The following is a 144179-nucleotide window of genomic DNA, read 5'->3' as shown; positions in this document are numbered from 1 at the left end:
ACATTGTGAGCTAAATACCCTTTAACTACTGCAAATGCAGTGCCATACGCACAAAGCATACAAAGTTGTGAGTTTCCTAGCATGACCTAACGCTCCCAGTTAGACACAGAGTCAGGATAACACAAGCCACTGAGATCAGGGAGGACAAATGAGGTCTCAGTCTCAGCAGAAAAGGTGTATCTGACTGCTAAAGAGAGCTGCAAACTTCTCCAGGGAGCTGGCCTGTTGGCAAAAAGTACACAGATTTCCTGACAGCGTCAAGAAACAAGTGGGAGGAAGATGGGCACTGGCCAGTGGAGACGACTTCAGCAGTGCTGCCAGGATGGACGCATCCTGTCTGGCATGGCCAAGGCAAATCAAGTGCTTATTTATGGACACTGATTACTCCAACCTGCCAGTCCACCCAGTAGTTTCCAGATGGGTCATGCCCAAGACGCTGACATTGTGCACGCCTCAGGAAGGCAGGCAAGCCAGAGATAGTCGTTACTGTTCCTGCTCTGTGCCTAGCACAGTGACGCCCTGATTCCTGGCTGTGACTCCTTGCTATTAACGCAATATAGAGCAAAAATAACAGCAGCAGCCAACACAGAGACACCTTTTCACAGAAGAGCAAAGCATGTTTTGCTTTGTCCTTGGTCACTAGCCCTCATTATTCACATATTGCAATATAAACAAGGTGACATGAAAAATGGAATTTCCAGATAATCCAAAAGTTCTTTCCATTCCTGTCTGCTGTGTCTACATTGGTGGCAACTGTCGCTGTCACCTCTGGTGGTAAATACCACATCTAACAACACACAGTCAAACCTGTTTCTTGCTCAAGGAAAGGAGGGCTTTCCATTTGCCTGCTGCCTTTCAGTGAGCACCATGGGATGGAGAGCTAAGGCTTTCCATCTGTTAGCATGGTGTGTAGCATCTGAGACCATCTCAGTATGGGATGGGCTGTGTGATGCTGGGCATGGCCCTTTGCCTGCTGCTTCTTTGGGGGCAGGGGTTAGGGAGAAGGGGAACTGAGATTTCTCCCCCAAACTAGGCATTATCTTGGCTCTTCCCAGCCTGGCAGGAAGCACTTGCAGCCCCAAGGCTCGCAAACGAATCTTGGAGGGCTCACACACCACACTGATGTTGTTTCCCTGGCTCTGTGGGGGTGCATGTGCCTGCCAAGTTTTTCACTTGAACCCCAGCACAGGAAGTGTCCCATGACACAGGACTGGCACGATGGTAGCTAAGGGAAAGCAAGCCCTACAGTCAGGCTTTTAGATCAAGCTCAGAAACAACTATACCCAGTACAGGTAAAACCAAATCCTGATCAGGGTTATTAACAAGATTTCTTTTGAGCTGCTTTGGTCTTTTACCCAGGAGGCCTGATATGTGTCCCCCATCATCAGTGCAGGGTCCAGGGCACACAGCCATTCTATGTTATCTGCAGCCTGGCCCCCAGTCTTGACAGCTTTCCCTCCAGCCTCTCTAGAGGATGAAACACAACAAAAAAAACCACTCTCTGAGCTGGCACTTGGTATACCACACTCAGCTCCCCATGCCTGGCTCACCCACTTTCAGCCAGAGCCCTGCCACTTCCTTGGAAGTGATGCCTGGGGAATTTAGGGCTATTACATCTTTCTCATCTAGCTAGACTGGCAGAGTACACCCTGTCCCATTAGGTTGCTTCCTTTATATGGATCACTGCTACAACTAGCTTAATTATAATGCAAAACCCTGGAGACACACATGACCCCTCAATCAAAGTGTGGTACCTTATCAGGTCTCTCTAGAGACATCTCAGTGCTACAGCTGACAAGATCTGATAAGAACATGTTTTGTCCTATATCCTTCCTGCCACTTAGTTTCAGCTTTAGGGCTTGGCCATTAATGGAGTTTCCTTAAGGCCAGGAGCAGAAGAGGATGTTAACCACCAAGTCCCGCTCCAGCAGCAGCAAAACAGGGATTCACACACACACACACACACACACCCCCCCCCAGAAGGGTGAATGATGGCACTTCGCTCACACAGTTCTCACAGCAAAGATGGGCTGTGCTGGGCTGCAGACCAAGTCTGCTATTCTGCCCTAGGCTAGAAGGAGCCCTGCAGCCATTTAAAATACACTGAAAATGGTGAGGTATTAAATTATATTGGGGTTTTTTTCCTGCTAAAGAAAGCTGGGGGCTGAGAGGAGACCATCCGTTATATAGAAGCTGCCTGTTTAAGATTTATGAAGAGCAAAAGCAACAGCTGTTTCTGTAAAAAAGGGTCAGTTGCCAAATTTAAAACTGTTAAAATACAAGAAGAAGGGAAGGCAAATCCTTTGGGATATGAACATTCTTCAGAAATGTTGCTGGCCATCACTGAAAACAATTTTTGCAGCAGATTCTCTGCCTAGAACTGGGCTTCCCAGGACCGCAGACATTTTCTGACTGTTATATTCTCACCCTCCCCACCACCCTGTCCCCCAGGCGGGTGTTTGTTTCAGAAGAAGTCAGTTCCCAGGGTTTATGCTAGGCTACACTGGAGAAGTGGGATCAGAGATGACTGCTGGGCCGGGCCAGGTCAGGTCACTGCAGTAAATCCCACCTCTGGGAATGAGCACTTTTCCTAAATCTCTCCCTGGCCTTATGCTGGCTCTTGCTTCTGCCATTTGGAAAACAAACAGATTCAGAGCAGTGGATGGCAGAGCTCAAACAGCACATTGGTAGGTAGTATGAAGCTTTAAACGTGGTTGATGGAAAAAGCCTCTTCATTGCCAGGAGGGAACAAGTGGCTCAGAGCTGGAGGCAAAGGTGGGTTTGGGTACCACTCCCTGGCAGGGAAATCACCTCCTGTCTCCTCATGGCTTCCTGACATGAGGACAAATTACTGAGGTAGACTTTGGTACCAAATCACAGAATCACAGAATCATTAGGTTGGAAAGGACCTTCAAGATCATCAAGTCCAACCATTAATCCAGCGCCACCATGTCCCCTAAACCATGTCCTGAAGCGCCACATCCACACGTTTTTTGAACACTTCCAGAGATGGCGACTCCACCACCTCCCTGGGCAGCCTGTTCCAATGCTTGACCACTCTCTCAGTGAAGAAATTTTTCCTAATATCCAATCTAAACCTCCCCTGGCGCAACTTGAGGCCACTTCCTCTTGTCCTATCACTAGTTACTTGGGGGAAGAGGCCAACACCCTCGTCGCCACAACCCCCTTTCAGGTAGTTGTAGAGAGCGATAAGGTCTCCTCTCAGCCTCCTCTTCTCCAGACTAAACAACCCCAGTGCCCTCAGCCGCTCCTCATAAGACTTGTGCTCCAGACCCCTCACCAGCTTCGTTGCCCTTCTCTGGACACGCTCCAGCACCTCAACATCCTTCTTGTAGTGAGGGGCCCAAAACTGAACACAGTATTCAAGGTGCGGCCTCACCAGTGCCGAGTACAGGGGCACAATCACTTCCCTACCCCTGCTGGCCACACTATTCCTGATACAGGCCAGGACGCTGTTGGCCTTCTTGGCCACCTGGGCACACTGCCGGCTCATGTTCAGCCGGCTGTCAACCAGCACCCCCAGGTCCCTTTCCGCCGGGCTGCTCTCCAGCCACTCCTCCCCAAGCCTGTAGCGTTGCATGGGGTTGTTGTGGCCAAAGTGCAGGACCCTGCACTTGGCCTTATTAAACCTCATACAGTTGGCCTCTGCCCATCGATCCAGCCTGTTCAGATCCCTCTGCAGAGCCCTCCTATCCTCCAGCAGATCAACACTCCCACCCAACTTGGTGTCATCCGCAAACTTACTGAGGGAGCACTCAATTCCCTCATCCAGATCATCAATAAAGATACTGAACAAGACCGGCCCCAGAACCGAGCCCTGGGGAACACCGCTTGTGACCGGCCGCCAGCCGGATTTAACGCCGATCACCACAACTCTCTGGGCTCGGCCATCCAGCCAGTTCCTCACCCAGCGAAGAGTAAACCTGTCTAAGCCACGAGCCGCCAGTTTCTCCAGGAGAATGCTGTAGGAGACGCTGTCAAAGGCTTTATTAAAGTCCAGGTAGACAACGTCCACAGTCTTTCCCTCATCCACTAGGCGAGTCACCTGGTCATAGAAGGAGATCAGGTCGGTCAAGCAGGACCTGCCTTTCATGAACCCATGCTGGCTGGGCCTGATCGCTTGGTTGTCCTGCAGATGCCCTGTGAGCACTCTCAAGACCAACCGCTCCATAATCTTCCCCGGTACAGAAGTCAGGCTGACAGGCCTGTAGTTCCCAGGATCTTCCTTCCGGCCTTTCTTGTAGACGGGTGTCACATTGGCAAGCCTTGAGTTAACAACTGCTCAGACTCTCCTTTTAGCCTCTTATCCCTCTTCATCAAAGTGGTTAGCTTCATTCAGGGATGAGTTTTCTTCCAGCGCAGGGTCCCTGTCTGGACCAGACACCTGTACAATACTGCTTTCAGTCCCCAGTCTCCAGCAGTAAAACCATTCACAGCAAAAGATACAACCTCGTTCAGCACCGAGAATTGGGAACTGATGGCTAAGAGCAAGTCTAGCACAGGACCTGCCAACAAGGATGATGACACGCTAGAGGCTTGCTGAGATCGCTCACTTTCTGCAGGGAGCCAAAGAGTTGCATAAAGATTTCAGAGAGTCCAACCTTACACAGCCCCAGAATACGCAAACGCCACCTCCAGAGCTGGAAAACCCAAGCCCGAAGATGACAGCTGAGCACAACTGAAGAAAAAGAGCAGCAAACAGGGGCTGTGAGTCTGTCCCCTATCTCCTGCTTGTCCTAAAAAATTACAGTGCTACACAGTTCCTTCATTGACTCTTCCTTCACAGCTGAACTATCAGTGAGGGAAGCAAAAGGCCCCGAGTCATTTTCCCCAACCCACCATCTCACTTGTTAAAAGATAAGATTGCTCTTTGCGCAAGAGGTTCAGTTCAGTTATTCTCAATAAGTTCAATTAAAAGTTCTATTAGGAGCGCACAAAGACTCTGTCTTAAACAGCAGCATCTTAAACCAACAAAGTATCATGTAATGCCCCAGGAATTCCATTATTGCTAATGACAACTCACAGAGCATGTGGTTCAGGTTTGGTTTGGTTTTTGTTTTTTTTTTTAAAGGAAACAAGATTTTTTAATTAAGTAATATAAGTAGGTCAGATTAGGTGCTGCTTTTAGCTTCCAAGACTTCAGGCACCGGACCAGTGCGATTGGTTTCATGCCCATCCTGCACTGCAGGTTCTCTGAGCATCCCCCGCATGGGTTCCCAGGATCTTAGGGAGCGGGGGGATTTGCAGGATGAAAGGAGAGGCTGCAGGGGGGCAGCCCAGGGTCCCGAGGATCTGCAGGGTCAGTGGGGGAGAGGAGGGACAAACTGTCACTGCTGAATCTCTCTGTGGTGTGCCTTTAGTGACTGGTTGCAATGACTCCTGCCCTCACCAGTGGAATGGGCAGGCAGGCTGACAGGTTCAATTACAACATGTGGTTTTCATTTGATTGTAGCTTTGCCATACCCAAGCCACCAAGCCTAATTTTTTTCCCATGGTGCTGTGGAGGTTGCTCTTTTCCTTTTGTATGTTTCCACTAAAAGCATCCAGCAATTACCAAAAAATTAGACTAAGGAAATTTGTTGGTTTACCTTATTTTACTTGTTTGAAGCTCCTCTAAAAAATTTGTTAGGAGCCTTTACAGTGTGCAAGTACAAAGCCAGAGATGTAGTCTGTCTCCAGTTCAAACAATTCACTCTAATTTGGCAAAGCTGTTTGCTTTGAGGAAAAAATAAAACCAAAGTGATCATTAAAAATTTTGATCATATTGATCATCTCATTTTTTAAACTTATTTTTATATATACAAAAATGTGTATGTATGTTGTCATCAATGAATTAACCAATCTCAGTAGATTAATACTCCTGTGATTTCTAAGCAATGATAGCAGAAATGAGCCTTTTTCAACCCTGAGCTGCAGAGTTTAAGCACAGCTTCATCGAAAAAACTGCATCTGGTAAGCCATAGCTTTGGGGCATGGAAACAACAAGGAAATTATTATCCTTAGTGTGCAGTGCTCCTCAGGCTGGATCACAAGCAAGGAGAGTGGCCATGTCCTGCTTCAAACACAAAGGAGATGGGAGAGGAGTGAGGTGGCTGAGCTGTGGAAGTAGGATCAAGGCAGAAGAAAGCCCGTAAGAGTCAAGCAATTTGGGAGCAGGGGTGAGGGTGTTGTGTTGGTAGGATGAGAAGACCGGAACTAGTGACTGCACAGGCTCAAACACCAGCACAGGGAGATGGGTACATGTGGGAGCAGCCACAGAACTGGGGGTGAGGCAGCGATTAGGCAGAAGAGAGACAGCAGCAGCACGGGTAGCAAAGGGGCCAGCAGGGACTCGGCGGCAGCAGTACAGGTCCCAGCTCTTGTACTGTTGGGAATCTTGCCATTCATGACTGCTCACCTAACTGCTCAACTCTCTACATCATGCCAAGTCCAAACAGCCAGTGTAAAAATTTGCAAATGTTTGTGTAACTGCAGAAAAAGAGTGAAGACCTAAATACAGTCCTTAGTAAGAAAAAGAAAAACCCAAGGTTAATTATTTCTTCTTGTTTCCTCTCTCCTAAGGCACATGATTTCGGGAGTTTAATTATTTTCGAACAGCAGAAATCAAGCATTCTTGTAATCTCAAAAACACTCAGTTGACTGGTTAGGCAGTGTCCGGGAAGGAGTTGAGGTTGTGCATCAAGGGATGCTTGGCTTTGCCCAACTCTCACTTTGTTGGTGAAGTTAAGTGGCAAATGAAGCAGCAGCTCACAGGTGGGGACATCAGGGCCTAATGGCTAAGACTAGTCTGAGAAACTGGATTTTATTACTACTTCTGTGACAAAATTCCTATGTGATGCTAAAATCTTGTTCAGCAAAGATAGGCAGGAGGTCACTGTGTCCTACTCAGCTCCTGGTGCTGCCATCAAGACCTCTGGGTCAGGCTCGAGAAAGCCCTTCACCCTGCACAGTCACACAGGAGGTCAGTGCGAGATGGACCCCGAGCAGCGCAGGTTGCTCTGAAAAGCAGAGATCCTGGTCAAAGTGACTCTGATGTGGCATCTATGGAGTATAATTGCCATGCTAGACTTCCTTATTCATACCAGTGAGATAACATCATTTTCTCACTTCCCAGACTGCTATGAGAATTAATTTAGTGGTGACTGTGACATGCTAATAGCTAAGATCTAAAATACTACATACAGATATAACAGCACAGAAATGTCTAGGAGAAAATGAACAAGGTCACATGCAGTACAGAGCATGCACTAAGCTTTCCCCAAAGAAAAAATGTTCCTTTCTTCCAAGCTACCACTGTGGGCCAGTGGGAACAGAGAGAAACAGGACAATGACAAAGAAAAGGGCAAACATTATACAAAGCTTCTGACCACAAGCTCTGTTGCAGATGAACATTTTTATAAACAGATATAAGATCTATTACAAGAACATAAGCAGATAGCTCAAGCAGAGGAGTTTGGTTCATTCCAAGTACAAGGACAGCATGAAATGAGCACAAAGGTTTCCAAGAATGGCTGGAGGTGAAGGATACTGGGAAAAGCAGCAGACAGCATGTGGCAGTAGGGGAGTAGACATACCACTGGGCAGAGAGTGAGTGGTGTAGAGCCAAGGTGAATGAGAAGAATAGTCTTGGCTGGGGAGAACCAGGGGGCTTGGCAGGAGAGAGCTGATAAATTTGGAGCAGCATGACATGATGTCCAGATGCCCCAGACTTTGGAAAAGGGGGAAAAAATGTGTGATGGGAAGCTGGAGCAAGGGCAGAATTTTGTGGGGCTCATTGGCTCATTGGGTTTGTAGGAAATCTAAGGTGGTCTGTCAGACTGGAGGGACACCATAGACCTTGTCAGCAAGTGCGCTGGAAGCGCAGCTACAGCAATGGTTGAGGTTATGGAAGCAGGCGGAGCTTCTTGTGGAGAGAAGGGAAGGAAACAGATGACAGCCCAGCAGCAGTAGCCTGATAGCCAAAGCTTCTCAGTTGGCAACCTGATCACAAATTTCTGTGGCTCTCACTTCAGTGCCTTCCAGCTGATTCTACACTACTTCAAGTTAAAAATTACAATAGCTGCAAAACAAGTGCTGTGGTTTTCCCAGCAGATTCTTTGAGCAATCCAGTAATGTATTTTTCTCTATTTCCATTAATACGGATTCAAAAGATACTTCTACCCTCTGAATAACTAACCTGTGGCTTAGCATAAAAAAAAAAAAAATCTCATCCCTTGACATATGTGCAGACACAGTACATATTCTCTAACTACTCACACACGCTGTGTTAGCACATCATTGCAAGAACCACATGTGCGACATGGCAAGCAATGGCACCATGTCTTATCTCACTCCTCCAGCCACAAGGTAGAGCACACAGCTCCAGCATCCAGCATCACATGTACCTTGTGAAGTTCCATCCTTCTATTTTCATGTATACAAGCATTTAAGAATTGAAGTAACAGTAATAGTGAAATAATAACAGAAGAGTCAAAGAGAGAAGTTGTTACACAAACCGAAGTGTTACAACCTGGGCAGATAGAGAATTTTTTAAACCTACATCTTTCCTTCCAAGTGATGTATGTATGTCTTTTGTATTTATACTGTCCGGTCTGAATTTCAATTAAATCTGCTCTTTTCTTTACAATACAGAGTGTCTTTCTTGATCGCACACACACCTGCTGCAGGCTTCAGTCCAGAAACACACACCCTAAAGGCTGGGATGCCCAGTCCCCCTTACCTTCTCAGCCTGCCTGCCCTCCTTGCCTCTGCTGAAGCTGAGCTGCACCTCCCTGCTAGCTCTTCTCACTTCTTCCTTACTTCTAAGCCACTTATCTAACAGACTTACCACTGTGAAGCAAGCAGTTAATTTCCTGCTTCCCCACTTAAACACAGCCTTGCATTTGTATACTATAAATATTTACCTTCCAAAAGGCCGAGGATTTGCAGAGTTGCAAATTTTTGTGACATTGGATAATAAAAATAAGCATCAACTACAGAGGCAGGGCTCCATCTGCTCTCTGAGCTGCTCCACTGCTGATGGAGAGCACCCATGGAGCAGCATTGCTGCTCAGCCCCAGAAGCAGGGACAGGGCAGAAACCCAGCTTGCTCCCGTAGTTAGTACACGTACCTGCCTGTCAGTCCGAGTCCATGACATATGCAACACGTAACCTGAAAAACCACAAGGTCTGTGCACATACCGGCCGATGACAGAGCAGGTCTCGGTGTCAGCAGCCACAGCACCGTGCAGGTAGCGCTGAGGACCACACTTGGGTTGAGTCAGGATGACCACGAGTGCAACAACCACCGCCAGCACCCCAAGGGTCAGCAGCACCAGACAACAGATCTTCCCTGTAGACATGTCTATTCCTATGCCGCCAGAGGCAGCTGGGAGGCTTTTACTCCTTTTGCGAAGGCGCCTGCTTTGCTCAGGGTGGAAGTAAAGGATCCCGGCAGTTTTGGGAGGGAGGTCTCACGAAGTGGGCTCTGCTCCCTGCGACTGAGAGTTACTCTTTTTAAGATTAAAAGCTGCTAAAAGGAAACGGTATACTCTTTCTTTCCTTCTCTCTTATGTGTGCGAGCCTTTTCACTCTCTTTTATAAAGTAAACTTTCTTCTGGCATATCCACCATATGCCTTTTTTTTTTTTTAAAGTCGCTGATGAAAACATTTAACACATTCACTGCTGGAGCACTTCAAATTGAAATCTCTACACTGCTTATTGGCTTCACACAGCCTCGCCATCTTCACATTCTTGCCACACAGAGCAAATTACCAAAGGCAGCCTACATGGTGAATCACTGGGAAAATTACAACATCAATCTTACACAGCAAACTTGGGGTATTTTCTTGCCATAAGACTACTCAAAGAAGTAAGAGCTAAATACAAAATACAAGGCTGGAATCTTCATATTTACTCTTACTTTACCTTATAGTTTATTATAATCTTACTTATTTCTTACTTTTTTCATCATTAAATCTTGCCACAGTCCACATCATACATCTTCTGTAAAAGACCATAACAGAATATCTTGTATAAAACAGTACGCCTCTGCACTCCTGAAAAATTTTAGAGCTAAAATCTCTGGGGTCCAGCCTGTATCAGTCAGCAACCACAGCACCTAGGAAGTGAATGGCTGCTAAATAAGACCACATCTGATTCCCAACAGAGCAGCAATCAGCAGCATGAACTGCTACGCAGTGCCACTGGCCCCTGCTAGCTCTTTAAGAGCCTCTTAACTATACAGTTCTCCTTGCACTTAAAAAGTTAAGGATACGGCTCCATATTTGCTTGCTGTCATTCTAAAAGATGTTATCTGTGATCCTTTTCCAGCTACATTTAAGAGAAGGGGAATTCACCTGCAGAGATTTACACCTGTATTTCAGTACACACTTTGAACTTGTACCCACTAAGCTATCTCATAGCTAAGTAATACTATTTCATGTATCATATCTCAAGAAATGGATTTGATAGACTAGACTGTCCATTTTCTGTAGTTGTATCTTCCCGTAAGGTTATCTTGGGGAAGTGAGAATAGTCCAAGAAAAATAAATGGTTTTGTCCAAGATAAAACCATAGTCCCTGGGGAATGATTTCTTGGTCTCCACAGCTCCGTCTGACTTGGCTTGTTACACATGCCAAGTATATTCGCCTCCACAGCTCTAACGTGACTCTTCATTTCACCCCATTGCAAAACATTGCTGATCTTGTAAAATTTCTCAATCCCTACATGACTTTCATGTTTCATTTTTGACAAATTATTCTCTAACACTTAAAGAATCATTATTCTGGTGTTTTTTGGGAAAGCTCTTCCCTGTAAATTCATGACCCTCAGTACCAATAGACTCAAGTCTCAAGTAGATTTTGCCCATTCGCTTTCATCAAATGCTATGGAGAATTCAATTTCAGTCTCCAAATTTCCATCAAATTTGGTTTTCAACACAGCACATCAAACATCTCTATTTGGAAAATTACCCTTGTGCTGCCAAGGAGGAGACCTGGAAGAGGCAAGAAAGGTAAGAGAGTGTCATCTCCCAGACCATATCTGGGAACGCCAAGACATGGCTATGATCTATTCCAAGTAACAGATGCCTCCCACAGTCAAACCCATGGCTTTTAGATACATAAATGAAGTTTGAGCCTCCTTCTCTCTTTTGATGTGTAACCTTTACAGTCTTGTTGGTGCAACACTCAACTTTGACCATATTGTGCTACAAAGTCTGCACTGACCCTCCCATGTGAGAGACTGCTTAGCTGCTCGCATCCTGGGGCTCAGGACTGTGACCTCCATTGGTCTGTTTGTTTGTATCTCAAAACTTTCCCATTTATCATCATTGTCTGGGAGCACAGTTTGCCTTGGCCTAAATCTCCACACATAGCACTTCACTGCAAGGATTCTCTGGTCTTCCACTGCCAGTGTGAAGGGCTTTGTATGCTGCATGAAAAGGCACTCAGGTATTTAAAGGCCAAGATATACTCAAGGAGATTTTACTTAGAATTGTAATTATTAACAGAATCACCATTTATTAACTAATAAACAGGCAACATATCTTTAAACTGTCCTTTATATTGTTGGGGGTCCTGTTACATCTTTGTCCAAATCTTCAATCAAGAGACCAAATTTGAAAATTATTTAACATCTGAAGAACAAGCATCGACAAGCTTGATGTGAACACCACAGTTATCTTATGGAGGGTAAGAAATCATCAAGGGATAGATAGAAAGCCTCAGATTTTAAGAGCAGAGCATAAGTACTAAGTGAGGAGTTGGGAAGAAATTCCCCTTGCAGGTAGGTTATCGCAGAGGTGTTGAAGGGTCTCGGCCATTGGGCTGAGTTGGTGAGGAGAGTACACAGGGCAATTAGTCTAATCCAATCATCTAGTGACCAAAGGAACCTGGGCAGGCTTTGGAGGCACCAAATGCTTCTCCTTCAGCCTTGCTGGGGACAGCATGCACCTTTGCCTGTTTTGGCAGCAGTGTATTGCACTAAGCCAATGTAATTTTACCTCAAGCTCCCAACATGTTCTTGACATACTGAGCTACCATCTGTAGAGCCTGCTTCATTGACAGTGAAGCTGGTTTCAGATGATTACTGGTATCAGTCATGTTTGAGGAAAAGCAAGCTGGTTGCTGCTTGAAAGCCAGCCCTCATAACCAGCCTCAGGATCCTCCTGGAAGTGAGGAGACAATCCCAAAGACCACCAGCCTCTACACGTGCTGTACGCATGCTTTTTGTTCAGCAGAATAAAGTTGGAGAGGCAAATCAAGGAGCCATCTTCCGAGAAGATGGAAACCTCTATGCTGAAGCAGGATTCATGACAGTCTGGGGCCCGACTAAAGAAAACAAGGTTGCTGTCTTGTCTGCAGCAAAAGCATAGGTTTGTGGCATGAAGGACCTTTCAAGCACATATTTTATCCATGCCTCCTTTTCTTCAGTGCTGCTCTCTGTTGATTGAGGGGAAGAAAAGAACATCATTGGACAGAAAGCCAGATATTTCTACTCAACAAAGAAAAGCTAAGATATTGACCCTCAATTTATCATTCTTCATCTCATCTTTTAAAAATATAAACTAAAAGAACCCTAAACACACATCAAGCTCATAAGGCTTTCTCATGCTAGTGTCCTAAACATCCTCCTTTACCTTTGTCTCTGCACTGTCCAAATTACATTGCAACATACTCAAGAGGATGTCTCTTTCTGCTGGTGTTTGCTTGCAGGGCATTGTCTACAGTCACCAAAATCTTACTGTAATAAATAAGAAGTGCATTTTACATTTCCCAACTCTAAATTAAGTTTAAACTGTTAGACAAGAGTCTAGGAAAGTTTCCAATAGCATGCAACCAAAAGCCAAACTGAATGTCTTTCATACACCATTCGTCTCCTCCTCCAGTCATGTTTATTTATAACCCAGGAATATCAATTGTCTCTATATGATAATTAGACTACAAAAATACAGGCAACATGCTGGGAATTTATTGTTCAAATCTTCTAAGGGACATGGCTGTGAGTTCCACAGATGTTGGTGCTCATGATCCATTTGTCTCAGTACAATTTTTCAGAAACTGAGAAACACTAACATTTGCACATTGTTTTTCTTTGCATACAAACAAGTTTTCTTTATTGAGGGTCATGGGTTTGCTCCCACAAAAATAAAATTTGTATAGTTTTCAGACATCTGGAAAAATAGATACTCAGAAATTGGAAATTCTCGTACTGAAGAACTTCTCATTCATGTCTCTCCTCTGTTATTTCTCAGAATTCATGATGAAAGGTAAGCCCATAAACTCCTCTGATTCAGGAAAACCAAACTCTGCTTCTTTTGTTATTGAAATTAGAAGAGGGAAACATGTTCTGAAATTACTCAAGAACTTCCTTGAGAAGTTCCTCTGAGATTAACATTTAAGTACCTTCCGGATGAAGGCTTTTCAGTTTTACTGTTAATTTCAAAACATGGCAGGGAACAACTCTCCTGGTTCTAGCTGAGAAACTTGGTGGTACTTCACCTCAAATCCTGAAAACACACTTCTGGCTGCAACTGTAATGGTTAAACAGATTCTTCCTACAAGCCCTGAAAAGATTTGAGCGTGATCATAAGCAGTCCATGTGTTAGGAGTGCAGCCGCAGGGCAGTGATGGATGACCAGGAGGGAGCAAACCTGTATCTTGAAGAGGACATGTATAAACAGTCCAGCACTACTCTGGCACTATTTTCCTCAGACACAGTAACTTTCAGTTTCCCACTGTGAGGGATCTCTCTTTGTGGGCTGCAAGCATGAACAAAGGGAAGGCACTTGAACAGGACAGTCACAGGACACACACCATTTCTCACATCACTGAAATCAAAAAAAGGGACCCAGCAGAATCACAGGGGCTCCTACATCTTTGTTGAATTTTCTTAGGTTAAAGGCAGAGCTGTTGCCTCCTTCTTCCTTTCCTGCTGGTTACAAAGTAATGCCTGAAAGAAATGCACTGTCTAACCCAAACCTAAACTCCTCTACTCTACAGTTAGATCAACATATTGAAAGTCAATTATTTGCTCGGGTCTACTTAGTGGGACAGGGGCACATGACACAGACTACTGCCCAAGGGAAATTTTTCTCCATTAATTTTATTTGATGAGTATTATCCAGGCATAGTTTACTGCACAGCATCAGCATTTTATTCTTTCTGTAACAGTGCAGCTATGCTCAAGATTAGATTAACAGTGAAACCTTCTGATTCAGCTTTTAACTCGAGTGCTCTTCTGGAGCAAATACAGCAGTTTTCTTAGAGACTAAACCTCATTAGTACAATTACTATAGCAGCTGAAAGTACTGACACTAGAAAATAAAAGGGAGCTTTGTGTGCATTCAAAGAAACCAACAGTAAACACTGTCTGAACTCTGCATTGACTAAATTAGGACAAAGTATTACAGTAGTGACCCCAAAGGATATCTGTGAGGGTTTTAATTCACATGAAAGTACTAAACTCACTGAAAGAACTAAATATAACATATGTATAGTTAAATGCACAGGTACCTATATGTAACAACCTATACAGCTGCCATCATATGCTTTATCTGATCTCAGTGAGCCACAATCAGTGGAATAATTGTTCACTGCCATGCTCAGTTCAAGAGTTGCCCAGATCAGGGTTTGCTCACTAGGTCCTGTGCAGCCTGGAGGTCCCTTGGTCTGCACAAAGCACAGCTGAAGGCAGCACAAGACACTCTGAATATACGAGGGCAGCAGATCAGCTGAGGAAGCTGATGCGTGATTTTGCCAGGGATCTTTACAGAGTGAAGAAAGCAACATGCCCAAATCCTGAATTCTTTAATGCCAAAAGTCCTAGAAGGATGTTCAGAAAAGGGTGTGCTGGTTGAAATACACATGGCAAATGAAAAAGGAAAACAGCGAGGACAAAAACGCACTTTCAGCAAATCTCTGGCCAAGACTAAATTAAGAGGAGCGGCTGACAGGATGAACAGCAGAGTATCATCCACAGGGACCTTGATGAACTTGAATAGAAGCCTCATGAAGTTTGGTAAAGAGCAGGGCAAAGGTCTGCACCAGGGCAGAATAACACCATGCTCAGCACAGGCTCTTTTGTGAAGCGCCTGGGCTTGTAGAAGCAGCCATGCTGACCATGTGCCACAACGTGCTCACACTGAGAGCCTGGCCGGCAGATACTGGACTCGTTCAGGAGTGTGGTCAGCAGACTGAGGGAAATTACTCTCCTCTTTTTCAGGCAGCAGCTGAAATACTTCAATCTGCCATAAGAGCTGAGCCCTGGGAGCTCAGGAGGAGTTGAACAAAAGAAGCCTGTTAAAAATCAAATTTCTGGTGAGAGGAGGTGCAACAAGCACAAAGGGGAAATACAGAGGGACCTCCCTGCCTGGGCAGTGGTGAATCCTTAGGTCAGCTTGAGCTGTCCTCTTAAACCTCACACAAGAGGCTTTGGAAACTCCTCTGGTTTCAATACACCCATGCCAGGGGAGGTTGAAAGACCTGGACTTGGAGTTGGGCTTGGCTCTTCTTCATGGTGGAGAGGGATACATGTAAATAACTATTTAAATGCTGGCAAAACCCACAAGCTTGCCTGTGTGTCCTCTCCCAAGTCCTCTACCTGCTTCTCCAAATCCTATCATCCTGGTTCCTAACTCCACCTCCACAAAGTAGGGACTCTCCCCCACCAAACACCCCCCCCACCTCCCACCCCCTGCCATCCCCAAAGACTTCGAGTCCACAGTCCATGCTCCTGCCTCAGAGTCAGCCAATACATGCTAACAACATGCAGGATATAGAGGGCAAACACTCCATAAGCTGCACTTACCAAGCCCCAAGCAACTGTGATGTTATGTCTGCATTAAACTGTTTGTGCAGCTGGTACAACTTTTTCCTTTCTTTTCTTTTCTTTTTTTTTTTTTTATTTTTGGTTCTTGATGTTAGTTAACACTACATAGAAACAATAGGGACTTTTGTCTTAAAAAGACCATCTGAAAACAACTCATCCTCTCAGGAAGAAAAGCAAGGAGGGGAAACACTTTTTTTAAAAATCCCCTAAATGAGAACTGAAGAGAAAATGAGACCAGGCTTTTCTGGGATTCCCAGGTAAATGACAGAGCTGTATTGCTGCACACAGCGAGCCTTTCCAAAGTGTTTAATCACATTCAAATCACTGAGTCAGGAACAAAGTCCAGGACTAGCATCTGGACTTCATCTCCCCTCCAAAATGAGCAGGAATGCTCAATCAGAGAACAAACAGAGCCAAACAGATCCCACTCTCCTCTGGAGACAGCAGGCCCCTTCTCTGCCTATCCCTGCAGCTCTTTCTGAGAAACAAGAGCACACACACAAGCATTCTCACTGGAGTTTTGCAGTTTCTTAACCATCTCATTGGAATCCAGTGACATCCACCAGCATCAGAGCTGGTGCTGAAACAGGGAGGGAGGAGGAACATGTGCAGCTGGTGTAGAAAGGATAGGAAGGGACCAGGACACACCTCTGGGAAGCCACAAGCTGCTGGAGAGACTCACTCACACTTGCCATAGACTCCCCTCATGAGTCCCAGCTTAAACACAGCCTAAGCACTCAGTACTGCTGCCCTCTGTCCCTGCTGCACTTCCAGCTCTTTGGGAAGGATAAGTGCTGGAAACACAAGCCAGACATGTGAGCGCTGCAAGTCAACAAGGATCTCACAAGAACCAGCACATAAGCAAACACAGCACAAGATGAGTTTCTCTGCATGGGAAGAGCGGATTCTTAACTGCCCTTATGATCCTCATGTACTTCATAAGCAAAGCAATGGAGAGGCTGACAGAAGGAGAAAAAGCAGCTCCGCAAACAGCTCTTGCCACGTCCTTGTGCAAAAAAAGAAGGTTATCATTGATTGTGCAACTACAGATGTAGGCTCCTAGTTCTGTCTTGGTCCCAGGGATAACAGCATTGCTTCATAATGACTTCCCTTCCTTCTGAATGGCCCTGGGAGCTTGTGTGAAACAACCCTTTTCCTGTGCAAGAATACAAGAAAGCGTTTGCTTTCTTCACCAGAAAGTGGAGGAGCAGCATGCAGGAAGGGAGAAATTCAATCTTCTGGAGTTTATTTTCTGTCCTTTTCTTTTTCCTTGCTCATCTTTCAATGCTGTTTTACTTTGGAAATTCCCCAGTGTTCAAATCCTTTCAAGAAATGGTGTTTCCAGGCTCTTGCACAATTCCCTTTGGAGCTGTTGTATTATTTACCCTTAACCACTTTCCCACACAGTGATCACCGTAAATGGCTCCCTTCTTCCTTCAAAATTTTACACCCTTTCCTCTAGGGACACACTGATATCACAGTCCCAGAATTTACTCATCTGGAACGTGGGGTAGAAATTGCAAAAATTCAACGGTTGCTCATTCTCATGAATGGAATGGAAAAAAAACACAGCTTCCCTGTATTCAGAATTGGAATATTAATCTTTGTTGATGTTAAATATGTACCATAAGAATACCTAAGCTGAACTGGATGAGTGCTACATATTTTTATTTCAATAGAGAACAAGCTGCTTGCGGAATTTAATGCATATCCTTCCCTTCTTTTCTACATTGTGTATTTAGTTTTAAGACCTACCTTTGCACAACAGCTGGTTAGGTTTCCTGCCATACTGGACTAAGACATTTTCAGCTTATCAAATTGGAAAATGAAAGTAAGTTATTGTCAGCAATAAATTCTATACAGTTACAGTTTTTATAAGTAAGGTTGTTTTTTTTTCCCCCCTCCTCTTTTTTATATCCAAAATTTGGATTGGCTACTCAGACCAACACTTAGGCTGGTGAATACTGTATGGGATGCTATGCATAGTACTACAGGATTGCCAAGACAATGTTGGAACATGTCCCAACATATCTGAGCTGATAAATAGGTGTTGAGTATTCTTTCAGAGACAACAAGAACCTATACACCTGTTAACTTCAGGTGGTACAAATTGAAAAAGCAGAGATATGGAAAACAGAAATATTTAGAGCAGCAAAATAATATAGCTCAGTGCCAGCCACCTCCTGCAAATCCTGTGAGAAAGCTCTTGGGAAGTGGGAAAGTGCAACAAAAAAACATTAAAAAACACAGTCTTGAGCAAGGCTCCTGCTGGGTAAAGAAATCAAAGTTCCCAGCAATGCCATAGTCCCATTCCAAATCATTTGGCAGTAGCTGTACCAGCACAATACATTTAATCTCTTTGCTTTAATTTACTTCTCTTTTATTTACCACAAGCCTCCCCTGGATTCAAACCCTAAGCTAGTAATGCACAGACTTCCACAGAAGTCATCAAAAGAAAGGTAGTGGCATGAGGGAAAAAGACCTTGAAAAAAGGTCTCTCATGACCTTGAGATGTGTTTTTTGTTTGTTTGTTTGTTTTTTTTGCATAAGAAGCAGAGCTACTGGCCTCCTTATCAAAGGGCATATGGAAGCAGCAGCATCTAACTAATTACAACAGACCAGTTTCTACACGGTGCACCAGGGTCAGTCTAGAAAGGACATAAAGTAAATAACACACAGAAACATCTGGGTTTTGTCTGCTACAGATTAAAGGACTTCCAGCAGTGACTGGTTAGGGTGTCCTATTTTAATGAAAATTAAATTAATTTGAAAGCTTTTGGAGGACAGAAAGAGGATCTCAGAGTGCATCTCTGGAGCTTCATGCTCTGCCAGCTTCAGAGCTTCAGCCAGAATGGCACTGAATCAAAAAGGAAATGGTCTTGGTCATTCAGCCTCACACATCATCCTCTCTGGAAATCAAGAAGCCAAAACCCAACTCCAGATGCCACAGTCATAGAGCTAATTGCATCTTGGCTTCCTTTCTGGCCCTCTTCTCCTTCCCCGTCTGCACCAGCATCTTTTGCAATACTTCCACTTTTAGTACTTGGTTCAAGCAGAGTGTTTTGGATTTTGTACACCAGTAGTGACCAACCTTTCTGTCACTTCAGACCCCAGGATTAATTAGAGAGGGTTGAGATCCACAGCTCTCCCATCAGGTGACTGCAGGTGTTCCCAGAACCTATCCTCCTCTGTGCTACTTTCTTGAGATCCACATAATGTACACACAACCTTCCCAGATGGCAATCCCTGATGCAGCCTCTTGAGTGCTGCATAGCACTAACACCACCATAAAGCATGCAGTCCCCAAACCATGTAGAATCCATAATTGGTTACAGACAACCTCTGGTTGCATGGGCAGTGCCTTATTATTAAAACTTCCACCTCTGTTCTCTCTTGGCCAGGTGGTGCCTGGGGCCACTCTCTCCCTGGTAACTCCCTCCTGGCATGGCAGAGCCTGGCCATGCCTTTGCCACAAGGGGCATTTCCTTTCTTTCAGCAGCTCTGCCCAGCATCTATAACCTCCTGGAATGAGGAAACTTAGTCCTTCAAACCCAGGTAGCCATCACCAAGGGGTACCCCAAGTCCAAAAGAAACACTTTTTCTGGACTCAAGTCTTAGCAGGCCCTTTGCTCCTGCCAAAAGACAATTACTACTATTCTTTCCTTCCTTTGCCTGTTCCCACTCCCCACAGCCTGGGGTAATGAAGAAGAGACAAGTGATACTAAGTTCCTGGATGTTAGTCTCTATTTTCAGAGTGACTCTATTAGTCAAGTGCTAAAAAGGTGCTGCTTACCAGTCTCGGAGCCAAGTCAGACCTCCCCTCTTCTGCTTCCTGCTCAAGGTCTGACACTTGTGTAGAGTCAAGGGCAGATCTGTGCTGGACTCCAGAAGCCTGCCAAGCCCAGACTCTCAGCAGACTGTAAACGTTTTAGATTTCCTTGCCTGACACTGACATTCAGTCAGTCTGAACAGAGTTGGACACACACCTAAACACATACATCACACACATTAGTGGCCAAGATTGCCCAACACAGTGTTTTAGAGGCTTATTTATTCAAGGCCAAACAAATAGCCATTTTGAAAATATAAACTCAGTAAAAGCAAAAGTGTTTATATTCAGAAAACTTCTCTGTTCTCCAGACACAGCTTAGAAAAATTTTAATAAAGCCAACCCTGAAATAGTTCAACGTTCAAATGTAGACATTTAGTGTGGCCCTGTCCTGGTTTCCTGGTCATATATACTGTTTCATCTGAAGAGTATTTGTCTCATTTGCTTCCATTCAGTTTCCACCTTTTCTATACAATAGGCTTAGGTGTTGACTCTATTTACATAGGAACACAGAAACAGGCAGGAGGGTCAAACTGAGCCCCATAGCTCAGTATCCTGCCTCTGACAGCAGCCAGCAGTGGATGCCCAAGGAAGACTATAGCACGAAGAGTATAGCAATAAATGTGTAGTGATTTTTCCTCTATATGCTTTCCCAGCCTCCAAATACTTGCAACTCCGAAACTTCCTAAGTCCCACGTGCGGTCTTTACATCTGGTAGCCTTTAACAATTTAGTTTCCTTAATTTCTCTAATTTTACCCAGCTTCTGATTTACTGGATGCTGAAGGTTTTCAGAGCAGAACACTGAATACACACAAACTCATTGTTTATTGAAAAACTAAGGAAGCTGCCTGTTTTTTATCTGCTTTTTAATGCTGTTACAATTCCAAAAGCCATAGCACCACAATAAAAGAGATTAAGTATTACACAGCAATGAACTATCCCTTAACAATTAGCTATTGCCTTAGTATCTGCAAAACTGTATTTTAAATGCCTTCTTTCGCAAGCCTCAAAGACAATTTCGTGATTCCTCTAGGTCCTATTAGAAGACCAGCTTCTGGATCTGGAAATGAGGAAAGAGTGGGAGTGACCCACTTAAAAGACCCAAAGACTATTGCTCCCTCAACATCAAGCTCTCCTTTAACATGAGTTGAGACTTCATTCATTCTGGGCTCTATGGCAACATCTATAGTAGAACACAAACTGGGCACATGGAGATGAGCTGGTACAGAGCAGCCATGTCCAGGCTAGTAAATTGGTTAGTCCTAAAACTGGATGGCTGCAGCAATCTGCCTTTGAGAGTAGTTCCTTGACTTCCCTAACTGCCAACCCACACCCAGGAGCTGTTTGAGGAAATTGCTGGTTGAAACAGGCCAAACTCACTATTTGGAATGTGCTGGTAAGTTTGCCAGCACCAATGGTCACATTTCAGTGCCTGGTGTCCTTGAATTTATAGAGAAGCAGTCCACATCTTCCCTGTGCTGCATCCATTCCGGCTGCTTACCCAGGGCCCCTAGATTGGTGTTTTGATCCATTCCCCCCAGCAGTGGAATAACAGTGGCGAGTCTCCACTTTAGAAAAATAGGACTTGTCAAAGTAGCTGTATTTGACCTGAAAGAAACACTGTCTCTTCACCAGTTCAGAGGACTCTGCAGTCAGGCCTGTCACCTACTGCTGCACCTCCTGTGAGCTCAGGGCAATAAGGTGATTATTGGGAAAGAGCCACTCTAAATGCAGGCAGAACTAATACTTCTACTGAAACCCACTGCTAATCATCTCCCCTTTAACACTCTCATGTTTGCAGCATCTTGATCCCTAAGTCCCAGGGAGGAGCCCATGCAAGGACCTGGAATCAAGGCTTTGGGAATGTTACTCTAAATGAACAATCAAAGAGAAAGAAACCCGCTGAGACTGAAAGAGCTGCCTGTCCTGTGAAGGACCCTTTAGGCAACTGAGCCAACTTTTAGGGGCTTTTCTGAAAAACAAGTTGAAGTACAGTCACAGCCCGGCAGGAGTCCTGGAATATGAACTGAAAAAGGATTTATAACAAGAAAGAAAAAGGGAGATTTGAGTAATCGTTTACTCCTACCCAAAAACACAGGCTTTGTCCATTCAACCATAACCCTCTACCTACAGCCAATGTTTAGCTTGTGCCTCGTGGATGTGTTGGCCAGCTAAATGGGATCTTCTGATAAATGCAAATATGCTGCGGCAGAAGAGTTCAGCAGAAACACAGAGCCATCTCAAATCACAGCTTATGAATGATAAACTTCTTTTCCCATGACCCCCTAGAAACCCAAAAGCAAATTCCTATCCCAGTTATATTTATGTTGACACTTGAAGTCAACTGAGATTAAAGGTGTTAACTGCTGAACTGACAATCACAACAGAAGCAGTGACAACATATGTGTCTTACTGAAAACACATGATGGACTGAAAATAATTTCCAACAGAGAACATAACAGAGAATAATATTTAGGTCGGACTATAGTTAAGAGCTACTATCCATAATAGCCAGCTTCCACATGAAATTAAAGATGAAACTTGCCTTTGATTCCAAGCAGTTCCATTGGTGGTTCTTCAGTGATTCAGCAAAGTGAGGATTAACGGTGACTACCTGCTGCAGAGGACAGGTGTCAACATTTTTAAAACTACTGTCACAGTAGTATCCTCAATAACAAGGCCAACAGTTGGAACTAGCCCTCAGTCTCCTCCTGGCTCCAAGCTGATGCCTGTTCATTTGCAACAGCGCAGCATGAATTCTCATCCTGCAAATATTGTTCTTGCAAGAAAACAGAAGTTTTCTTTTTCTTGGGGTTGTAATTTGGCATCTCTGATCAGTCATAAAGTGTCAGTAATAGTCAAGTAATGCAAAAGAAATGGAAATATTTAAAAGAGAACTAGTGAACTTGTGATTTGCTTCAAGCCTGACTTAACTCTGCTCCAGCCAGAATGTTGACAAAGCAAAGGTATTCTTGTCAAGAGGATGGCTTTTCAAGACACTGCCAGGAACTCCTTAACAAGAAGAAATGCATATGACCACAGCTTTACATATGCTGAAGAACTAGCACTCCAGCAGCTCTGCACTCTCTATTAATACACGGCAACATTCATGCAATCTGACGCCAGTCACCCCTTCTTTGTTCCTTGGTGTTTAGTCACTTCCTTTTACTAGAAGTTAACAGGAATGTCAAATACAAATACTCTGAGAATAGCAGAGAACAATATGAAATGGCTAGCAATAGGCAAGAAATCACAAACTACAGCTCAAGGATGGTGGTGAAGTAATGTGAATGCCTAGAGGTTAAACTATCAGGGACAGGAAGTAAAGCAGCATGGAGCTGAAATCTCTCAGCATGCTAGAGATATGAGATATGAATACTAAAGCTTGAAAAGCAGAACACATTTCTGGGAAATAGAGAAGAGTTTAAAAAAAAAAAAAAGATACAGGCTTGAAAACAAAGTTCACTAGTGAAACTGGGAACTCTGCCCTCTTCCCGGACCTCTGTGCAATTCTAAACACAATTTGATAGCAGAGTCCTTTATAAGTATGCAATGAACTTAATCTCTGTTTACATAAGGAGAGTAGCTCTGTCCCAAGAAAAATGAGTGGGTGTTGAGATTGTATTGTGTTAACCCCAGTTGTGCTAGGGAAAATAGTCATGGCATGTTCTTTTCCTCTCTAGCAGCGACAGCCCTAATCCTTTTAGCTTGGGTGGTTCCCCACCAAGGGCATTGGGGGCTGCTGTGCAGGCACAGCATCTCTCTGATTCTGGTTACTTCCAGTGTACTATAGTGCCAGGCTTGGTGCTGGCACTTGCACCATCCACACTTAGCACAGGAAATACAACTCAGGAGGAGCTAGAGAGGTATAAAGCTCTGGTTGAGAAGGATTAGGAAAAATTTCTTTACTGAAAGGGTGGTCAAGCACTGGAAGTAGTGGGGTCACCATCACTGGAGGTGTTCAAAAAACGTGTAGATGTGGCACTTCAGGACATGGTTTAGTGGGCATGGTGGTCTTGGGTTGACGGTTGGACTTGAAGATCTTCAAGGTCTTTTCCAACCTTAATGATTCTATGATTCTAAGAGCCACTCGGGCCTATCCCTCACCTAGCTCTAGGCTGGCATTTATCCATGGGGCATTCCAGTCCCCTAGGCAAAGGATCACTCAGGGGAGAGCCCTAGTAGAAGCCCGCGCTCTACTCCGGCACCCCCTTTGAACTCCACTCTTACTATATGGCTTGAATTTCTCATTCTCAGATCCCTAATCTTGACTCTAAACTTAGACTGGGCTCTAAGCCAGGATCTCAGCCACATCCCCAGGTCACACAGTGTTGAAGGAGCCCTATCAACAGCCTTCCAATTATTTTGGCAACCGCTTTTTAGCATCCCTCTCTCACTGGAATCTCTTCTTAGATTACTAACCCTAACTCTGTGCTTGCCACAAGTCAATGGGATAGACTGTAAAACTTGGTAAAGTTTAGGTGGGGATGGTGCCAACAGTCCCCAATGGCATAGGTACTGCTGTTCTCTAGTACTGCTTTGATGAGTACTCTGCCCTATCAGGTGGGATGTATTCTGAGAAATATCTATGCACCATCCATCAGTGCCTTGGTGCATTTAGAAACTAATATTCAATTCAGTTAATAGATTGGGAGATGAGGACACCTACAGGAAGAGGGCTCAGGGCTCTTCCCCAGGCTGTTACTTATTAAGCATCACTTCAGCAACACTGTTGACATTATATCATCCTGTCCCTGTGCTGCACAGAACAGCTGGTAGGTCTAGAGAAGCTGACTGATACTAATCTAGGTCCAGCCATAGCTCTTCTGGCATTGATGGTGTTGATTTTTTAACCCCTGCAGTTGATCAACACTCAGAAAACTGTGGGTTGTTCTGCTTATGCCCTTTTGTGTACAAAGAATTGCACAAAGCAAGTTATCGTGGACACTGCACCCATCAAACAAGAGCTAATATTTTCCTTGATCTCAGTCTTAACATTCTTCTAGACAATTCTAGCCCCAAAACTGATCTAATACCTGGACTGAATCAGGCTATCAGACTTCCTCATCTGTGTGTCTCTACTTGTGTCTTAAATCAGTCTGTTTCACTTACCTCTGTTTCTCATGCACAACAGCACTAAGAAAAGTCTCTCCTACCCAAACACCATAAATGCTGTCCTCTGTTTTTTCAAATATATACAAAGGTACAGCAGTGTCTGGTGCTCAGGTGAAGGCAGCAGAATGCAGCCACTCAGTAGTAGAATCACAGTTTGCCTCTATGTACACAGGACAGTCACATAAACCTTGCTATCCTTCTTAGCAAAGCAGAGCCTGAGATAGAAGTGACTTATCCACAGAAAGATACCAGTGATCACTTATGGCTACACAGCAAGTCAGTGGCAGAATTAAGAATAAAACCAAGGAGGAAGTCTTCCTCACGCCACCTGACAAACAATACTTACACAGCTCTCTTTCCACAGTCAAAAAGCTAACACAACTAAGAGTTCCAAGATTAAAATGCCATGTGCATATCAAAAAGGCACTGCATTCCTCTCTGTAGTGGTCTCAGAAAGACATACCACAGTTTTACAGCCAGGCAGGCAACAAAATTCAAATACACTTTTAAAAGTCAGACAATCAAAAAAAGTTTTGTCTTTACCTACACAAAACTCTGGTTTTCTATATCTGTGAACTTTTTACACTTTCTTTTACGATTATTTCCAAAACTAAGACAAAACAAAGATATCATACATCAAGCATGTACTTGTATCTAAGAAAATGAGCAAGCACTGATTTCGAGATAGTTTATTGACTAACCTTACTTTTGATTCCTCAAAGCCTAAGTATGGCTTGCTGTTTAATCAGCTGCAGAAGAATTTATGTAAGTAACATTTAGAGGTTGATGGAAATTGTCTATTTAGAAAAACGGAAGTCTAGAAGAGCTCTTTTGAAGGTGTTTATGATGTACAGTCACCTGAATGCCAAAGCAATCTTCCAGTGTTTAACATTTGTCCTGCACTCCTGTGAAGTAGGAAAGCCCTCATTACAGAAAGAAGAAATTGAGGCTCTAAAAAACTACATGACTAGTGGCAATCCAACAAAGCATTTAAATACATGCTTACTGCCTTCTGTGAGATTTCGTTATATACTTAAGCACTCTGTGATTCACTCTGTGAATCCCTTGTTCACAGAAAGCTGACATGCCCTTGGAAATGTTCAGATAAGGTGCAAAGTGTAAGGCAGTCAGAAGAAGCAGATTTGGTTCAGCTACTTTTCCATGCGAACTAGAGAGCATAAACATTGTCAGGATGAAATGGAGCTGGCCATTTTGTCTACAAGTCCTCTCATAGTTTTGGGGAATAGCATTTCAATAACTTTAAGCTACCACCACCTTAGACACCTAAGGTTGCCAGTGTCTTTTTCTCCTCTATTATGGCTTGTTCAGGAATTCCTAGACTTCTGAATATGAAGGATACAAGAACAGGATCTGAAGACATGAGGTACCTGCCCACACAACCTGAACTCTATCCTCCTTGAATGATAGCCCAGGCTAGATACAATTCCTGCTCTCACTCTGTCTCTGAGCTTCCTAGAACAGGAGCTGTTGATAGCTAGCAGCCATGTATTTATACTGCACAACAGAAATAACACTGCACATGTCATTCATCTGAATCCCTTCATCTTTATGCAATAAACTATATTTTATTTTAACCAACAGTAATCCTACAAATCACATTCATTTCCCAGCAAAGTGGGAATAAAAATTTATGTTTCCCCTCAGCCAAACATTTTACTTATTCTCCAAACTTGAATGATTTTAAGGCACCTTTTGAGATACTCACTATTCAATATTTCATATTCGGATGCAAAGTTATAAAGTTTTTTTATTTTGGAGAACAGAACAACATGATGTTCCATTTTTATAATATTCCTGTAAGCCTTTAGATACCATCCTGCACCTGATATGATCCCACTGACATCCCTTCCCTACATTTAGTACAGCTTGATACTCAATGAAGAATTGCAGGGTTTATTTTCAATACAGTCTCATATACATTCTCAATACGGTACAAAATAAACTTCAACCTGGGCAATCTGGCAATTGAGAACTTCACGTGCATCAGATGAATTATTGCTTGGTAATTTATCTGCTCCAGCTAGCTCTGTGTCACTGCTTTCACATACAGCAGGCATGAGCCTGGTGTTCCTGGCAGACAGTTTACTTTAGATTGGCTCTAACAGCAAAGGGAGTAGAGCAATAGAAGAACATGTCATGTCCTACTGGGTCCCAAATTTTTCAGCTGGGTCCCATTTCACAATTATGTTCAGTACTTCTGGAAATACACCAAGAAATTTGATTCAGGATAAGAACAGCCTGTTCCGAGACAGTTTCTCTCATCTCAACATTTCAAATGCTCTTGAATGCTTGGCTCTGCATCCAAAGCAGAAACTCTTACTTCCATTCTAACATTATGCAAGTACCAGTCTCATATGACTATGAAATTTTATCGTGATAATTTTGCTTACAGACTTGGGCACTTGAAATGGAAAAGAAAAGAAAAGCAGCAAATAATGGATAATAGGAAATCTGATGCATTCAAAATGGTGTTATGTGACCACCGTTAGAAAAGCAGCTTCAAAATGTCATTTCTCTTGTACTGCAAGGAAACGTGTCCCCTTTCTAAAGCTGCTCAATAGCAGATGCTTTTACTTAAGGAAACTTCTGTCAGAGAATACTTCATTTCCTTAGTCCTTATCTTAAAAGGTCCACAGGCAAATAGTTTTGAAGACAAAGATCTCCCAGAATTGAGGTCAACCCAGGTTCTTCCACTGGTTTCTGCAGACCCAGACCCCATCTGGTATTCTCAGAAGCTTCTTACAAGAGTCTCAAGAAATAATTCCTTTCTACCTCAGGGATCTTCTTTATTTCCTCTTTTTTATATTATTTTTGAGGTCCTGTAGCTGATCTTCCTTCACAAGCCCTATGCAGTTTCCCAGTCATGCATACTTTATCTTGCTTGTCAGGCTGAAGCACCCAATATCCAAGGCTTTTGATTGTCACCTCCTGGTCACTCACCCCAGCAATTTTACATTGAATTCTCTCATCTTGACTGCCAGGAGCTAAAAATTGCATGTTCTAAGAGCAAATGCTTCACATGGATAAATGACTGCAGAATCAGAATGGATAAAGATGAAAGCCAGTTGGCAGACAGCCATTAGTGGGAGAAACATTCTGCTTCCCAAATACTGCTTTCAAAAGGAAAGAGGAGATTATTAAAGGTATCATTAAATAAATTCACTGCTCTTTAAGAATGGCAGTATCTGATTTTAACTAGAAGGACAAAAATAACATTAAATACTGTATCAGTCACAAAATGAACCAGCTACAGCTTACTGCATCCATATTATGGCTCTGAACTGCCTGCCTTCCTAAAGCTATTATTTATTCTTTATTATATTTAATTTATTAATCAGCTTAGAGCTGCATTTACTTGTTTAGGTTTTTTTGGAGTACTGAGGTTATAAAAGGACCCGGATGCTAAACTAATCCAAGGACATCTTGCCACAGTGATGGCTATATAGAATTCTTGCGAAACCTCACCTACAACAAATCCTGTAGCTAGAGAAGCTCCCTTTCAGGCACACAGCAAGAGCAATCACATTTGTAGGTACCCAGCACAGCCTAGCAAGGAATATCACTGTCTCCTCTGTTGAGAGACAGATGCTTCTCCACCACACTGCTGAATATCATGGAGTTATAGAAGACACTAGGAAATGTGTGGGAACACAAAGAGACATTTGTTCTAAGTGAGAACAATGACTACCTGACACACATCAGATTGTCTCTGGAAGGCCCACACTCTAGAGCTGGAAATGCACAGAATTTACAGGCCAATTTGGAGTTCTGTTGCAAAGTCCACAGTCAGAGGAGCATTTCATAGGGAGCCCACTCCTCCCCTTAATGCTATATGGTGCAGTATGCACATCCAGTTGTACGATGGAGGTGCAGCCAAAGGCAATCCCCCTTCTTCACAGTGCCCATGTCTAGCCCTGAGTATAGCACTGTAACTCGACTAAGAAAAGGTGACATTGTGATCAATGGCATTTTGCAGAAACCTAGTGAACTGAGATATAGGAATATCAATTTGGCAAAGTATAAATGGCAAGCAGAGCTCTAACTGCACACTTCAGGTATTAGTCAATGCTGAGCAATTCATGCTTATCTTACTGCATCAAGATCTTGTTTTAGAAATATGGGGAAACAAAATGAAACCATAATTTATCATCTTGAAGTGCCATTTCTTTCAAAATCAACAGGAAAAGCTTCTGGCAAATGGAACAAAGTGGTTTTCCTCCCAGGCTAACCTTGCTAAATTAAAAATCAGAATAAGGATCACCAACAACTAGAATGGAAAATGGTATATTAAATGTTGCTTTACTTCTGGAAGCCCAAACCCCGAACCTCAATCCCTATATTAATAAAGCAAAACTCAGGAAGTAATTTCAGTAGTAATGCTCATTGTGTTCAAACTTCCTCCGACTCTGGATCCAAGAGTTGCTTTAGCGCCCTGCATAATGCATTACGTTTATACACTGTGCCACCAGCACTCATATTTTATCCCAAGTGTTGAAATATTGAGATTACTTATGCCTCAAGATCCTGAATTCATGTGATTATGCAAGAAATCCCGTTCCAATTAAAAACTAATTTCTAGCACTTTGTATTGAGAAGACCATCTTTAAAATGGGACTGCTAAAGTTGCAAAACTCAAAGTACAGATAAAAAGGCACAAAATACACTGCTTATTAAATCAGACTATTCTTAAGGTACTCTCAAGACTGTTGGGAAGCAAGCTGGATTTGGGACTACTGATTGTTTTACTGAGTGTTGGGACTACTGTTGCTGTCATGCAACATCTTAAGCAACCTCTGTTTGCAGAAGCTAGGCAAAAATGTAACAAATTTGCATAAACCATTGGGAGAAATTAATGCATAGACCCCAATAGCAATTAACTGATATGTAAAAAAACTGTGTCTTTTTTCTCTCCCTCTTGTATATGATGCAAGACTTCAAAGAATGCTTCTCCCTGTCAAGCTGTCCTGTTGCTTTCCATCAATCCCTGGAGATTATGCATTTCAGCAGGTACCCATTCCAATGCGCCACTGTCCCCTACTTCTGGGTCTTTTCAAACCAAGAGTTACTGCGATTTTTACCTTGTATTAAAAGACAATGTTCTCTAATCTAATAAAAGAGCTGCAACATGAGAGATAAGCTAGAGCAACATTTCTATAAAGCTTTCCATTTCTGCCCAAGAATGTCCTGGCACCAGTAGTGCACAAGTGCAATAGTCTCGTATTTCTTAAGGATGAATTTTTATAATCCGAAGAGGAGTCCTCAGAAAGTCCTATCCTTTGAGAATCTAGTTTTCTGTAAGATCTTGCTACTAGATATGTATTTATTTACTCTGAGAAGTTTAATCTTTTAAATTTTTGTCCTGACTAAATAAATTAAACGTACAATACACTGCTCAAAGAGCTATAAACCTAAAGCAGGCAGACATGCGCATACATTGCCCTGCAATGGTTAAACATATCCTGAGAGCCTGCTGACAGTTCATTCAGAAGAGAAGTAATTACATGCAATGAGTGGGTTAATGTTTTCTCAGACTACAAAGGAAGTCTCATCTTTATCCATGTGAAACTTTTGCTTACAGCCTTAGCAGGTCTGTGCATGTTAGGGACAGTATAATGTTGACGTCTACATGAGCTGAACAGCTTTGGAAAGAGAAGTTGCTTCAGCTGGACCAGAAACATTACCACAGTTCTGAAAATTCCCCTTTTCTCCTCACCTGTATGACTCCAGGCTCTGTTCCAGCTGAATTCTCATTAATTGGTAGTCTGGTTTTGCTCCCATCACAGCTGAGCAGACTACATGTTTTCTAATCATTTCACCCATCCCTGACATATCAACATCCAAACAATTCTCTAGCCAAAAGGACACATTTGACGGAGTTCTTCACTGTTATGACACTCTAACCTGTCCTTACAGGAAGAAATTAAATTAATCCTGCACAAGTAACAAGGTCTGTCTAAATTATCAGAAATGTATGCTGTTTCTTTAAATTAGATTCTCTCTAATTTATCCTTTTCCCTCAGATTCACTGATTAACATAATCAGGTTAAAGCTGCTGTAACTTGTTCCCAGTTTGGACTTAATTGCTGCATCTGAGTCAGACTTCAAAAGAAGCTAGAATGCCCAAAAGTTTGTCTCTTTCTCCCTCCGATACCCACTAGCTTTACCAAAGATGGCATTTTTCACTACAAACACTGCTTCATTTTAAAGTGGGTAAGCCACTTACTACAGCAGTGATGTAACACTCCTTCTGTACCCACACTTCCTGGTGAAGTCTGCAAAACGCAGTGGAGGCCCATATGATTTAATTTGAAGTTTTTTAGTACCGCTTTCAGAAAAAGTGGCTGTATGAACTCCAAAGACAGTATTGTGAGCACCTGAACCACACAAGTCTGTTTTCTTACATATCCCAAATGTTTAACCTGAGCATCAGTAACGGTGCAAGCTGCCATTGAAGGATTTAGAGTCTCTTTTCCTAGTGGATTTTCTGGTACTGAGCGTTGTATTAGCTCACTCTATTATGCACAAATTGCTTGTGCTCTACTGTGTCATTCATTTTTATGGTTAATTGTATGGACTTAATTACCTCTGTAGAATTTGATTGAAACTGTAATCCTGTGGTGATTAGGTAACAAAATGCTGGCTTACCTTTGAAGCTACTTAGAAGTGTTAGTATGGCTGAAGTTAATCACTTCAGCTGTGTACTACTTTGCCTAACAGAAACCTCTACAACAATGAATGATAAAAACACAGAGCAAACACCAAAGCAGATTACTGAATGGAATTCATACTTTCAGAACACAGTTCAACCTCCAACTACCTCTCAGGAAAAACATAACATCAACAACAAAAAAAAGCCCTTCCTGCTGCCATAGCTTAAAGACAGTTGTAATTTGGGAGAAAGGGAAAAAGGAAACCTAGATAAAGTGGCATATCAGCAGGTGACATTACTTTTCTGGGCCTCTGCCTCTGCATCTGCAAAACGGGAAAAAATGCATATACAATCCTGACACACACATTTGAAATTGCTGTATGTAAGAGTGATAAGGGACCTATACAACTACTTTCAGTAAGCTCCAGAATAGACTTGTAAATATAGACTGTCATTCCACCATTCCCCTAGTTCTGAAAATAACTTGATCAATTTCTCCCATGCAGCTATTTTATTAACTTGCTCAAGTATTACTGAGCCATTCCTACCAAGCACCACCACTGTTCTGTTTCCACTTACTCACCCAATCATTCATTTCTCGTTGTTTTCTTTCTCCAATTCTATCACCCACCGAAAATACAGCAAGTCTACTGTTTCCTTCTGGCAATCATACCCGTAACTTTTATAGCTAAATAAACACACTGCAGCAAACTTTGCCATCAAGTCCTAATAGCTTTTTCTGGAGCTAAAACAGCTCTTTATCCCCACCTGGAGGAGGAACCGACCCTTCAAAGAAAAGTGTTCACTCACAGCCAGCGAGTCTCCATCTGAAAATGCACTTTTAAAACATGGCCAGCATCCCACCCAGGACAGACATTTCAAATACTTATATGCATCACGGCAAATATAGCTCAAACAGTTCTATTCAATCACACTTTTGTATGTGTCAAAGAACTCTTCGTCATCTGTTACCAGCTTGCTACATTCAAAATACTGGAAATTTGTTTGGAAAACAAAATTATAGATAATATAAAAAAGGAAAGGAATAAGGATATTAATTGCCTGGCAGAATTCCAAATGGGGTTGTCTGAAAAGCTGTTAGTTTGTTTTTTCAGTAGTCAGGAACTGGATTACTCTACTGCTACTGGAGCTGCTGCCTTCCCTCCTCTTATTCACCGCCAAGATCAAAAGGCCATTTTGAGATCCAGTTTGGGAAAAGCAGATTGGATTGGAAGCACGTGTCAATACCAAGAAATAATTTACCATTTTTAATTCTGATCCTTAAACATTTATGTAAATACTGAATCATTTTACACTGGTAAATAATCCTATTAAACTGGATGAATAAAGTCACTTCTCTCTAACACAATTTTTATGCTTTTTTTCAATGTTAATGACAGCAGTGGAGTATGAGGCCACATAATTTTGTTTGACCTCCTCATGACCTAAACCAGACCATTTCACTCAACTATTCCTGCACCTCCTCGCATAAAATGATCAAAATGATCAAGAAAATCTACCTTTTACCCACACTGATCTTTTCTGAGAAAACCTGTAAATCTTGTCACAAACAAAACCAAACTTGTCAGAGCAAGGATTATTTTCTGTAATCACGTTTACTGGTGTTTATACAGCTGTCTTTGGTATTTTATAAAATTAATTATTCTTTTCTAGACCTCTGAGTGGAATTCTCTCTCTGAATACTGACACAACACGAGCATTCCTCTGCTTTTATGGGATTTCCCAAAAATTCCCAATTTTATAAAAAATTAGCAGCACATACTTTTTGTGCCCATCTATTTTTCTTGCACACAAATTACTGGGGTTTTGCAATCAAACGTATCATCTTGCTTCCTTGTAAATATCAATCATAAGCATATACCAAACACTCTTCTGCATTATTAGCAATTTTAATTTTATTTTGTCTATCTACTAGTGGGATATTACCATCACAAGGCTTTTTTTTCGTTCTCCTTATGGACTGAGAAGTGATTATCCTTACCTCTATGACCATGTATTTTTCCTGGTGACTTCAGCTTCCCTTATCAATTCTCTGAGCTTGAAATGTGTAATTACTGTTTCCCATTGCTCAACTGATGTATGCAGCTCTCATTTCTAACAGAATCTCATGTCATAGCTACTTCATTTTCTGACCATTTAATACACTTCTATTTAAAAACTCCTACTTTTCCTCCACAGTATCGTGACGTTCTTCTAATACAGTTTTTAAACTCGCCCGTAGCTTGGACAAAAACTATCCTTTTGAAAAGTCAGGAAGTATGTATTATCAATGAGGTCTGTCTTTGTTCACACTGCTTTTAACTTGCTCACAAAATGCTCTCTCCAAGCACCAATATCCGAGCAAATGATGGCTTCAGCTTCACCACCACCAAACCCCACACCGCTATGGACTTGCCTGACCGCGGTCCCTTTTGTCTTGCGATACCGTTCATTTTTAACCGCTCTCCAGATATGGCGGCAAAAGAAATCCCCTAAGGCCCCCACAAAGCACACAGGTTCTCGGGGAGGGGCTGGGAGCCACTCGGGCCGCGGCCACCACACAGGCCAGGGCAAGGCCCTCCCTCAACGCCGCCATGTTGGAGAGGGAACCGCTCGGGGCCTGACACCATGGCAACAGCGGCACGCACCCCTCCGCGAGGCGCAGTGGCCGCAAGAGGCACGTCACCGCGCAGCGCCGCGCGAGACTGATGACGCAGAAGGGCCGCGCCGGCGCCGAGCGCGGGAGCCGGCGGCCGGGAGGGAGCCGGCCCCGCGGTCCTGCCGGGAAGCGTTAACGGCCGTTTCCGCTCCTCTTCCTGCAGCGCAGCCCGGAAGCACGCGGCCCGCCGGTCGTGGGGAGAGGCGGCATGGCCGGCCCGCACCTGCAGCAGCCCAGCTTCCTGCTGGTGGGTGGGAGCGGCGGGGTCGCCGGGGAGGCGCCACACCGAGCGGGGGGGCCGTCCCGTTTCGGTTGGACTTGCCGTTTCTGGTTAACTGTCGGCTTTGTTATGTGCCCGTGAAGTTTTAAGGTCGGTCAGTGTAACTTCAGCCATAGCAATAGAATTGCTGTACCGGAGGAGTGGCATTAATTAGGGGATTTTTACGTCATGGCCGTGATAAATATTGTCCTTTCTGGCAACGGTGATCTGATTTACCTTATGATTTGTAACAGGCCACTTTGAAGGCAGACTGCATAAACAAACCGTTTGTTCAGAGGTGCCACGACCTGGAGACGGTCATTGAGGAGTTTCCCACCAAGGTGAGCAGTCACTGCCTTTTCAGAAACTTACTGCCCGGCATATTTCAGGGGAATTTGCCTTTTTCATATTGCTATTTTTTTTGTTCCTATCTCTCATATGAAGAATTTTGAGGACTCCAAGTGGGTCCTCAGACAGTGGGAATCCAGTGTTTGCCAAGAGTCAAAAACCTTTTCTAATTATTAAAAGATTGTTTCAGTTGGCTGCACTTCATTAATACCTTTCAGCCTCAATTTATGAGGAAAACTAGTATTTAAAATATGACAAGTAATTGCATGCAATGCTGATGAACATCGTTGGAACTTCAGTGGGATCAGAAATCGGGATAGATTTCCTGTAATTGCCATATTATAATACAATCTTTTGAATGGAAGCTCTGCCCAGTAATAAGCTGGAAACAGTCTTAACTAGTTGGCAGGCAGTATCTTTGTGCATTCTAGTACATGAAGTAGAGATTGTTCAACTGAGGAATTGCACACATTAACTATTTGTGTCTGTTTTCCTTAAAGGAACTACATGGCATCTTCCCGTGGCTGGTGGAGAGCATTTTTGGTAGCCTGGATGGCGTCATTGTAGGCTGGAATCTTCGTTGTTTGCAAGGAAGAACAAATCCTACCGAATATTCTGTGGCTTTGGATTTCCTGGATCCCAGGTAAATTCATTCATTTTGGGACAGATTAAAAAATGTATGGTGAACAAATAACCAGTGTTTGACCTTTTTGCGTTGTGAAAACATTAAGTTCACAAAAGTGAGAGAGGAGAGGGTACTTACCATGGATTTTTTCTGATGCTTGTTTGTAGTGGCCCAATGATGAAGCTGGTTTACAAACTCCAAGCAGAAGAGTACAGATATGATTTCCCAGTCTCATATCTTCCAGTGAGTAACTGAAAAATCTGTAAGAATAGAATGTAATTGTTGTTGCAGCTATTGGAACTTTGCATGCACTTTATATGCATGGTTCAGTACAGGCCATGGTATAGCCTCAGTGCTCTGGAGTGCTTAGAGTATACCCGTTTCTTTAAACGGTTGCTAGAGCAGGAGAGTTCCCAGCCATAAACTTGGTAGGAGATGGCGGTTGTCAGCAGCTAGATATTTGTGCTGTCCAGCCAAAAAAGCTGTATTGTGATTCCTGTCCTGTCCCCAGAGAAAGCTGTGTGCATTATCTTGGTTACCAATAGTTGCAGGATTGAAAATAGTTTTCCAAGCTTGTTACAGAGCACTGCCTTCCCTCGCTGTGCGTTGTGCCCAATATGTTTGAAGACTTAACTGCTATCCTGGATATGAAGAATGACACTTCAAACAAAAAAAAAAAGTTTTATCTGCAGAATTGTTTCACTGTTCCTTCCATGGTTACCAGCTACCTGCTATCTAGAAATTGATTCAGATAAGTTCTACAGTCCTTAACAAGAGGACACATAATTTAAGTATATAGTAATTGCTAGTCCACAGCTCAGTTACCCTGACAAAACCATCAGGCAAACAGCAGTCTTCTGCTGCTCCCACTCCAACTGGAAAAGTCTTGGTGAAGGCTCTTTTTTTTTTTTTTCTTACACTGAATACTCATTTTCAGTGAGAAAGTTGGCAGTTATCTAAAGAGTAATCATTTGCCCAAGGAACTACTGCAATGCAGTAAAATCCCCCTGAGCTGAATGTAGATATCATCCCAGAATGTTGGAATGCAGCAGAACTTCATTATCTGCAAGTATGCTGAGTAGCCAGATTAATATTTTATTACTCTGTCTTTCAGGGCCCTGTGAAGGCTTCAATACAAGAACAAGTCCTACCAGAATGCTCTTTATACCACAACAAAGTCCAGTTTCCTTCATCTGGTGGTTTAGGTTTGAATTTGGCCCTTAGTATCCTTTTAACAGTTGGATATTTAATTCCTTTTAAATATGTAAAACTGAGAGATTATGAGCATTTCTGTTGTATATTTATTATGTGTCGATGGTAAATCATGGTCATACTAGAGTTTGGGCTGACTAGAACTGTTTAGATTCCAGTGAAAAATAAACTTGTCCTCTTCCTATAAACCCTTGTGGGGGAATTTCTGGCCTTATTCAAGTCAACAACAAAATTCCCAGTGATTTCAGCACAGCCTGCATTTCACAATTTTTGTTTTCTTAACTACTGATGTTTATGTAATATGATAGAAAAAGGGTATGTTAACTTTGCAGCTAGTGTACTTGTTGGAAGCAGTTTAGCTGCAGCTGCACTGGTTTCATTTTGAGATGGTCAAATGTGCTAGGAGTAGTAATGCAAACACACCTTGCTACACAGAGAAAACCTCAGTTACCAATGTTTGAGTCAGTTGGAAAGCAAGAAAACAAAGCTGAATTTGCTGCTAAACTCTAGCAAGTTAACTTAGTGTTGACAAAATAAAAATGTAATGTCTAGTTAGCATCCCCAGATACTAACAGCTGTACCTGTTTTTTGTTATCTGATCCTTGACTGTTATTCCAGATCCATTTGAATATTACATGTTTTACTTTGCAATTAGTTTGATTACACAGAAGGTAAGTACCTTTCTCAATTTTTCCCTTAAAATAGTATTAGCCATTCTTCACAATGCTTTAAGAGCCTGCCGAGATGCTGTCCAGCTAAATTAACAGCAGTTTCATCTGTCCTTTTAGAATTTATTACTGCTTTAGTTCAGTTGATGATGTAAGACTGGATAATAAACAAAATACCCACCTTAGCTGTACCACTAAGCAGTCTGTCCAACAACATGCCAATACAGAGCAGGCAATGGATTCCAGATGGGTTTCCTACCCCTCTATCAAATAACACCATTTATACAGTCGTAACCACAGCTTTGTACTATGGTGTCTGATTATTTGGATCCTCTTCCTGTTGTTACCTGTGCTATATAACACTGCACTCCTCTCATAATTGGTTACATTCACTACTACAGCAACAGTTCTCTTAGTTAGTTACTTTACCTTTGCTTCAGAGTGTCTTTGTTGTCAGTTCACCCTTTATAACCACTGCGCTTCTGCTTATTTATATTAAATGGGTCTGGCTGTGTAGCAGCCAACACCCTAGCAGTGGCTTAAAGTAACAGTATGTAACTCCAGTTATATCCTGTGTGCCTGTTTCAGAACTCACCCATCACCCATCATGTCAGCCCTTCCAATACTGCTTATTTCATCTTGGTGGACACATACCTGAAGTGTTTCCTACCCACAGAAGGAAGTGTCCTTCCTCCACCTTCTTCAAATCCTGGGGGAACCATCCCTTCCCCACCTCCCAGGTAATGACTACAGTGCCAGGGGCAAATTGTGGGAACAGTGCTTACAAAATACAGCTTGTGGGAAAGAAATCTCTTAACAGGTAGAAAACACCTCTGCTCTTTATGATCTGTATGGACTTATTATATAATCACAAAATTTAATAGATTTATGTTCACTTAATTTTACCATAAAGGTTTCATGTGAAAGTCTGAAAGGTAGCTGTTATTGGAGCAGAAAAGGCATGTACAAGCAATAAAAATTCATCAGTTCAGCAACTCCAGTTGTGTTTTGTGCCCTGCAGCTGGCGTAGGACAGATCTGACTGTACTTGACCATCTTCAGATACATAGGGTATGTGGTAAAGATGGCACTGGTGATAACCACTGTTACAAGGAAACTTGCATCTTTCATTAATGTTGCTGTAAAGACAGACAACTTGGCAGTTGGTCATTTTGTTTCAGGTCTGAGGTTGCCATCCTTAATTGTTTAATGCTCTCATTACCTATTTTGCAGTTGTTTGAAATTGCTGTGTCAGGACTATGTCTGTGGCTTTGTTGCAGACTGATAGTGCTCATAGGTTTTTTTGTTCATAACTTCCTGATATAAAAAGCTAAGACACATGATAGTAATCAAATCGTATAATGAGTGACTGCCTTTCAGGTGACTTTTTGCATGGTAATAGATCAAGCTATTTAGCCTCAACTGGAAGGAAGAGGATGAAAGATTTTTGACCACTTACTGAAGTGCGTTATGTCTACGTCATAATGGCATAAAACCAAACAAAGTTGAAGTGAAAATTCTCCAATCTAACCACCCAGTCTCTTGTTCTTTGTAATGGCTAAGTGTGTGAAAGTCCACATTTTCAAAATATGTTTTGCTACTCAAATCTATAAAATGTTATCAATACTAGTAAATTTATACAAATGTAAAAATAGACATTATATTTTATATAGCTGCATTTTAAATATAATTTCAAATATCAATTTCTATAGTCTGCTGAGCCTTAGCACATACCTAGGAAAATACAAATCAGGTGAATTACGAATATGGAAGGCAGAGTGAAAGGAAACAAACTGAACAGGAGAAAGAAAAAAAAACATGTATTCTTGAACATAACATCATGTCTGTGTAAAGCTTGTTCAGTGCAGTACGAATAGTGATGTAGTGTTTGTTTATAGTTAAAGTGATGTCCTAGTAATCATAACATGTTGCAGAAGTTTGAAATGTGTTATCAATTGCGAAGTTTTACTTCTTAAAGACTGTTTTCCAGTTTATAAACTGGTGATTAAAAGCAATGATATATTTCCCTGTACGGAGGCTTACTGATTTCAGTACTTTCATTTATTTGCCTTTAAAGGTCTCCAGCAGTGCCTTTCACTTCCTATGGCATGCATCACACCAGCTTGCTGAAACGGCACATTGCCCATCAGCCTTCTGTGAATGCTGACCCAGCTTCTCAGGAGATCTGGAGATCAGAAACACTGCTTCAGGTAGGTTGGATTTAAGGAAGAGAACACCCCACAACATTTCTTGCTGCTAACTGAGGAATGTCTTCTTGCTAAACCAGGGACAGTTATGCAGTTTTGCTTTAGCTTGTTTTTGGAATTGAGCAGTGCAGCTGTTGTTTTCTATTAGTGAAACAAAGAACCACTGTGAAACCACTGTGTTAAGTTGTAATTTAGAAAGGCACTGAATACCTTTTTTAGACTGCATATCTAACAACTGATCTCAAGCATTTGAGTAATTTTTTCCAGAAAAATTTCTAAGCCTGATTTTCTTTTTTTCTTTTTTCTTTCAATCTTAACATCTATCCTATGCTCTAAGCAAAAGTTGAGCACAGAGAAGCTTCAAGGGAAGGGAAAGGAGAATCTGGATTTAACACCTGTTCTGAAACAAGTTCCTACCATGTTGCTGAACTGCATTACTGATGCTTAGCAAGTGCTAACAGTATGCCAACTCTAGTCATTTGCATTGACATGATGATCACCTGAAACATGTCTGAATAACTGCCTGTCTATTTACAAGTACAGCTTAATTTTCAAATTACATACTATGGTCTTCCCTCACACCTAGCTTGTAGCTGACAAGTCCTGGATTATTTCTCTTTCCTTAGCTAAGAAAATATTTGTTTTGCAGATCTTTGTTGAAATGTGGCTTCATCATTATTCACTGGAAATGTATCAGAAAATGCAATCCCCTCATGTCAAGGTAATAGTTTGTACTTCATTCATGAGCGTCATTTGATGGTTGACCTCCTATCTTGGGATAAATCTCCCATTCTGTGGAGAATTTTTTTTGTATATTCGTCCAAAGGGAAGAAATAACTTATCAGAGTATCTACATGAGTGTGTCAGAATTGCTAATCCAGTTATGAAGAATGTTGTGATTAAGTGTATCATCCAGATTGCCTCCATTGCAGAAGTTGTGTTGGTTTTGTTTTGTTTTTTGTGAAAGACAAGTTTGTGGGATGGTCACAACAAACTGAACACCAATAATCAAACTACTAATGATGGGGAAGGTGCCATTATAAAACCATAGTGTTAAAGCCCACTAGGGCAACATGACTGTTTAAAATAGCTAAAATTGACTTCCAGCAGTGATAGCAACTGTCACCAAAACAGTAGTTAGTAATTTCTAAGGTCTGTAACCATTTTTTAGTATAAATCCAAATTAAAAGAGGAAATCTTACAAAATTGTCCTTCAGTGTTAAGTTAATAAGCCATTTTTGTTGTTTCATAGTCCAAAATATGCTTTTCACCATGTTGTCAGCAGCAGTTCTGTAGCTACAGCGTTCAGAATATTTTACAAGCTCTTGCTCAGATTATACACTGTTTTAAGCAGTTTGTGGTGGCCTGTTCAGTAACAAACTACTGCATGTAAAAACTAAGTAAGTGTTGGGGAGGCTAAGATGAAAGGCATTATAAATGTAAAGGGAATTTGAAGGAGAAAATGTTAATCCTCTGAATTCCCTCTGGGTCACAGTGGGACTTTCATAGAAGGGGAGAGAAATAGAAAAGCTATTCAGGATTTATTCCTGTGTAAAGAGCAATCTGAGAGTTGATTGACTGAGAAACTCTGATCCTTCACTCCACAGGCTATAAAACAACAAACTACTATTTTGTTAGGGAAAAATATTGGAAAGCTGAAGTGTGATGGGTTTTGTCTTTTATTCTTAAAGTTGAGGTGAAAATGCAAACTCACTAATGTTGCAAAGTCTCCACTTGGGACTCCCAGCAGCATGGCTGTGCACCTGTGATGAAAAGGCTTTGCTTGAAGTACCTTTTGTCTGTCCGTCTGTCCAGTCTGTGCATCAAGGGCTGTGCTTAGGCCAGAAATGATGATTGCTTTAAACTTCTCTCCTCTGTTCACCCTCTGTATTTCAGATGCTCTCTTCTAACACTAGGGAGCAGCAGTTATAGACAATGACTGTCAGTGGTGGAATAGGGCCTAGGTAGAGCTTAAAGTTCTCTGAAATCATCACTTCAGGATCTTCCACAAGGTGTGTTGAGCCACAACTTGAGGCCATAACTCCCTGATGGTATTCCAGTTTCATCTTTGATGGGAATAATCATGTGCATGTAAAAAAGGAAGTCTTCGCTCTTTGGGGGTTAGAACACCTGGATAGGGGACTGGAATTCCCCATGACATCCATAAATGGATGAAGGATCCCTCGTGCAGGACTGAGGAAAGGTTCCAGATCAGTTGGGAACAGGACTGTTCATAATCCTGTGATGCTTAAACTAAGTTTTGTACACTGGTCTCAGGGTGGGCTAAAGGAGAATAGTCTGCTTCATAGTTCCTCAAATGAGGAAGTAAAATATGCAGAAATGCAAGTTTTGTTTTAACATAAGCATTAAAGGGCCTGACTGGAAACCCAAGATCACCCTAAACCTTATTCTTAAAATTATTAATAATTATGCAGGTTTACTTGATTCCATTTAGCCTTCTGTGTGTTTGGAAGGAGGGGTAATTAGTGACCATTCATCCCGGTATCTAGACCTGTTTGACCATCAGTGACTTGAAATGGCTACGTACCTGCATTGGAAGGTGGGATGAGACTCCACAGAACTTGCTCTTTCTCTGTCCAGCCACCAGACTTGTTTGCTTTGATGGGCCATGCTAGATCCCAGATAGGTAACTTTCCTGTGAAGTGCCTCAAGGAATAATAGATTTACCTTAAACCTTGTTAATGTCATCACAGACTTCTCTTTACAAGTAGAAGGTGCTGGAATAGGAATGAATAGTAAATAATTTCTTTTGAGATGTACTTCTTTTCTACTTTACTGCTTTGAGTTTTTTTGGGTTCTGGCACGAACCTGAGGTTGACATTATTTGCTATGCTGAGTTTTACTGTTTTCCCCATTAATTCAACTATTTTCTCATTCTTTTACATTGTCTGTTTGCTTTTTCTTTCTTGGATGATCCACAGCCCAAGCGTGCAGCATCTCTTTTCCTATTTCCTTCGGCTGTAATCTCAATGAACACTTAAAAAGAAGCTGTTTGATAAAGTTTTATGTAATGCTTCCTGACCTTCCACTGCCAGGTGCCACAGACCCCAGCACTGCATGTGGAACAGCCATTAGGCTACAGGGTCTCAGTCACTCCCGTGTCAGGGGAGTCAGTTACGAAGCAGGTGATGTGTTTGAGCTGTTGGGGAGCTCGCAGTAACAATCCTACTGCTCTAAGAGTGTAAAACCAAAAGATACTGTCAGTAGAGGAGATTGAACAGCCCCTACCCAAAGGCAGCAGAGGTGTGATCTGGAGAGTTAGTTTAGATGCCTGACAATAGTAATTGGGATCTGTGTAGTGTACATTTTTTGTTTCATGTTTTTTCATTAATTTCATACATGTGTGTCACTGTTGCTACAGTATCCTCTTCACAATCCCACTGTCAAAAAATCTTCTTTACCATATTCATCCACGAAGGGATCTGGCTGAGGCTGGCAGAGATTTCAGTGTTAAGGCAAGATGCCTTTTGCATCAGCATGTAACACAGTAGGTTAGGTATGTCTTTTGCGTTTTTTATATACGTGATGTTTCCCCAATAGTAAAAGTAATTTCCTCTTTTGAGGAAGTTCACAAGACCTGCAGCCTTCCAAATGGCCTTTAACTAGAAAGAGAAGACAGAGGATTTCTCCAAACTGGAAACTTACAGGACAGGCTCTCAGTGATTATAAAAAGCCAAACTTTTTTCTTCCTGTTCCTTGGGAAGAAGAAAATACCAATCTGAGTTTCCTCTCAGTATCCAAAACCCTCCTTCTCCAGCAGCACAAGAAGAAATGATGAAGTCGTCAAAATAGTATTAAAAAAGCTTGCAGAATATTGAATACTTTTACTTCATTATTTAATAAAACCCTGTAACAGTGTGTAAATTCTTGTCACTGCATTTTGGTTAACTTCTGAGATGAGTTTATTTAGCAAAGGTCCATATCCCCTACCAGTACTTGCTCTGAAGGTAGCAAAGAGAACAGCCACAGCCACTTACAGCTGTAATTTTTGACACCTGCTCCCAGTTGTATTTACAAGTTGATAAAGGATATGAAGTACTGTGGAATCAGTCTACTGAACACCAGAAAGAAGAGGATACTGTAGCTGCAGTTGTTGTTGTGATATGTTGTCCCTGACTGTATTTGTGATGTTCATTCCCCGCCTCCCCCGCCCCCTTCTTCCTTGGGCTCATTCTCACTTTTTTTTCTCTTGCTCTCTTCTCTCCTTTTTCCCTCCCCCCCTTCCTTTTTGTTTCTGTTGTCTCAGCTGGAGGTTCTCCACTACCGACTCAGTATCTCCAGTAAACACCACGGTAGTCCTGCCCAATCCAGCTACCAGGCCCTCCACGCATACCAAGTATTATCATCTTTTCATTTTGTTTCCTTTTTAAAAATCTTGTTCCATCATATAATCTGCAAAGTGTATTGGTGCTAGCTGTACAGCAGCTTTTTGTGCTAAGGTGGGGTTTTAAAATATGATTGAGAACACTGTATTAGGATTTACAACATTTTCAGTGAAAACAGGTACTGAAAGGTATTAGCAAAGGCTATGGAGAAAATAGTTAAAGTCTAGCATATTATGAGGACTAATTTGGAACTCCATTTTTAGAGATGCATTGTAGAAAGAGGCTTGTCAGCTATGCTGACACTTTTTGACACCAAAGCTGGCTTCAGCGATAGCAGATTTCTGCCCCTCACGCATTAGTCATTTAAACAAACCTTGCATGGAAGAGAAAATCTGAGTTTGCATGGCTGTGCCCTAAAATTAAGGTAGGTAACATTTAGGGGTTTTTATCCAGTGAAATGTCATTGGATGGTACTAAATTTGTAGTGGCAATGTGAACTTGACTGTCCAGTTTTACAAAAGCACATGAATGGTACATTTGCAGATTGTTCAGGAAATGTGCATGCAAAAACATTCCTGTTGGAACAGATTGCTGATTCCTCTTTTCCTACTTCAGCCCTTTATTCACTGGGTCTTCATTTTGGGAAAGGAGAGGGCTGAGCATATGGACTGTAAAGCTCTTATTATACTATGGAGCTCTTTAGCACTACATGGAATTTTCCTCCTGCTTAATCCTTTATTTTTTTAATAAAGTGCTATGATATTTCAAGGTACTGCTTAGAAAGGAAAACAGGAACTACTACTTCAAGTCTTTTTTACTATTATGTTTATCTAATTATTGTGTTAAGAATGGCATACATCCATCCTGTAAGCTCAGATTTTACAACAAAAATGCTTGTGAGGAAAAAAATTTTTAAGCCAGTAATGCTCGTAATGGTGCTGATCCAGGCTAAAAGGAAATTACAAGAATTGCCAAGTGGAAAAGCTACTAGCATCACCTGACACAATGTATTGAAATAGCGGTTCTGGTGGTTTTGTAAGTTCAAAGGGTACCTTCAAGGGGAGCTTAGAATTTTTTCTAAATTACACCCTTTTCAAGGCCTATAGCAGAGTACTCAACCTCTCTAATTACTTTTGGAAATCCTGATTTAAACTCCTAGGACCATGTAACTTCTCAGAGTTCTACCCTCTTATATAAACTCTCCTTAGGACTGTAGAAAACATGCTCATTTACCAGGAGGTGTCAAGAACATGAGACCAGCCTTCATTAGAACTGGTAACAGGTTATCCTCTCTCTTAGAAGAGTCTCAGATCTGGCTCTACTACATGACTCTGTAGTCATGAAGCCTTAAATCTTTCCCTGGTGTGAACTTTACAGTGTATTAAAAATCTTAAGAGATTGTAAAAACACATCTGCTTTGCCTCGGGCATTGCAGAGAAAGGACACACAGACACAAAACCCCCCCCGCCACCCAGTACTGGAAATACTGTTGAGTGGTTTTAAGAAGTGGAAGCTTTTCGTATAAAAATGCCTGCCAGTTCCCTAGAATCATATTCAGCATCTTACTTCATTTGGCATCCTGGAAAGATCTTGAGGCTATTGTCCAATACACTCTTCCAGTATCTTCCATTATACTTGCAGCTGTAACTTTTGTTTCACATACATTCTTCACAACTTTTGAGAAACATGAGAGCTGTGAAACTTAGAATACAAATGATATCTTAAAATCTGCCTTCAGTAGTGGATTGAGATTAGTTCACGGATTACAGTAGCAAAGGAGTTGGTGCTTTGTCCTCCGATTCTGCAGCAGACCAGCTCTGGTGCTGGGCACCCAGAAGAACTTGCTCTTTTTTACACCATTCATCTCCCTGCTATATCATAGTCACTCATTTATTAGTAACATCACTGGCTCACCATTACTCCTTGTGCTACTCCTGCCCACGCTAATACTTACCCGTAATGATGCTAGAAGCAACAGGATCACAAAGGACTTGAAGCAGTTCTTACTCTTATCATAACTCTTTCTAGAATTATTCTTTCTTATAAGGAACATGAGTACCAGCATAGGAAGGAGAACTCAGTAAAGCCAGCCAAGAGCACAAACAAAGGATCTGTTGTGCTGTCCACAGCAATGAACTTATAACCATAATGAAAGGCTGAATTTTCTTTTTCCAAGAGGGGGTAAGTCAAAATCTCCAACCTATCCTGTTCTTTAATGCTAGCCTGAAATTCAGTGCATTAGAGTACTGTAGATACTTTTTCTTACAATCACATTATCAAAAATACACTACTGTTTCTTAGTGAACTGATGGCAGAAGATCACAGAATCATTAAGGATGGAAAAGACCTTTAAGATCATCAATTGATGCAGCTTGTCCCAGGGAAGCAAGTCTACCTAAAATCAGGTGGCACCAAACTATGGTGAAGAACTGAGAAGAGAACATTTCTTGTATTTTGATTTCTGATCTGAGAATAAAATTTTCCTGAATTATGTCCTGGAAATTTAGCATATGATACTATCTTCCTGTCTTTTGCTTTGAATCTAGGAGTCATTTAAGCCCACTGAAGAGCATGTGCTAGTGGTAAGATTGCTTGTGAAACATCTGCATGCTTTCAGCAACAGCCTGAAACCAGAGCCTCTCTCTCCTTCAGCCCACTCCCACACAGCCAGCCCACTAGAGGAGTTTAAAAGGTAGGTACATTAGCAGCCTGTCTGTGAAACATACAGAGCTTCTTCCTGAAAAGCTGTGGGTTGACTGAGAGGTTGAATTAGGTTGTTTTGATGGCTAAATACAAAAGTACATTATTAAAAGTACATGAGAGCTAATGGATTATGTTTCTCACATCCACTAGATGACGGCAGGGGGCAGCTGCAGGAGGGGGTATGTCTTGCTATTACACTACTCTGTATCTTGGCACAAGTCAGAGAGAAGAAAATGCTACCGGAGGATTCTGGCCAAGATTAGTGGAGAATTTTATATTTATGTATTCAAGTTGAAATTCAACGGCCAGAAGTAGTCTCAGTTAAAAAAGAACAAGTTTGGGTCAGTCCTTTCTGTATTTGTGTTTGTGGAAGCGTGTTGAGTTCTTGGTTGGTTGGGAGTTCTTTGGCTTTTAAAATTTGCTGCTTGTTTATACTTGTCTTTGAATCTTACAGGGTTGTAATTCCTCGGTTTGTCCAGGAGAAACTTTACATTTTTCTGCAACACTGTTTTGGCCACTGGCCTTTGGATGCCTCTTTCAGAGCAGTATGTACCTGCTTCTCTTTCTAAGTCCGTACTTGACAGAACTAATAATTAGTTATTGCTGTTTAGCAGCTCTTTCTTGGTCTTTAAATCTTTTTTTTTTCCTAGAGCAGTGAAATTCTTTATATAACATGTACATTTAATGTTAGAGAGTGCCAATTAGACATAAGAAGGAAGTTGGATCTTGATGATAATTACTACAGGTTGTTGGCTGATTTTCCAGACACTGAAGATGGCTGTTGACTGAAAAGAAGTAGGTGTTACTCTCAAAAAAGACACATTCTTATAGGTCCTAATTTCTTAATATCTTAGCTGATAGGTCATAAACAAAAGTAATACAGTATTAATTTATGATAGAAAGATACTGCAAATATTACCTCCTGCAAGCAGGAGAAGAAATACACCAGACCATGACTCTTGGTAAATAATGTAGGAGTTTAAAAATGCAGAATGTAACAGGGCTAGATTTTGCTCACTAGACCTATAGTTAGCTATATCACAGTGTTGGAGGTACATATGTAAGGCAGAACGTCAGAAGAAATGTTCACAGAGGCCATGGCAAACCTATTCTTGGCTTCAGTGCAATCAGGACTCCACTGTGTTTGCTCAGAGTGGTGGGTCCATGCAGAAGACAAGAACTGAAATTACATTAATGTGGCACCTTGTTTACTTACTTCAGTAGGGATTCAGTGAACACTATCAGAGCTCTTAAATGCACCTTAAATGTAGCCACCAACTAAGTTCTCGTTTTTTTTTTTTTTGCAGTAACTGAGTGCCATCTCATTTGACTATTACCAAAAATCCAGATTGGTCCTAACAAACATGCACTTAGTTTTTTCAGTTCTTTTTCAAAGATACTCAGATTGCTAGAGGGAGCTTTATTCCTAAAAACTTCTAGGTGTCATTGAGATAATATCCACTAGGTTTAAAAGAAACAAACAAAAAACCCTTTCTGTCTTCCTTTCCAAAATGTATTGATACTCACAGGTTTTTATGTGTGATTCTGCTTAGGTTCTTGAGATGTGGCTAAGTTACTTGCAGCCTTGGAGGTATGCTCCAGAAAAGCCGCCACAAAGTGCAGAGCCTTTGCCTCGCAATGTGTCAGAGAAATGGTAAGGAGGAAAGCAACTGTGAGTAATCTGACCGAAGCCTCAAGTTTCTGTAGATCCTGAATAAAACAGCATAATTTCAGGAAGCATCTACCAACCTGAATTAGCTTCCCGTACACAATCAGAGATGACTTGTTGCAACACAAGCTTTTTTGAGAGGAGTATTCTTTCGTCTCGGTGCAAATGGACATCTTTCCAGAGACAGTATAAAACAGTCCCTTTAATGACTTGTTTGTCAGAAGACAAAATAACAACTATTTAAATAGGTGTACTCACAAATCCTGTACTCACTTTGACAGGGCTGCCTTCATTCAAGAAAACCTACTCATGTATACTAAGCTGTTTGTAGGATTTCTGAACAGAGCTCTTCGAACAGACTTGGTCAGTCCAAAGAATGCTCTCATGGTGTTCCGAGTAGCCAAGGTCTTTGCTCAGCCCAATCTGGCTGAAATGATCCTGAAAGGTAAATGGGTATTTTGACATCTTACATGGTCTTGTCTCAATCTTTCTTCACAATGGCTACATCTTGCCTCAGAAGCACTGAGCCAAATAGACTTACTCTCCCATTTTGTATGCTATTTTGCTAATCAGAAATCTGTGTGTCTTCACTAATGTTTGTCATATTGGTTTAATATGCCTATAGTTCTTTTCTAACCACCATCATTTAGATATCATTCTGCAGTTATTCTTTAAAGAATAAATAGCACAATATTGGATGTTTACAATAAAGTCAGTTTTTCTTACACTTGACTTACTTGATTATTTGCCACAGGATTAAAACTTCTTAATCTCTAAACGTATCTGTACTTAGCACAATGACTAGTCAGCTAGTCATGTATGCACTTTAGGATAATTAGGATCCAGTAAATTTGGAAGAGGCAAGTTTTGACAGTATTAATGTCTTAAGTGTCATGATTCTCCACTGCCTTTGTTGAAAAAAGGTTACAGGCTTAAAGTACTGTCTTTTAAATGTGCTCTGATATTTTCTGCTGTGGGCAGAGACAATTAAATGAAAAAAGGTAATTAAGGCCTCTTTCCCCCTAGAACTATGTACCTATCTAAAAGCAAGTTGCCCATCAGACTTAAAATGCTTTGTAACTAGACATTCCTCAGTATTAAGTAACCATCTTCACTACTTTTTTCAAACTCTAGGAGAACAGTTATTCCTGGAGCCAGAACTTGTTATTCCCCATCGTCAACACCGACTTTTTATGACCCCCACACTTGGTGGGAGCTTCTTCTCATCGTGGCCTCCAACTATTACAGATGCCTCATTTAAGGTGAAGAGTCATGTTTACAGCCTAGAAGGACAGGACTTCCAATATAAACAGATGTTTGGCACAGAAGTCAGAAATTTGGTAAGCAACAAGTTTCTTGTCACCTGTCTTTCTACTTTGACAGGTGTTTTCTCAGTGCTGATCATCTATAATATGAAAATTTAAGAGTGGAAAACTTCTCACTATTGTATAGTTAAGTCTACTGATAGTGACTTCTGGAACATGAGGGGAGTCAAGCCAGCACAGTTGTAAAAATCTGCTTGCTCTTTGCTAAATAAGAAGTTAATGTAACAGCTTGCTGCATTGTAATAGTATATTGCAAGTATTTCCTCTCAAAACATGCTTACCGTGAACTTCTGATTCTGTATTGATTAATACTCATCAGCAAGACAGATAAAAATAGCAGGAGGAAAAAAAAAAAAGCATCTGAAAAACCTAAGAAGCACTCAAGTTTCTTAAATGCTTCAACTGCAAAGAACTACCTTTGCCCTATTGGAAACACAACTAACAGTCTTAGCGCAAGTCCATGGGAGCTAAGAGAGAGTTTGCTGGGTTTGCTCTCACTGCCAGGTATCAAGACAGTTTTATCCATGTATTGATGCTTAGTGGTCCTTTATCTCTGTCCCACACAATTAATTTTTTTTGTTTTAGGTGTTAAAACTGGCTCAGTTAATTTGTCAGGCGCAGCAGACTGCAAAATCCATATCAGACCATTCTGCGGAGACAATGGCTAGCCAGTCCTTCTTTTCATGGTTTAGATTTACACCATCTGAGATGAATGGTTCCTACACAGGCAATGACCTTGATGAAACTGGACAAGATAGCATCAAAAAAACAGATGAATATTTAGAGAAGGCACTGGAATACTTGTGCCAAATCTTTAAGGTACGTGACATCTTTCTAAGATCTTCCCCTATGGGGCAGTGTGAACAAGAGTCAGGATTCCTCAAACATACTTTCGTCAGTCTTGTACTTTGTGGGGTCACAAAGCCATCCAGAGACCGTGCTAGCAAATTTTGTTGTAAATGTCTTTTAGGCTTGACTTTACATGACCACTTCAAAACTGCTTTCAATATAGAAAGAAGTAGATGCTCTTAATTTGTAAATATTAAGCCCACTTTGTTTCACTCTTTTGGACTGTATAGTTTATACCAAACCTGTCTCTTTACTTGTGCCTGTTCTCATGTTTACAAACAGATAAGACATGGCTTAAATTTTAAAAACAGTCCAGTATCTTCTAAATGTACAGAGCTATAAAAATACAACGTATAATTGCAGCTATAGATGAATGAACTAGAAGTAGGCTGTTTCTTTGGTTAAACTTAAAAGAACAGATTAATTTGTCAGCCACACTCCCTTACACAGAATTGACCTAGGGGAAGACAGCTCTCAAGGAGTAAGGGACATATAAAACAGAACACCTCTCTTGGGTTTGACGAGCACAGACAAGAAATCTGGAGACTTACCGCCTTTAAATGTCTAACCAAGGTGCTATTAAGCAGTTCTTGGTATCTGTGCTGGCTGTCAAAGGCTTCTACTTCTAAGGAGTTTGTGAAGGGAGAAAAAAATGAAATAGAGAAAGAGGGTAGAATAAACACATGCTTTAGAATGGTTTTATTTTTGAGTAGCTGAATGAAGCCCAGCTGACCCAGATGATGATGAAGTGTGGGACAGCTCAAGACGAAAATGGAAAAAAACAGCTTCCAGACTGCATTGAAAGTGAAGATGGCCTCATTCTTACACCCCTTGGCAGGTACCAGGTGAGAGAAGAAAGATTCCATATAGCTAGCCTAGATTGTTCGTGAAAAAACAAGTTGTCCTTCTACAGCAAGAGAAATGCAATTTATCTGGGGCTAACGAAATGTGCCTGTATAGAGGCATTTCAGATGTGAGCTACATGATAAGGAGCTTATTTTCCTGTTTCTAGATCATAAATGGCTTACGTAGATTTGAGGTGCAGTATCAAGGAGATACTGAGCTTCAGCCCATCCGAAGCTATGAAAATGCCACTCTTGTCCGCTTTCTATTTCGTTTATCCTCAGCACTAAATGAAAGGGTAAGTACAGCATTGCTCCTTTTTATATTTTCCATTGCAAATTCCTGTTCTTCACTGCACCTGCACATACATGACATTTGGTGTGTTCTTATTCTGTCTCCTTTATTGTGGTCTAGATGGGTATTTCCTAATAGTATCATCAGGCCTGCTTCCCTACCTGTAGTTCTGCTTTTCCTACACAAAACATTAAGAGAAAACATTTTAAGTGTATTTTGTATGATTGATGAACAAAGGGAATATAATTCAGAATTAATGTTTCAAAAACAGGAAAAGCAAATCCTTTTCTTCCTATAGGTATGACAGGTAAAAGGCAAGTCTGCACTGAAGCAGTTCTACTATTTAAAAGCACATTTTGATAATTTTTTCCACTATTTCCTATAATCATCATCCTATAAATGAAGAAAACTGTAAAATAAGTTACACTTACATTATGACAGTAGTTGCAGTAGCATACTAATGTTTAAACTTCTCTTACCTCAGTTTGCTGATCAGATGGATGTGCTTTGCTCCAGGGAAGATTTTGTTGGCAGACTTTGTCGCTATCATCTTACCAACCCCCACCTTGTACAGAAAATCAGGTATAGTCCCGTGGTGAAGGACAGAACAAGCCAGAACTGGGGACCAAGAATCAGTCTGAGGTTTCTGGCTAGCTACAGGACTCTCATTTCTTTGTTGACAATCTACTTCCTTGCATCCTGGTTTTACATTGGGCCAGTGGCCTGCACATTCATAATCCTGATTGGATATTTTCTTTATGCTGTAATAATGACTTTTTTCTGTGAAGGATGGAAACCACATGAACAATAATTTCCTTCTCCCACCTTACATTTGTAAAAATAAATGTTTTAAGGATGAGCCTGGGATTTAATGACTAAAATGTCTGAATTATCATATCGGATCTTCCTAAACTATTTTTTAAATATTAAAGTTAATTGAGTTTTATAAACTGTGGTGGTGTGGCGATAATCAATGTAAATTTTGTTTTTATAAAAGCATTCCTGTGGACTCTAGTGAATGATTTTGATGGGGGAAGAATGACCCATCAGTATTTATAGTACTGAAATGAAGCATGCCATATATAGAAACATTTTTGATTTGGCAATAACTGTGTTGCAGCCTCTTACGCTGTTCTAAAGGAAGACTCACACATTATGCTTCCAGGCAGAGCAGTGAGTTACAAAGGCAACAGAAATAGCAGTGCACCAAGAAATTTATAGGAAGTTGCACTGATAAAAAGAAACAGAACATGGGACAAGGCAGTTATAGTGGCATCTCATAGCCCAGTTTCAGGCTTAAACCGTGTCTTCCCTGCCTGAGGCCTCCTCACCCCAGGCAGACTCATGTCTTCTACCTCCATAAACCACTTCTCCATGTGTTTGCACTTTTTGTGGAGCCACTGTGCTCAATGGGGTGTTAACAAACACTTGATTGTAAAAACAGAATTTCCCCTATAACCTTATTATAACTCTAACCTGGCAGTTTTGGCAAGCAGATAGGAGCATTCCTCTCTTGGAGTTCAACAAATACTTTGTTGTCCTCTCCCCTGACATGAAAAGGGCAAGAAATCCTTTTTTGTCCCATCAATGCTTACAGAATCCATCAGTTCCCATCTCAAGCAGCTGTGCTGCAGCAGCAATACTCCTGTAAAGCATTAAGGACTGTGCACAGCAGTGAGACAAGGGAAAAATCAGTTACTAGACAAATCTGAGAGCACACGCATGTGCATTTAATGCACATAGAAATACATTCATTGCAGCATCTGACTTGGGACCAGTTAAAACACTGCACAGCTCAGCTCCATTGCTGGCAATGCTAATACTGGGTGAGGGAGCTGCCCAGTGCCCCTGCACCCCCCTCCCCGCAGCCACTGTAAAGGCCCTGGGGCAAGCCAAAGGGGCACGGCAGAGGTGGGTGTGCAGCCTGCGAAGCAGAGCTTTGCTTCCCTGCAAGGGACCACAACAGGAACATAGTGGTGGTGCTGGGGAGCGGGACAGCAACAGCTGCTCCTCAGCAGCAGCTGTCACACTCTGTGCTGCCTTAAACGACACTTAAAAAAAACCTATATATTTTCCCACTTCATTACAGATCTTCATTAATCTCATTATTCATTAAACTCATAATGAATCAGGGATTGCTTCTAAACAGTATACCATATTTTCCTGTTGGCTGCAGTCAGAATGAATTAAAAGCTGTGACAGATCGCGCATTATCTTGTCAGTGCTCACAACTAGAAGACTGAGCTGCAATGAAGTCTTGAAAACCTGTCACCTTTTCTTGCAGTGTGTCTTGACCCCAGGGCCATTGATGACCTACAGTAAGTAACTCAGAGCCATACTTTAATCAAGAGCACTCTGGTCAGCTTATACAGGAAAATGGAATAGCTGAGGGTCACTTAGTTTGATCTAGAAATACAGTTTCTTCTAAGCCACCACCCAAACAGCAACAGCAGGTGAAGCAAAGTTGGAGGCATGTTGCTAGCAATGTAATGCACCCATATTCTCAGCACTAACTTGAGCTACGTTTTAACAAACCAGATCTGCACACAGAATTCATGCGCTTTACCTATACTGGTTGAAAGCACAGGGAAAAGGGAAGGAATGCAGTATTTCTGTACTGCCTGCTGCTGCAGTACAGCACTTTTAGCAAGACATTTTATTCCTCACACCAAGCTGCTGTGAGATGTGCTGCCAGGCACTTTACTCAGTATAAGCTATGATTAGGAGAATTTTGTTCACACACAAGGCAAAGAATGAGGCTTGCTTTTTTTTTTTTCGCCAAAGTTCTAGAGCATAATGGAGTCCCCTTCTAGGTTACGACCCACATTATGGGTTTTTGTTTGGTTGGTTTTTTATTGCAAGCAATGCCGTTGGCTAATATGAGAATCTGAAGTTCTGAAACAAACCAAATACAGTGCTGAGAATGTTAAATAAAATCCACCCCCCAACGTTACAGTGATAGAAATATTTAGTGCTGTCCTCTAGAAGGAAGTCTATATGCTGTCTATCAACTTCCATGATACTACTATATAAAAAAAGGTTGACTTTTTGGTTAAATGAAGTCATGTGCATCTCCATGTTAGATACCTTCATGTTATATCCCCAGCTTATCACCACCATACTTACCCCCCATGATGACACAGGAGTCAAACATTTGACTAAAAACAGAGTTCCTCAGTAAAAGGTATATCAGGTTTCTGGAGGGAACACATTCAGCAATTGAAAAAAATCCATCCCTCAAAATATGTCTATTCAAGGGTGAGAATCTCAGTCAAGTGTCTTATTAATAAAACAGCACAACCTAGGGTACTAAACAATAAAAAGCAGATGTTTTCAGTCTATTTTGTGATTTCAAAACATCCTTATTTCCCTGGGACTAAGGGGCTTTGTTTCCCCACCAGCCTGTTTCTGCCCTCAGAGTATGGGAAACCAGCAAACAGCAGGCATGTATATGCTGCGTGTGTATTTCTGTCCCAGTGCTCACTCTCACCCCTGCCTGCAATTTCCATTCTGAGCTACTTTTTTTATTAACACCAAATGTTCTTTGGGACAATATACCAAGAAATGCAACAAAAAGGAATCCTGATCAGATCAGCTTCCAAAGGCAACTCAGTCAGGAAAATAACCACCATTTTGTGCTCACTAAAAATACGCCACGGTAGTACACGTCGGAGAGAACTAATCGAAGTGAACCAAGTTTCAGTAAGAACACAGCTATAAGCTAAATGTAAATAAACATCCAAAACTATGCTGTAGGAACCAAAGCATTCAGTATCATGAAAGTAACCCTGCAATAACCAGTTTTTGCTAACAAATCCACCAATTTGCTTGAGCCTTAGAGCTCCACAAGGGCTGCATCTTGCCATGTTCCACACAAGTGTAAGAGAAGGTATTTCCTACCTTACTAGTCATTGTCCTGCTGTGATGCTGTAGGTAATTGTCCTGCTGCAAGTTTGATTTGAGCAATTTGATACTTGAGGGCCTTGGCTTTGCAAACTTGTTTGCTTGAACTGCCACTCCAGCCTACTCGCATAATCAGCTCTGCAGTCACAGGACGTAGGTCATTGTTTCTGTCTCTCATTTTCTGCAGATCTTGTCTTCTGCACTGATCAGTTCAAATCACTGTTCAGCATGTAAGACTGATTAAAAAAGCCACAACTTACCTTTGAGGTAGCAGAAATACTAGCAATCAGTCATCAGACAAGACACTGCACCATTTTGTTATATGGCCATATTACAATTTCTGTTAGTTTTATCATGCACATTTTACCAATCGTACTCATGTCAAAGTGAACCATTTAGAAACACATACAAAGCTAAATTTGGACTGCTACTAATTCATGGAGCCTACAAAACCCATATTGTTTATGGTGAGTAACAAGTTTTCCAGAAAAACAGCAGAAAGGGAAGTTCCCGCTCTTCCTCAGTGCATCTGAAATAATGCTTGGAAGACATCCACAAGAACAAAATGTTCCAGGAGACTACTAACCAGTTAAATCAGGTAAGGAAAAGCCTCTAGAAATCTGTCTACTAGTCTTAAACCAACTTAGAATAGCTTAAGTCGTACTCTACTCTGACAATCTTCCTTTTTAAAGATTTTTTTAACTAGTTTTCCTCCCAGTAAGTTTGCAGGATATTAAGCAGAAGTCAGAGGTGCAAGTCCTATAGGTAAAGGCCACCCGGAACATCTGAATCTAGAAAATGCTTCTGTAAAGCATGGCATTGGGACAGGACAGGGGAGAGAAATACAACACAACACAAAAACTATGGTCTGAGTATCCTGTCATTCACACTTTCCAGCATGCAACAGTATTACTGCCATTTCAGGTTTCAAGGATTTTTATACCTTAATTTTACATACATTATATACCTATGCACACACAGAGCAAGTTTTGAACACAAACCATTCTTCTGTGGTTAGATAATTTTTAAGGCTACTGCAGTTAGAAAACAACGCATTAAGGAACAGAAGTCTAAAAGAAAGATTGATCAGGTTCAACTTGCAGGTCAGTCCCCTCAACTGGAAAGCATTTCCAAGAGAATCAGAAAGTTGTTTATTTTAGTAAGTACACTCTTTAGTATGACAGAGCCCATATCCAAGTGCTAATTGATACGACAATCTGCAAGATAGGAGACTGCTGCCAAAACAGACATGGCAGTAAATAAGACAGAACAAAAGAAAATAGCCAATAAGATTTAGTTAGGGCCTTTCATTCTTACTCTCTCTCTCCTCCAGCCAGAAAGGACTTGCTTGTCTCAACCAATTTCAGCAATAGATCTGCAGTTCTCTTACAGGTGCAATTAGAGTAAGGAATGCATTCTACCAGTTCTTTAAGTGGGTTGTTCCAAAGATTGAATCACACTGGCTATTTAGAGCTTGACTGGCTCTTTCTCAAATATTTATATAGAAGACTCAAATGACAGGAACTGCACTGCTTCCTATAGCCCCTCAAATATTTGGTGCTTTAAGGTGCCATCCATATGAGATGATACTCCCAAAAAGACTCACGGGTCTCATGCAGGTGAGAAACAGAGAGGAGATATGGTAATACAAGTCTCTTCAGAAGGTAGTACTTACCAGAATGGAATCAAAGAAATCTTTTAATTTAGTCCACTGATACGCAAATCGGTTATATTAGCTCACATTGTCAATATTAGCTGTATTGGCTCTCTAATACATTTCGTGCCTTTTATGGCCAAATTTGGCCCACAAAAATGATCTACAAGTGAAAATGCCTCTTCCTTTGCACAGAATGAAGCAGGTCAGAGCAGTTTTAACATTACATTCTAGTGGGAGTCAATAGTTTTGGAAGATGGAGAAAAACGTACTTTCCTAAATTTAAGAATCACCATATCCTGTAAGATAACTATAGTACATGAAATGGATGCCTGCAAGAACATTCTGCCCACGTTATGCCCTGAAGCATCCAGTCTTGAGAGCCTAGCAAGAGTGAGCAGCCCTGGGGAGCCAAAAAGCAGGATGTATTATGCTAGTCTCAGCAGCTACTGATGTACCTGCTGCCTGGCCGTGCTAGATGATGTCAGGGTAGCTCATATCGCACAGATACATAGCTAGACTTTAGCACATAAAAGCTATGCCTCAGATAACAAGTTAAAACAAGGAAAAACAGAGGAACAGCCATTCCCACAATATCCTTGTTCCATAAAGAAAAACAGTAATTCATTCAAAATACCAAAACTTTGGGGGAGTAAGTTCTCACTGAAGATTAAAATCTGATCAGCCAGACAGGACAGTCCACCACACAATCACGGAGCTCACCAGTAGGGCAGTAAAACTAATCCAATATCTGCAACAAATTCTCTTTCAATTAGGAAAAGTAATCACAGTAACATTGATTTGCTGCATTCCTCTCTGCAGTCTGATTGCCACACCAGTGCCTGTTATAAAAAAAAAAAGGCAGTTTTGCCACCACTGAAACAAACACTAGTGAAGAACACTTTCATTTAACACCCTTCATTCTCGTTTCCTTATTACTGCTTTGAACATTCACACTGAAGTTTCATGATAGATTCTTCAGCTGCTATTGTCACCTCATTTCAAGTAAAAGCTGATTATGAATTAATTTTGTATGCCATTTGTTCAAGAAAGGAAAGGATCAGACTTGCGTGTTTCTGATTTCGTAACGGATTTGTGTATTTCTGAAAGACACAAAAGCCCTGAACTTTACATAATGGGGGCATTTTCTGAATTCACTTTTAATGCCCCAAAAGGTAGTAAAGTACCCAAACATTAATATTAATTTACTCCTATTTTGGTGCAACTTTTCAAGGATTTGGGAATAAGCTGCTAGTTTTTATTTTAGCAAGATCTATAAGCAGCTTATGACAGTTTGCCCACCAACAGAGAAGGAAGGCAGCTACGTGATACACAGCTATTAACGTGACATGTTGTGGGTACATGACCCACTTCCAGTTTTCATCATTTATTTCCCAACTGAGAAGCTGCTTTATGTCAGGATGCCTACCCCGCCCTCTTAGTCTAACATCTCATTTGAAGGAAAACTGAGAGGTACTGCAGTGACAGCTCTGAAAACTGCACTAGAAAAGGTATTTTAAATTTGAGGGACATCCATGTTTTGCATCTATTTCCAGATATGTTTTAACCAAATTGTTAAGAAATAAGTGCTGTAAGTGTCTCAGTGTTAGACCCTAGCAATATCTTTAAACACACACACACCCTGCCCCCATTTCTATACTAATTAAGCCATAACCTAATACATGATGTATTACAAACTGTATTGGTGCCACTGGTTCTTTTGCCCTAAGGAAAGAGTCAGCCATGTAACAGTACCAGTTAGGAATCCACATCTTTCATTTATAGATACCATTACTAATCTCTTGACCAGGTCTTCCCATTCACTATAAGGACAGTAGAGATAGTGTTGCATGGGATAAAGAACCATTTCTGATTTCCTCCCCTAACCTTCAAAGCCTGTGAGTTTTCACTTACCATAGAACAAAGTAACCATCATCCAATGGACCCAACAGAACAGGTGTCTAAGGTTCAACATGGGAAGAGCAGTATAGTGTTAGCATCCAACACAGGAATAAGAATAAATTTATTACAATAGAAACAAACAGATAATGCATTAATTAATGTACAAAATACTGATAGCATTCTGTCACCTCGGTCAGTGCTTACTAAGTACCCACATTTAAAAACATCCTAAAACTGATGATACCACACAGATTTACGAAGGTCATAGCAATTTCTTGACACTACTGTAAGACAGCCCAGCTACTCTTTAAGGTTTGCTGCACAATACAGGAAGATGGAGCAGGATATAACAGGAACATCCGAAATTTGAAATCATTCTGCACCAGGAAATTAAGAGTGAGCAACTTATAAGCACAGGGAAAATAAAACGCTCACACTATGCATGAAGTCAGAGTTACTTGTGGCAAATGTTTTCATTAGAGTGCCCAACAATAAGGACTTGAGTGCCCACCACTGCTCAAGGCACAAAATATTAGTTGCAGTTCCACACCTGAGCTACTTTTTTTTTTCCTTTTGTTTTTTAAACAAACTGATGTAGCATAGAAGCATTGTCACTGAACTGCATCAATTCCCAAAGGAAGCGAAGAAATGTAGCTACAAGCCTGCTGGATTGATTTGTGTTACTAGGGCTTTATACTGTTGGGTTCCCCCCACACACCTTTACGTACACATTTACTGCATTTATAGAGGAAGTCAGTGTGCACATTAATATCTCTTATTTCTAATCACCTCACTCTTTTGGAGTGAGAAAGATGTGGTCCATGCTAACCAAAAACCATTAATACAAAGTAGCGTTTAAAATAAGCTATAAAATAATTTTTTTGCTCTATTTGGTTCTGCCCCCAAGTATAATTATGCAGATTTATTTCACATATTTGAGGGATGCCTTAAAAGGCTGTAATTTATCCTATCTCTGGACAAAGCCAACAGGGAAAAAGGATTCCTGCAACCACTGAGAAGTTTGCAAGCACATTCTAGTTGCAGCTAATTTATTTCTGGGACAGTATCAGGTCACAAAACATGTGTGAAAGGAATACTGGCACTGAGCAAACTTTGAAGCAAATTAGGACAGTCTTTCCCCACTCTCTCTTATACCAGACTCCCTGATGGAAGTCCACAAATAATTTCTTCTCTAAGAAGACAATAAAAAACTCATCCTAGTACAGTCTCAAGAACCATATATACACATTTTGTATATTTGAAAATGCTGGCAAAAGTCCACAGAGGCAGAAGATAAAAAGCATGAAAGCTAAATCTAACATCAGGTTCTCTACTGAACCTGACACCTAGAAACAAAACAACATAAGGCTTCTTTCTTCTGAAGTACCCTCCCCAAAATGTGATTTTTCCAGTGGCATGTGGAAAAGGCCAGCTGTTGAGACTTTCTTGCTTGCTTCATGACTTAGAAAGTGAGATGTTATGCAGCAGAGAGGCAGGCCTGACGAATACTTTGTGCCCAGGTGTTTAAGAGTGCCGTGACCGAATGCTTGTCTGGAAGTTGCAATAGTTTTGAAGTCATGTACCGATACACTGACTGCAAAAAGGGATTGGCTGCTGGAAAAAAAAAGGTAACAGATAAATGGAGTTATAATAAAAATTAAAAAATAAAGAGTATCATTAGGTATTCATATTTCCCCACTATTACCACATACACATGCCCAAAAAATGTCATGCTAGCATCCTCGTACCATACTGTCTAGGATTTTTTATCCACAGAGGGCTCTGGTCTGGATAGTCCGCTGGAACGCTCAGCTGCAGTGGTGGGACATTTGGAAGATTCTTGTCATCTAGAACACAAACACACTTCCATCAGAACAAAGCATTCCTTGCTGGATGGAGAGGGTTTTCTGTGCATAATTCAGCTTGGTTTCTAGCCTCTGAACCCCAAGGAGGAACCAGGCTGTTCATCTCCATTTTTCTTGGAAGGCAATCTCATTGTTTACTATAACACCACACTTAAATTTTCGGAAGAAAAGCCTGGCAAACATAGGTCAATCTCTTACACATTTCTGCACTTTGCCAATCTCACCATTTTATCAGCTGACCTTCACATCTAGTTAGACATCTCATTTTTGAAAATTAAGTGCTTTACATACTAATATTCAGGACAAAAAGAGTTCAGATTTCTCACATAGAGGGAGAAAGAATCTATTTTCCCCATTGGAATTCAAGAGCAAAACAAGTTGATAGACTATAATACTTTATGCTTATTTAGCTGAGACAAAAAAGATGCAATCTGAATTTTCTTTCCTGAACATACACCACTGTCAGTGATCATTAGTACAAATTGAAATTGACCCTCCCAAAAATTAACTCAATGTTTCTCTAGCTCTGTCCTAGTTGTTGGAGGTAGAACAATTCTCACGTATCAGTACAGGTCAAATCAGGCATCACGACTGTTGCTCGCAACAACTAATGCTCTAGACACTAAATGAGATTACCAATTGCAACTCCAGCACAAAGAAAGGATCAATCAGTGTGAATGATCCAGGTGTACCCTGAAGCAGCTTGTGCAGAATGTCATGATTAAGCAGTGCTATGAATCTGCATGAAGTCTGTGGTTACCAGAAGTCACAGGTTGGCAAGAGCAAAGACTGTTAGCAAAAACCTCTTCAAATTTCTACAGTCAAGCTCAGCACTTCTTTCTGAATTCAGCCCTTAGTTTCTTCTTGCTTACCTAGCTTGCATATGAGATGAACTGTGCCATTATTACTGCAGTGGGAAGGGTCCAGGTTCACCAGGAATTTAGGATTTAATCTTGCAACTTCCCCTTGTAAGACATTTGGTATGGTCTGTCTTTCATCCTCTTCATATTTCCGCTTTCGAGGTGAAGCAACTGGGGCCCTATGTAAAATACAGTCCACAGAAGGACTAGATGAAAACGTTATGCCAACATCACGTGTCAAATATTTTACAGCTGTAAAAAGGAAAGGTATAACTCACACCATCCACAAACCCATCTGTTCTTTTAATAGTTTCTATAAATAAGTATTTTTTTCCTTAAATAATGAACATTTAAGACAGACAGCAGGTCAATGATACATACGTGATTGGTGGTCCATGTATTGCAGTCATAGCTGGCATAAAGGTACGGTAAAGGGAATGGTTGAAGACTGGTGAACGGATGTTGGCCAAAACAGCATCCAAAAGTGGCTGACACAAGTACTGCTGTTTGGTGGGTGGCACTGGGGGAGGCGGTGGAGTCGGCTAAAACACAAGATAAGCCCCTTTTTTTTTTTTGTGATGATTAAAAGAAAAGATCTCTCTACTATTGATTCTGCAAAATTTTATAGCAGTAAACTTCCAATGCATGGAATGCAAAGGATTCTCAAGACTGCATAGAGTAATATTAAAAAAAAAAAAAAAAAAGGCAGTCAGCAGCTTTCATTTAGGAAGTCCTGAAATCATTTCCAAAATTCATAGAAATAATTATTCAAGTCTCTGCTCAAAGCACAAGAGTTTTAAAGTTCAGTTAAAAGATACGTACAGGTGACTTACATGAATTAAATGCTTGCACATTTTTTCCTGTTTTCTTACTTTGTCCAACCTTACTTGAAGTCTTAACAGCACAAGCAACAAGAAATGCAAAAAATTATCTTTCCAAATCATAAGACCTTTTGGAATTAATTGCTTATCTCTTGCTAGTGCAAAGCATCACGTACCACAGCCATATCATTTTTAAGCTTCTCCAGAGCAATTTCGCACTTCTGCAGTGTCTTCAGAGGGCACCTGCAGAAGAAGAGAAATTTCATCACCACAAAATGGTCACCTCAGATGAAGTGTTTCTGCTGTCTGAGCCCCACAAGACAGCTTCAGTGCCAACATGGCTGGATGTTAAGTGACAAATTTCAGAAAAAGCTGGGGAATCTGATGTCCAGCCAAAACAAAAAAGAGTTACCGTTTTGAAGGGTCAGTCAGGATATCTAAGAGACTCTTCATTTTACTCAGGTCCTTCTTCCTGTCTGAAATAATATCAGAGACACAAACACTGAGTACAAGAATAGCCTCCATACTTGCAGACAGAAATACAGTGTACAGTTAAAAGTGAAAAAATGACCCAACATTGAAGAAAGGAGTGAGGATCAAAGAACTTCCATTTAATCGTAAGTATATACATTGCATAAGTTCTACATGTCTCAAAAACATCAGAAGTAAAGGAAAACTGACAGGAATTTAAGGATGAGGATTTTACCCACTCTTCACAGTAAAATCTTTTCAGTCATAGGAAAGAAAGAGCAACTAACTTTCACTGTCATTTTTAGTCCCTGGAATAGAACCCATCACGTAAGGCAAGGTACTTGTCCTTTCATCAGAAGAGACAGCTGACAGAGAGAAATGTGTGACGAAATATAGGGAACATCACCTTCATTTTTATCTATTTTATTGATCATCCTCCGGAGGGGCTCAATGTATTTTGATAGCTGTTTGAGTTTCTCCAGATACTGTTGCTCCTCTGACTGGCTAGAACTGGCTGGACTCATGACAGAATTTGGATTTCCTGGCAAGAAAGTAAAGACTGCATGTCACAGGGATGACAAAAGATACTGCAGAACAGCATTTTCACATTTCAGAACCTAGATCTGAAATGTGGCACTCTCAAAGTGTAGCTCATGTCAAATATCCAAATCCACACGCGGATGCCCTCCACAGTTTACGTGCTTGTCCAACTCTCTAATCTTTGTGTAGAAATAATGTGTTCTGTGGACAGAACAGCAATTCCCATGTAATACAATTTTTTTCTGAAAAGGTCCAAAGATTCATATACCCACTTTCTAGGTCCTCATTTTGCCTTCACTCTGGTGCATTAAACACTAAATCAATACACTGAATTTGCTGCAGTTTTCCTTAAGTCGGTGCTTTCCAAACTGCAGAACACACAAACACTGGTATAAGGAGGAAGCCAGTATGTTACTTCCATTCACAGTATCAGAAACTGCTTATTGCATCTGGGAGAGAGAAGAGCACATGTGTCAGAGTACACCTAGGAAGGAGTTATGAAGCAAAGCAGCCTGCCACCTGTGATTAAGTGGGTACGTCCTTTACAATTGCATGCTGTCGCTAAGGGTTCCTTCCTGCATGGAACTAAGGAATCATGATGCCTCTATAAACTTGCTCCATTAAATTAAGTATCATTCTTTTTTTCAAAAGATTGGGGAAAAACCTCATTACGTAGTTCAGTGATGAGAAAAAAGGTTTTAATTGATTTTGATTTGGGATATACATGTTGTTGTGTTATGTGGTGCATGTGACATTCACTACTTGCAATGCTGCTTTCTAGAGCTCTTTAAAAGTTTACGTTGTGCCAAACAATAACAGGTTTCCTGGAAACTGTTACAGTTACCAAAACATACCCCAACTCACAGTCTGCAGTACAGTTCTCAGATCATTTACCTGGAGTGTTTAAAGGACCTGGGGATGGGACACTAAAGTTCTGAGGTGTTCGTGCAGCTGCTGGGCTCTGGGATGGTTGTGGAGATGGACTGGGGAGAAAGCTGCTGGGTGATGGAGCTGGGCCAGAGCTGAAAAATAAGCATAAAATCAAACCTGCCAGGATCTGACAAGGAAGCACGATCAACCTGCAAGCAGATATGCTTTTAGTAAGCATTGCTATGGCACTCTAACTCTGCCAGTAGTCTCAGTGAGGATTTCGTACACAGCTTCTTTATTTAAAATGGGGGTTTTCAGAGTGTATTCGGCACAATGCCACCTGTGCTCTCACTGAAGTTCATGTTAAAATTCATTCACTTCAATTGAAACAGAGCAAAATATATTGAATGCTTCTGAAAACCTCACCCTTAGAGCACTGATAAAGGTCCTCAAAAGTTGCAGTCTCACTCACCTGACATTTGAATTTGGCTGAGAAGTTGGCTGGCCTGGCTGAGGAGATGGCTGCGGCTGTGGTGGTGGAGGCATTGATTGGGGTGTTTGAGCTTGTTGGACAGGAGATGGGGATGACATCATGGTAATATTGTTCTGGCTGACCTGAAATATGGAAAAAGGTAAGATCAGTAACAACAGGATGGGAACCTAACTAAAAGTCTTTACCTATGGAGAGAAGCGTATCCTCAGGCCTACAAGAAATGAACGTGTTAGTTTTCTGTTCTCCCCCATAATGACAGTCCCACCTGTATCAATCTTGAGGCTCTCAGGGCAGTACTTCATAACAACTTTATTAGAAATAACCATTAAAACTGTACATAATTTGAGTAACTGTATAATAATTGTTTTCCATTTCCCAAACCATCATGTTGCAATTAAGATGTCAGAAATGCCATGTGAAAAACCTGTACTTTATTAGAATTAGAATAAAGAAGAGCAGAAAGAAAAGACAGTTCTAACTTGAGAATTAAGAGCCATAAAAACCCCTCCTTATTTTGACATTTTAATTACAATCTTCAAGGGTCTGCCAAACTTGACTGTAGCTTCCCAACTGATTAGGAGGAAGGAAATAAAAAAAAAATTAAATTAAGCCAAATCACCAACATCTTGTTTAAATATTCAACTTTGAAAATCTGGGCAGAGATAGAAACAGTCCAAACCGAATGGCTGGGTGGAAAAAAATAAAGTAGCTTTCTGACTTTTGGATAATGATGAGGTGTGCCTAAAGGAGAAAAAGATGAATAAAAGCATTTCCAGAACAGCACCAAACTCTGTGTAACAACTAAGTTTATTCTGTACAATATAAAGTGCCAGAGCCAGATGATGCTCAAATTAGAGCAACTTCTCACATTTGTTCTAATGGACATTTTTCCCCTTGACCACTTAAACCCAAACAAAAATCCCCGTATCATGGCCAGGAGCGTGATATAGTAATACATATATTAAGTGATCATGTCTGTTTACGGCACATGCAGAGTTCTTATGACCTGAGGCTATAAATAAGTACATACAAAGATAAACCAAATTAGCCTGCAGAGGCCACAGTTTGTGACTCAGTAACCCATGCAACCATTCTGTAAGTCATTGATTAGCATCTTTATGAATTAACAACTGTTCTCCTCAGTCTAAATGATTTTTAAGCAAAGGTCCCAGTAAATCCACAAGTCCCAGACACTTCATGGGCACTGCAGTTTGGTGTCGTCCTTCACTCACTTAAATACCCATCTAAATCATCCAACTGTTTCCAGAGGACAAGAAAATTCAGCACATTAAAAAGTAAATATTGCATGGTCTACTTTTGCCTGTACGTACTAAATATGACTGCAAATGCTTTGCTTGGAATATCACATTACAGCTATGCAAAAGGTCACATTCCACCACAAAAAAAAAAAAAAAAAGGGCCCAAACAATCCCCACCTAGGTGAAAATGTAAAACTACTAAACTTGAAGATACTAGTTTATGACCCATTAAAGCATAGTTTAAAATCAAATGCAGCCTGACATACTACAATTTTCTTTTAAATCTTCAATTAACCCCATTGGCTTCACAATATCGCCTACAAAGATAATATCCAGAACAAGTAGGGCTGAAATGATGTTTTAAATCAGCTATATCTTCATTTTCTCCATAATCAACAAATACTGAGACTGTGCTTACTGTTTTTTATAGGAGGTGGATTCTTTAACAGTATGTGTCTGCTCAACAGTTGGAAAAGCACATCTGAGACTGAAAAGCATAGTCTGCCTGCCACAGAAAACAAGCATCTCACCACTGTGCAGAAGGAAGCTATGGTGAACACTACAAAAAGCACTCCCTGATTTTTTTTTTTACAATTCTATTTAACACTCTGTTAAACAGCAAGTGATTTAGAACTTACCCATATGGATGCTGCAACCATTTTTCATCAAGTCAAACTAAGACTATTTTTGAGTGGTTCATCACTTCCTAAAAATCAGGCCCCCTTTAAGTGTCTCAAGTTGGTTACATAAAATTACTTCTGAAAACTTAAATCCTTGTGTTTTGGGAAGGAACGAGAAAGATTTCATTAGGTATTTTCCAGATTTAAGCTACTGTACCTATTTCAACACCAAGGTCCCTTCACATTAATTTACAAATGTTGCAGAAAAGCAAACAGAAGAACATGCAGCATCTACTGTGCACATAAACATAGAATTAGATTTTTTTTTTTTTACATTACTCCTCCTTTATGTACATGCATAGGCAAACCACTTTCCTTCTTGCAACAAGTTTGCCCTCTGTCAGCTTCATTTCAGAATACAAAGGCTAATGTCTAATATTAAGCAAAATTGTGGCATTTTCAAAAACATGCACTCAGAAATATGCAATTCTGAACTTACTTCCTTACTTTTCATTGAAAGCAGTTAATTTTCTACATAATAATTTCAGGTGTCTTCTAAGATCTAAAGATGCTTTCAGCTTTAGATTTCTACATTGTTTGCAGGATATGGATTAAGATTATAACAATTTAATGAAATTTCAGCTTCTAGGGAATGCTCTTTCCAACTGACTCCCACTAAGAGGCGGCTAAAAAAACAAACAAACAAACAAACAATAAGTCCAAAAGACAAAAAACCTCCCTCTGGAACTTCAACTCCATTAAACTCATTTAGCTCTTCATTCAACTCCACAGTTAAGCCATGATTACTGACCATTTGCATACCCTTCATCTTCAACATATATAATTGTACTGGGTTTGTGTGGCAAGGTTTTGGTAGTGGTGGGGGTTACAGGGGTGGTTTCTGTAAGAAGTTGCTAGAAGCTTCCCCTGTGTCTGATAGAGACCATGCCAGTCGGCTCCAAGACAGACCTGCCCCTGGCCAAGGCCAAGCCCATCAGCGACAGTAGCAGCGCCTCTGTGATAACATATTTAAAAAGTGGGGGGGAAAACACAGCACGCAGCGTTTGCAGCCGGAGGAGTGAGAGTATGTGAAAACAACTCTGCAGACACTAAGGTCAGTCTCAAGCAATGAATAGCACTCAGTAGATAAGGCTAGCGAAAGTTTTTCAGGAGCTCCCGGTACCAAGAGTGTACAATATGCAGAAGCTAATGGCAAGGAAAAGGAGACTGCAAGAAGGAAGTGATGGTTATAAACGAGGAACAGTAGAAACACTTTTAGTCAAAAGGAAAACTCTAGAAAGCATTTACACTACTGTACTTACAGTTTCAATGTTAAGCCAGTAAGCACAGCCTTGCCTTCTCTGTTGCAAACTGGGTTTGAAGTTCACCATTATGCTGCTTTACATGACAAATGGAAACTCTGCAGAGCTTCAAATAAGTTCAGATACAGGTCTCCATATTTCCAGTCAGGCCAGTATCCCTTGCTTTGTTTTAAAATTAACTCAGTTTTACTGTTTTCCTAAATTTTCAGTTTGCTGAAGATTTCTGTGTCAACAAAAAATTGGAAGTTCATACTATTGCAGACTGTAATAAATTTGTAGATGGGACTCGAAGGTTTTGACACTAGAAATACAAGAGAATGATTGGTATCAGCACATTAGTTACCTAACTGCTAAAGCAAAAGCTAAGTATTAGATCAGTTTAATCTTTTAAAATTTCAAGATCAGCAGGTTTCTTCAGCCAATCCAAATATAGTATATGAAACTTCTCCTAGCTGTTCAAAAAGTGCCACTATCATTAATTGTAGGTTCATGTTTGGTAACTATTCAGGCACAAAACCAAAACTTCAGCTAGCAAAATGTCAGTTCTAATTCTCTAGCAATTCAAAAGAAGAGGAGATTGTGGAACATAATGCCATATCAGTTAACACAGTCTTTAGATTGAAAAGACTGTAATAGTAAAAAAAAAAAAACCACAACCCAAACGCACAAACACTCAAACAAAAAAACCCACTGCAGAATCAACTGAACCTTGTGATAAAAAGAGACAGACTGACATTTGTGTCATACGGGGTAAAAATAAATAGCCCCATGGTATTGATATCACATCTGGTGCTTTTGTTGAAAGGGATTCTTCAGTGCAATACCAAGATTCTTTTCTAAAGACAACAGACACTCTGAACTACCTATCATCAAGTCTAAATAACTTTTGATACTGTAGTCAAGGAGATAACAGACTCTTAAATGAGTAATTAATAACCAGATATATGCTAAAGACCTTTACTCCTATTGTGAACAGCTGCAGGGGCTCTGATGACAAGGAAGTTACAACATATCCAACAGACAATACCATTTAAGCATTTTACAAAATTAAGAGGCATAAATGACAATATTTCTCATTTCTAATCCACCTAGAACCTGAACAAAATGTTTTGGCAGACAGCACTAGACATTAGTGCTGATCCAGAGCCGTCAAGTATAAGGCATGTCACACTGGCTTTAAAAACATGCTTCCTACCACTGTTAAACCATGACTCACTCACTCATCCTACCACCTGCTTCGGAGCCATTTTCACTCCAAATCATAGTTCATAAAGAAATTTCCTTTCTTCTTCTGCCTTCTCTAGTTGTTCAGTCTTCTAAATAATTTTCACAATCCTTGGCATGCTACTGAGATACTCCTTGATGACCAATTCACTTGGTGTCAGAAATCAAAGCTCCTCAATAACCACAGACATGACAGTACTACAAGATCAGCCTATGGCACTGAATGCTTAAACTAGAGGTCTTTTGTTATGACTCAAATATTAAATATAAGCCAATGTAATACTTAAATATGTATTGGAAGTTGTCAAACCTCATCATCAAGCCACACATGGGAGATGATTGTCTCGGTATATATAAACTGCTACAGCCAATAAAGCTCAAAGTAAATTCTCCTTTGACTCAACAGCTATGCCTGGGTTTTATTTCAGTTAACATATAAACAATGACCTAGACTGAAATGACCCTCCATCTTAAACCAGAAACAACAAATGTGTTTGCCTAGGTCTGAAGAATCTTTCTGGTCACTGGATCTACCTTAGCAAGCTCCTGAGAAGAAAAGGCTGTGCCTACTAAACTTGATGCAGAAGTACTAGGAAGCGGAGTTTCAGACATTCCACAGCCCCACGACAAGCTTGCAAAGAAAACAAAAATGCAAAGAGTGAAGAAACTTTTATTAAGCTAAAACTGCACCTGGTATTAAATTTGAAGATTAGCATCTAGAAGAACATGACATGAGGTTCATGAATAACAGAAAAATGCATTTGAACGCTACTCCACCATCATCATATGATACACATTTAAACCAACACCAATCACATAGGCCTCAGCAAACTTCTGCAAAGCAGTGCCTCATTTTGTGACCTACTGACAAGAATTCAGTTCTATTTCATTCTAGTTCTCCCCATTCCTGCTCCCCCAAAATAACACATTTTGCTTACAAAACATGACTTTGAGGTCTTTAGCAGATCTGGACCTGCACCAGGCAGATGTAGTACTCTGACCTCACACATCTTCCAGCAACAGCTGGATAGGTACTGCCTGCCTGCCTACACAGGTTCTTCTCTGAGGCAGGCACAAGTGGAATCCTTCTGGCAGTTCCTCCTACACAACCATGAAAGAACGGCTCCATTTTTCTTGGTCCCTGATACCATGCCAAGAAGCTACTCAAACTGAAATGAGTCAAGTTTAGTATTAACGAAAGAAGCACTTGTACAGAGCACAAACACGTGGTAAGGTCCCAGCCACCACTCAGCCAGTACACTGCAGTACTAACTTGCAACACTCTCAAAGGCACACTCATGGATTATGGACAAAGACTAAACAGAAACCACAAAGTTGTAATTTGAGACTTCAGTCAGTTATGGACATGGAAATCTTAAAATAAAAATGTATGCCGTTTTAAAAATGCTTTATTTGACGTCCCAAGCTCCCAGAAAACCTATTATTTAAAATAAAAAAGGATCCATAAAAAACCTGAACAGCCCAGTACCCTGAGTAACACCAGCAAGTTAGTTGTTTGATGAAAAAGTGAACTTCCTCTTGCTTGAAAGCAAGTGCTATACAATCACGTATTGAATGCTTTGCACAATTCCTGACACAATGTGCTTTGACTCAGTAAATACCTGTGGCATTTGCTGTCCGCCCAAAGGAATGGAGCTTGGCGGTGTAGCAGACACAGCGGTGGTAGGCGGGAACCGTGGTCTTATTTGCATCCCACCTCGGGCCATAGGTGCGGTGATCATCTTTGAGGACAGAGGGACAACAGACAAAAGTAATCGCAAAACAAGAAATGCAGTGCACTGGCAGGATGAGAAGCACATGCAACCTCCAGGAATTAGGGGGAGGGGGAGCATGAGGGGAAGGTTAGTGAGCTTTTCTCTAAAGATTAACCTAACATGCTAGCTTATAAATCAAACTCCTTTTTTATACCCTTTCTATCCATTTTTAGAAAGCATCTAATGAATTCTAGGTATCTTGAGAGAGCTGTTCATGGGTCAAGGGTTGACCATGCTATCATCTGCATGAAGGGCTTTTCCTAAATTTTGCCTGACATCTTGAACTTCTAGAATTCTTGGAAATAAGTACTCTAAGATTGTTGCCAAGAATGCTCCATATAAGAAGCTACATAATGCCATAAGTTTCTGATGTGCTTTCCCCCTTGCTGTGAACTCAAAAGATTTAGCAGTATTTGCACATGCCACCACATCTTCATTATAAAAGAATTTGGCAGACAGTTCAACAGCAACTGTCAGTAGGAATGCTTCACAGTGAGCAAAATTTCAGACCAACCTAACCTATGACAGTATAATAATGCCAAAGACAACAAAAAGGACTTCTGTGTTTGAAAAAGTTATTTCTTTCCTTTTATAACCTGCAAAATAAGTCAAATATATCCTTGTAATTTCCATCATTTATACAAATACTCATTCTTGGATTACTAAGCTGTGCTAAAATACTCTGTTACAAGTCTACAATCTGCCTCAAGCTTATTCATGTACTATTTGACTCTCCAGATGTATAGACTGAGCACCCTAAAGTACAATCATTCAGGACAAATGATGAAGGTTAGCATTAGAATGGGTATGAATTTTAAAATAGTATTAGGACTATGCTACTCTGTAGTGTCTAGGAGTGCCTTTCAGAACCAGTCTGCATGAGCCACACAGATTTAATCATATATATCTGCATAGCCCTCTGTTACTTAAAATTTGATATTGCACCATATATGCTGAGAATTTACAGCAAATACAGCATATTTTTGAGGCAGTATCCAGGTAACTTTGGGAGATTCACTTATCAGTAAAAGAACTTCTGTTTGGTACTTCAAAGATCTAGAGTAAAGCTCTGGGCTACTTTTTTTTCTCCTGCATACATATTACCAATGAACCTACACAAGCCCAAACTAACCTACAAGTTAGTTAAAGTCTCCTTTCAGTAAATGGTTTGGGGCATTCTTGCTTAGTGTTTTATGTAAATGGACTGAAGCAGCCAGCAACATGTCTGTAGAAAGTCAGAGAATGCATGTGCTTACAATTGTTAAAAATCAAAAAAATTAAATACAACATAGCAAGACTGAAAAAGGAAAGCAATAACTGATAAAGAAAACAGTGTCAAATTCAGCACAACTGTTAGTTCACAACATCAGTGCAATGCAGTCCCTTTCCATCCAGGCAAAGAGGGATGGTCAGAGACAGGATTTCAAAAGGGAAACAAATGAGAGTGCTTCAGACATCACACACACATGCACATTTACACACACAGCATGCAACAGCCACCACAAGCAAACACAACCACCCAGCACTGCCACAAAGCACGTGTGGATGCTACAAAGTGCAGTGAAGAGCTACAGTATCAACATGAGAGCTGGTGAAGCAACACAACCCTACCAAAAAGAAACCAAAAAAGGGAAATTGCTAGGAAAAAAAGTAACATATCCTTCCAGGCACAATCACCCCATCTTAGACCCTCGTGAATGCACATGGATCTCTGGAGCATGTGAAATCCCAGGGATGTTATGGTGACCCATATGTCCCATCTTGGTCCTGTTTCTCATGCCACACCACCACAGTGTGAAGATTTAGATTACTTCCTCCGAGGTCAAGGAAATTAGAAGCATATTCACAGTTTAAGTGTCTGGCAAACCACCTGACACCAGCATGACAACTCTGATTCAAAGGCTTTCAGCTGTTTGTTGTATTGTGGTTGGTCAAATATGGATGCACACACACACAACCTTGTTTTCAATTTTTCATATTTTTTGCTTTTTGAAACGTGTGCTTTGGAAAGCAAGTGTGTATATAAAATGACACCAATTCCAGTCTCTTAAAAAATGTAAACTATTTTCCCATTCTCCACCTGATTTACATGTATGAAACCTGTGACCCTTTGATAAAGGATTCAGGAAAGGGGGTTCCAAAGATTGCATCCGTTTTAAGCAAAGCAATATATCCATGAAGGAGTTTTTCTTGTCAGTCTAAGAACAGAAGACAACAAGAAGTGTTCAAGTATTTTTGACAAAGATTTAAACTGAAGGCAAATCCTCCTCCACAAGTGAAATTGATTTATCTTGATTTATAGAATCGAGAATTTCACTCACAAAAAACAGAGAGCAAGCAGAGGAAGAGTGTCCCTCCACTGTAAGATACAAAACCTATTATATGATAAAAATTAACTGGAATGAAACAATTAGAATCCTGAACCTGTGATTTTCTTTCATTCAAAATCCAAAGATTCAGAATTCTGTAAATATGCAGCTTCTGGTGAGCATATGTAAGTATTGTGCCACTGTCACTCCACTAAAGGCAGCTCTGATTTTTCAAAGAGCAACTGCCAATCTGCATTTTGAGCACCTGAAGGAGTTGCACCAGAACAGTGATTTAAACTTTATTAATACTTAACTCCAGTTGATTACAGATTTTCTCTCAGTGATGCAAACTCTTGTGTAGCACTTAGTGGTCACTAGGACACTACTTACTTTATTTAGTGGCTTCACCTGAGAGTTACGTGCTCACAAGGACTAGACACCCAAGCAAGGTAACATTGACCTGCATGGTGTCTTTATGACTGCAGAGAAGAACTTAAAAAAAAAAAAATCACATGGATCCATGTTTAAACCTGGGATTGCTTTTACTTTTATGTAGGAAGGATGAACAGAAACTTTATGGAAAAGGAAAAACGCAGCCATATCAACCAAAATTCCCAGTTTGAAAGCCACTACAGACTAAGTTTAAATGTAACAAGCAAAGATTAGGATAGAGTTTGTTTATAACAAAAGCTTCCCTGAACCAAATGAAGAAATCAAGGCAGATTTATTAAAAATGTTGGTGCTAGTGAAAAGTGTACTAAACACAAAGCAAAATCTACTCTTAAAAGAAACTTCTTATAAATTAAAGAAAATCCATACACACTCTCAACACCGAAGCTGCATTGTAATACTGTACACAGCCACAATCTTAAAACTATTATATACAGATAACATTTACAGGAGCACAATAAACCCATTTAATTATTGGACTTCACAGGTTAAGTGAATTTTAGTCTACTCATATTGCAATGGCATCACCATAAATGGAGTAAAGCCTGTATGTGGAATTTTCTAAACTCCATCCGTGACAGATAATGAGCAGTCCTTGAGTTTACTACACACCTGAATAAAGCTGCAATACAAGACCCGCTGTCAACCATCTTATCACCTGAAATTTTTCAAATGCACCGTGCTGTTAAGCCACTGGCATATAAATTCACTAAATGGGGCAAGAATTAAGCTGACCCTACATGAGCAAAATCCATCTGCTTCGGAGTTGAAAAGAGCACCATTAAGTTAGTAGAAAGAAAAAAAGTCAGAGTGTCCCTCCAGTCAGCCTAAGTCCCTGCAGCTCCCACCTGGAAATTATTTAAGAAACAAACAGAAGCTTTAATTCACATTTCAACTGTAGAAAGAGAATTCTGCATTGCTGCCAGTACTGTACCAACTGTACTTACCACCGCTCAGCTTTTACATCCTGTGTTATGCTGACACAAGCAAAAGGACCAATACAGAAATGGAACTTAGCCACCAACAAGGATGTGGGCCACATGAGAGTTATGATGGTACAAGACACTGTTCCTGATACAAGTCTGGGAGATGTATGTTGAAGAAACAATTTTTATCACAGTCCATGTAAAAAGCTTCCAAATGTCTTATTGAATCTATAATATTACTTGTGTGCTGAAAGGGAAAATGGTGCATGCAGACATGGAATGTCTGCATATACGAAACGTACTCTGACATCAATCCTTGTCAGCCAAGGATTTCACCTGTCTGCCTCAGTCTCTTCATCTACAAAGTGGTGATAATTGTACTTACCCACATCTGTAAAATGCCTCAATATGTAACAGCACACAGGTAAGCCACAAAAGACTATTTCACATTCTTGTGGAAAATGGGATGAGAGGTTCAGCTCAAGCCATTCCCAATTTTTTTCCCCCATGTCTCCTTCATACCAGACCCACATCAAGGAACAATCACTGGGGCTACAAGTGTATTGCAGGATAAGAAAACTTTGTTAGACAGTAAGCTTTCACCCAGCACTTTTTTTTTTTTTAATGTAACTCTGCACTTGTGACACATGCCATTTTTTCTTCACAATTCACAACTGGAACAAGAGTAATATAGATCTACCGCCCATTTCACTCAGAAAAAGAATGAAAGATGAAAGGAACAAGAGGGGAGTGCAGAGAGATTTCATTGTCTATATCATTTTTTTATGGTAGATACATGGAGATGGAAGGTAAATCATGTGTGAGTAAAGACAGCAGGCAAAGATTCACAGTACAGAAATCAGTTAACACAACAAAGGAGTCACCTAAGAAAGTTTAACTAAAGAAGAGGTGATACCCTCCAAGTACCAACAGTCAGACTTGTAGTGTGACCACAGTAGGCCATCTTACGGATGTGCATTCCAGTGTCAGTATAGGCAACAATCTTACCTACTTGGGACAGAGAGCATGCACAGAGAGGCTGTCAACGAAATCCTGCCTCTGACTCCAGGCAAAGGAGAGACAGCATAAAAGCCCATATCCTCTTTGTAAAGGCAATGACCAATGTCAGACCCCTCATCAGAAAGCCAGAAACCCCTCTCCATGCTCATCTGTATCATGCACTTGCTACAGACAGGCCTATAACTACTGATAGTGGCTCCTGGGCCCTTACCTGCCCTGAAGCTCCCATCTGAGCAGCTTGGGCCTGAGCTGCTTGCACTGCTGCTGCTGCCTGCTGCTGCTGGACCAGCTGAGCTCTTACCTTGAGTATGAAAAGAAAGAATGAAGTAAGCATACTTAACTGATTACGATGTGACGCTTCTGTTTCAACTATATTGACTATATTCATAAAAAGGGTGCGGAGACAAGATCAGCCTCACATACATAGTCTTCCTAGAGTTTTGAGCTTGCTTTATGAAAAGAAGTTCCCATGTTTCTAACCTTTAGAACAGCCTTCCCATAGACTGTGCACCCAAGATTTGATTTCTTCTTGCAACTTCTTTCTGTACTATCAGGTCTTCCTATGACAATACTAGATTCTTCAATTTACTGGCAAACATAGTTAACCACGTATGTGTTGATTTCCCTCAAGCACACTTAAGCACCAAGCAATGACCAGTATTTCAAATGTTTACACATTCATACATTCATTACGACTGTCAGTGTGACGTACCTGACACCGAACTACTCCTAGCTTACCTGTTAGGAGCACAAAGTGGATGTATCAATTTGCCCATGTGGGGTCAATAATTTCTCAAGTGTGGCTGACACTTCACTCCTCCCAGCAAGGCCCAAAGAAAAGCAGGCCTTGGGATTATGTCTGAGCTTTTGCTCAATAGCACATATGGAGCGCAGAAAAAAAAAAGACTGTAATGCAACAGTTCAAAAAGCTGCACCATTAAGAGGATGGCCCAGCAAGAGGTTCAACAGAGTAAAACTATTGTCTTGTCCTCATTCTTTTCAAGGCAGGAATTACTGGTATCTTAAACTTTGACAAACATGGCAGCAAAAGCAAAGCCAGCATGCTAGAGAGCCAACAGTGGCCCCAGCCACATGCACTAGGCACTTCAAAGCACTTGCTCATGTTTTAGAGCACCAAACATCATGGAGGTGATTTTCTTCAACCAGACTTTGTTTCTTTTTCTTTTTTTTACTTGCCCATTCAAGAATAAGACAATAAATTATCTTAAAATATTAGCTTCATAAATTGTTTTCACAGATTTCCATAAGTCCTACTTTTTGACACAAAAACTGTTCTCTACTGGGAGGCCCAGACAAACGTTTAAAAACTCCGTACTCATAACATGCTAACTACAGACCTCTTAATAAGCTATGGGTTTTTTGTACTTCATTATTAGTCAAAGAATTTATTTTTTTATTTCTCCAGAGGATCATAATGAACCAACAATCAGCTGGTCACTAGCCCTTACCTGCATTGCTTTTAACTGCTGGGGTGTAAGAGTAACAGGCATAACCTGACTAGGAATTTGTCCTGAGATTGCCTGTGGCTGAGATACCATGGGCTGGGGTTGAGGCTGGGATTGTGGTGGAAGCTGAGATTGCTGTGCCTGAGCAACCTGTTGTTGTTGCTGTTGCTGCTGTTGCTGCTGCTGCTGTTGTTGCTGCATCTGTTGCATCTGCTGTTGCATTACTTGAGGTGGCTGCTGCTGTATCTGTTGTTGTGGTATTTGTTGCTGTTGCTGCTGCTGCTGTTGCTGCTGCTGTTGAGCTTGCATAGCCTGTGCTGCCTGCAGCTGCTGCATTTGGGCAATTCGCTGTAGTTGCTGCTGCTGCTGTTGCTGCTGCATCTGAAAACAGGAAAAACCAAGATGCTAAAGCTTCCAGCAACGTGATAGCAGCCTTATTTTTATAGCATAAACAAAGAGAAAACAGAATCCTAATACATCAGGCTGAGGTTTCAAGCCCAGAGGGAAACACAACCTTTTTAACTACTCACTTGTCATGTATCTCAATTCTACATACCACATATCCCGTGGTTTCAATATGACAAGCTTATCTTGCTACTAAAACAGTTTTCAAAAGCAAAGATGAAATCCATCAGCTTCTGTGGTACAAATGGGCTCAGAAGCACTTCTTCAAATGTAAACAGCCTGCATTGGCACCACTATTTACCAGAAACTGCACAAGAGCATGACAGCTCAAGTTTCCTCTTCTGCTTTTGTGCCTAAGGATGATACATACATGTGATGTGCTCAGCACCCATTTTTTAAAGTGGCAATGTGTAATACACACAATCATAAAACAGCCACTATTTCTAGAGTAATACAAGTGCTTTAATTCTTTCACACATCCCTGTTCTTGTCAGAATGAAAGACTATCCTGATGTTTATAAAGGGAAAGAGACAAAGGCTTAAATTCTCTACTGGTATAACAGAAGAAAGCAACAAAGCAACTGTTAAGCCTTTCCTCTAGGATGCAATGTATCCTTGCCAATTAACTTGCAACTTCTAAACTGAAGTCCTGCCCCAAAGTGGAAATGTGTTAGTAATAGGCAGAGCTGATATTCAGTACCTCCATGCAAGCCAAGCCTCCCTGGACAAGTAACTGAACACAGATCACCTCAATTGCCATTGTAATTGTCATCACCTGCTGTTGGTTTTGCTGTTGCTGCATCTGCAGTTTCAGCATGTGCTGTTGCTGCTGCTGGACGGCTTGCAACTGCTGTTGCTGCTGCTGCTGGGCTGCTGCAGCTGCTGCTGCCTGCTGCTGCTGGACCTGAAACTGTTGTTGCATGGCTGACTGCTGGGCCTGGAATTGTTGCTGCTGCAAAGCCACCTGCTGCTGCTGGAATTGCTGCTGCTGCTGCTGTTGCTGCTGAGCTATCTGCTGAAGCTGAAGTTGAGCTAAGAAGAAGGTAGACTTACTTAAAACAAACAGTGTGAGAGACAGTTACCCAGTATAACTCATCATAGTTGAGGATAATCCCTAATGAAAATTAACATTCTTTGTTAGCAGCGTATACTTTTGCTTCCTCAAACGGATGAGGCACATTAACAGCAGAATTAATGACACTTCCTACTACCAGCCTCTAATTCTCACTGCCTATATTGAGTCAGCAACCTAGGTAAAGAATGTAAAAACGTGCAGGAGGAAATATGCACAGAGGTCAGCATCAGGAAGAACCATACCCATAGAACATATAGGTGAGCTCTACAAAAACAAAAGTTCTGAAGTTGACAACTTGTAGGACAAAAGAAGCATTTGTTCATACAACAGCTAGACTGTTCCTCACTATATTATGGAAGACATTTATCCCATTAGATAGCAGTATTTGAAACCAATTCTTCCTGCAGTTCACTTGGCCGATTTAGCCAGAAGTATGAAATCTCTTCAGCACCCTTTCCTTATGGAAAAGAGTTATGCACTGAAAAGCTGATCTAACAATTTCAATGGTTGAAGCAAACTGAACACTTACTCTGCTGAGTAGCTGTAGAGACACCAGGCATACCGTGAGGGGCCATTCCTGAGGTTCCAGGAGGCTGCTGCTGCCCTGGGAGACTCATCTGTTGTCCCATTGGACCAAGGCCACTCATCCCACTCATTGGTGCTCCTTGAGCTCGGGAAGCCATGCCCATTCCAGGTGCCCCTGCTGGGGGACCCCCAGTTAGATTCTGCAGGGCATTCATCGGATCTACAAGGAAAATAGTTACCAATATGCAGACAGCCATGCAATTGCCTCCCCAAAGTCCACTCTGCTCTCCATCATCCACTCTGATCTGTCAGCTTCAGACCATGACTAGATCCAATAGCCTGAAAAATCTAACATTCACTGCTTTGCCTGTGAGACCACCAGAGGCTTCTGGCATGTCATTGCCTCTCTGTAAATAGTGTGGAGATTATTTGAAGTGCTTCAGATTTGCATAGTTCCAAATAGATTCCAAATACATTAGAGAAAAGGAACTTATTAGCCACCTCTGAATTTATATGCAAGTCAAAACAGGCTGCCAACAAAACCCCATGAGGATATACAGCTTGTAACCTCAGAAACCACGAAGAGAATCCCACTGTGGATCCAGTTAGCCTCTTCCTCCTGAGGTCAACACAGAGCAGCAGTGCTCAGACCAGAGAAGTACTTTGTTATACAGTGCCCCTTGTAACATTACATTTATTACACAGTGGGTAAATTCAGTGCCTTTCAAGACAATTGTCATAATCTGAATCCTGGGCACACAGAAAAGCAAAATCAAAGAGGAAATGGTAATTCAAGGGGGCCAAAACACAACATGGGGTGCAGAAGCAATATTAATCAGGTACAGAACACAACACCCCCCTCTTTCTTAAGAATACTTATAAAATAATTTTCAACTGTCTAGGCTGGATGTTAATCAATGGCAGACACTGCATATTTAGCATACAGAGTGATAAAAATAGAGGATCATACCATGTTCCTAACAGATGCTGCTGTAAGAATTAGCAGAGAGGCAGAAGTCATGATCAGATCTAACCTCAGTCAAACAGCAGAATGGGTAAGCCCCACAAACACATTTGCCTCTGATGCAACACACTGAGGAACTCAAAGATGGTAACAGGAAGAAACCTGGACTGCTCAGCAGGAGATTATTTTCAATCGCTCAGTTCTTTCAAGAATCTTAGTGTTGTGAGCTAACAAAAGTACAAACAAGGAAACAAACAAGTCTCCTGCATTACATCCAAAGCACTGCCCAAGCCTGTCACCCACATCACTGAACAACTCTAAGACTATCATGCCACCTTTCCTTTCATCCAGCAGCTAGGGAACCCACAGCTGCCTTATTCTTAGTACACCACAGCCCTGATTTCTAAGCTGTTCTATTTAGAAATGGGGGGAGGAGAGGAAGAAAAAAAAAAAAAAAAGGAGCTCTTACCACTGACTGAGGCTTGAGATTTCTTATTGTCTGCAAAGGAAGAACAATTAATTGCCTTTGTTACTCTTGTCACACATAAATTTGGCCTTTCAGATATACTCACTACAAGAAATATATTCATATAATAATTTTAAAAAAAAATTTAAACCATTGTCTACTGTAGTTCTAACAAAATACATTAACCTAAGCCAATTTGGTAACCAGAATGCTACATAAACAATGGAAAGAAAGCAAAAATACAGGAAAAATTAGAAATGTGGAAAAATTACTAAGTTTAAGTAATTTCTCAAAGACTTTTCAATTATAAATGGATGTGTAAAAGAAACAGTATTTAGGAATTAAGCATGTATATCACAGGAAAATTTTTAAAGCAACTTGTGAAGAGTCACAGGCAGAACCACACATACCAACACTAAAAAATTACTTTTTTTGGGACGATGGGACAAGCAATCCCATTACGGGGGGGGCGGGGGGGGGGGGGGCGGGCACGGGGAGAGAAACCCAACAACCAAAACCAAACAATTACTTACGAATATCTCGAAAATGGATAATAAGTCTGGCCACAAGAGAAAGATATTCCTCCTGCAGGTGCAAAATGAGTATTTTAGCATAGGAAAAAACCAGAGTAATCATGACTTTCTGGTTCTTCAGTACTCTTCCTCAATACAACAGATTTTACTTTACAAGGACTGTGGGCTTTTCAGAGCAGTTCACTTGCAAGGAACATTAACATATTTGTACTAATATGTCATTTACTAATAGATGGTTGATGGTACAAGGCAGCAAATAAACCACAAAATTCACTGGAAAGAACATCCGTGACAGTCGCACTAATAGCATCACAATATGAGAACATAATTATAAACCAATACATCTGTTTTCCACTTCTTACCCACTCTAATTCCTTTTTCTTAAGGATTGAACCTGCTTACTTGGTATACTGACTGACTTTAGTCCTCAGACTATGTCACACTTACACTACACGAACTTTTTTTAAGCTAAGTTAGTATTACAAATACAAGTAAGTTAACAACTTTAAAGACTAACATATAATAGAAGCGTCAGAAGTGAAAAGACAAAATATTCTTTGCAGCATTTTATTACTGTGTTTCATAATGTGTAAGAGAAGCTGCACAGGGCTGAGATAGCCTTCCTGCCCATGAAACTACCAACTCACCAGTGAGGATGCCATCAGGAGGCATAAATTTGTAACACCAGCATTATAAAATTTTCACCAAGGCAAGTTCTATCTCAAACATGGCTTGTTTGGAGACAGCAACAGTATCCAATTTCTCATAACACAGCTCCAAGAAGGAAGTTTACATTTTGTTAGAGTCTAGAATCGTACATGATAACCAGACTTCCACAGAGGCCACAGCGCTTCCCTTTGTCTTGCTCTTGACACAGCCTTTTCATCGATAGCTTAGTCTCTCCTGACCACCAAACTGGTCATAAGGAATGGTGCTACACTGTAGATAAAGGAAATTCTATGCAGTTCACTACAGGCAAGTCTTTGGATAAGAGTTAAGTACAGTTCCATATATGCATTAAGTGCTGCAGCATCGGAAAAGCTGTCTTAGACTGAAGTCCAGTTTGATGCATATATTAGATGTAAAACACCTCACCTCCCATCACAGTAAAAGCAGCACATACAAATAAAAAATTTTGCATAACTATGTACTCTAAGCAGAGACAGTTAACTAAGTGCATTGGGTTTGCTATTTCTGCAGGTTGCTCCAAACTTCTTTTGACATCCCAGTAACTTCTGGAAATAAATAGAGATGCTTTACCCTTGTTTTGGCCTTCATAAACACATGACTCTCCATATCTTTGCTGGATTTATTATGAGCAACACCAGCCTTCCTCATAGCGTCATCACTGAAAAAAAGAGGAAAAAACAAGGCTGGGTATTAATTGAGCACATCAGAAAATACTTTCTGTAGTTAGGAAGGTCTGTAAAACAGCTGTTTACCCCTCTCTCATTTATAGATTTAAAAACAAACACCACATACATTACTTAAAATTGACACCCTTTAAAATCTCTTCAAATAACGGAGAGAGGAAAAAGCCAACTAATTTCTAAAATACAACACAAATATTCTTTGCAGAAATTCAAGAACAACTGCTAAGCCAATCATTATTTTACCACATAATAAATTATTTTGACAAAATACCAGGACCTGTTCATTTGAGGAAAGCTGAATGACAGGTTTAATGTAATCCATGCTTGGTGAACAATGGGCTTGAGCCTGCCTAGCATCAGACCTTTTCAAAAGAATTCTCTAAACATAAGGTAGAAGAATAATAAAAAAAAAAAAAAAGATTGCCTAAAGGCATAGAGGTTTGACCAATGAGTGATAATAACAAGCAGGAGCATTGATCAGGGACAGACAAGAGCAGAGGTGCAGCGATGTACGGGGCAGGGAGGGAGACAATCAACATGAAAGCAGCAGGTGAAGCAATAAGATGAAGAGAAGTCCCTGTTGACAGAAAGTTGAGGGGAAGAAAAATAACAGGTTTGGTAATAAAAAGCTTTCAGCTGTCTTACGGTTCTTTCCCATTTACCAGCCAGAATCACAAGGATTTGCTGTCCCTTCTCCATCACACCTCTAGTAAGTTGGATCTAGACCTGCCCTCTGGATGGGTTATTGAGCATGCAAGATGAAAAGAAACCAAACCATACATTGCTAAGGACACAGGTGGCAAAGAAGGGGCATTCTCACTACACCAAAAAATAGCACACAATTCAACTGTGAAACATGCAACAAGATAAAGACGTCCTAAAGTGAGGAGTTCAGTCAGGTGAACAGCTCTACTCAAATCCTTCGGGCATTCTCATTCTTGGAAACATTTTACTTCAATGCAAAACCTATTCTGTTTTAAAGCAGCCTAAAAGCTGCACCCTAAATTCCACAAACAAGTTACTAGGAAATACTTTCACCTTGTAATTAACATCTCAGCAACTTATTTCTCAGTAACTGTTGCATGAGCAGCTACCCTACACTAAATGCGTGTCAGGGTAGTGATCCCTGAAAGTTTTAGCAAGTCTGAAGGGAGACTACTGTTCTCTTGCTTGCATGAGCAGTAAGCTGGTTCAGCCTCCTGAATTAACTCAATAACAGTGTCACAGAAGTGAGAAGAGAAGATGCTATAGCCTTAAAATGCAGGACCTTAGGCTGCCACAACTCACACCCTTACCTTGCAAACTAGTAGCCTGCTAGCATATAGCTAACCTGTTGTAGCCTACAAAGTAGAAGACAGTAGAACATAGCTACCTGCTGTAAGGCGCTCTCATGGTAACTTGTTCGTGTGGTCTGGCACACACCAAAAAAAATGCTGTTTATACATGAACGTTACTTAAACTGAAGCAGAATCTGAGCATAATGCAGAATAACCATTCCTCCATGTGCAAACAAGCCTTAAGGTAAGCTGCTCATAAAGGAGCCTCGTCGCCGAGGAAAAAGCTATAGCCAATTCTTTATTGACACCTCTTTTTTTAATGCTTTCCCTTTCAGAAAGGCCGTCTCTAAATCCACACTACTTTCTGAATCTTCCTTAACTTCTCAGTCGCATAGTACAATGACAATGCCTCTCAAAATGAGAGCACCAAGAACTGAGCAGGCAGAAAAACGTGAAAAAGATTATGCAGAGGCAAATAAAGGAAGTAACTTGTAGGTAGTACTAAGTGGCTATGATACAGACAGCAACCAATGTGCTATCAGGAACTTGGAAAAAAATCCACAGCAAAGATGTTATCTACCTTTATATGTACCTACCATTTCCTTTTGATGTTATGGAACATGAAAGACATTTTATAATGACTACATCTGCATTACCAATAATGCCACCCCAACTGCCATTATCTGTTAGCATTGCAATAAAGGTTTAGACTAGGATAAAGGAAAAAAACACACAACTTGTTCTTTGTTTACATATTCATCTTCAATCAACATAAAAATATTTACATTACAAGACTGGGAAAGTCACTAAAAAAAGCCATAGCTTTAGCATAGAGTTAAGGATACCAAATAATGTATTATATCCTTGCAGAACACCAAGCTCAACAAAACTCTGAAAACTAGATGGTGCCAGCCAATTCAACCTTCATCTGCCTCATAAGCACTTACTAAACACATTGTAAGATGTACACTAGAACTCTGCCTTTTTCATTTCATCCAGAACACTCCAAGTTGCAGTTTCACAAGATGAAGCATTCAACACCACCACCAGCTTCAGGAATTCCCCCTCCATTCCCAAGAAGCTTGTTTCCAGCCCAACAACATGCGAACTCTCACTCAGGCCAGCTGGTCTAGTTGAAAAATCTTGCAAAACACGTTCTTCAAAACTATACCAGCTCCCCTACCCAGTTCACACCATGACTGCATGAATCAGTTGTTCCAATGAAACAAAAGGGCCAACACCACATTAAGCCAAGTAACATGATCGAACATAAATTTCATCAACAGCAGTCCTCGCTGCAGGAATATCCACATAACAACACAGAGCAGCAGAAAACCCAAAAACAGGAATCACCCATATTATTCACATTTGCTTGACAGAGCACGTAAGGGCCTGAAGGGCTTCAGGCCCCAGAACACAGCCTTCAGCTACAGAAGGGAAAGCAAAGGATCATCCAGCCACCCTAAGGCCTTGTTCTGGCATCACCTTTCTTTCCAATTCTGCAGTGATGAAAAAAACCACCCTCTTCTCACTACACACAGAATCACCCCTTCATAGCTTCACAAGCATATCCTCCAGCAGAATTGATACCTCCAGCAGAGGTGACTAGGTAAGAAGCCACCCCATCCAAGTTATGCCAGTACAGCTGTCTGTGTGGCTGTGCCATCAGCAGCACTGAACAACCAAGGTTAAAAAGAATCACTTTTCCAGAGTTATTTTTAACTTTGAGAAATTTCCCTATCATGTTCACCGCATGGCAACCCAAACACTTGCAATGAAGAGGTATTGCAGAGGCAGTAGCTTCTTCAGTTCACAGTTGTGTCAGAATAAGCATTTGTAAAACTAATCCCTCACTTTCTAAAGTCCCAGGAAGGGAGAAACATCTGCCACTTTGGCCTTTTTTTTGCCTGAATTCTCAGCAGACAACCTAGGCTGGAATATAAAATTAAGGCTGCTTTATGAACTAGTTTTGTGAAGTGTTTCATAGGGAGTAGCAATGCAGATCATCTTCCTCTTCTCCCCACTTCCCCCCCCCCCAAAAAAACTTTAGCTGATCCACTCATCTCCTCCCTGCTTGTTTCTCAGTCTCCACCTCTACCTCCTTTCACATGCTTTCCATGTTCCCATCCTTATTTCTATTCACACATACTCTTTCTTCTCATCTAGCTGAACCATTAGCTAAACGCTATTCAATCTTAACTGAGAACATACATATCAAAACTTCAAGCAAAAAAAGGAGCACAAAATTAATGGACCATCACACAAGTTACATCCCTTTTCTACACTCAATCCAATTCCTTTTTAACATAGACTAGAAGTAGCTTGGGGCAGGAACTGTGCACAACTGCGTTCCGTTCACACAACCCTTTTCAGATTTGTCCTTCAGGCAATACCAACATTTAAAAACGTATTAAGGAAAGGCCTTTATAGAAAGACTCCCAAGGCACCAGTATGTAAGGGCCAGAATAAACGGGTGCCCTGCAAGCACAACTATATATCCACTCTCCTACATCACTGCTGTCTCCTGGAATAACCTAGGAGAAGCCAAAGCTGCTCCCTGGCCTCAGTCATCTGAGCTCAGGCTTTCCTCAATCTAGCAACAGTATGAAAGTCATGATTGAGACTGCAGTCACACAAGAACCTAATATGAAAGGGGCTTCTTAAGTCATCAAATGCAGTATTCTCTCAAATGATGATAACCAAATCATACACATTGACCACTGACACATTCACTAGGATACCTATTCTACATGGCATCTCTGAAATTTTCATCCACAAAACATCACACTCTCAAAAAAAACCAAAACAAAACACACCCAAAACAAATCCAGTGTTATAAGGGAAACCCAACTATGAAATAACAACAGACTTCCGTATCCAGAAGCTTTAAGAAGGCACTCAAAATTATTTTGCAAATGGTTGCATATGTTTAAGTTAACTTTCAAGAGCAAATGTTAACATTTTTCTTGATAAATAAATACCACTTGTTACCTGCAGGATGAACTGGATGTATACTATAAAAGTGGATGGAATATAAGGAAGAAACACCACTTACCATGCAATGTAAAAAGCGTGTTGATACATCTATAACAAAAAGCACAGGTCATACAGACATCTGTGCACATATGTAAAAGACAATAAATACAGAACACTATTTCTACTTTTTCACAACAAAAAATAAAAGTTTAAGATTACTGTCATCTCTTCACATGGCATTAACTTTAAAGATTTTACTGGTCAGTAGTAGTATTTTTTTAATCTCTTGCTGTATGTTTCCATTGAAACATTTAGTGGCATTACTTACTGCTCAGAGAAAAAACAGTTAAAGTTTGCAAGGCAAACACAAAAACAAAGGTTTACTGCATTAAGATTTGTATCTGCATACTCATATTTATTTCCTCAAAGTTAAACAGCATTTGAAGGCACTTTCGCTTGTTTTGATGAAGGAGTAGAAGAGGAGAAGAAGAAAAAGTAAGAGATTAATCTAACAAAATTAATAACTTAGAAGAAAGTTTAGAGAGTAAAAAATCAATTCTGAGCATCAAGAAACTTTGCATGGCTTTGAGAGAGACACATTATCCTATTTCTTTAATGAATACCATAACAGTTTAATTCTGAAACAGCACCTTAAGTAAATCCCACAGCTGGGTGGTAAAACCACATGCATTCAAACAGCATACTGTTTACACGTTGTAAAAAAAAAAAAAGACAGTCTGTTTTTAAATATTGGTTCTCATATGCAACACAGCAAGATCAAACTTTTCAAGCACACATAAATAAGGATTTCAATATTACTTTAGAGGCATTGAACAGTGCTTTCATTTCTGTAATATCCACCTTTCATAGGGTAAGAGAGCCTTCCATAAAATAGCAAAAGCATACCGAGCAGTAAAGAAATTAAGTGACTGTTTCACAAAGGACAACTGAAAAGGCAACAAGCTAAACTTTTTTTAACAGCCTTTTAAGCATCAGATACCAATTACGATGATCTTGCTCTAGAAGTGAGAAAGCAAATAAATGCCCGTCCAAAATAACCAAAACATTAAGTCACCAACATTTTTATTTCATTTTTTCCCCAAAAATGTCAGATGTAACATAATAACAGTGGTTTTCATAGGACAGAATACGTCAAACTTGGCAACACTATGGACACTGTCAAAATCAAAGCCCTACAGCAGATACTGTCAAGCGGGACAGGAAGTCAGTATTCCTGGGGAAGAGGAAAGCGAAAGGGAAGGAGGTTCGGAGAAATGAAGTCAACGAACAGGCCCGGCTACCCCCCGCACAGGGTCTAAGCAAATCCAGGTAACAAGGTCCCCTCTCAGAGGGACGGCGAAAGGGGCCAGGAGAGAGGAAACACCGGGGACCACGGACGAACCCACGCAGAAAGGGGAGGACCGGGAACGACTCGCAGCGGAGCGGAGACGGGTGGGACACAACCACCCGGGCGCGGGCGGCGCCGGGGGCAGCAAGGGCCGCTGAAGCCCCTCTGGCAGCGGCCGAGGCCCACCTTGCGGCCTACTCAGCGGTGAGACCGCGGCCCGCACTCACATCTGGCTGACGAGCTTCTGCCGGAAGTTGGTGCTGCGCCAGTCGGTCTCAGGTCCGGTCACGTCCATCCCCGCTGCTGCGAGCGCCGGGCGCTGCCGCTAACCGCCGCTACCGCTACCGCCCCGCCGCGCTCTCCGCCGTCGCTCGGCCAGACGCCACCGCGGAAGTTTCACGCACCCACTTCCGGCGCGCTGAAGGCTTGAGGGAAATGAAGTCCCATCCAACTCTCGCGAGAGCTGCGAGCTCGGCGCGAGGCTCGCTGGGAGCTGTAGTCCCGCCCCAGCACACTACTTGCGGTACGAACCGTGCACCGACACTGAGGGGGTGCGGTCGCCCGCAGCCCCAGGCCCCGCTGCAGGGGTGACAGGCCCGACGCACGACCAGGCACACCCGCGCCCAGGATCACCGCAGCGCCGTCAGCAGCCGGGGCCCCTGGGGCTGGCGGGTGCCTGGGTGACGCTGGGGGCTGTCGCCCCCGCCGCCCGCCCCGATTCCGGCCGCGGCCGCCCCTCCTTCTCCGGGCGGGCGCGTCACGCGCGGTCGCCGTAGTTTCCGGGTCGCACATGAAGGCGGAAGCCGCCGCCGCTCTCGGTAGGTGGCTGGGGAGGCGGCGGAGGGGGGAGGTGGAGCTCAGGTCCCCGCTTGGGCCGCCCGGTGCTCCCGGGGAGGCGGCGCCCCCCAGCCGGGCCCGGCAGCGGCGTAACTGGGGTCGCGTGCGGGACCCTGTCCCGGCTCGGTCCCCCGGGACGCGGTCCGAGGGTGTGAGACCGTGTCCTCCTTCCCCCTGCTCGCCGCAGGGTTGCCCGGGGCTGGGGGCTGCCAGGCGCAACGGCCGCCCTCGCCCCAGCGAGGCCAAGGCCCTGCCGCCCACATGAAGCCACCTCAGCCTGGCCACGGCTGAAGCCAAGGCCCTGCTGCCTGCATGAAGCCTCTGAGGAGGCCCAGACCCACGTCCCCGCGCAAAGCTGCCGAGGCTGCCGCACTTGGGCTGCCCGCACGGGAGGTGGGGTGAGCGAGCAGGAGGATAGTGGGTGTCAGGACCCGCAAAGGCGTTTTCAACAGGGGAAGGGAAAGTAAAACCAGAAGCATGCTTGAATTGTTTTTTACTTCTTTAACACAGCGTTAGTCTCAAGTCAGGCTGTCTCTTAACGATATGTAGCCTTCTCCTGCAGAGAAAACTGCTCATTCTGTCATCATGATGGAAAAGTGTAGTTACGGGGCGTGGGGGGGACACAAAACCAAACACCACCACCCCCCCACCCCCCCCCCAGATCCCTAGAGGAACTAAATTAATGTGGTGAATAATATGAATGAATTAATGTTTGATACAGAAATCAGAGCTGGAACATGCTGGAGGAGCCCTTTGCTCTCTTCCAGGTCACTTAATTGTTGTAGTTGGCACAGAATTAATTACTTCCTAATTTTTTTTCCTCCTTGTATTTTAGACTATTAAAAATTCATTATGTGGTTTAAACAGTTCAACAAAGCAGGTTCAAGGCTTGCCAACTAGCTGAGTCTCTCAAGATTCATTGAGAGTTTTGGCTAATTTATAAACTGTCAATTTTGGCATAGTTGTTACTTAGCTTGATACTGTAGAAGCTTCATTTAAAAAAAAAAGTTGTTCTTATTATGGAAAAGTCTTTAGGATTTTTGAGGGCCTTCTAAGAGGTCTTCGGAGAATTAAAACAATTCTGTCAAAAGAACATATTCCTTACAGATTTACCAGATCTATCTGGACATAGAACTAAACACTACCTCCTGATTCTGGAAAAAGCTGGAGCCTTAATGGCAGGGCACTTTCTTTTAGGGTAAGCGGGTACACCCTGCCTGGATATAGTTGGTTAACAAACATTCCTTCAAACACAAGCAGCCACTCAATCAAAACCAGAACATGACTGTTGAAAGACTCAGATGAAGAACAAATCTTATTTCAAGATTAGGAACATGAGGAAAAAAGGTCATAAAAGATAACCAAACTCTTTAAAGATTATGAAGCCATAAGAGAAAGCATTTTAGCACTGTATTGAATTTTTGTTTTCCTTATTACAATTTCTTGGTAGCACTTGGGCCACAGGCAACCTCCCCCAAAAAAATGCATCACAGAAAACTTTACAATTCTCTGAGTTTGGGTAAGTTGAAAATTACTCATGGATAAGATAAAAATATTCAAGTTAGAAAGCTCATACCTTTTAAGTTATGCTACTGTTCACAGGGGAAAATATTTTTGAATATTTATATATTTAAATAAAGATACATTTCATGGGAGTTTTGCCATCTACATATTAAATATGAGATGTCTTATTCTCCATGTCTTAGAAATAACATGTAATAAGCTTGAGGGGAAAAAAAACCACAGGTGTTTTCTTCTGAAAGGAAAGAATGCCAAAACTTGTGAGACAGGATGCAAAAGCTGTTTCTCAAACCATGCCTGTTGGTTTCCTCCCACACTTCAAGTATACTACTAATGCTAGAAATTGAAAATGGCTCAGAAATTCAGCCCAGAGTGATGTGCTTGCATATTTCCATGCAAGTAGAAATAGTGACTCAAAGAAAGGTGGTGTGTATAGACCTAGCAAAAGCTTCTCATCATTTGATGAGTGTTCAAAACTAATGTTGAGCTATTATATACTACCAGTTGTCTTTGTTTCTTTTTGTGGGGACCTCTGTCAAAAGGAGTTGTTAAGGTTGTTTCCCATATTTGTAGAAGGTTCTTAAAGTGAAGTGGGATTTCAGGAAGATTTTTTTTTTTGCACATTTCTGAATGCACAGGGTGATAATTCTGAAAGAAGCAACTGCTGAGCAAAGCTTCTGTTTTTCCTTCACCCCTTTTCTCATCCCTTTTTTTTTCTTCCCCAAAAAGCATGAAACTGGATTAAGTTTTATCTACACATTATGGTGCACTCAATTGTCTTCTATGTAGCAAATAGTCTTACAAGTGCCCATTACAAATTATTATATAGTTGGTGAATTATTCCAGTATTTGCACTCCAGTTAGAATGAACAATAGTTTTGCTTTTCAATTTACATTGTTTGTGGCGTCACATCTGTTTTCTGAACTATTTTGGCAGGCACCCAGCTGCGTCCCTGATTCTGCACACTCCCTGACTAGTTGATCTATTTGTGTGCCCTCTGCCCTCTTAAAATTCTGGTACATAGCCAGGATCTGCCTATTTGCATTTGCAACCCCCAAGAGTCAGCATAACTAGCATTTTGCTCTAGTCTTGTATATTGTCTTCTTGTCAGGCTTTCGGGTGAAGCTTGGCTTAGAACCTAATTCATGTTACTCCCTAGGGAGAGATGAAGGTGTGGGAAGCCTTAGGGCATGGATTTTAAACTTCCTTTAATGCACTAAGGCTTTTAAGGATCTAATCTATTTGGATCACAATCAGCACACCAGACTGGTTACTATGTATTAGAAAAAAAGCTATGAAGAAGATGGCCTGCAAGAAAGAGGACAGAGCTGCAAGTGCGGGGTGTCAGCAAGCTTTTAGAACGGTGCAAGAGGAACCACATAAATTTCACCAGAAAAAGAGAAGAAAGTCAGAGCAACTCCATATATCAGAGCAGGTTGGAGACAAACCTGGCTAGAAGTCTGCTTTGCAAGAAGAGACCTGGGGAGTCCTAATGAGCAGCAAGTTGAATAAGATTCCTACAACAGAGGCCAGCTACATACTGGCCTGTGTTAGCAAGAGTATTGCCAGTAGGTCATGGGAAATAATAATTTCCCACTCTATTCAGCACTTAGAAGCCCACAAAACCTGAATACCATGCCCAGCTTTGAGCTCCATGCTGATAGAAAAACCTGTGAGTTCAGCAGAGGACCACCATACAGGGAAGGAGCACATACAAGAAGATAGAAGCACATGCAAGGCAAGAAGGCTGGGTTTGTTCAATACAGAGATGAAAAGCCTAAGGGGAGAGCCAGTTGTCATTTTTTTTAAGCTATCTAATGGGTACAGGAAAACATAGAGCCAAACTCTTCTTTGTGGTGCCTTTCATCCTTGGCACTGTGTGTAAGTGTCACAAATTGCAGGAAGGGAAATTCAGACAGGATAAAGAAGAAAACAAGTTTGATGGTTAAGCATTCAGTTTTCTGATTATTGACAAGGATGGAGATGCTGCTCTTGACTAGACAAGGCTCTCTGCATCCTGGCCCGATTTTGAAGTTTTCCCTGCTTTGAGCGGGAGATTGGACTAGAGACGTCCCAAGTTTCTTTCCAGCCTAAATTATTCCACAATTCTAAGAAAGCATGGGACCCCCACCAAGCTTAAACCACCTGTCCATATGTCAGTAATTTAAACAGATTTGGATACCTGACACCAGCAAGCTCTAGTTTATTTTGGGCACAGCTGATGCACAAGAAAATATCACTATCTGCATAAAACACCTCTTTGTAGAGATGTAACTGACAGCCATGAGCTCTTCAATACAAAAATGTCTGCGTTTCCATAGAAACTAACTTGGATAATCCTTCCTATATCCAGCCATTTCTCTACAGTAGGGAATCAAGGCTGTCAGCACAACTGTACAAAGAAACCCCCCCCACACACACCACACTCTAGTAAGCATCACTGTGTGACATGGATGCTAGTCATAGAAGGGGTGAATACTTGTCCAGGTGTATATAATACCATGTAAGACCAATAGCAAACTTCAGCACTGTAAATTATATATACTATAAATACAGGGTCAGTGTACAGCATATCTCACCAGAGAATAAAGGCTGAGTGTATCTATAATGGCAGCAGGATGCATCCAGGACATACGCCCTGACCAAGCTGCTGGGAAGTGCTCCCAGGTACAACACAGGTATCTTCGTAGGGAAGCAGGAGACTGTTCTCAATCTCAAGAAGTGTATGCTGTAAGCCGTATGAATTCCCACTCCCCAGAATGTTCTTTACTGGGGCAGAACACAAACACCTTGGTGTAATAATTGCTCTGCACTTAGAAATTTAGGTAGGGCAGACACTGCATTCTCTTCTACCACATATATTTTACCATGCCTTTAACTTTTCCCATTCTAGTTGAGCTGCTCCATTCCTATACCCCATGTTCTTAAAAGGATGAGGATTTTCAGCAAGCACAAGGGCAAGCCAGCATACCAGTCTCTTGCCATTTTGACATTTGAATGATCAAGCCACAATCCATTCCCTCAGTTTCTCCTGACCCAGTGCCAACTTCCTCAGTCATAAACCACATACCTTTGCTGTGAGAGCAAGTATTCTGCCATTGATCAGAGGGGACTTTGTTAAAAAACTGAACCACAACTCTTCATGTACAGATAAGCAGTTATTTCAGCTGAATATTCAGAAGCCTCACTAAGACCTGTACTTCTTCATACAAGTAATCTGCAAAAGTGTGTTGTGGTAATGGAATTTGAATACGAGACAATCACACAGCCATCACCAAGCTACCGAGACACTGTAGCTTTCACTGTGGCCAAAGCTTATTACGAGAGACCACTAGCGATACAGGGAACTTCGAATATAGTACAGGAAATATAAGGAAATACTAGATTTCCTTCATGCTCCTTCCACGTCTACTGTTGCAAGGCATGGCTGCTTTCTGCTTGTTCCTAAATGGAATCCAGGCACAGAATATACAAAATTTCAGTCTATTGAAAAAGAGCAGTCATGCCTTTCTAGGTACATGTGAGAGTTTTGCCATTTATGGGGGGATATTTTGGTTGTGGTTGGTTTGGTTGTGGTTTGTGTACTTGATTTGAAGTGACAAAACAGTGCATGTCTTCCTACAATAGCATTGCCTATAAAAATACACATGCAATTACTGACCTCATAGACCTCCTTCCTCTTTATGTACTGGGCACTCAATCGTAATACCCTAAAATTAATCATTACATTAACCCATGTCCTCTAAAAGACAAATACAAACCAACATAACTGCAGTCTCAAATACTTTGTGCAGCCAGCTAAGAAAATATCTAGTCTGGTTTTCTCTGCAGTTTCAAAGTGTTTGGAAACAAGGACTTGCCTTCCCTAGTTTCTGTAGACAACATCCCACAGCATGTGAGACAATACTTTTTATCTTTGTCACTGTTAAAGCACAACAAACAGAAAGAGTTCCTCATCTCTTCCATCTTTGGATCAGTCTTGCAATACTCAGCCACTGAATCCCCCAGATTAAGAGCTGAGTAGCACTGAGAAACTTGCACAAAAGAAAAAAAAAGTAATTTATTACTCAAATTTCTAGGAACTTGGCACAGTCACAAAGCAAGTTTCTTAATAACAAAAGATAACAGAGAGGCCTCCAGAACATTCTCCAAGCCCCCTTCTGGTAGAGAGGCTCAGGATAGATGGAACTTAAACCCTAAAAGCCAGCAAAGTTCATGCATGGTCAGGAAGGAAAAACAGCAAATAGGAGGTTTTCTGCAGTGTGCAAGAAGCTGAGCAAACCTGTTCTATCTCTGTATTCAGAGTTGTACATCTTGTACTACATTTAGATTTTTTTAAAGGATAATAAAAATTAATCAAAATACAAGTTGGAAGAAATGGGGTTAAATTATTTTCAGCTAAAAATATACAGAGCTTATTCAGTAAAGTTCCTTGCTATTTTTAAGATTGATGGACACTTAAAAGGCAGAACAATTCCTAGCTATATTAACAGTCATTTCCCCCCGCCTAGCTGGTGCATCACACATGAAATAGCACACTTCCACTATTTGGGCTACCAGATCTTTAGACAGTAACAAAGGCACAAAGCACACAGGAGAAGGGCCATAGTTAGACCACACAGCCTGAGAAGCAAGGCGCTGTGTCAACACCAATACCCCTTCCCAGCAAATTTGTAGTCAGCATTTAGAACAGTATTCAGAGAAATACACTGACCTTTCAGCTCACCAAACATACTGCATTTAGTCCAGAAAACGTGAATGCCAAAACCACCCCACTTTTCTTTCAGTCTCGTCCACAACACAACCCCACTAATGCTACTTCAACAACCACTCTTTGTAACTTCCTACCCACCCAACCCCAGCTGCTCCTTGTACAGCTATTACAAAGGTGAGGGCACTCGGTAATCGGCTAAACAAATCTTGCTGGTCATCTTCCCCCCCGACATGCCTTCCTTGTCTTAAAGGTCTTGTCAACCAGCTCCTAAGACTACCTGGGTATGAGTTAAGAGGCTTTTGCTTCAAAGAAGCAGACTTAACCACCTAGATCAGTCAGACATCATGTATTAATACCATAAATGCTCACCTTTAATTTTAGAAGTAGGCAGTAATTCATAAAAATCATAGCAGTGAGAATTTTTCTAGAGTAGTCTGTTACCACTGGTTAAAACTATGACAACAGGCATTCATACATACTTATGAGCCTTGCCCCAATTTAGGATAGTAGGGAGATACAGATGACAGGATATAGGTTCTCTGAGTAGCCACAGTGTAATTAAGAAACTTCATGTATCCATGTACAAAATCAGCTTGTGAATGCTGGCAAGTTTTAGACCACATACACTGTACCTGCTCAGTATTATTCCACCCTTTTTCCACAGCAGCATCAATATTCAACCTACATACCCAAAATTCGTTAGCAGCAAATAACTGTGGATGACAAAATACTCACAGGTAGAGTGGTGCATTTCCATTATCATAGTGGCTCTGTGCTCCAGATGTACAAGGCAGCTTTTGTATTGGTGTACGTTTATGAGTGACTACCCTGAGGACAATCCAGCTCACCACTAACAGCCTAGATAAAATCCAAGGGCAAAAGTTGAGAACAAGAAGTAGAGACTGCCAAAATTCAGAAAATAGAGCTTAGCAAAATACTTGTAGGCTCAGCTGTTGAGTAGCCAAAAATCAGCTGTGGAGAATCGTTCAGCTACACTCCCAGCATCAATGTTTGACCACACTGGGCTTACCGCAGGTCAGGTAGAAGGGATAGTTTGTTCAGCTATTGCTAACAGTTGTGGGATAATTCAAGTCCATATCTAGTAGAACTAGCAGTGAGATAAAACTCCCTGCAGATCTCCAAGAAAGCCCCATTTGTCACTGAAAGCTCTGCAGATACTAATGCTTATACAGGCTTTAGAATCCCTGAGTTATTTCTAATATTTTTTTTAATTTGCTCTCTTTCATAATACCATTTGATCTTTCTGGTTCTGGTTACCATATTTTTAAAATCTGATCCGTTCTGGGGCTTTACTTGTTGAAAGCTTCACCCCCTTTCTGCTACCTTTTAAGATCGTTTGGGTACAGATGTGTTCTGAATAGTAACTGTCTATAGCTGTATTAATTAAAGGTACATTTACATAAAGACTTGGCATGATTATACAGGTTTCCCACTCTACCCTGCATGTATCTCTCTCTCTCTCCCCCCCCACCCCGCCCCGAAACCACCTCCCCTACAATACAGTTCTTATGTTAACACTTGTTACATGGGTTCAATGGCCCATGTAGTTTTAATATATCTCACTTTTTTCTCCTTAGCCTCTCTTCCACCAATGGCTATGCTATGTGACACGCTATAAGATTGGATGAAAGGTTATGTTGTTTTGCCTACCCAACAAAAGTCTTTGAATTCAGAAAATAGTTCATTTGTTATATTTACTCCTGCTTTTTGATGCAATGATTTTACTCTCATAGAGACTTCTTTTGATATAGCTAAGTTGCTGAAAGGATGCAACCTTTTTTGAAGCATTAACCACATTAAACCACATTGACAGAGTTAATGTGGTTTATCTGAATCTGTTCCTCATTGGGACCATATCTCACCCTACTTTGCTTTTGCTGCATTTATTCCCTTTTAGTGAAATGGGAAATTTCTGATCAACATCTAGTAACACTCATTCCTTCACTTGCCTTTTGTACTATATTATCTCCCTTGCCTCAATCCATCAATTCTAGTATTCCCCAGGAGCAAATCAAATGATACAGTAATGTTTTGTCTGTCTTCAAAAGCAGTCATCTTATTTCTAGGAAAAGCATCTACCTGTCAGGAAAAATAATCCATTATTCATCTTTTCAGCTGATGATGGATAGTTTTCCCTGCATAATCAACCTGAACGTGCTCCCTAGAAGGCCGTCTCATCAGAGCTTCTCTTCTGAGCTGGTTGTCTTGCTTTTGCTGGCAAAAAGCAGACAAACATTAACATGCTTTTTCAGTTTTTTTTTCCATTCCATTTACCATGCAATGCCACCTAGCTTCCTTTTTCTTTGGACAGTGTAGGGTAACTTCCTTCAAGCAGAACAATAAAATTTTCATATTTCTTGATGTCATCCAGATAAGTCCTTCCTCACTGACCGTACACACAATACCTTGCGGTACTTTGAGAGATTTCCAGTGCTGCATTCACTGTTTATGTGTAGCACAATTAAACAATGGTTTCATTTCTTCATTGTTTGTTTGGATTTGCTGGGTCTGTTCTGCTTTTGCTTCTCTGACTGCTGATAACCCCTCGTGCCACTCTCATGCCACTGACATGTCACTCTTATGCCACTAAGCTATTTCCCAGGCTGCTGGAGGAGAGGCTATTATAACTGTGTCTTAAGCAGCCGTATCAGCTAAGTTACATCCTTTTACTAATGTAGGTTTTTTTAATGTGCTCTGACAACTGCATAGAGTCTAAGAGCTCTAACTTCTGACATTCTTCAAAGACAATGGCAGGGGTAAATTACAGGATGGTGGAGGAAGACTCATGAGATTTTGAGAGCTTAATCATAGACATGAGACACAATCACTTCCAGCTGGCTTTTTGCAGATGTTTCCCCATGTGCCATAGGGGACTTTCCTACAGTGTCAATGGCAGCCCTAGAAAAAGGTACAGGATAGCCCTCTACAGTGCCTGCGCTGGAGGAAATACCCTCTCTCTGCAGGGACTCATGATGAAGTGAAAAGCAGTTGTGCATGCTAGCTTGAAATTGTCACAATAAAGAAACTCACTTTGAAGCCTACAGTTTCATATAGTATTTTATAGAATGATAGATGGAAATGTGATCAGCTACGGAAAATGAAAAAGCAAAGAGAGAGAGAGGAGAGAGCTTTCAGATTCTGGGGTAAAATATGAAGAGAAAAAGTGAAGGTGCAATTTATATTGCAGCAAAGTTAACTGAGGATATTGGACAACTTGGAATTTGGCAAAAATTAGGTCAGTTTTGTTCTTTGTTATAAATTATGCAGAAATGCAAAGGAAACTAAGGGTTCTGGTAATGGGTTGGGAAGTGAAACTCTTGCTAAGAAAAAAAAATATCCCCACATGCTACATACTCTGACTCTTGGCCTGAAAACCCAAGAGTCAGAATACTTGTTTGAAAAAACATGTTCTGCCAGTTTGATGTGCTGATATACACCTGCCTATTTCTAGTATCATCATTCAGAATAATTTCTTTAGGCTAGAACTGTCTCTCCATTGACTGAAGAGTTGGTTTGATTTATTTACTGTGACAGGCAGGGGTCAGAGAACCATTCGTAAAGCAAAAGGCACAAACCTTTGCTGATTCTGTTGTCTCACAGATTTCATTCTGCTACAGCTGGTGGCTGAGCATTTCTGCCTGGGATGGCGGAGGATCAGGAGCTGACTCAGCCGCACAAAGCTCAACTCGAGCCCTCCCTTCAGCAGCGCACCAGCAACACATACCGCAGTGCAGAGCACTCTCAGGCCTTGCTCAGTGGCTTGGTATCTCTGCGAGACAGCAGCATCCTCTTCGATGTAGTTCTTGTAGTGGAAGAGAAACCTATTGAGGCTCATCGCATACTTCTAGCTGCATCCTGTGACTACTTCAGGTATACTTCAGTATGGCAGTAACAAGCATGTGTCTGAATGTTACTCAAACCTGCAACATCCAAATCTTCTGTCTTGGCACGCTGCTTCTGGATGTAAAATTAGACCCATAAGATGGAGCTGACTGTGTTTCAAAACACTAAGTATGGCTTTATTAATCTCTCTGTTATGTCTCTACAGAAATAAAGCTCTTCTTACTGCACACTGAGCTTACCTCCACTAAATTCACTGCCTGTGGTACTTGGAGGTATATAAAGAGGAGAGACTATGTTAACAAGTGTCTTCGGCATAAATGCACTCTGGGTGGGTTTTCTTACAATCCTTAGCATTGTAAGATTTTGCCCATTGTGGTCATCATTTCATAATACACAAAAAGTCACTGGAAGTGGGTCACTCCTCTGTTACTTGCCTATAGTGTGCCTCGCTGTCCATTAAATGAGGCACTCCCCTGGTCAGTTTGATTAGCAGTTTCTTGAACTGACTTTATTTTCATAGAGCAAACAAACAATTCCCAAGTCAATCCAGACAAACTTCTAACTGGATGAAGAACTGCTCTAGTTTAGAAAAAATTCCTACAGTCCCAAGCTCCTTTATTTCCCCCACACCCACAGTATCTGCCTCTGCCCGTTGACTATCCACATGTACTGGGTCTGTATTTAAGTCCTTCAGTTGTGAATCATACAGTTCAGATGGCCCCTACTGTTCTCCCGCAGAATGAAGAGTATTACTTTCTGAGATCCTAAAGGCCTGTACTCTTTGCATCATTGGGTTAAAGAAGAGGTAATCCCATAAAAGTGTATGGCTAGTTTTTTATCTTTCTGAATATTTTTTCATGTTCCCAGGACAACATAAGATAAGCAAGCTGAAAATAGCTTCAGTGCAAATCTGCCACAGCATGTGCCATTGTCTTTTTTACAGAGGAATGTTTGCAGGAGGACTGAGAGAGATGGAACAAGAAGAAGTTCATATTCATGGCATCTCGTACAATGCAATGTGTAAAATCTTGAACTTCATTTACACTTCTGAGCTGGAACTCAGTGTGAACAGTGTACAGGAAACCTTAGCTGCAGCCTGTCAGCTTCAGGTGAGGTACTGGGAGATGTGACAAAAAAGAAGCAAGAAACAAAAGCATCAATGAAAGAAAACATGGATATGTGGTTAGATGGAGGGTTAGGGGGTGAAAAAGAGCATGGGTCTGATGAGAAGAATTACTTTGGGATGCTGTATTCACTGGAACTAACTATGGAAGGTAGGAACAATGAATGATTGCATGCACATCTCATTTGTGCCAATGCTTTTATTACTTATAAAAATGTACCATTTTATCTAGAGGACTATTTTATGCAGCACTTACTTCCACTGATCTGCTTATGAAAGCTTCCCTAAAATAGAATACCTCTGGCCTATGGTAAAGGACAGGGCTTGCTGCTCAGAAATTGTGTTGCTCACGCCTGCCAAGATCTTCCCCACATTGAGTCCACAGGCACATAACCTCCCCTGACCCCGTCACTACAGGAAATCCTACCATGATGGTTTCTGCACTAAGTGCAGAGTTCATGTGCCTTTAAGACAAGTTTTTACTCTCTAATTTACCCTGCAGCTAACCGCGCAAGGCTTTAGCACTAAATCCTAAACTTTCTGGGTGCTTGCTCTGGTTGGTTTCTATACACTTGGCACCATTTTGTTAGCAGAGGGGCTCTTAGACAGCAGTTAGTTCTTTATTTGCCAGTAGTCCCTCCTGCCAGATACAACTTCAAATTGTATTCAGAAGACAACACTAAATATTAATTTTCCTTTTGAATGGCTTCCTGTGCTCTTCAGTGATGCAGATAGATATTTTTACAGATACAGTCTTTGATACAGTATGCTGAAACCAGGACATACGTTTATAGTGCTCTGAAAGGCCAATTACAGAGTGGCTGTAAACCTGGCTTTTATCATGTCCTTCATGCCTTCCATTTACGTGACTGCCTCCCAGGCAGCGGGCAGCATGGTGCGACGCTAACAAACCACGCAGCCTGGCTGTCCAGTGTCCCATGTGTCTTGGAAGACACACTGCTGCTACACCTGAAGCCAAACTCATAGACTTGCAGTATAGCATGGCTAGAGAATCTATTTCATATTCATCTATATACCCATGTTGAGTTCTTTGTCTCTGGAGAAAGATGAATTGGGCGCAAGTGAACATGGTGATCAGACTGTGGGGAGAGCAGTTGTCTTGTGGACAGCTATCTTACAGTCATCCCAGGCTTCTGTGACCTGCGTGTTGAGTGTGAGGCAAGTGGTGTCTGAAATGAAAAACATCTCTCTCTTGCAGATTCCAGAAGTCATTAAGTTCTGTTGTGATTTTCTCATGTCCTGGGTGGACGAAGAGAACATCCTTGACGTATACAGACTAGCTGACCATTATGACTTGAGACATTTGAGTGATCAGCTGGACTCCTACATTTTGAAGAATTTTGCAGCTTTCTCAAGGACACAAGTGTACCGACAGCTGCCCTTGCAGAAGGTCTACTCCCTTCTCAGCAGCAACCGTTTGGAGGTTAACTATGAGTTTGAAGTTTATGATGGGGCACTTTTTTATCATTATTCTCCAGAGCAACTGGAGACAGATCAGGTCTCCCTGATGGAGCCCCTTAAGCTGCTTGAAACAGTTCGTTTTCCTCTCATGGAACCCCAGATCCTGCAAAGGCTTCATGACAAATTAAGTCCATGTCCTTTAAAAGATACAGTTGCAGATGCATTAATGTACCACAAGAATGAATGTCTTCAGCCAATGCTTCAGAGCTCCCAGACACAGCTGAGATCAGAGTTCCAGTGTGTGGTGGGATTTGGAGGGATGCATTCTACTCCATCCATTGTCCTCAGTGATCAAGCCAAGTATCTGAACCCCTTGTTGGGAGAGTGGAGGCACTTTACAGCTGCACTAGCCCCCAGAATGTCCAACCAGGGGATTGCTGTTCTCAATAATTTTGTGTATTTAATTGGTGGAGACAACAATGTAAGTGGTTTTCGAGCAGAGTCAAGGTGTTGGAGGTAAGATAAGGATAATCCTGCTATTACTTTTATTCCCACTCTGTTGCCATTTCCATTTCTGAGTCAGTAAGCCAGTAGTGCAGGCAGTATGCTTGCCAGCCAAAAATTAGGAACTGAGCAGGGTCCTCACTGAAAGAAAACAAGAAATAAAGAAATGAGCCTCGTAGTAACAGGAAGCTTCCAACAGTGCTTATGGGAAAAAGCCAAGTCTGACAGGGTAGAAACAGATACTCATTCAAGAGCATTACATGTACTACTTTCTGTCCTGTTGGGAGGGATGAAGTTTTAAAGGTGTGGGAAGCACTAGAATCCTAGATTGTCTAAAAGCTCTTGAACTAGGATTTTCTAGAAGTCTTCTGTGTGTAGTTTTAGTCCCAATACAAAGGCATTTAGCTACCAAAAAGGATTTTAAAATAAAATGCTATTACTGGTTGATTATCGAGAATTTGTGTGCACAATAGCAGCATTCCAGTGTCCTCTTAAGTGCTTCTGTGCCAGGGAAAAGAGCAGGAGGAAGGATCAGTTTTAGATCATAATGCCCATTACATTGCAAAACCTGATATAAACCCTTCTATCTTTATAATGTGGTTATTTTTACTAGTTTTAGCTGAGTTGCCCTTATTTTATGTCATGCATAGTTTCACTTCACAACCAGTTTTCTCTGTAACTAAAATTTCTAGACCAGATAGATATTTTGATCTGAAAATTAATCGCGAGGTTCACGTTGAGCAGCAGATATTTAGGGGGAAAAAAAATCAAAGAACCCACCACATATTTATGCCCTTCTTGGCCTCTTGAAGATCCAGATTCAGTCTTTGTGCTATTTTTAGACTGTTCTACCTTGTAGAATGGCTTTGTGCAAGCAGAGATTTTGATATATATAACCTGACAGCAGTGTATAAGATAATGGAAAACCTAGGCTTTTATAGCATGATTATATCAGCTAAAATACATCTTCTAAAAATAGAATAAAACAACTTTGCTGACAAGGCCAAATTTCACTCCACTTGCAGCTGAGCTCAATTTCAGCCAAAGACAGTACAGTAACTCACATCTGTGGTGCTGTCTGGTATTCCAGCAATGATTCTGTGGCTGTATGAATAACTTTCTTTGATCCCATTCTTTTACAAGGTATGACCCGCGACACAACAAATGGTTCCAGATCCAGTCCCTACAGCAAGAGCATGCTGACCTCAGTGTTTGTGTTGTGGACAACTATATATATGCCGTCGCAGGCCGAGATTACCATGAAGACCTGAGGGAAGTGGAGAGGTATGACCCTAAAAGCAACACTTGGGAATATGTGACACCTCTGAAGAAGGAGGTAAGGAGTGCATTAGCCACACACACTATTACAGTTCCCCAATTACTGATTCAGTCTTTTTAGATGCTTTTCTCATGTGTAGCTTTACATTTACTGATATTCAGATGAGAAGCAGTAGCCTCTGTATATGGGATAAATTAATATCAAAAAAGGAGAACAATAATATATGTAAACTCCATTTTGAAGTTAAATGTTTATTTTTCTTGTTGTTTTCCCCTGCACCTTTATTATGTTAATCCTTAAAACCATTTAAAATTGAACACATACCCTCTGGGAACAGGAAGTTCCCATTCTTCCTAGGCAGATAAACTATGAGCCACAGTAGTACAAGCTTCTCACTTACAGTCCTAACATGCTTTTACTTCTGATCAGAAGAGATAACGCCCCAGGAAGAAGGTGCGTCACTTTCTATAAACTACTTAGTTCCTGGACACAGAACTGAGATTGGGTAACAAGTTCTGGTGACAATAGCTTATGTGATGCTGAGTCACATCTCTGTCAGCTAATGTAAGACCATTACTCACTTGAAATATGTGAATGAATAGCTATCTTTTATCATCAGTACCATTTATCCTTCTAGAACAGCAATTGCCAAACTAGCAGTAATGACCTCAGGAACCAAGAAATCATGTAGTGACATGGGAATTGGGGCTATGAGTGGAAAAGTTTGTTCCAACTTCTAATATAGCTAAAACATTTTCAGGTTAAAAGTGTTGCAAAGGAGGAAAATAAGATAACTACGAACAACTGCTTGATGAATCTTTGTTAGGGAAGAAAACTAAAATCCTGAGTAATCTTTCAGGAAACTATGCTGGTTTCTACTACGCCTTTTAAAAGCTTTGGGGCTAGTGACCAGCACAAAATAATATTTGTGATTTCATAATGCCTCTCAACTGAGAATCTCAGGACACCTCAGAAACATAAATATTACTGCTGTTTTACAAAAGGGATGCAAAGGCAGAAGAGGATAAACAGTTTGTATGAGGTCACAAATAATAAATGTGTGTCAATGCCAGGAATATAAAAAGCCTTAAGATCCAACTGAGTATTGCTAAATAGGATATCTTGCATTCTTAATAACATTGCTTGTATAAGAAAAATCTCCAACAGAAAGACTTCCAAATAGACTAGGGAGAAAAGTAATAGTATGAATAATCTTCTAACAACAAAGAATGCGAACCCACTGCAGTTCTGCAAGTTTTAGAAATTCTAGTGTATTTCATTCAGAAATTCACACTTACAGCATAATCACCTAGCAAGGGACTGTCTATAAGAAATCCTTCCAGGTGTTGATACCTGCTTAACTCATGAAGAATGTCACTCCCATAATGTCTCTTCCATACTTTGAAACTGGGAGAAATAAACAAACACAGACCTCAACCTTTCTTTCCCATGTGGTGATCCAGGTATATGCACATGCTGGAGCAGCACTGGATGGGAAGATGTATATTACTTGTGGGAGGAGAGGAGAAGACTATTTGAAGGAGCTGCAATGTTATGACCCGAAGACTGACCGCTGGGACGTTTTAGCAGATGGTCCAGTGAGACGTGCTTGGCACGGGATGGCTGCCCTGCTAGGAAAACTCTATGTAATTGGAGGAAGCAACAATGATTCTGGCTACAGAAGGGATGTTCACCAGGTGAGAGCATGTCATACCTGTGTCCTTCTTGGAAGAGTGTTTCTTATGGATGCTTGCACTCTGACGTAATGTCTTTCTCCTAATAAGTATGCAAATGAAACTGCCCAGCAACAGCTATTGCACCAACTCTCCCCCATTCAGTGGCAGAACTTGCAGTGATTTATTTACTGCTGTCTGCCTAGAATGCACTGTCTAACCCACAAAGCATTAAAGCTCTAGCACTTGGAATTCTTATCAGTTTTAAAACATCTTTGATGGATAACATTCATTGGCATGCACATACCCAATAAGTAGCACATCAACTAAATTTACATTGTCTTCTCACGTGCATTTTTTTCTAAGTTGAGGACCTTTGAATTACCAATGTGTAATTGCAGGACAGAGTTGTTAAGGATATGTTGGATGGCAATTGTTTAAGGCAATTATATGTACAGAGCCTGATGATAAGCGGTGGCTGGAGAGGATTCTCTTGAGTCTTATTCCATCTTCTAGAACTGCTAGAGACATGAAAAGAAGACACAAAAAGTAACTGCTGTTATAAAGCCAACGAAGATGGCAGAATTAAATCTAGCTGAAAAGTGTATCTATCTGAATGATAAAAAGGTGCTTAGAAATAAAAGCAGTTAGCCAAGTAGGTAGCCAATGAAATCTAAAACTTTCCAACATATGGAGCAGAGACAGCTTAGCAGATTTGTCATATTTGTATGTTCCAGCACATATTTTCCTAATGCAAACAGATGCATTATGTCTGAGCTTATATTAGCATGTGTCCCCATCTCTTTCACTTCTGTATACATTTTTTGAATGACATACAGCCATTACCCCAGCAGCAGGGTCAGAAGTTGTAATTCAAAGCTATACAGCAACTATGCAGTTTTCTGCTGAGTACTGTACTTCTACTACATAGTGATGTGCTCCCTCCGTTATCAACACCCTGCTAAAAGACTGATGATAGTGCATGGCTTCCTAAATAGTTTGCCATATGGCCAGGCTCTTTCACTAAGATACAAGTTCAATTTTGGCTAATCTCTTTCTTTTTTTTACAGGTTGCCTGCTATAGGCCAAGCACTGATCAGTGGACAAATGTATGTCCACTTCCTGCAGGACACGGAGAGCCAGGTATTGCTGTCTTAGACAACAGGATCTATGTCTTAGGAGGCAGATCCCACAACAGAGGAATCCGCATGGACTATGTCCACATTTATGATGCAGAGAGAGACTGTTGGGAGGAAGGACCCCAGTTGGAGGATGATATTTCTGGGATGGCTGCCTGCGTCCTCACTTTGCCCAGGGCTATTTTAATGGAAACTGAGAAATGGTTCTCAGAATGGCCTGCAGACCGCATGAAGTATCACCTTGACTTTCCATCAGAAATTATGAGTGTATCAGACTGGGAGGAATTTGACAATTCAAGTGAAGATTAGAAAACTTTAATATTTATTTTTTGCCAGTGGATGAGGAAATCAAGGCTTGGATAAAATATTTAGAGATTTTATATGTCTTTCTTATATACATAAATCAGTATTTAAAGGTTTGAAAAATAAGTGTTCTGCACAAAATGCCATTCACAGTCAATATCTGCCCATCTGCAAGTGTTCTGCACAAAATGACACTTACAGTCAATATCTGCCTACCTGCCAGAAAGCAGCATTTTTAAAGTAACCACAGAACTGCCATTTTCCCCCAGTTAAAGTATAGAGGTTCTTTTCCTTTGAAGGGGGGCTTTTCTCAACTTTCAGCATGGACAGAAAAAATGGCACAGAAGGCTCAGCTTGACTAGCTTCTTTCCTTACAGCTTTTAGCTTGAAATAGCTTTTTGAGATTTTTTTTCCTTTTCTTTTTGGTAATAAAACTTCCTAGCCAGCTTAACACAGGAAGGTAACACCTAGTGTCTCCCTCCTGTGCCAGGTGTCAGACAGCTTGATTGGTTTTTCAGCAAGATTGAACATACAGAAAAAGGAACAGTAGTTAGAAAGTCTGAACCTTCATCTCATCCGGGCATGCAGCCATCTTTGTAACTGGGTTAGAGTCTATGAACTGACACCCACTCGTGAACTTCTATACTGCAGGTTCTGTCAACACTGTGGAAAGAAGATTTCTACAAAAAACCCTCTGTACAGAGTATGGCAATCTCATCACTCAACTGTCAGATACATTTATTCACAAGCATAAATTAATAAATATTTGTCAGAACTTTTTTCTTTTTAAATACTGTCTCTGTTTTATTAACCATGATGTAGAGTCTGAAAGTTAGTGAGTTTAATTAGATCCTATAGTAGTACATTTGTATCAGTGAAGTAACACCAGCTTGGGAGATGGGCAATTTTTTTCATTCTTTTATTATATGTTTTAGAAGAGGATAAAGAGGGCAGAGATTGGTTTGCCACAGCGTAAGAAAAAAAGTAATAAGGAGATAACTAGCGGTATTGAAGATTACACTGGTCCAAGACCCTGCAGTAGCTGAACTAATGCCAGGAACATAATACAGAATTACTACAGCTCAGAAAGATAAGGCATAGTAAATCCTTCCTTGTCGCCTTAAAATAATTGGCTTAACATTAGTTTAGAAGCTGATTTAAAGCCTGAATCAGTGTGATACCTGAATAGTGTGGGATCCTTCCTTTTGGAGAGGCGAGAAGTAATCGGTGCCACCAGAAAATCATGACAAACTAGCAAAGCTTTTAAATCTTTTGGCAGTAAAGGGGTTGCAGGAGAAGGGCAAAACCAGTGACAATCGGAATGGCAAAATACTAGTCAAGTATCATCATGTCATGACAAATACTGTGCATGTTGACCTGCTGCTTTAGAGAAATTGGAAGTTCCTGGATAGTTCCATTACTTAGAGATATTTTGTTTATGGAAACAAAGGTGATTTCAAAATGGACTTAGACAACTCCACATTAGTAGACCGGGCTTCTGGAAAAGATTCAAGAGTATTTGCACACTTCCTTTAATAAGCTCAACAGCTTTTTCTTGGTAATAGGGGCATTTGTGGGATTTTTTTCTCCAGCACTGTCAGTTTTCACCTCAATCTCTGAACCTTTGCCAATTGGTAAATAAAACAAAAGATGTGGTAACTGCAGGAAACCCTGTATATGAGCTTCTTCAGAAAATCTTTTTTATAATAAACTCCGTACTGCACATGGAGTCTGGAAATACAGACTTTATTACACTGCAGTGTTGGAGACTGACGAGCATTCCTATTTTGCCTACAGAGTTACTTGTAATGTGCAGGAATTAAATGTAACCCTCAGATGTACGGCCAGATCTCTCTGACCTGGACATCACTAGAACCACTCCTTCCAGACTGCAAGTGTTGCAGTGGCAATTTGTTTTGTCTGCAAACAACAAACGATTCAGACTTTTAGTGGTCTAGGTCATATTCTAGACCCAGCTGTTCTAACTAAACCCAGACATCTAACTCAAGCCTAATGCTTGCACTGCATTTTCCATTTTAACTAGCACTTCCCGACAGACAGTGATACCCTATGTTATACAAATGAAAATGTTATTTAGCCTCTTTCATGATACAAAAAAAACAATAATCATTCTTTGTCTGGCTTCTTTTCCTATGTATACCACTAGAGGGTATTACTTACTATTACAAATAACCAAGCTGATAGGCTAGTTCTTAGATTACATTAGAGAATATAAGACATTCATGAGTGATTATTAAGCTAAAGAAACATCTTGAGAAAACTCATGGATTATTTTTTTCCAGCCTCTACCCTGTCACTCCTTCTGTGGTTGAATACTGATTTTTAGATAGTCAGGTGATCCGTTTTCCCATTTATCAGTATATGCAATTTTGTGATTGCATTATTTATTAAATTTTGCAATTGGATGCTGTGCAAAGCAAATGAATATAAGGCTTAGAATGCATTTACAAGGAAATTACTTTTCTTTAAAACAGATCATGTGCCTTAGAGAGAAGTGCTGCATTATTTTTTCTATTTTTTTAGTTGCTGGTATAATACCCCTAAATTACATGAACTAAACCTAAGGGGCAGGCATTATGTATTTTGATTTGATAAAAACAAAAATTCTGTTGTTTTCAACCCCAAAATTTCTTTTAATCTCAGCCTAGTGTGACTGTTGAAAGTTATGGTATGCACTATCTTATTTGCATGTACTTTGTTTACATAAAAAAATGGAGTTTAGCTTAGCTCAAACTATCCTAATCATTTAGCAGTAGTTCGTGTTGGTCCAGCAAGTACCTTTGCTTTAAAATTGGCAATTTTATCTAACTCGGCAGATATGAAGAGCTTTGTTGTTCTTGTTTACTACAGTTACCTATATAAAGAAATTGCAGGAGAGATTACAGATTGATATGCAGAGCTATAATTATTATTGATCAGTTTTCCTATCAAGAATGATGCTTCAGGAACTTAGCCTTCAAGACCCCACTTAAACTTTGTGTTATCTTAAGAAAAACATGTACTCATAGGGATTTTAGGCTGATTCCATATTTTTTTATTTATAAATTCTCTGATCTCCTAAATATGTCAGTCTTGTACCTTACAGTAAAAAGCATTCATTTTTTACAGGGAGTCCTCAGCGATAGCATAGCACAAGATGGACAATGAACTAAGAAAGCTTTATTTCTGGTCTGTAAGAGAATAGCTAAACAACACTTCCAGAACTGAGTGATCAAAATACCAACACTTAAACTGCTGATACATTAGGAAGACCGGAAAAATAATAACCATGTTCCTTGATGATCTATTTTCCTATTTCCTACCAGCACAGAGGTAAAGCTGTACAGGCATATTTGCTAGCTTTGTAATTAGTGGACTTGTATCCTGAAGTATTTCAGGCTTCCACATTTGGAAAAGTGATTGTAATTGCTTCAGTTTTTGTTTCATAACTGCTTTCACTACTGTATTTCTTCTCCAGCTGTCTACCTCCAAATCCAACATATCCTTTCCCATTTCCTCTTGGTTTAAATTAGGGTTGTTAATTTTGCATTGGAAGCATACCCAGTACTTGATTTGAAACAAATAAGGATTCTCATTCTATACCCTTGAGAGAAATTTACTTCTCCTTACTTAGAGACCAGCTACAGGTACAATTTATTTAGCATTCAGCCCAACTGATAGGGTCAGAAGCTTCTGGCAAAAGAAAGAAGGAGCAGCTGGCCACAGAGAAAGAGGGACAGGACCTTCTCAAGGGAATATTCTGCCAACTGAGTTTTTATTTAATCAGCAGCTGATGCACTTCAAGAGCTCCCCACCTCCTCAGTTGTGCTACAACTATTTGGCCATACTCTGAGGGTGAAAGCTGCCAAGAGTTAAGACAAAGAGCATAAATGTATTGATATGTAATAAAAAGGTAAAATGGTTCCCCACATTTCTCCATTATTCCTAAAACAAATGCAGTTGCAGGGATGTAACACACCCAAGATGATTGTCGATAGTCTAGGAAGTTGAAGCCCAGTCTTACCAGATAACATCAATGATCTTGAACAAGTCACCTTTTTCTCACATGTAAGTAGAAAGTGGGATCTTTTGCCTAGAAGATTTGGCCTAGTTCAACCACAGTTACTGAAACTGCGGGAGGAATTCTTTGAAGGATGCACACAGCCTGCACAACTGCGAGTCAGAATGGCTAATTGTAGCAGTTCCTTCCCAACGGAAAACCTCTCCGTGCCTTAGAATCCTCTCTGAATGGGAAGGTGGCTGTGCTGGTTCTCCAGCATCAGTCCAGCCCCATGCAGTACTGCACAAAAATAGTTTATAACTAAATAATATTATTCCTGACATGTTTCAATTCTTTTGAGTTTTCAGTATTATTCATAACAAATGGAGGCAAAATCACTATGTATTTGACCTACATTTGATTTTTAATAGAGCGAAAAATATAATTCAGTAAAATGCAACAAAAGGAATTTTTATTTCCTTTTTATTGTACTATGTGTTACTAATTCTGCTGCTAACTTGTGGCTTTTGTAATTATTTTTAAACTTAATTGAGCATGTTATTGCAAGTCCAAGTACTGTCTTTTAATCTCTATATTTTGGCCATGGCCAAGCAGAAAACAATCCAAACCCATTCAAATGACAGAAGAAAACATAATAACCTTCATAATCTATTGTAGCCTGTCTATATGTGTTTAAAACTGACTGTCATTGGCAGATACAAACACTTAAACCAGTAGGAATGGATCAAAGGTATAGCTATTAAGTAAGCTTGCCTAGCAATGGAAGAAAGATTTTTGCATAGATATGAATTTTCAGATGGTACTATTCATCTCTGAGTCTACTGTTTTGCTGGTATTGCTGTACATGACTAAACAGCTGTTGTTTTCCACCCAGGAGATGGCTGTACTTCGGTGGCTGGTAAAGTGATACCTGTACATGTATTCAAGGCCTATTTTAAGATCCTTTTGTGTTAGTGATGTTATAAGACTTTCCTGCATGATTTTGTCTAAAACATAAGAATGACACTGGATAAGTCTTCCATTTCAGATGATCTGAACACTGCTAGATGTCTACAGAGACACAGCCCATATGTTCCAATCCAAACACCTCACTTGGCACTAGTTGCCAACGTAGGAAGAAGAACAAAGAGAAAAAAAATGACCATGTTGTGACTGGGCTTTCAGAAAAAGCAGAGCATGAAAGAAAGACAGCAAAGCTGGAATAAAACTGCACAAGAGTCCAGTTAGGCGCTTAAAGACAGTCATCTTAAAATCTATTTCTCCATTTTAAATGTTATTTACTTTCAAGTGCTGCTTCATTTCACATTGCCAACCCCCAAAGCAAAATGAAAAAACAAAATCAAAATCACAAATTAAACAAAGTCATGAGACTGAGCTAAACTCACACTATTTGCAAATGCAAAGGTTTTTCTAGCACGTCTGGGGAATTAGCGCAGTTATTTTGCCGCACCCTTGCCTATTGCAGCTGGATGTGCTGATGGCCACTGCCAGCCCTCCCAAATTGAGTCAGACCATGTAAAGGCCCTTGCTGCTCAGCTGAGGTCAACGCGCGCCAACCTCCCTCTCAGAGTCAAACAGCTCATGCTGCACCACATGCCAAGTGCTTGCCCAGCCCCTGCCCATGAGGTCTGCTGAGTCCTTTCCGGGGTTTCCTTCCTCTTCAGCGCCTGCACCCTGAGACGGACAGGGCTTTGACCCCATTATCTGGGAACAAGCCTATAAAGAGACAGGAAGCTGTCTCTTAGAGCATGTAGGAAGTTATCTCCAGATCAGAGATTATCACAGTGGTCCATTTTGTTCCCTAAAAAAAAAAAAAATCAACTAATAAAGGCAAGAAAACCACAGAGAAGGCGATCTCCGCCTCCAAACCACCCGTGGTCAGGGTGCCTGGCTGTGGGGTATCCCACTGAGGAGGTGTGGAGAAGGCAGGGAGGCCCAAGGAAGACCAAGGCAGGGCAGGAGGGACCCTGGAGGGAAGGGAAGCGTAGGGTGCCTCAGGGCGCCATGGCAAAGCAGGGGAAGCCAGGGGCTGGGCAGCACCGAGGAGGGAGGATGTGCTGAGAGAGGGATGGGGAGAGGGTGGAGGAGGTACGTTGATGGGTTCCCCTCGGATGTCTTCAGTCCAAGGACTGGGCAGACTTTTGTGGGGGTAACCTGTGGTAAAGCGTGCCTGCAGCACGCCAGGGAAGCGGCGCCTGGGGAGGACGGCCCTGCTCTCTGAGGGGCTGCAGAAGGAGCGGGGGTCTCACACCCCGCCTAACTCAACACACCATCGGGGCCCTTCACGTTCATTCACCCCCGGCCGGGGTTGCTCCCGTGCGCCGCCTGCGCTGGGGAACGTTTGAATGACTGTAGCCCGGAGGGACTGGGGAAGGAGGGCCCTCTCTCCCCTCTGGACGCGAGGATGGGGGCCCCAAGCTACTGAGCCCGCCCCGGCGCACCGCCTCCCTCGGCGCGGCCGCCCGCGCCCCGCGGCGGGCACGGCCCCGCGCTCCCCCGGCCGCCCCTCCCCCCCGGCGCGCGGCAGTCTCCGCTGCGCTCCCCCCGCCCGGCACGGCCGCGAGCCGCGGCGCGCAGCGCGCCTGCGCGGGGCGGTGTCTCCGGAGAACTCCTACCGCCCGGCGCCGCCGCCATTTTGGTGCTCGGCTCTGAGAGGGGAGGGAACCGACAGGAGAAAGCGGGAGCCCGGCGCTTCTGCCTCCCCCGCCCCCCCCCCCCCCCGTCTGGCTCCGGCGCTGAGGCACCGTAGCAGGCTACCCTCGCCACTTTCCCGGGCCTCCTGTCCTTGTTGGCTGCCGCTGCTCTTCGCCACCCGCCCAGCCGGGCCCGCCGCAGGCCTGAGAGGGAGGCGGGAAGGATGCCCTGCACACCCCGCCGCTGAGGGAGACTCGGGGGCCCTGACCGCCGCGCCTGGCCAGCCCCACCCCAGCCGCTCCTCGGTCCTTCGCCTCCAGAGGCACGGAGCTTCCTTCTCCCTTATCCCCCTTTCCCTGGGCTTCCTATCTCCTGGGCTGGGCACTAGCCGCTTCCTCCTAGCCCCCAGCCCTCTCCGCCTCCCAGGCCTCCTTGCCCAGGCCTTCCCTTCTCCGGGTCTTTTCCTCCGCCTGGGCCTTCGGGCTTTTCACCTTCCTTCCCCCTCTCCCTTCCCCTTCCCCACCCGGAGCCATGTCCTCCGCCGCTCGTTTCGATTCGTCGGACCGCTCCAGCTGGTACGTGGGCCCGGTGTCTCGGGCGGAGGCGCAGACGCGGTTGCAAGGGCAGCGGCATGGCATGTTCCTAGTGCGGGACTCGTCCACCTGCCCGGGGGACTACGTGCTCTCCGTGTCCGAGAACTCCCGCGTTTCCCACTACATTATTAACTCCTTGCCCAACCGCCGCTTTAAGATCGGCGACCAGGAGTTTGAGCACCTCCCCGCCCTGCTGGAGTTCTACAAGATCCACTACCTGGACACCACCACCCTCATCGAGCCTGCGCCCAGGTGAGTGCCACCCTCCCTTTGCCCCACCCACTGCCATCTCTGCTCGGGGTGGCGCAAGGAGGGGGGTGTCTTAGTCCAGCGTAGTAGCTCCAGGATCTTTAACACTGGATGTAGGGCCATGCTGTGTATACTAAGGAGACGTTTGTTTATGGCCATCTTTTGGAGCTGTTTATAAGAGTCATCCTTCTTAGCACTGTTGATGTCAGTGACCATTCTGGGTTGCTCTTTCAGTTAAATCGTCCGTATAATGCACGGGGCCTGCACTTACAGTGTGTGTAGGCATATGTAAAGGTACCCCATCCATCTCTATACCACTGCTTTGCAAGAGGGTGTGGTCGTGCTTTGTGTCAACCTTTTCTTCTGGTATTGTCCTTCTGTTCCTAGGATGGTTGAGAAGCTGGTTCAGAGGTCTTCTCCTCAGTGATTGAAGTACAGCCTTTGAGCTTAAGTTGCTGTCTGCCCCTGCATCCACATTGATTACAATAGAACAGGCCTTTATGTGATTAGGTGGATTCACCCTGTTAAGTCAGCTTTAATACATTCTAGGACAGCATTTCCCAAACTTCAAGTGGCATTTCCACCCCTCAAAATGTAAAACATTTATTTCTCAGTTTGGTTATGGCACTGTTCATCTACATCTGCATGCTGCGTGCACTACACTGAGAAATGCTATTCTAGGAGGATTGGAAAACGTGACTTGGCTATGAGCTCATTCTTTGTCCTGTTCCCAACATGGGACATACCTGCAACTTGCATCAGTAAACTGCTTATCAAGAACTCTAGAACATACTCCTTATTTTTAATTAATAAAGCCTTTCCCAGTATCTTATTTCAAAGCTTTTGGGCTTCCTGGATAGAATGAAGTGAAATAAAAGCTAGAAAAGTAGTGACACATTAAAAAAAGAAATTCACATTGGTTTGCTTCTAAATTCCGCAGTTTAAAGTCTTACTATGTTTTGCAGATTATCAAAGTCTTAGGGAAGAAGAATAACTTTGAGATTTATAATCACAATTTAGCATAGGCTAGTTCTTAACGACAATCAGTAAGTTGTCAAAGGTTGACAATAGCATGTCAAGTTGAAAAACTCAAGTGGTCAAAAAAAGTCTTTCTGTAACGCTGTCAGGTGGTAGCAGGAATGTGACAGAAAGCACTAGCTTCAAGAACTCTTGTTCTGGGTAGAGAATCTTCTAGGTAGTGATTGTGCTGTGGCTAGAGAGGAGTAGGTGAAAAAGAAAAATCACTTTCACCATTGCAGAAATGCTTAAATGGAGCTGCCTAGTTTTATGTGCATGGTTAAACTTTTGGATAGTTGGGAGGAAAAAAGCCTACACTGAAGCAATCTTTATGCTTATCTCAGTTCTCCTTAACCTGGATACTGTTGTGCCTTTCTGGATGTAAAAACTTGTTCTTAGTCATTTATGGCAATGACTGACTTGGCTTTCTCAAAACACTTAAACTTGGCTGATTCCATTTGCTCACTTGGTATTAGTGAAGAGTTTTGTGTGAAACATTTTATGAACATTTTAGTACCACATTATTTTCAAGGTTTTGATTGCATATTGTTCTTGGCATATACAGACAGATGGGACCTAGCTGGCTGTGAACTGACAAGCTTTTTTCTAAAGCAACAAATGGAATTGACTAGGTGGTTTTCCTTAGCATGATTTTTGTTCTAAACTCTCTCAGAAAAATCAATGACATGGTTGATGGTTTGAAATTCTGTTTGAAGGAGACTTCCTGCTGCAAGAGGGAGGATGAGAGGTAGCATTTCTAGATTTTTTTTTTTCATTTATTTTTAGTTAGTGGACTAGATGTAGAATAGTGGTGGACAGGTATGTGCTTCAGAACTGTTATTGCTAATGCTTATTTCTCTGGCATTTTCAGGGCAACATCGCACTCAGGTGCTTGTGCTTTTGAAGGCTGTTGATTGTTTTAATTTCATAAAGTACAGTATGAAGAGATGGTTTTCGTTGCAGGATTAAGTAGTTTGTTGTATATAGCCATACAACACTTTCAGCTTTTGGAACTGACGTTTTAAACTTGTAAAACAGTTGAAAACTGACTGTTTAAGCTTTCTGTTTTGTGTCAGTAGTGAGCTCTGACCATCATTGCAGATGTTCCTGAGCTCTTCCTTATGCAGAGTAACTGCTCTCTAAAGGGTTTCCAAACTCCCCCAGCTTTGGCTGCAGCAGGGTATGCTTCTGGCACATCTTGCAAAAATCATAGGGGTTTGACTTCCATCTTATTTTGCAAGTAGCAAGGAGAATTGAAGTAGGCTAATGACATGCATTCTTGCTATCATAGTTTAGTTAATAAGCATCTGCTATGGCCTATATGTGTTAAGATTTCTGACAGCTGCTTTGAATAAAATGTATAAAAGTTATGATGAAAATAGATTGCAAAATAGTCTCATTTGATGAACAATCTTAGATATCACAGACAATGAAGTGACTGTATTGGACAGATGATGGGCATAGTAATAAACAATGATGTGAATAAATTAAAGGTAATATTATGGTTAATAAGGCAAAGGAATATTTCTAGATGGTTAATTTTTTTCAATTCTTACTCCATTCTTACCAGCGGATGCAACTATTTCATACTGTCTTTGATGAAGATGTCACTTTTAGGTTATTAGGTATTTAAATATGCAGTAAAGATAAGTACCTTGAAACTAATAATTTTTCTGTTATAGCAACCCATAGAGAGTAGAAGTTGTACAAATAAGATTAGGGAGCTTAATTCCATATTACTTTCCAGAAAAGAGGGGGAAAGTGTGTCCTAAAAACACAGGATCTGCTAATCTTTTCTTAAAGAAAGGAGTTTTCAGTATAAATATGACTGTCTGTTCCCAGAATTCTGCATGTAAGTAGTAGGATTCAGTTAGAAAGATGCTTTACTAACAATCAGAAAGACAACATTGGACTTCTAGCTTTCAATTAGAAAACTCTGCTTATCATACCCTCCTCTTACTTTTGTTCCCTTTTTCCACTATGTTCCCTCAAGTCTGGCATTTAGAGTTACTGAATTCTTTAGAAGTGGATGCTGAAGTTAAAAATGTGATGGAAGACAACTATTTAGCTCTCCAAGAGCCCTTCCACCCCAGGTTACCCAAATAATTTTAATTTGCTTTTATGTATCATGACTAATAACTGAAGCTATAGAATTAATTTTATTCTGCCATAAGATCCTCACTACAATCCAAAACAGGTGGATGAAGATTTTGCATTATTTCTCCCCATTTTCTGCATCCATGATAGATTTTTATTGGTTTTCTGGAAAAGCTAATTTGGGTATTTAAGTCATTACTTCAGAGTAGGAGTTACTCATGAAATGCCTCACAGTGCTACCAAGCCAATACGTTTTTTACAAAGCTGAAAAAGTAATTCTCCTCTGATTGGTGTTCCTACTGTAAAACTGGTACTTAGCTTTGTTACTGGAAATACTAAACAATAGCTATTGCTTATCCCAAATCTTTTCTAAACTTAGGTATCCAAGTCCACCAATGGGATCTGGATCTGCCCCTGCTATGTCCACTGCAGAAGAAAATGTGGAGTATGTTCGGACTCTCTATGACTTTCCTGGCAATGATGCTGAGGATCTTCCATTTAAAAAGGGCGAGATACTGGTAATTGTAGAGAAGCCAGAAGAACAGTGGTGGAGCGCCAGAAACAAAGATGGTCGGATTGGGATGATTCCTGTTCCTTATGTAGAAAAGCTAGTCAGATCTTCTCATGGGAAGCATGGAAACAGGAATTCCAACAGTTATGGTATTCCAGAACCAGCCCATGCTTATGCTCAGCCTCAAACTGCAAGTCCCCTTCCGTCAGTATCCAGTACACCTGGAGCAGTGATCAATCCTCTGCCATCAACACAGAATGGACCAGTCTATGCCAAAGCTATCCAAAAGAGAGTACCCTGTGCTTATGACAAGACTGCGCTGGCATTAGAGGTAGGTTTTTCCTCTCAAGTCTTACGGGTTTCAATTTTTTTGTAAAATACGAAACTAAAAATTATTAGTGGCAAAGTTGGTGTGGATGACTTCATATGGAGTCTGCTTATCTATGTCAAGGGACTGGGAAGTTAGGTTACATTCTGAAGAAATATCTACAAAAATTGCTTCATCTACACCACTTCCTTTGAGAAAAGTGACCAAGTTACTTCAGGACCTGTATTTACCCTCTCTTGCCTGTTCAACAGTGCAAATATGTTACAAGGGTAGCGGAGTGTATACATCCTGCTGTGGAACTAAGTACTAGTGAGAGGATGACTTTGTTTCTGCCTCTAATATTGGGGAAGGAAAGAGATATTTCATTAGCATTGCAGAATATTCCACGTTGAGAACTGGCAGTAGAATCCTTCAGAGAAAGGTAAGGATTGCTGACAAACACAGTCTTTCTGATCCTCAGTTATAGTACAAGGTGCACTTGAGTATCTGGTGCTGAGAGCTGAAATCTGGGCAGGAATATATCAGTACTCTAGTCCCTTTTACTTTGGTTTTCAAGAGTGGAATTTGGGAAACCTTAAGACCTAAATTAGGGGCAAGGGCGTTAGATGAAAGGGTGTAGCGTAGCCTCTGAACTTGTGCTGAACCTTTAATAAGTTCCTGTGCTTGCCAAAGCATTTTTTAATTTTATTTTTATTAGGGATGTCTTTAAGACTTTAGAGCTTTATTCTTTAAATGGTAAAGAATTCATGTTACAATTCTAGTTTAACTGGCATAAATGATGGATTGGAAGAAGTTCTTAAAGCTATATCCAGAACACCAAGACTGTTACTTTTACATTTGGATTATACTGAAGTTAACTCATAGTTCAAAAATGTCTTACCTGAAAAAAGTGCTAGTCTCAAAGATTAAATTTAAGCATGCTACTATACCTCGAGGAGCAAATGCAAGGAAACAAGCAAAGGAAACAACACCATTTTAGCAAGTAAAATAATAGGGGTTTTAAAAGTATTTTTGAACTTTTCCTGTTCCTTTTTTACAATTTTTATGTAATTACTTTGCAAGTTAAATCTGTCACCTATAGCTGATACTTCTGAGTGAAATTTAAAGGTTGTATTTGTCACTTCTAGTTATTTATAATAGTTGTCTTAAGTGTTCTTCCTTCTGCATTTGTAAAATCTCTACATGTAACTGTTCTTACGGGGTTAAAAGTTAAATGTGTATCACTGGATTTTCCTTCAGTCTTACGAAATCTAGCTGCTTATTATTTGTGAACAGTGTGTGAAAATTATCACAGAGCAAAGTGTAAATTCACTGCCAACTGCACTGTACAGAAGATTCCTGCCAAAACTACTCATGCGTCTGAAAACAAAGCAAAGCAAGCAATTGATTTTGTTATGTTATGAATGTGTCATGGAGTTACTTCAGGGAACTTGCTTTGCTGCAGGGTAGGAGAATTGCTTGGAAGGAAGGCCCTCACAAATAGATTCTTCTGACTTGCTCTTTAGTGACCTAGTTAATCCTGTCATTTTAGCTACTCTAGTATACCAGTAAGATTAATTCTCTGACCAACATGTAGGCTTGAATTGTTTTGAACCTTCAAATTGCTGAAGTTTTGTTTGAGAGATTCTTCTCTTCCACTGAATTCTAGTCACTTATTGCCTCATGTCTTTGTGTCTCCCACCACTGGCATATTTTGTCTTCCTATGTAGTCTGTTTTCTTTGCAAGTGCACTTTAGCCACACTGTGGCTCCTCAAGAGGATTCAGAAGCAGAATGCTGGGAATTGATCTACACTTTCATTTAAAATCAGTGATTACAGCTTCTCCATATCTATACATGCATAGGGAACTTTAGCAACCTCATTATAGCAGTATTTTTTTGTCACATGTACTACTCTTGAAAGAAATCAGCTTATTTTCATGATCTTCTTTCAGATTGCCTAACACCTGCTTGGCCCTGATGATGTATTTAATCCTAGCCTTGTCAGGGCTCTACATGTCACTAACTAATCTGGACCATTTGAAGCTTCTATTTTGTAAGAGCACTAAAAGTAGCTAGTGGTAGAGAAAGAACAGGTTATGGGAACGTTTTTGGGGAAAAAAGTTAATGGTGTTCTTTCAGAATAGTAGTATTTGACAGTACGCTACCTTAATATAGATGTACTTTAAATAGCAGTTTAACTTGTACAGGTAGAACACCTTGTTAGTATAATTACACAGTGCCTGATTGTGTAATCTCATTTAAACTGATAAAACAATATGAGAGCAAAATATCTGTGTGCTGGCTCTTAGCTTTGTGTGGTCAGCACACAGACAGTACTTAAAAGGAAGAGAATACCAGCTGGAGTAAATAAAGCTATTGCGTAGTAATCTGCTCAACTTCCTTTTAAGTGGAGGGATGTCATTTTCCTGGGTTCAGCTTGAAAATGGGACAAGCTCTCTGCTTGCATGTCTAGTTTTTCTATTGTACATTATTGTTTACATAAGCTGTCAGAAGTTTTCTTAAAGAAAAGATAAAGATTCATAGCGTGTTACAGAGAGATTTGTTTTGTAAGGAAGGTATAATTATTTTTTTTTAAATACCATACAAGTAATATTTTTCATGTGAAACAAGTGAATATTCTACTGAAAATCTGAAACAAGATCTGTTTGGTTGGATAATGATGTGTGTTTAACTTTTAAATAGTACTTAAAGTGTGACAGTTTAAGGGCAACTACAATGTTGTTCCTGTAAGGATACTAGTTAATATGGCATTTATTACAATTTAGACCTTACTGGGATAAAATTATTTAGCATTCCTGTTGGTATTATTGAAGTCATTAACATTTAAATGTTGACTTGGTTCTACTGCATTATATACTCTACTTTCATTCTCTAAAATAAAAAATTAAAGTGATCTGTTTATAGACTAAAAAGTTTTAACTATAGCTACTATCTCAACACATACAGTTGGTATACATATAATTTTGGGCATCTCCCTGCACCAGTGAAAATTAGTAAAGCCAACAATAAATTATATGTATCTCTTAAGATCTACACATACTGTTGTCAGTTGAGTTAGTTACCTTGGCAGTTCAGATTTAATGTTTTTAATGGAATGATTGAAGTCTGCAGTTTCTCACTACAACCAACTTTACTACTAATGTGTGTAGTATTTTCATGGATACTGCAATAAAAAAACCTAAAACAACCAACCAAACCACACAAAAAAACCCCCAACCAAACCAACAACCAGTGACCCAGATCTGTTTCTCCTGTGCTTCTAGCCAAGAAGCAATTTCCTTCCTTTCTGGTGCTCTAGGGGAAGGAATATGAAGGACAGAGATAGTGTCCTGTATTTACTGGGATGAGAATGCTACATTACAGCGTTATGTACTGCTGTTCTTCAATCGTGCTTTTCTTTGGGAAAACTGGGAGGGCAGTCCTGTGTTCAAAGGTTATACAGGATAGCACTTTAACAAGGTGATGAATTCTGTAAGAGCAGAGATTCTTTAGCACTGCTACTGTGATATAGAGCAGCAAAGTCTACCTTAAAGTTTCTCAGCATTTAATAACCTGTAGTTCTATAGCCAGCCTGTTAATAATACGCTAATGAAGCCTTGTTTTGAACTGGCATGCTCTAACCACCACATGATGCATACGCAGTGCCCAGTAGACTAAGACCTGGTATACTTTACCTTAAAGGAGCTTATCTCTTGGTAGTTGGGTACTTCTTGTTTGGATCCAAGCAGTTGATTGATGGATAACTTCTAAACAATGAAGTTCTTTATGTCCAGCATAGTCAGTAGATAAACTAGTGGTAGATAATTCCCTTAAAATTAGTGAACTGTTTGAAGGTTGATGTGAACAACAAATTCCACATTCATTTATAAAATGGAATGAAACAGCGTAAGGAACCAGAAAATGGGAGACCAGCAGCAGCCACTAGACTTAATGTCTGCCATGTGTTTAAACAATGGTTCTTAAGTATATTGCAAACACTGTAATGGTGTCATAGACCATTTTGAAGGCAGTCGTAGTCCTAGAGTTCATCTCCACACTTAACATGACAGTGTTATGGAATCCGAAATTTATTTTTTTTAAACAAGAGCTTCACTGTATTTTTGTAGCAAAGTTTTTACTCTAATGATGGCTTTTTCTAGACCTGTACCAGCACTATAGTATTAAGTAGTTTATCTGTTCATGATATACCAAACATATACATTTATGTTTGCTAGTACAGAGTTAACCTGTCACTGAAATGTTTTGACGAAATAAATATCCATTCACCCTAATTATATAACTGACTTAGAATATTTCTATTGAGCTTGTTACAATTAGGTTACAGTTAACTTTTTTCCTCTTCAAAGCAAAGTTGAGACAAGTAGGGCAAAATGTGCTAGTAGTAGAACTTTCTTAATTGGGAAATTAGGCTACTTCTTCCACTAGCCGACAAGCATTGTGCTTTTCTTAAGCCAAGGAAGCTTAGTATTTCTGTCTTAAAATCTAAACCTTGGAGGTTAGATGCATTTTAATGTTTAAGCAAAATATTGAGCCTATACTTGTGTAGTGTGTTGATCGGGGAGCTTTAGTTCTGCCAACTATTGAATTGAAAGTGACATTGGCAGCAGGATTCCTGTGTCTGTGCTGACGTGCACCAACTTTTCAGTATTCTACCTTTGAAAATACAACTGACAATTACTTCGAAGATTTTGTGTGCAATCTTACTCTTTGTAACTTACTTTTCCAGTCAAAGTTATTGATGGTTCCCATCATGATAGTGCTGAGTGCCTCACAATTTAATATACATTCACCCTCAGAACTGTTTGCAGAGTTTGTTTTCAGATGAAACTGAAAGCAACACAGATAACCTAGCCAAGACTCTGTGCTACAGTGAGATTCAGTGTGGCTCAAGAATGATGGTCTTTGGGAGTTCTGAGCTCTCCATGTTTGTACAGTCATCACAGCTGGCTTAATCAGATGGAGGCAAGCTACCATCATTTAATGAAAAGCAGCACTTTATCTGCAGTGCTGCAACTCCCAACTCTGGCACTTGACCTGGCTATACTTAAAATGCAAACTTCTGTTGTTAGATTAATTGCATCTAGGGCTTCAACATTTCTGTGCTGCCCTTTGACCTGCTTTCATGTCTCGAGAATGGTTGAAGGTCTTTCCAATGAACTACTTGATTCTCTGGTTTGTGCATCAACTATTATTTTTCTGGCACACAACATCAGAAAGTGAGGGATAATTAACCTGTGCTTTCAGCCTGTTGGTTTCTTGAATCTTCTAACATGTAAAGCACCAGCTACTTCAGTGTCATGTTGTCCTGTTTGCAGTGCAACTGAACTCTGCCTCATTTGTGTAGCTCAGCTTTGTACCTTTTGGGGATATCAAGTAATTTTTTAAGTGTTGAACCTTGTTTATTCTTCTCTGTAACAGGCAGCTGGCCTGAACAATTGTTTGGGTTTTGGTACTAATGCTAGTGTTACCAAAGAAGGTGAGTTGTGACACCAGTTAGGATACAAACTGAGATTCAACACCCCCTAAATTCCAGAGCGCAGTATGTTTTCTATAGCTATTGACCCAGTGAGCAAAAATGATGATTTAGAGTTTTTTAATGGATTTTTATCTCCTTAAACTTGTATTACAGAACTCTATCAGCCGTAGAACTCTTAACATACAACTGTTGGAGTATCTGTAAAACACGCTGAATTGGTTGACTGTGTGACTAAAATGGCATGCAGGAAACCTTTTGCAGTGTATGAATCAGCTTCAAATGGAAGACAGGTATGGAAGAATCTAGAGTGAATGAAGTAACCTTTCTGACTGGCATGTTCCACAGCTTGTGTTTCCCCAGGGCTTTGAATTCATGCTGTAACAGGGACATAATGAAAGGATGCTATCTAAAATACGTTTTGATTTTTATCATTTGGGTGGAACCAAATGGCTGCATTTCAGAAGTATTACTCATTTCAGCAGTTGATACTTCCATCCAGTGATGCTGGCATGCTTTACAAGTGAATTAACGTATCTGAGAGATGCTGAAACTAAGGAAGTATTATCCTAATTTATAGATAAGGGCCATGAGCTGTCCAGAGTCATACAGGAAGTTTGTGGCAGAGATGAGAATAGAACCAGGTCTCCTGACTCTGTCCTGTGCCTAATCATAAGACAATCCTTCTGCCTGGCTTAAAATGTTCTCTGAAAAAAATAGTGCATTAAATAAGGTTAGTGGGAGATGACATCTCAGCTGACCATATTATAGATGCTTTAAAAATAATTTACCAAATATTGCTTTTAGTTAGTATTTTGGGGAAGAAATACATTGAGGGACTACTTGACCAGATTCTTCTAGACATTGTCAAATGGAGGTCTTTTAACATAAGATCCATGAATTATTCTACCATGACATAAAGGTTCCTTCTCCAAAAATCTTGTTTCAACATGCTGTTTCATTTAATCTTCTCAGGGGAAATGCATTTTTTTAATATATCACAAGAGGATATTCAGAAACTTTCATTAAAAAACAAAAACAATCCACCACTCAAATCAAACTACTATTCCACTGGTTCTTGGCATATGGGAGTATTTTTTGAGCAGCTTTTGTCAGCTAGCACTTTTTAATGGCAAATAGTGATTTGTAGCAACTTTGCCCACCCAGCATTCTAAAGAACATTTTACATTGTTAATCTACATGGCAGTTTGTTGCAGTGCAGTAGACTTACAATGTAGATTTTTCTTCCACTCCGCTGAAGCAAGACTTCCATACCTATTTATGTTGTGGAAATCATTCCGAGACAAATTGAAGGCTATCTTTTTCTAGAGATTCAAAATGAATAATGGATCAATCTCTACAGCATGTGAGCAGAATTAAATTGTCAGACTCTCAGAAAATGCAAGTCCATGTTTTTGATGCAGTGTACTACAGATTATTTTTTTTCGTCCCATGAATAAGATTAAAGTGTGTGAGAGTGGATTGGTTCTACAGTGTGGCACAAATGCAGTTTCTTACCAGGTTTTAACTGTTGTGATGTTGGCTGCGTCTTCTTGAATTTGGGTCTAAAACTTGGAACTTGGATCTCTCTTCAAGGGTTATTTAAATCTAGCAATGTAACACTGAGTATTTTTAGAAGTTGTGAGCCTTTTCGTGAAGAGACATTTGTTAGGTTCCTGTTTAGGTCATCTTGTTACTATTTAAAGCTTTCTCTAGCCTTTCTATTCAGTGCAGTCTGACAAATTGTGCCTCTTAGCAAATACACAGTTAAAGCATGCTGCAGTAGTCTGTGAAGAGATGAAATCCAGTCAAATTAATGCTATATGTATGTGCTAACTATCATGGGCAGTGTATAACTACTTAATAGTATATGCTGGCTTCATGCCTGATTTTTAGGAACAGCTTAAGTAAAGATGTCCACTTAAAGTAATATCGTCTCAGTTATTATCCAGGAACTTACGTGAGTTCAGAGGGTCTTCTCTGCTTTTAAAAGCACAAGATTACAATTGTTCCACGTGTGACAGTCTCAAAGGGAGACTGTAGGCAGGTTGTACGTGGACAACCCAAGTAGTGGAGGAAGCAACACATTTTGCTTAAATGTCTAATTTCATTCTAATACGCAACGTAAATCTCTAAGAAGAGTTTCAAAGGTTGAGAAATTTTATTTTAAGAGATATAACACTGCTTGACTGCCAAGGAGTTTATTATAGTGCTTTAAACTTCACGTAAGGAGTCTTGCTTCTGAGTGATCTTCAAAAAATATCTATTGGAGTAGTGGTAACTACTTTAAATCGGCTTCAGATCATCTGAATGATGTCAGCAACATGCATGCTATTTTGTAAACTCAGGGTTTCTTTCTTTAAGGGAAAATATACAGGTCTTACCTAAAAAGTTTTAATCTAAGGCCCTTGGCCAAGGTCCTTAAACTATCTGCATCACGTCTGAATTTTACTATTTATTTAGATAATGTAGACAAATTGTTTATACATACTGTATCAGGACTAAAATTTAGTTCTTTCTTCAATAAGAAGATCAAAGCTAGTTACCTTTGGATTCCACAGAAGTAGCTTGGTAAGCTGAGACTCGACTACAAAGAGCTTGGTCCTACTTTGGGGAAGAAATTTACAGTTTGCCATTGGTCATAGGCCGGTTCTACTTCTTGTGACAGTAGTTATCAGCTGCTAATGTCACTTGTCTAATATTTACTATGGTTACCACACAGAGTAAATTAAGTAAACAGGAAGGGAGGTGTAAAGCTAGAGAGCTGCTGCAACAGACCACATGTTCAGCTATTCTGAAGCATTTAAGGGAGAAATGACTATTTAGCTAGTCCTGAACACTACTTGTTCAAATTGGCTATTTTGCTTTCTAAGTTACCCTAATCCAAATTAAATACAAGCATTGAACAGGGATAAGAGTACAATTTATCATTCGGGCTGATGTTTCTTGCTCGATCACAGTTTAGCTTTTCATATCTTTCACTGCCAAATAAGAAGGCACAGAGTTATGGTAGAAAAGGCTTGACATGTCATCATGCCTGTTTCAAATTCTTCAGCAGGAAGCAGAGGTGAAAACAACAAATAAAGCTACAATCTGTACATCTAATACTTTAAAAAAATAAAGTTTGAAACTGCTTTTTGCCAGCTTCAGAAGTGTACCATTATTTTGGAAAACTACGGTAGCCTCTTGGTGATAATCAGAACTAGAACTGCAGTAATGGTTTCTTTGCCATAGGAATCTCTCTTTGAAAAACTAAATTTCCTTTGAAATAAGCCAGCTGATGCTAAAACCAGTATGAGTACTGTGCCCTTTTGAATGGATGTTGCATCTCATTATTGATGGTAGCTTTAGTGATGTTAATTTATATCTAAGCTAAATATATTGTTGCATGAAGCTGTAACCTTTCCTATAGGAAAAAGTGTAGTTCAATTTATCTGAACATGTAAATACACATTTAGTTAAAAGCCTGAATAAGAGTGCAGACAACATTACCACATTTAGCAGAAAAATGTTGGTGTCTTAGTTAAGCAAAAGTAACTTTTCTTTTCAGTTGATCCTTATGCCAAGAAGAGGGTGGAGGGTTTTTTTCCCTATGATGGGCTTGTATTTGTTCCTCTTAATTTGATTTGTATTAGAGGTGGGATTCCCATGTGTGATTTTTTTTTTTTTTTTTTTACATTATGCAGGTTGGTGATATTGTGAAGGTTACAAGGATGAACATAAACGGTCAGTGGGAAGGAGAAGTCAACGGTCGAAAAGGGCTCTTCCCATTCACGCATGTCAAAATATTTGACCCTCAAAACCCAGATGAGAACGAATGATTCCCTCTGCCCAATTTACACTGCTGCTTCATTTTCCTGGCTATCATTAGCATTGTTTGAGGTGGGATGATGACTTAATGGCACATTGCTAGCATTGCCCAATTTCCAGCTTGCTGCAGTTTGACGGTTCTTTTAATATACATTTGGAATACATACAACTGAAGTCACTGCCTGACCTTCATACCATAGTTGCGCCATCCAGAATTTAGTTTCACTTTTAAAACTCTGTTGGGCCTTAAGCTGGAGAAGACTGAACCAGAATATAGCAGAGAAGTATGGGAAGAAAACCTTTTCTGTTGAGACTTCCATGGACATTTTCTGGCTTGCTCAGTAGGAAAAGCCCTAATCTTAGATCAAACATGCGACTTGTGCATTACTGTCCAACAAAAAGCAACAATAAAAATGCAATTTTAGGACTGAGGAAGACTTAGTTTTAAGAGAACCTGTCCTAAGGTAGTACATTTAAAATGATGGTCTCTTTAAAGGACAATAATTGAAGCTTATGTATTCTAAGCAGTTGTATTAGAAGCTGCTCTTTTCTGTTACTCTTAAGCTTGTTGTTGACCTTCCTGAAACAGTGTGTGTTAAATGCAAATAACCATTGATTGAGCTGCATTGAAGCCGAGGCATTTATTTATAAGGAAACTTAGGAGGGGTTGATACTTGTAACCTGTTTTTGGCATACTTAATGCATTTCTGTTGATATTTGCAAGCACTAACTGTAGAAAGTGAGCTTTAAAGGGAAACACTTTGGCCTGGTCTACATACAGCTCTTCTGCAGTGTTGAAAATGTAGTTTTACTAGTATAGAAGCGCTTGTCACCAAGCTGTTACTTGGTGGACAGGCTGATCAGATTGCCATGGTGTGGAGAGGTAGGAAAGGAGTGGGACAGAAGAATTTGGTAAATACTAATAAAATCCTCTTATTTAAGCATACACCTTTTATACTCATTTCTCTACAGGCTCCCTTCTCTCTCCAAAGTTTCCTAGCTATGCCAGCCCCAGCTTGTTGAAAACTACTTTTCAAACACAGTACCTTTTTTCTAGGGTGTCTCCATGTTGCTGTGCTTCTTTTCCAGAGCTGCTTCCATCATCTTTTTTTCTTCCCTCTTTTTCCTTGCTTGCATCCCATGTCCTCTGTATGCCACCATCTTTTTTTACCCTTCCACATGAGTTGGCTCTGGTTTATATATGCCCCAGATCTGTCCCCCCTCCCAGCATCCTCTAGAAACTGGTTAATTGGAGTCAGCTGCCTGTGTTCGCCCATGTGATAAATTAACGCTCAGGCTGGAGGAGGCCACAAAGGTGTCTATTATCAGTATAGCTTCTTTCCCTTTTTCTGTATGTAAGCTGTACTGCTGTAATTGTACTTACAGCAGGGAAGTACACGGCTGCAGCTAAATAAGTACAATTCATGCCCTTCAGGTTTAAGTCCTTAGCCTGTGTACAGGATATGAAAGCTTAGGTACAGTGATATCCTGTGCTGCCTTCTTTAAATGTGTTTTCTAGGTGAACTGGAATGCTCTTTTAAAAATAATTGAACACTGAATTAATGGAATGCACATCTGCAAAGACTACAACTACAAAACCTCCCTTTTCAGACAGTCTGCTTAAAGAAGAATGTCTGTTGCAGAAGCCGACAGGAAAACAGCAGCCCCAATTTTTCAACTTTTGAAGGCTGTCAATTGTAGCAAAATGAGAAACCGCAGAATCTCACTGGTTCTTCTAAATGTCAAATTTTGTAAAAGTTGTTGTCTTAAGTTCCAGCATGTTTTCTTATTTCTCTGTGTTGCTTGATCCTAATAAAAGCACGTTGTTCTTAGCTCCTGTGAAAGGGCCGTGAGAGCCTTAATTGGAAGGCACTGAAGAAATGCAAAAATGGCATTTGCAACGAGACATTGAAAATGCCAGGGTTTTTAAAGAAGCCTGTCCGTTCATGTTAGCTATTTTCTCTAGTATTGATCAAGTGGCTGACGGTCTAGAAGTTCTTGTAGAGCATTTTACTACCAAATTAACTGTGAAGTAGAGTAGCATTGACTGAAGTGTTTGGTGCTGTAAGAGTAATTCTTGACAATAGGCATTGACATTTTGTCTTGCAAAGAAAAGCTATGCAGCTCTTTTAACTAAAGAAGGTCATGCTTTTTCTGTGCCCCTACTATACCTGTAAGTTTACTACATAGATTGTACTACTGAAAGTCATCTTTCCAATACAGAAACTGCACTAAACTCAGTCTGCTGCAGAGAAATCTTATTTCAGACCTGACCTAGTTACAGGCAGCTCTTCAGAAGACTGATTGTAGAATTCTTCCTTTGCATGGTAAAGAAATACTGTGAGATTTGAGATCTTGAGCACAGCTGTTGACCTATTTTTTTTTTTCTTCACTGAAATAAATGTCTTTACTCATCCCCTTGTCGAATAAGGTATCTACTTGGAACACAAGCATTGTTTTAAGTTAAGTTTCATTATGTTCTGAAACTGCAGAAAAGAAAAATATTTTACCTTCAAAACTATGCAAAACTTGTGTGTAGAGGCATCTGATGCAAAGACAAGAATTCTTAAATTTCTGTGAACCTGGTTTTAGGCAGTGGATGAACAGTATGAGCGGTATGTTAAATGTGGTTTAAATGTAGCATACTGACCAGCCTAAGCTGACTGTAACCTTGCTTCAAAACATGTCTTTGCTATTTTACTATGAGACAAGTATTTTCATACAAAGACTGCATTTCATCAGTTTGTGTTTCTCTTTGAAGGACTCCGGATTCTCAGTCGCTTGTTGCTTGCTTACACGTGTGCTGTCTGTTGCTTTATGAAGCCTCTTAAATTTGAGTGATGACTTACCAGTCTAAGTGTTCCTTGGGTGTGTAAGGTATACTTCATATGAAGCTTGAGAGCTTACAAGTGATGGCTTCAATCTATGCACCATTAAAGTTGATCGTGCTTTTGAACTAGGAGCTGGTTTAATTACCTGGTGCCACAATAGTTTACTATCATGAAAGGCTTACTGTCTGACTTCCTCCTGTTGTGTACATGTGTAAATAGATATTGAAGCCTCTGACCAGTCTGAAAGTTTAAATGAAAACTGTTTTAATCAGTGTCCATCACTGGATAAGCGCTAATTTAATTCATGATTGTTTACAAATTGGGAAAGAATAAACAAAAGGGAATATCCTGTTTGGGTTGGGGCTCTGAAGAGCCTGAGCATTATTTTTGTAAAGGGAAAAACAGCATTCTTTGTGCCATTTCATGTGCCTGTAAAGTAATTTTTTATATTGTATTAACATCCTGGGAACGAGTGGGCTGCCTTTGTTTTCTAGTCAAGTTTTCAAGCATTTTCCTCAATACCTGCATTTGAAAGTGAGACCTGCCTAAAAGACTGCCTTTTGGGACCAGTGAGAGCATTCTTGTATAGCTGTCATTTTCTGTTTACTTGTGTTAAAAGAAAGTGTGTTTTGGGACAAGGATACAATTATTGCAGTGGGAAAGGTGGCCTTGTATTTGAGACAGTCTTCACTGTGTAAACTTTAAAACACAATATGTAATTTAAAGACCATGATCTTCAGGCAATAATATTAAGTGTAAGCTTTTAAAGTTTATTTTGGGGATCATAGCTTGTTTTATTTTTTGTGCTATAAGATTAACAGTATTAAATGAATTATATTCTTAGAATATATGGAGTGTCTTTTCTTAAGATTAGTGCCTTTTTAATTTCTTACTCCACTTATTTCATAGAACTGGTCCCACCATCAAGCCACTGTTGTTTTTTTTCCCAGTGCCCTGTTTGTACAGTCTAAATAAAACTTGCCTCAACTTGCAGTATTATTTGTTGTCTGTAGTCTTAAAACCTTGACAATACTAGCAGAGTACGTAAGTCCTTACTCTGAATCGAAGGAAGAATTAAGCAGGAGAAAACACTGTTGCCAGGCTGAATGATACTCTCCTATTCCATCCTCCTACCTCTTCTCAGACTATCCTGCTGCGCTCTGGAGGTCCACCTGGAAAAGACGCATCTTTTGTTATACAGCTGGTCACTGTCCCCTCCACTCTGGCACCCGACCCTTCTGTGCTCTTCCTGTCACTGTATTTAACGCTGTTCTTTTGCTGAGGCTTTTAAAGGTCTCCGTAGAAACGATGACCACCTTTTACTGCGCTACCCTTGACTGTGCTCATAAGGATGACTGGTTTATGCACACGGTTTGGATTTAGCTTCTTTTGGGTAAATAAGGTGTAACCTGTGCAGGTACTGGACAGTGAATGGCTGGCATTCTAGCCACTGTTAGAAGGTGTCAGCGTGATGCGTTTATAGTGTCTGCTTTGCAAGTCAAAACCAGGAGGTTGCCTTTTGCCTTTTTACAGTCAATACAGGGCAAGAGCAGCACTAACTAGAACTCACGTTTTTTTAGTATTTGTTAATGATTTAACTGAATGATCCCAACGTGCTGAAACTTGAGACTATCTTATGTAGGAGAAAAACTTCAGAGGAACGTCAGGCACTCAACTGCTGCCATGGAGAAGCCTAAAACGTTTGCGTTGTTTCCCTGGACTCTCTCTAGGTATGTTCACGGTTTAGTGTTTGTCTTCTCTGGCATACAGATTTCCATGCTATGTTAATAAACGCTCATAGCCAACTCTGCGGTGTCTTATCATCAAATACATCTGACAAGTTACATTTCAGAGAAAACCAGTAGTATTTCAGATACTCAAGCAAGAACAGGTAAGGTGCATACAGTAGGCCTGATAGCCCTATTTCAAACTACTTTAGCTTTCTTGTAAAAGCTGTATGTGCTTCTTGTGACATCTTCAGTAGCTCTTACTTTACTTTTTATGTAGCAAAACCAAGTGTCCCCTGCTACACCAGAGTCTGCTTCCTACAGACTAAATTACAACCATGGGTGCAGCAGCAGCAGCACTATTCCTCTCCGGTAAGATGGGTACGGGGTGAATGAACGTAGGTGCTGCACACCCTTTCTAACGCAGGGGTGGGCCATGAGCAGCCGCTGCATGGGGCAGTCACCTGGGCTTGGTTTTCTTCCAGAAACATCCAGGCTTCTCTGACACTAACTGCAGCATCTACACACACTTTTGTTAGGCAGTGGAAGATGAAGCACTTTCATAGCCAGGGGCTTGGGGAAGTCTGAAATACCTGGTACAGGAGAAACTTCATTTGTGCCTCAAAATGCATCAGGTGTCACCACGTATAAATCTACCACTTTGTATGACATGAGGCCACAACCATCTACATTTCCATATTTTCATGATAAAAATAATTCCCTTCTACCACTTCACCTAGGAGCAGGTTGCTTTACTGTGGCACGTTTCAGTTCTCAGAAGGACAACGGCTGTAGTCTGATGGGGCTGCGACTTGTCTCTGCATTTTAAAATGCAGGCTGCTTCCTGCCTGCCTGCCCTCGCACCCATCCCCAGCTGTGCTCGCCCTCCACCACCTCTAAACCGATTTGATCCTCCCTCTGTCCAGCTTCCTCCCCCTGACCTCCCAGATCATTTTCCAGCTGGGGACCACTGCTCTTAGCACGCAACTTCTCCAGGGGCTGGCACGGCCCTCCCCTTGCTGCAGTCAGGACGTGGGAAGCATTTACCAGGAGTGCCCAGCACAGCAGCTCTCTAAAGCTCCAGTAACAGCTGAGTTTACTCAGCAAAAAGTCAAAGAAACAAGCAGTAACTCATGCTGGGTTTATTTCTGGCTTACCTGCATACAGGCTTTCACTAGTTTAAATCTGAACTAGTTTAGTTAGGTCAGTAAAACAACAGGTAGGGTAAGCTTTGATTTTTAGGTGCAAGTTAGCTGGGATGAGCTGGGCTTACCAGTTTGTCACCCTCACTTAGTTAAAAGGGTTTATTTCTAAACCAGTAACAAAACCCCCTTTAAATTCAGCCAGACTTATAATTTAGCCAGACGTATGCCAGCAGGAGCTTACACCAGTAGGAAATGTGCCCAAATACCACTCAAATAAAATGCTGCCACAGCAGATGAACACATTTCCTTGTAGGTTTTTTACATGATTTACAATAGTGTGGATTGTGAGTGTAGGAAAGCTCTTCAGGTTTGTATTCTCCGGCAAGGATGTCTCACCTTGGAGCAGCTGTAGTGGTTTCTGTCCCTTACTGTGTTCTCTGGCTTTTTTTAGAGGGCAGATCAGCTGCTCTCCTAGCAGCTGTCGAACCATGAGCCACAGCTCATGGTAAGGTAACACAGTTCCCATTTCAGTTTACCTTAATACCCCAAACCGTGGCAGTCACTGTGCAAACAGCTGAGCCCTCCTGCAGCAGGACTGTGAGTCCCAGGCAGGCAGCAGGGAAAGAAACCATCACAGCTGTCCCAAAGCCAGCCTCCTGCTCTGAAATTTGAGCCCTAGGAGCTCGCCTGCAGCTGAAGTTGCACCAATTGCTGCAACTCATGAACAAGACTGTTGTGCGCCCACCTTGAGGCAGGTTACCAAGGCACTGCTCCAGCTGGACCACCCTCCATGGGAGCAGCCCAGGCACCCGGTGCCCACCCCTGTGACTCAGACCCATCTCTGCTTCGCGGAGCTCCTGCTCCACACAGGCACCACCTTCGGGAGCTAAAAGCTGAGCTACTGCCCCTGCTCTCTGCAGTGATGGCTGCTCACCAGGGGAACCCAGCAGCCCCTCGTGTGCCAGACACCGCCTCACCTGCGGAAGATGCCATCCGTGCTGCTTCTGAGGCAGGCGAGGGGAGCGAGAGACCACAGGGAATCAAGGCAGCGCTCTCCTCAGATAACCTCCCCAGCACCTGCTTGCTTCATTCCAGGCATTTTGTAACTAGATCCCTCCCTGCACGAGTTATTAGTTTAACCCGCCGCTGGCGCACCAGACAATCAGGATCAGAGCTAAATCTGGGGTATCCACAGGGAACCGGCTCCTGCTTTGTACGTCCTGGCTGGTCCAACAAGGGCAGCTGAAAGTCAGTGAAAAATCCTTCACTTGTAAACTTGCATTTGGTCTAGAAACGAAGCACTAAAGTACAAGAGAAAGGGTGGATCCTGGGGACTGTTAACACCCCTCCGCTGTACTCTGTTCCCAACCTGCACTATCTAATGGATCCTCTCCAGACCCTGGGGCTGCGAGAGCTGTTCCTCGCTCTCACTCACATGTCATAGAGAGTGGCGGGGACAGGAAGGCAGCGCTGGACGTGGTGCTTTGCCTTCGCTCAGCTGCCCCTGCGGACTCAGGGGGAGCGGTGAGTCAGAGGAGAGGATGCTATTTTGAAAAGACAGAAGGGACTGACATAAGTGAACAACAGGAGCTGGTTTGAAACTCTTGGCACTCGGCTCCTGTTCAGCCCTCCACCACTCAGCAGCCAAGCCGGGCGACAAGACCCCCAGGGCTGCTCCTGACAGAAGAAGTGACAAACCCAGCCAGGTCTTACAGCACACTGCCACCATCCTTAACTTGTCATTAAAAACATAAAAGTCAAACTTGCCCATTTTCCATTACTGTGAAGTACCCCAGGTAATTTACAGACTTATGGGCCTCGTGTGTTTCTAAAAATCCCTGGGATTAGTCTCTAATGTATTTTATGTTGCTTTACTAGTTTGATCTGGATTATGAGGTAATTCAGGGGACTCTCACTGGGACTTCTACATGCTGAAACCATTTCTGTAATCTTGGACTGTCTCATTTTTGCCCTCATTCATCTTGTGACCAGTGATATCATTAATCCACTGACCTTGAAGAGAAACAGCTTTTCTCTTTCCAGGTATCGCAGCTGGTCATCTGGCTCTGAGTCTGCAGCGACAAGCGATACACACACAGCACTGGGCTGGCTTCCTGCTGAGCATCCAACCTAACGCACAAAAGAAACGTAATTCATCAGACTTGGTCTTCTTAATGTAAGAAAGAGCCATATCCCTCAAAGACCAAATGCCTCCCACTGCCCCCGACTCCCTGGAATAGCTGTGGCTACTCAGCACTTTGGAGAACTAGATCCAAAATTAACAAAGATAATTTCCCTGCCAAGAAATAGTACCTTTACCTGGGCACGGGACATGCTGGGGCAAGGCTGAAATTGAAAGGCTAAAATTGGCTCCCGTCTGGGATTCTCCTGAACAGGCTAACACAGGTCTGACCAACACATGCAGGATAGTAGCACTATTGGAAACCTCTGGCCAAAACCATCCCAGACTGCAGGACATAACCCAGTAGCAACATAAAGGTTACTTCCAGTACTCAGTATCAGCTCCAGCCTGTACTGGGGCCGAGTGACCCACCTTCACTGTAACTAGTGACCATGCAGAGGTAGGTGATGGGATGGAAACAGCTCCCCAGCCGGTGGGACGAGGTGCTGGGTTTCTAGCAAGGGTTTGTGCTGTAGCAATGGTAGCCCACAGGCCTCTACAGTGGTGTTTGTGGTATCAACGCTGGCCTAAATTTAAATAGACAAAAATAAAGACACGTTGGAGACCAGCCTAGAACAGAAAGCATGCACAGTCCTTGACAGAGCAGTGAAGATGTAGGACTTTCATCCTTCAAGCGTGCAGGGCTCATGCCTGCCTCGCTGCAGTGCCCTGATTTCAGCCACACATTGCAGTCCCACAGCCCAGCAGCAGCGCGGCATTGAAACAGCTGTGGAAAATGGACGGGAGTGGAGGGAGGAGATGATGTACCAGGAGAAGGACAGGCTGATTTAACACCCCTCCCTGCTGCCAAATACTCCATGGGCTCTGCAGTCATCACTCAAAATAGAGCCTCCTTGCCTCCTCCAAGAGACAGTCTCTGCTGGAAACGTGTCAGGGCACTGCTGGGGCAGCGATGTACAGCGCAGGGAGCCACCTCGGGAGCTGCTGACACCGCACCCCACCGTACCTGGCTCCTTTCCCTTTCCCCACCACTCAAGCTGCCTGTTGATGCTTGCTATAGCCTGGGAACCTGACACAGGGCTCGACCCAGTAAGGAATGTAGGCAGGGTTTGGGCAGAAAGGAGGAAAAGTCCTGCATTAACCTCGGGGTGCAAGTCAGAAAGCCACCACACATAATTGTCATCTAATGCCCAAGACACCTTGACACAGGGGTCCCTGCCAGCCCAGCCCCAGCCTGGCAGAGGCTGAGCAGCTCCAAGGCAGCCCCTGCAGCAGCCTGGTCTCTCCAGCACCGGCCACACTGCCCCGGGAGCTCTCTGGTGCTTCCGATGTAAAGACACATCCTCCCTGCAGAGAGCAGCTCGTCCTGGGGAACCACCTCCTCCTCCACTTAGTTTTGCTGCCAGGGTCCTTCCCGAAACGTGAGCTGCTTCAGCCCCAACTTGCCCTAGACTCAGCCTCTGTCAGCACCTGAACAAGACCAGTCACGCAAAACCCTTGCTCCCGACACGCCGCGACAGCCTGGGAGCTTCGCCCCTTGCGCACTTGAATCACAAAGCAGCAACGCAGCCGGGTTCCTGGGTTTCCCCATATTCTCTATCGCCCTGGGATGCCCTCGCTGGGGCTTCCAGGCCTCAAAACCTTTGCAGCAAACCCACTGCAGGCTGCCCCAGCTCTGCCCCAGCTGTCACTCGCAGTCACTGGGTGGCACTGTGCCCCTGCCTGTGCCGCAACCCAGCTCCATCCTCGGGCAGGGAGTCGCTCAGGGTGTCCGGCAGGAACCAACCCCAGCTGGGGAGAGGGCCAAGGCTCTCCTTGCCAAAGCACACCCACGCGTGGCAGCCATCCCACTTGGCCACGGTGGAAGCGGACAGATGCCCAGGGACCCCGGGAGCCAGCAGGGAGGGGACCCCTGGCGCCCAAACCACGGGCTCCCGCTGCCTCCCCACCAGGCTTTCTTTCCCTACTACGGTTACATTTTCATTACCATGGTAAAAGGAGATCAACTGCATCTTTACAATATCCCCCTCCATAAAACTAATAGGCCAGGCAATTGGGACAGCCCTGTGAAGTACTTTATAGTCTGGACTCGAGGAGTCAGCACCACAGCTCACAGGCTGTCCCAACCCCAAATCCCAGGAATCGCAGCATTATTTCTCCCCCCCATCCCCCGTTTTGGGCTGGGAGCAGCATGGGGATGAGTGTGGTGCCCCAGCACCTGCTGCCTTCGCTTGTCTCCCACCACCCGGAGCCCCACTTGGCTCCAGCAGCACAAGGCTGCTAGGACCATCTGTAGGGATCAGGGTTTCTTCCTTCCAGGGCACCATGACACAGCTCTGCCCTGATTCCAGGAGCTTTTACACCATCAGGGGTGAGTCAGTGGTCAGGAGCTAGACCCAGCTCTGGGCCAGCGCAGAAGCCAGGGTGGCTTCTTTGTAAACACTTTGCCGTTTGCTGCATTTGCAATTGAAAGCCGAGCCCGGCTTACCCTTGGGAGGAGCAGCCCTTCTTGACACAATGATAGCAAAACCTGCTCAGCTCTGTTGAAGTCCCTTCCCTCCACACTGACGCCCCGTGTGTGTTTGGGAAGCTGGAGGCGACGCTCTGGTCTCCCAGAGCCCTGTTTTGGAGGGTACCTGGCAGGGTGCGAGGGATTGGTTTTGCTTCGCACATTGCTGGGACCCGACAGATCTCAGTGGCACGCTCCAAATGTACGTCAGCCTGGAACCTACAGCAGGGAGCCCATCCTGGCTCTGGCAGTGGCTGGCTGGACGATCTTGGGGAAAGCGATAAGCAAACAGAGCAGCGGCTGCCTACCTTCCTTCTTCCTGATGCGTAAAAGCAGCCTGAGGGAAGTTCCCTTTAATCGCTCTCCCTACATTAGACCTTCCAGGGAAAATTAGCACCAAAAAATGCAACATCAGTGGCACCAAGGGAACGTACCCTGAACGACTTGGAAGAGGGTTAATTAGTTTATTGAAATCCTTCTCTCTTTAGTTGCCATCTATAGCTCCAAGCCCTGACAAACAGTTAGGAAAAAGGATCTCTCTGCTGAACATCAATGCTCTTTAGAGGTAAGAGCTAAAGATCCTCCACAGAGTTCACTGTTGGGAAATAAAGTGGAAAAGACTGCTCCTCTACCATTAGGACAGAAGACAAATGGGAGATAGGAAAGCAAAGGGTTTGCAGGTTTACATAAAAGTCAGAAGGGAGATAAAGAGCCCATTTCTCCCCTCTGTGGTTTACTGTCTTTAATCTCTCTTTGCCTTAGTGTCCCCACCTACCCCATGGGACAGAGTCGCGTTCAGACGTGCTGAAAAGCTTAACTTGCATTTGCAAAAATGATTCAAGATCCCCAGGTACTGACTGCCAGAGACGTGCAGAGTGTTACTGCTTGTCCCTTCAGAGGACAATCTGCTCCTGAGCATCGGAGCTGCCAGCAGGACAGGCTCTCTGCTCTCAGATGCGCTGGGCAGGTAACACAAGCATGCTAGGCAGAGGGAGCGGCATCAGAAATCTCCACAGCCTCTTACAAACATTTTCCTCCTTACATTAATTTAATACTAGGTCGTGTTCACTCTAGGATTTTGTAAAATGACTCCCAGTCCCGCCGTAGCTGCCCCGAGCACCGCAGCGCAGCGCTGGTAGCCATCAGCACAGCCGGTCTATGCCCATGACAAGACGTGGCACCGCCAGCGCTTCTGCTATCTCCACCACCATTTTAGCCTTTTAACAGGATGGCAGAGTTAAAACACAACGCTGCAGCTGAGCAACCACTGTGGGCAGCACTTTGTGATTAAAATTTCCTTGAGTACCTGGTTTTATAGTTGGGACTAACTTCATTCAGACTCCACAGCAGAGCTCCGTGCCGTGCCGCCCCGTTTGGGAGAGAAGGGAGGCACAGCTCCAGCTCCATAACCAGAAGTCTCCTCCTTTAATCCAAGGACAAGATTTTTTTGTTAGGCACACGATGAGCTGCCATCCCTACCTTCTATACTGTCCACTGACGTTTGTATTTCAAACTAATTGCCACTACATCATCTGATCCTGCCCAGCTGTCTAAAAAAACCAACATCCTGCGTACCGCTGGGACCTTTTTGTCAGAAGCTGTGAACTCATCTCCATCCAGCACCAGGATGGATTGAACAAACTGAAGCAGTATTTTATTGCTGAAGCATAAAACATGGGAATAAACAAGCACCAAAGTGCTACTGATCGTTAAAACCAGATGGGAGCCCATTTACTGCCTCCAGCAGTGAGGGGCCACTGCTGCTTCGTTGAGGCCCCATTGAAATAGGAAACCCATTGCACCATCTGGGAGGTGCTGGACGGCAGCAGCTACACGCAGCCCTGGCAATTCAGGCCTGGATTTATCTGTACTGTCCTCTCAACACCACCACCACGGGGAGAACCAAGGAGTGACAGAGCTCTTAGTCCTGGCTCCAGCAGTCACTCCTGTAAGGCACCCTACATGAAAATGCCCCGGTGGGGACAAGCAGCTAGTCCAGGGCCAGTCCCACTGTCCAGGGGAGGTGGGATGGGGAGAATCACAGGCCAAGCTGTCCATACACAGAGCAAGGGCTGGGCTGCATTTCAACAGTGTTTGTTCAGGTGCCTGTTAGAGAATCATCACAGGTTCCGGTCACCCCTGTGCAGTTCAGCTCCTGAATGGCGGATTATCCAAAGCAGTCCAGGTTTACCTTATTTCCTTACTGACCAGCGGCTGTCTGGCACAAGAAGCTAAGTAACGTGGTGGGAAGAAGCCAGGGGCTGTTTCCTTTCCTTCCTAATCAACGCACCCACCATAGATAAATATGCAGCAATAGCATTCCCAAAGTCTGGAGTATTGGCAACGGGCCTTCAGAAATAGCTCGATCCTGAGCACCCCAAGCTGCAAGCAGAGCTCAATGCCCCGCTCAGATGGAAGCTTTGCACCGTTGTCTTCAAGTCCCATCGTCCTGCGGCAGGGAGCCCTGCCAGCAGCCCGAAAGCGGAGCGCTGCATGGGGTCTGGGCAGGGGCAGGACTCCCCAGGCTGCGCCCTGCCAGCCAGCGAGGAGATGCAAATGGAGCAGGAGACCGCTGGAGAAGCAGGGACAGACAGATGCTTTTACACTTCAAAGGAAAGAGGGCCCTGTGAGGCTTTCAGGAATACGCACAGATCGATAGACTCCTTTTAAACACCAAGCACATTTGCTCAAGTGTGAGGCAATTAGTCCCCGAGGACAGAGACAGGACAGGGCCATTAAGAGACATACGGGTGGGATGAAGCAAGAGATGAGAAACGTGCGGCACGGCTCCATGCGAGACTGCCAGCCCTATCTGATGAGTTGGAAACTGTGCTGTCCCGGACTAGCGTTCTCATCCGGGATTTTCAGAATGCCCTCGTGTCCCCAGGGGCTCTACAGGGAGCACATGAGCGTCATTCAGCCTATGTCAGTGCAATGCTCAGCTTATCCCTTTGGTAAACAGGGTGGTTTTGATCACATCCCCTCTGCCGATCAATTGTTCGCCTCAGGAAGGTCTGACTTACACTTACTGGGTCTGCAGCAATTCTCTCTTCCCCTCACCTGAATGATGCTAGGTGGTACCCAAGCTGCTCTGGACAGCTCTGTCTCCACAAAGCCCCTTCGAGATGGTAAAACAGAGCCAAAATCAGATTGTGGGTGAGCAGAGGACTGGCTGCTCAGTGCAAACAGAGCCAGCACAGGCACGAACCCTGTGGTGTGACAGAAACCAGGCCTGGTTCGTCCCCTTCTACTCTGCACCAGCATTTCCATGCAGATCTACCCTTAACACACCAGGGATGTTACTCTGAGCTCCCAGGTGTTGGTGCCTTGCGACCCCGCAAATGGGACTGGGAGGAGTGATGCTGCCAGCATGCAGGAGGTCCCTCTTGTGAACAGTTGCTGTATTTTACATGTACAGTCTTATTTTTCAATGAGAGGCAGAGATACCAAAACTGAACAATGTTTTATGCCTTGCTGTATGACTGACAGTACGCCTGTCCTGTATTGCTAGCTACCCACTCCCATTCTCTTTTATGAAGGCACAAAATTTTCTCTCTTCGGTAAAAATAGGAGAGAAATAAAAACCTCAGCATGTCCCCAAAGAATTGCAGGAGATAGAAATTAAACCCATCCATTACACTCACCGAGCAGGATGCTGTCTGGGCAGGAACATCATAGTCGTACACCTGCACATTCAGAGAAAAACACAGTATTACAGAAGCATCAGAGGCACTCCAGCACCCTACAGCAAAGTACTTCATGCCATAAACCAAACTCACATGACTTGGAAAAACAAAAAAGGAACACCACTAAATCAAGCTGAGCAGCAACACTCTCCATCACGGCTGCAGCGCCTCTCCTCACCTCCATGTTGAAGGATTGCTTCACCCTTGGTTAAAATTTTGTCTACTGTTGCTGTTCAGGTCCAGGTCTCAAGAATGCTTCAGCATTTGTTCTGGGCAGCGCACACTGTGTGCTGCAGAGGAGAAACGCTTTCAAAACTTGCTTCACTCTGTCCTGTGAGCCTGCAAGCAGCTGCATTAGCTCTCCCTGACTTTCTTCTGCTCAGATTTGCTGTAATGTCTAGAAGCCACATTTAAACCTTATTACATCTCTGCAATGTAATACTCTGCATGACCGTGAAACCTGCTTACCTGGAGTCGCCAGAAGCCAGGCCAGCAGCATGCCCGCTTCTCATAGCCAGGGGAACGGAGGGCCGAGCCCTAGAGGAACAGGCAGAGACAGGCACCCCATACAGCCGCAACAAAACCACAGCAAAGTCATGCCTCTGAGCACCGCAGGAGCCCAGCCAGCCTCTGGGTGGGCTTTGGGCAGGCATCACTCGGGGCAGAGGGGGACAGTGCAACAGACCACCCCCTCCCCATGCTTTGGGGAAAACCCTTTGTCATCCCTTCTCAGCTGGCCCTGGACAGTTTTACCCCTTCTCTCTTTGCTCTCGGCCATTTACAAAGTAAATTCAGGCTGAGGGCGGGGAAGCAGGTGAGTGAAGACACCTGCACCCCACACATTTGGCAGCTGATGGGAGAGGGGGGCTGGCAGCTGCCTGCAGCTCACAGGCAGGAGGTATTTGGCTTTGTGCCGGTCCAGCCCTGCACAGTGGCTGTTTGTCGTTGTCAGCCAAATGCTGCATCCCCCCTGCTAAGAGGCTCCGTATGGGATCCCAACCTGGGGCTTGTGAATTTAGTGGCTTTTAAGCTCTGCAATAAAAAAGCCATTTGACTTGAAGAATGTTATTATTCCTGGAAGGGGGGTTGCACTGCTTGCTTGGATTTGCTTAAGCTGACACAGCACACACGCTGACCAAGGAAATGCACTGCAGGAGTCTCCTGGGAGGACCACCAAGGACCCAGTGACAGACACGCCAATGCGGGGCAGTCAGGTCTAACCAGAAGGAAGCAATGAGTCCGGCCGAGGCCGGCTCTCTGGCTACAAGGCGATTCAAGTGCCCCAGCCTACCTAAGCACAGAAACGCTGCTCCCCAGGATGTAACTGCACCTCTCTGCAGGCAAGGAGCCTCCCTGGGCCCCACGGGGTCAGGCAGCCCCCGACCCGCGCCATGCACATAAGGACTTGCTGCAAAGGCCAGGCAGCGCAGAGGGTGCGCTGAGCAGCGCTCCCTCAGGGCTTGGCCAGGCCAAGGAGGCCCATCCGATGGCACAAGATGGTGGGTTTGGTTTTCACCAGCTGAGCAAATTTCTCTCCCTCCAGCTCCTGGTAATCAGATAAGCTCTTACTGAAACGAGGCAGTAGTATCTTCTGCAGAGCCAGAGGGTGACCGAGTGCGTACAAGCACAGAAGCCACATCCTGGGCCAGGCGAAAGGGGACCCTGCACCCCTAGGAGGACTTGGCATAACGTCTGTGACACAGGGAGAGGTGGCACTTTGCTGTGCTGCAGGGAAGCAGTGTCACAGGTGCTGCTCCCGAGCCTGTGGCTGCTGTGGAAGAACTGCAGTGTTCCCAAGAAAGCATTTTTCTGCCTTTCCCATCAGCATTGAAGCAGTGTCAGACAAAGCTTAAGGCTGCAAAAACCAGTAGGAGAAACCAAAATAAATCAGGATCTTTATTTCCCATAGGAAATTTACCTATATCCCATCTATAGTCCATTTGCCCTCATCCTTATGTAACTCCCCTGCAGGAGAGAAGAAGAAAATGCAGAGAAAATAAACAATTTGCTGTAAAGAATTAGTGCAAGAGACTGAGTCACATCTAGCGATGCAAGCATATAACCTGGGGCTCACTGAATACGCTTCGGAGAACAATGAATGATGAGATCAACAGCATGTGTCACGCATGTACAAACTGGCCCCAGGTAGCATGACTGAAGTGGAGCCACTGGTGTGCTTGAAAGAGATGCACAAAAAACACACTTTAGCGTTTATTTTATTGCTCTTAATGGCCTGCCTTCCGCACGTCTCATTTCCTTTTATTGAAGCTGTCAGAGAGGCATTACATTATCTCACACGCGTGCAAGAACAGCGTTTCAGTCAGGCTCATACAGACTTTTAAATGCCACAGCTGAGGAAAACAAGACAGTGGGAACTGCAAAGGGTGGAGGCGGCGGCAGAATCCAGAGCACACACCTACAGGCAAAATTTCCAAAGGCTTCAAAAACCAGCCAAGCCGCAGTCTCTAACCAGAGACAGGCGAGCGATGAAAGTAAAGGTACTTTTCTAATAAGCCAGATGATTCACTGAAGAAGGGCAAGAAGTTCTGTTGCAGCAGAAGGCTGATGAGCAATTAATGGCTTGTCCTCAGCACAAGGCTGAGTCTTCTACCCCGGTGCAGAGCCGTCTGCTAAACCAGCTCTACCAACAGGCCCATGGGGCAGCAGCTCTTGCAAAGCTGTTCTGAAGGCTCGAAAAAAGAACATGACACTCACACTTGCACAGGGATTTCCCTGTGCTGCGCAGTTCTCCTCAGTTCCTCACACTCACCACAGCACGGTTTTCATTCTCATTAGCACCTTGTGACAGAGGGAAATACAACCTGGACTTCAAAGATCAAGAAACAGATCTCACCAAGAGGCCTGGGGGTTGCATTA

General features: G+C 41.8%; 5 protein-coding genes across 5 annotated transcripts in view; 3 read left to right on the top strand and 2 right to left on the bottom strand.

Moving 5' to 3' along the window:
• The window catches only part of GGT5 (gamma-glutamyltransferase 5), a gene marked incomplete at its 3' end in the record, with an annotated part of 21534 nt that extends 11512 nt beyond the window's left edge, over positions 1-10022 (bottom strand). The window contains exon 1 of the mRNA XM_082007562.1: positions 9202-10022. Coding sequence (XP_081863688.1) covers positions 9202-9362 — 161 coding nt within the window. The 5' untranslated portion in view covers positions 9363-10022. The remainder of the gene's footprint in view (positions 1-9201) is intronic.
• A 24293-nt stretch (positions 10023-34315) lies between these two features.
• SMPD4 (sphingomyelin phosphodiesterase 4) lies at positions 34316-52265 on the top strand (the record flags this gene model as incomplete). Its single annotated transcript, XM_082007746.1, has 19 exons — positions 34316-34354; positions 34621-34707; positions 35215-35357; positions 35507-35582; positions 36454-36562; positions 37170-37222; positions 37808-37959; positions 39296-39428; positions 40075-40146; positions 43693-43782; positions 46318-46463; positions 46929-47019; positions 48028-48128; positions 48425-48588; positions 49278-49483; positions 50054-50287; positions 51031-51162; positions 51330-51458; positions 51939-52265. 19 exons carry the CDS (start codon positions 34316-34318, stop codon positions 52263-52265), a joined length of 2484 nt encoding a protein of 827 aa, XP_081863872.1.
• Positions 52266-60339: 8074 nt separating this feature from the next.
• On the bottom strand, positions 60340-88441 carry MED15 (mediator complex subunit 15; the record flags this gene model as incomplete). Its single annotated transcript, XM_082007592.1, has 18 exons — positions 60340-60527; positions 60662-60760; positions 61651-61817; positions 62020-62180; positions 62636-62702; positions 62872-62935; positions 63337-63471; positions 64365-64492; positions 64813-64955; positions 70881-71000; positions 75950-76039; positions 77208-77585; positions 78385-78641; positions 79214-79429; positions 80643-80672; positions 81173-81224; positions 82433-82520; positions 88374-88441. 18 exons carry the CDS (start codon positions 88439-88441, stop codon positions 60391-60393), a joined length of 2400 nt encoding a protein of 799 aa, XP_081863718.1. The 3' UTR covers positions 60340-60390.
• A 10442-nt stretch (positions 88442-98883) lies between these two features.
• Positions 98884-106532, top strand: KLHL22 (kelch like family member 22; the record flags this gene model as incomplete). The annotated part of the gene is made up of 6 exons (XM_082007588.1): positions 98884-99110; positions 100027-100192; positions 101426-102144; positions 103276-103468; positions 104875-105108; positions 106155-106532. 6 exons carry the CDS (start codon positions 98884-98886, stop codon positions 106530-106532), a joined length of 1917 nt encoding a protein of 638 aa, XP_081863714.1.
• A 7180-nt stretch (positions 106533-113712) lies between these two features.
• CRKL (CRK like proto-oncogene, adaptor protein) lies at positions 113713-127807 on the top strand (the record flags this gene model as incomplete). Its single annotated transcript, XM_082007488.1, has 3 exons — positions 113713-114026; positions 117517-117979; positions 127138-127807. The coding sequence occupies 3 exons, from the start codon at positions 113713-113715 to the stop codon at positions 127270-127272; spliced, it is 912 nt and encodes a 303-aa protein (XP_081863614.1). The 3' UTR covers positions 127273-127807.
• Positions 127808-144179: the final 16372 nt, after the last annotated feature.

The sequence above is a fragment of the Phaethon aethereus genome (genome assembly GCF_964289735.1).
Source record: "Phaethon aethereus genome assembly, chromosome: 17".
Lineage (NCBI taxonomy): Eukaryota > Metazoa > Chordata > Aves > Phaethontiformes > Phaethontidae > Phaethon > Phaethon aethereus.
The sequence above is the reverse complement of the archived record's forward strand: the minus strand, read 5'-3'. Positions and strand labels throughout refer to the sequence as shown.